This window comes from Corythoichthys intestinalis, chromosome 5 (assembly GCF_030265065.1).
Source record: "Corythoichthys intestinalis isolate RoL2023-P3 chromosome 5, ASM3026506v1, whole genome shotgun sequence".
Classification (NCBI taxonomy): Eukaryota; Metazoa; Chordata; class Actinopteri; order Syngnathiformes; family Syngnathidae; genus Corythoichthys; species Corythoichthys intestinalis.
Window position 1 is genome coordinate 8,862,641 of NC_080399.1, and position 112,311 is coordinate 8,974,951.

Here is a 112,311-nt window from a genome sequence, read left to right on the forward strand (position 1 = left end):
TGGGGCACTTCCTTCTAGTTTAGTGGGATTAGAGGGTCATTTCCTGTTGATATGAGTGCATTTCGGGGATTTCACGGTTGATAACGGGTCACCTCTTGTTGATATTTGGGCATTTCATGGTCACTTCCTGTTGATATTGGGTCACTTCCTGTTGATTTTTTGGGTATTTCAGGGTCGCTTCTTATTGATTTGAGTGCATTTTGGGGTTTTCCGGTTCATAACAGGTCACTGTTGAATTTTGGGCATTTCAGGGTGACTTTCTGTTCATTTGAGGACATTTCAGGGTCACTTCCTGTTTATCAGTTCACTTCCTGTTGCTATTGGGTCACTTCCTCATGACTTTTGGGTATATCAGGGTCACTTCCTTTTGATTTGGGGACATTTCAAGGTCACTTGCTGTTGTTATCAGAACACTTCCTGTTAATTTGTGGGCATTTCTTGGTCAATTCCAATTGATTTGGGGACATTTCAGGGTCACTTCCTGTTTATCAGTTCACTTCCTGTTAATATTGGGTCACTTCTTGGTATTTTGGATATTTCATGGTCAATACCTATTGATTTGGGGACATTACAGGGCCACTTCCTTTTTATCAGTTCGCCTCTTGTTAATATTGGGTCACTTCTTCTTGGTTTTTTGGATATTTCAGGGTCACTTACTGTTGATTTGGTGACATTTCAGGGTCAGGTCCTGTTGATATCGGGTCACTTCCTATTAATTTGGGGACATTTCATGGTCATTCCTGTTGATATGGGGCACTTCCTTTCAGTTTAGTGGGATTAGAGGGTCACTTCCTGTTGATATGAGGGCATTTCAATGCTTTCCCGGTTAATAACGGGTCACTTCCTGTTGATATTTGGGCATTTCATGGTCATTTCCTCTTAATTTGGGAACAGTTCAGAGTCACTTCCTGTTTATCAGTTCACTTCATGTTGATAATGGGTCATTTCCTCTTGATTTTGGGGTATTTCAGGGTCACTTCCTGTTGATTTGGGTGCATTCCAGGGTTTTCCCGTTCATAACAGGTCACTTCCTGTTGATTTTCGGGCATTTCAGGTCACTTCCTGTTAATTTGGGGACATTTCAGGGTCACTTTCTGTTCATTTGGGGACATTTCAGGGTCACTTCCTGTTTATCAGTTCACTTCCTGTTGCTATTGGGTCACTTCCTCATGACTTTTGGGTATTTCAGGGTCACTTCCTGTTAATTTGGGGACATTTCAGGGTCACTTGCTGTTGTTATCAGAACACTTCCTGTTAATTTGTGGGCATTTCCTGGTCAATTCCTATTGATTTGGGGACATTACAGGGCCACTTCCTTTTTATCAGTTCGCCTCTTGTTAATATCGGGTCACTTCTTCTTTGTTTTTTCGATATTTCAGGGTCACTTCCTGTTGATTTGGTGACATTTCAGGGTCAGGTCCTGTTGATATCGGGTCACTTCCTGTTAATTTGGGGACATTTCAGGGTCACTTCCTGTTGATATGCGGCACTTCCTTTTAGTTTAGTGGGATTAGAGGGTCACTTCCTGTTGATATGAGTGCATTCCAGGGTTTTCCCGTTTGATAACGGGTCACTTCCTGTTGATATTTCTGGGCATTTCATGGTCATTTCCTGTTAATTTGGGAACAGTTCAGAGTCACTTCCTGTTTATCAGTTCACGTCATGTTGATAATGGGTCATTTCCTCTTGATTTTGGGGTATTTCAGGGTCACTTCCTGTTGATTTGGGTGCATTCCAGGGTTTTCCCGTTCATAACAGGTCACTTCCTGTTGATTTTCGGGCATTTCAGGTCACTTCCTGTTAATTTGGGGACATTTCAGGGTCACTTTCTGTTCATTTGGGGACATTTCAGGGTCACTTCCTGTTTATCAGTTCACTTCCTGTTGCTATTGGGTCACTTCCTCATGACTTTTGGGTATTTCAGGGTCACTTCCTGTTAATTTGGGGACATTTCAGGGTCACTTGCTGTTATCAGAACACTTCCTGTTAATTTGTGGGCATTTCCTGGTCAATTCCTATTGATTTGGGGACATTACAGGGCCACTTCCTTTTTATCAGTTCGCCTCTTGTTAATATTGGGTCACTTCTTCTTGGTTTTTTGGATATTTCAGGGTCACTTCCTGTTGATTTGGTGACATTTCAGGGTCAGGTCCTGTTGATATCGGGTCACTTCCTGTTAATTTGGGGACATTTCATGGTCACTTCCTGTTGATATGGGGCACTTCCTTTCAGTTTAGTGGGATTAGAGGGTCACTTCCTGTTGATATGAGTGCATTCCAGGGTTTTCCCGTTTGATAACGGGTCACTTCCTGTTGATATTTCTGGGCATTTCATGGTCATTTCCTGTTAATTTGGGAACAGTTCAGAGTCACTTCCTGTTTATCAGTTCACTTCATGTTGATAATGAGTCATTTCCTCTTGATTTTTGGGTATTTCAGGGTCACTTCTTGTTGATTTGGGTGCATTCCAGGGTTTTCCCGTTCATAACAGGTCACTTCCTGTTGATTTTTGGGCACTTCAGGTCACTTCCTGTTAATTTGGGGACATTTCAGGGTCATTTCCTGTTGATTTAGGGGCTTTCTGGGGGTCACTTCCCGTTGGCATCGGGCCACTTCCTGTCGATTTGGAGGACTTTCAGGGTCACTTCTGTTTATCAGTTCACTTCCTGTTGATATTGGGTCACTTCCTGTTGTTTTTTGGGTATTTCAGGGTCACTCCCTGTTGATTTGGGTGCATTTCAGGGTTTTTCCGGTTCATAACAGGTCACTACGTGTTGATTTTTTGGCATTTCATGTCACTTCCTGTTAATTTGGTGACATTTCAGGGTCATTTCCTGTTGATTTAGGGGCTTTCTTGGGGTCACTTCCCGTTGGCATTGGGCAACTTCCTGTCGATTTGGAGGCCTTTTGATGGTCACTTCCTGTTGGTTTGGAGGAATTTCAGGATCACTTACTGTTTATCAGTTAACTTCCTGTTCATATTGGGTCACTTCCTGTTGATTTTTGGGTATATCAGGGTCACTCCCTGTTGATTTGGGTGCATTTCAGGGTTTTTCCGGTTCATAACAGGTCACTTCCTGTTGATTTTTGGGCGTTTCAGGGTCACTTCCTGTCGACTTTGGACATTTCACGGTCAGGTCTAGTTGATATCGGGTCACTTCCTGTTAATTTCGCGCAATTTCAGTGTCAGTTCCTGTTGATTTGGGGGCTTTCTGAGGGACACTTCTCGTTGACATCGGGCCACTTCGTGTCGATTTGGAGGCCTTTCGAGGGTTACTTTTTAGGGTTACTTCCTGTTTATCAGTTCACTTCCTGTTGGTATTGGGTCATTTCCGCTTGATTTTTTGGGGGGTATTTCAGGGTCACTTTCTGTTGATTTGGTGACATTTCAGGGTCATGTCCTGTTGATATCGGGTTCACTTCATTTTGTTTTGGGGCATTTCAGTGTTTTTCCGGTTGATAACGGCTCACTTCCTGTGTATCACAAGTCACTTCCTGTCAATGGAATGGCGAATAGGGCCATTGGAAATGAATGGGAAATTTTGTTCATTGGAAATAAAAGGGAAAGTTCTGGGCAAATTTTGGCGGAACCGTACATTTTTGCCACAAGAAAATCAATAGCCTAGTGCGCTTCAATGTCCTGAAATTTTCTATTGCTAAAAAACTAAATTAAAAGAATATTATAGATGGTCGGTTTCGCGTAACATACCTGACACTTTTCATCATCATAAGACCTTCTTTCACCAAGCGTTGGCTTAGCGTCTCCCGACGCGCGTGTATTGACACAGTCTCTCTCAGTCCGTCAAGTGGGAGGGCCGCGGCCTTACCTTCGGTCGACGTGAAAGGCTGCTTTATATTTTTTGGTGGGCAGATGCCGCTCTCCTCCCTAAATTTAAATGTACGGTACATACATGTGGACGTGTGAGACACGCCGACAGCGATGGTGAGCCTGTCTGCTGAGGAATTTAAATAAAGGAGGTCCTCATTTCACCCTCGGAAACGTCGGGATCGACCGACCGAATATTTTAGTGCCCTTGAAGGAATGTGGGAAAAAAAAGACATGGCAGGTATTTTAGTGTAATATGCGCGCAAAAAACGTGATTTTTGAAAAAATAAAAACTGTCAAATTTATCGCGTTAACGGGCGTTAATTAATTTTATTTAATCACGTTAAAATATTTGACGCATTTAACGCATGCGCGAAATGACCTGCTCATGCGTTGCCTCAAACAGATTACAATGACGCCGTTTTTGGCACATTGAGAGCTAAGAGGCAGAGGAAGGTGTCTTGTTTTGTGCTTTTTCTTAGCAAAGGTATACTGAAGGAAAAGGGTCGATTTATCCTTGTTACAGGTTGTTTTATTCTTATAACGAACAGGAGATGATGACACAGAATTCGGGAATAAAAAAAGAACAAAGAATTTGCAGTGGGGAGAACAAGTATTTGATACACTGCTGATTTTGCGGGTTTTCCCACTTGCAAGCCATGTAGAGGTCTGTAATTTTTATCATAAATTCTCTTCAACTGTGAGGGACGGAATCTAATTAAAAAATCCAGAAAATCACATTGTATAATTTTTAAATAATGAATTTGTATTTAACTGCATGAAATAAGTATTTGATACATTACACACTAGTAAATATTTCGGCTCTTAGTTCTTTTTTAAGAACCCCTCCTGTTCTCCACTCATTACCGGAAGTAACGGCACCTGTTTGAACCTGATACCTTTATAAAAGACACCTGTTCACATGCTCAAACAAACAAACTCCAACCTCTCCACAATGGCCAAGACCAAAGAGCTGTGTAAGGACATCAGGGATAAAATAATAGACCTGCACAGGGCTGGGATGGGCTACAGGAAAAGCAAGGAGCTTGGTGAGAAGGTAAGAACTGTTGGAGCGATTATTAGAAAATGGAAGAAGTTCAAGTTGACGGTCAATCTGCCTCGTTCTGGGACTCCATGCAAGATCTCACCTCGTGGGGCATCACTGATCATGAGGAAGGGTAGGGATCAGCCCAGAACTACACGGCAGGACCTGGTCAATGACCTGAAGAGAGCTGGAACCACAGTCTCGAAGAAAACCATCGGAAACACATTACGCCGTCATGGATTAAAATCCTACAGCGCACGCAAGGTCCCGCTGCTGAAGCCAGTGCATGTCAAGACACGTCTGAAGTTTGCCACTGACCATCTGGATGATCCAGAGGAGCAATGGGAGAAGGTCATGTGGTCGGATGAGACCAAAATTGAACTTTTTGGTCTAAACTCGGCTCGTCGTGTTTGGAGGGAAAAGAAGTATGAGTACAACCCCAAGAACACCATCCCAACCGTGAAACATGGAGGAGGAAACATCATTTCTTGGGGCTGCTTCTCTGCCAAGGGTACAGGACGACTGCACCGTATTGAGGGGAGGATGGATGGGGCTATGTATCGCCAGATCCTGGCTGACAACCTCCTTCCTTCAGTGAGAGCCCTGAAGATGGGTTGTGGCTGGGTCTTCCAGCATGACAACGACCCAAAGCACACAGCCAAGGCAACTAAAGAGTGGCTCCGTAAGAAGCATCTTAAGGTCCTGGAGTGGCCTAGCCAGTCACCAGATCTGAACCCGATAGAAAATCTATGGAGGGAGCTGAAAGTCCGTGTTGCCCGGCAGCAGCCCCGAAAACTGAAGGCTCTGGAGAAGATCTGCATGGATAAGTGGGCCAAAATCCCTGCTGCAGTGTGTGCAAACCTTGTCAAGAATTACAGGAAACGTTTGGTGTATGTAATAGCAAACAAAGTTTTCTGTACCAAATATTAGGTTAGATTTTTGTGATGTATCAAATACTTATTTCATGCAATTAAATGCAAATTTATTATTTAAAAATCATGCAGCGTGATTTTCTGTTTTTTTTTTTTGTATTAGATTCTGTCCCTCACAGTTGAAGAGAACTTATGATACAAATTACAGACCTCTACATGCTTTGCAAGTGGGAAAACCAGCAAAATCGGCAGTGTATCAAATACTTGTTCTCCCCACTTTACACTTAAAGACAGACAAACAGAAAAGACAAGACATTATGGTACCAAGACAAAGAAAAAGTGCCTCCCGCCTTTCAGCTCCTACTCTTTTTCTTCCCTTCTCACTGGAGAGGGTCTCTTGCTTGGAATGTACAACCCCCCGCCCTGATCATATTACATACGCTGGTAAGAAGACAAAAGGGCCTGTGTGAATATGTTAGAAAAGTAAGTGGCATTTTCCACGTGTGATTATTGTGAATAAATGGAAATATATTTCTACAATACCAAACGCGACGTGCTGGCACTTTGTTTCTTTATTAGCACATTCAGTTTTAACATTAACACAGCTTGCGGCTCTCGGCAGGTCGTAACTCTAACTCACTCCTGCATCATGTGAGTAAACAACAACGGCGCCGCGTGGACTTCAGGGTGCCTCGGATAATTCCACTGTATATCAGAATATTACAAAAGGCGAGTGGACACAGGCGTTCATTGGACCGCGCTGTTTATTGGCATGAGCTTCAGTAACTCCTTCACAACAAACATAAGTATCATTTAGTGAAAGCACATCAAAAATAATATCTCTCAAAAAAAAAAAAACAAGTTCAAAAAAGACAAGCGCTTTAATCTGTATTAATTCGGCCCTATTCTCACACAGTTAAACAACAATTCAAAGTGAACTGGCATTCCCAATCAAAATAGCTATGCAAAATACACATAAAACGTACTCAGACTTTGGTCAAACTCTATTTAAAATTTCGTTTAGCTCAACAAATACACTGGATGGCAATATTTAGTCACAATATACAAACTATCAGAGGTCTCATATGTTGTGAAGCCAGCAATGAAATGACCGTGAAGTACAATGCATGGACCAGTAAACGGGGAACTACGGCGTCGGTCAAGTGACAAAACACACTCATTGGCTTGATTTCTACTGTCAGTAATTTAACACTCGCCACTGACACCTTGTGGTGTATTTCAATCACTACAAAATTAGTATAACTTACACTAACATTTATCTTTTAAGACCTACAAGTCTTTCTATCCCTTTAACAGAAAGAATGTTAATAACGTTAATGCTTTCTTGTGGATTTATTGTTATAATAAACACATACAGTACTTATGTACAGTATGTTGAATGTATATATCCATCTTTTGTCTTATCTTTCCATTCCAACAATAATTTACAGAAAAATATGGCATATTTTAGAGATGGTTTGAATTGCAAATAATTAATTTTTAAGCTGTGATTAACTCGATTAAAAATTTTAATCGTTTGACAGCCCTTATAAAAAGTGAAATTTCAAAACGCTATTTGCCCTACTGTTTTTGTCCAAATCACATCATTTACACATCAAAAAAGTTGTGTATAGTTTTTGCCAAAAACATATGGTTCAGCCAAAATTTGCCAAAAATATATGGCGGAAAACACTCAGGTGACTTGACTTTCTGCTCTGAGACCCTCAATTTGGCCAAATTTCAAAATTGTCCGATATGCATGTGTGATACATCATGGGAAAGCTTAAAACCTCAATTTTCTGGGGAAGAAAAATTTTGGACAGGAGGGCATTATTTAAAAATAAATGTTTTTTAAAACAAAACACTATCTGGAGGTGAGAGCATGCGAGAGAATTACAGACGCCATGACTTTAACGAGATATTATCGCATACTTACTTACCTTGTTTTGATCCAAAAACTCCATGTCGCATGTATCACTGAGTGTCAAGACACAGCTGTGAATGGCCACAGCTGAATATTTTTGGAATTTTATGGGTGAAACATGGTAATATAACATGGGTCGCGATGCAGAAATTGCAGACATCAAGGCGTGGTTGAGATTTTTTTTTTTCATATATTTACCCTTTTACCTTTTTCCAATCCAGACCTTAAAAAAATCTATGTTGAGAAATCCAAAAATTAACAGGAATGACCCGATATCAAAAGGAAGTGACCCCACAATGCCCCTAACAACAGGATGTGACCCTCAAATGCCCCAATATCAAAGTGACCCAATATCAACAGGAAGTGACCCCCGAAGTACCCCAAATCAAGAGGGAGTGACCCGATAGCAACAGGATATGACCCTGAAATGCCCCAAATTCAACAACAAGTGACTTGATATTAACAGGAAATGACCCTGAAATGCCCCAAAATCAAAGTTACCCAATATCAACAGGAAGTAACCCCCGAAATACCCCAAATCAAGAGGGAGTGACCCTATAGCAACAGGAAATGACCCTGAAATGGCCCAAAATCAGCAAGAAGTGATATTAATAGGAATTGACCCCAAAACGCCCCCAACAACAGAAAGTCATCCGATATCAACAGGAAGTGACCCCCAAAATGCCCCAAATCAAGAGGGAGTGACCCGATAGCAACAGGAAATGACCCTGAAATGCCCCAAAATCAACAGGAGTGACTTGATATTAACGGGAAGTGACCCTGAAATGCCCCAAAATCAAAGTGACCCAATATCAACAGGAAGTAACCCCCGAAATACCCCAAATCAAGAGGGAGTGACCCGATAGCAACAGGAAATGACCCTGAAACGCCCCAAAATCAACAAGAAGTGACTTGATATTAACAGGAATTGACCCCAAAATGCCCCAAATCAAGAGGGAGTGACCCGATAGCAACAGGAAATGACCCTGAAATGCCCCAAAATCAACAAGAAGTGACTTGATATCAACAGGAAGTGACCCCAAAATGCCCCCAACAGAAAGTGACCCAATTTAACAACAAGTAACCACAAAATACCCCCAAATCAACAGGAACTGACCCTAAAAGGCCTGAAAATCAACAGAAAGTGACCCGATATCAACAGGAAGTGACGCCGAAATGCTCCCAAATCAACAGGAAGTGACTCGATAGCAACAGGATGTGACCATGAAATGCCCCAAAATCAAAGTGACCCAATATCAACAGGAAGTGACCCCCGAATCGCCCCAAAGCAAGACGGAGTGACCCGATACAAACAGGAAATGACCCTGAAACGCCCCAAAATCAACAAGAAGTGACTTGATATTAACAGGAAGTGACCCTGAAATGCCCCTAAATCAAAGTGACCCAATATCAACAGGAAGTAACCCCCGAAATACCCCAAATCAAGAGGGAGTGACTCTGAAAGGCCTGAAAATAAACAGAAAGTGACCCGATAGCAACAGGAAATGACCCTGAAACGCCCCAAAATCAACAAGAAGTGACTTGATATTAACAGGAAGTGACCCCAAAATGCCCCCAAGAGAAAGTGACACGATTTAACAACAAGTAACCACAAAATACCCCCAAATCAACAGGAACTGACCCTAAAAGGCCTGAAAATCAACAGAAAGTGACCCGATATCAACAGGAAGTGACGCCGAAATGCTCCCAAATCAACAGGAAGTGACTCGATAGCAACAGGATGTGACCCTGAAATGCCCCAAAATCAAAGTGACCCAATATCAACAGGAAGTGACCCCCGAATCGCCCCAAAGCAAGACGGAGTGACCCAATACAAACAGGAAATGACCCTGAAACGCCCCAAAATCAACAAGAAGTGACTTGATATTAACAGGAAGTGACCCTGAAATGCCCCTAAATCAAAGTGACCCAATATCAACAGGAAGTAACCCCCGAAATACCCCAAATCAAGAGGGAGTGACTCTGAAAGGCCTGAAAATAAACAGAAAGTGACCCGATAGCAACAGGAAATGACCCTGAAACGCCCCAAAATCAACAAGAAGTGACTTGATATTAACAGGAAGTGACCCCAAAATGCCCCCAAGAGAAAGTGACACGATTTAACAGCAAGTGACCACAAAATACCCCCAAATCAACAGGAACTGACCCTGAAAGGCCTGAAAATCAACAGAAAGTGACCCGATATCAACAGGAAGTGATGCCGAAATGCTCCCAAATCAACAGGAAGTGACCCGATAGCAACAGGATGTGACCTTGAAATACCCTAAAATCAAAGTGACTCGATATCAACAGGAAGTGACCCCCGAAACGCCCCAAAGCAAGACGGAGTGACCCGATAGCAACAGGAAATGACTCTGAAATGCCCCAAAATCAACAGGAAGTGACTCGTTATTAACAGGAAGTGATATGTTGATATCGTGTCAGTTCCTGTTGATTTTGGGGCATTTCAGGGTCATTTCCTGTTGATATCGGGTCACTCCCTCTTGATTTGGGGCATTTCGGGGGTCACCTCCTGTTGATATCGGGTAAATTTGATTTTGGGGCATTTCAGTGTCACTTCCTGTTGATATAAGGCCACTTCCTGTTGATTAGCAGGCATTTTGGGGTAACATGCTGTTTCTATCGCATCACATTTTGTTGATTTGGCGGCATTTTCAGGTCACTTTCTGTTAATTTTGAGGCATTTCAGGGTTACTTCTCGTTGATATAATTTCTCTTCCTGTTGACATAGAGTAACTTCCTGTCGATATTACGGCATTTCAGGGTCATATTTTGTTGCTATTGGGTCACTTGTTGTTGATTATGGGGACATTTCGGGGTTACGTCCTGTTGATATCAGGTCACTTTGATTTTGGGGCATTTCAGGGTCATTTGTGTTGGTACAGGGTGACTTCCTGTTGATATCGAATCACTGCCTGTTGATTTTAGGTCATTTCAAGGTCATATTATGTTGCTATCGGGTCACTTGCTGTTAATTTGGGGACATTTTGGGATCACGTCCTGTTGATATCGGGTAAATTTGATTTTGGGCATTTCCGGGTTACTTCTTGTTGATATAAAGTCACTTCGTGTTTATTAGCTGGCATTTTGGGGTCACTTCCTGTTGAATCGGGTCACTTCCTGTTGTTGCTGGCATTTTAGGGTCACTTCCTGTTGATATTGGGTCACTCTGATTTGGGGGCATTTCAGGGTAACTTCTGGTTGATATGAGGTCACGTCCTGTTGATTAGCGGGCATTTTGGGGTCACTTCCTGTTAAATCGGCTCCCTTCCTGTTGTTGGGGGCATTTTGGGGTCAACCTGTTGATATCGAGTCACTTTCTGTTGATTTTGGGGCATTTCAGAGTAATTTCCTATTGATACCGGGCCCCCCCTTCTTGATTTGGGGGCATTTCTGGGTCACTTCCTGTTGATTTCAGGTAAATTTTGATTTTGGGGAATTCAGGGTCACTTGTTGTTGATATCAGGTCACTTCCTGTTGATTTGGGGGCATTTCAGGGTAATTTCCTGTAGATATCGGGTCACTCCCTCTTGATCTGGAGACATTTCCGGGTCACTCCCTGAATATATCGGGTTACTTTCATTTTGGAGCATTTCCTGTTGATATCAAGACACTTCCTGTTGATTTTGGGGCATTTCAGGGTCATTTCCTGTTGATATCGGGCCCCCCTTCTAGATTTGGGGACATTTCTGGGTGACTTCCTGTTGGTATCGGGTAAATTTTGATTTTGGGAAGTTCAGGGTCACTCTTGTTGATATAAGGTCACTTCCTGTTGATTCGCGGGCATTTTGAGTACACTTCCTTTTAAATCAGGTCACTTCCTGTTGTTGGTGGCATTTTGGGGTCACTTCCTGTTGATATCAAGTCACTTCCTGTTGATTTTAGGGCATTTCAGGGTCATTTCCTGTTGATATCGGGTCACTCACTCCCTCTTGATTTGGGGGCATTTCAGGGTCACATCCTGTTGATATTGGGTCACTTTGAGTTTGGGGCATTTCGGGGTCACATCCTGTTGCCATCAGGTCATTTGCTGTTATTGGGGACATTTCGGGGACTTTTCCAGGTCACTTCCTGTTGATTTTAGGGCATTTCAGGGTCATTTCCTGTTGATATCGCGTCACTCCCTCTTGATTTGCGGGCATTCTGGAGTCACTTCCTGTTGATATCGGCTCACTTCGGTTTTGGGGCATTTCGGGGTCCCTTCCTGTTGATGTCGGGTCACTTCCTGTTGATTAGCAGGCATTTGAAGGTCTTTTCCTGTTGATTTTTGAATTGTTCAATGTAGATTTTTGAAGGCGTGAATTGGCAATCAACTGGAGTGAATGGAAATGTGTTTGTGCAATTGAAATGAATGATGAATAATGATGAATAAAAAAAATGGCCATTAGAAATAAATGGGTACGTTTTGGGGAAAAACTGTGTCCCACTTTTGTGCCACTTTTAGCGTCTTGATTTTTTTTATTATGTAAAAATGATGCGATTTAGACCAAAACTGTCGGACTTTTTGAAATTACACGATCACTTTTGGGGCTGGGATGAAACGCCATTGGAAAAAAAAGGAATATTATAGATGCTAGCATTTGTATTTCATGCAAAGCTTCCTTCAATCATCAAGTTTTGTCCTCAATCATTCGACTAATTTCTTTTCAAATAGACCCTTCCACTTGAGTTTCCTCCTCTCGGCAAGACGACAAAGACTTGTTTATCTAGAGGCGCTAGAGAGCGGATTCTGCAAACACTGCAGCGTTCATTGGGAATTTTGCAGTTTTTTTAGAAACGTTACATAATATTTAACGATTTTCCCCCTGCCCAAGTTTGGATCCAGCATAGGCCGTGATAGAGTATGAAGAGAAAGGATGTAGAATTTACGTTACTTGCTGAGAACACTCACTTACTTATGCAGCTACACAGATTGGCTTCTCATGCCCAGTTGCAAGCTGGGAGGGACGGCCATCACGCGTTTTTTCGGACGTCTAGTCTGGCTGGCGTGTGGGTATGTCACTCAAAAATGTAGAATTATGGGCGTCAATGCAAGGGCTTGTGATGACATTCATTCAGTTGGACCTCCCGGTCCAAATGGATTGGACGTCTATTGCCGTCAATTGCAACAAATGATGAGTTAACCCCAGGGGCGCCACTAGGTTTTAAAAACAGGGGGGCTTAGCCCCCAGTAGATGCACATTTCTGCAGATACAGTATTTAAAGTGCCTGTGACACGCAAAAGCATGTTTATTTCATAATACACGCAGTATTTTATGCTCCTGAATGAAATGGACCACTTGGAGGTGTGAAAAAGCAATCGATATATTTATTCAATTTTTCGAATCCCCCGCTACAAAAATGACAGACTTCCGGCTTCGGTCTTGCATTGAGGAAAAGGACGCTGTGACGTGTACGGGGAGAGGGAGTCCTCTTCACTATACAGCCGTACTGTTGTATGAGAAGGACTAAGGATTCATCTGATTTTGCGGATTAATTTGTTTATTTTTCGCATCACGCCAGCCAAACGGCTGCAGAAAAATCTTGCTGTACGAGGGAGAGGCGTTTTTGCGGTTTCAAAAGGTTCCCATTCACCGGTGGATATTGGCCAAAACAAGCCCTACTACTGTGGGACCATGGCAAGGGCGTAAGTTTGGTCTCAAAATTGATAGGGACCATATAACAGCATAACCTGCTTGTCCACTTTATGCTGGGGAGGGGACATGAATAAAACCAAACAGATTGGGTGAACAGGGGTCAGGGCTACATTTCTCAAGAAAATATGAATCTAATGATTTAATAGGCTAGATGATCAATGCATAAAAATATGTACACACATACATATATGTATGTATATTAGGGCTGTCCAAATTATCGCGTTAACGGGCGGTAATTAAATTTTTAAATTAATCACGTTACAATATTTGACGCAATTAACGCACATGCCCCGCTCAGACAGCTTTAAATGACAGTACAGTGATATGCCCACTTGTTAATTGTGTTTTATGGAGTTTTGCCGCCCTCTGCTGGCGCTTGGGTGCGACTGATTTTATAGGCTTCAGCACCCATGAGCATTGTTTAAGTAATTATTGACATCAACAATGGCGGGATACTAGTTTATTTTTTGATTGAAAATTTTACAAATTTTATTAAAACAAAAACATGACGAGGGGTTTTAATATAAAATTTCGATAACTTGTACTAACATTTATCTTTTAAGAACTACAAGTCTTTCTATCCATGGATTGCTTTAACAGAATGTTAATAATGGTAATGCCATCTAGTTGATTTATTGTTATAGTAAAGAAATACAGTACTTATGTACCGTATGTTGAATGGATATATCCATCTTGTGTCTTATCTTTCCATTCCAACAATAATTTACAGAAAAATATAGCATATTTTATAGATGGTTTGAATTGCGATTAATTGTGATTAATTAATTCTTAAGCTGTAATTAACTCGATTAAAAATTTGAATCGTTTGACACCCCTAATATATATATATTCATATGTTTTGGTTCAGGCGATATAACGTTCGATTCAACCCTTCGAGTTTTGCAGGTTAGCAAGTTTACACAGTTTAATGTTATGCTAACTGTGATGCAGGTCAGACTTTCAGTAGCAAAATTAGTGGTGTGTTTCCCACATCCACAACATTGACATCTTTTTACATTACTTACAGTGGCTGCAGCTGGCCGAAAAAAAAATTCTCATATCTCTCCTCTTCGAAGAGGGCAGAAGAGGAGGCTTGACATTATTCTGTAGTAATTGTACATGTGTGCATGGGGTGAGTTTGGGGGGACCAAGTCATCAGCCAATCAAACGTGCGTTTGAGGGGGAAAACCGGGACCGTGGCCCTGGGTTGGTGCCCGCGTGGCATCTCCACTCGTCTGCGTGGCTGTCGCGCGCTTGTTTTTCTTTTCTTCTGTTCCCCCATAACCCCTTCCTGTTCGCTGAGAAAAAAAGAAAAAAAATTCCCTGCGTTGCGCGAAAATTTTGTCATTTTAATATTCGAACGGTGACGGTCGGTTAAGCTGTTGTGGCTGTGCGGCATGCTAAAGAAACGCTCAAAGGAATTTTACTAGCAAATACTCATCTAATTATGCTAGCAAAGCTAGGCTGAAGGCTAACTTTAGCACAAAATGTCCTCTTTGTCCACTCTGTTACGTCCAAATGGCACCCTGTTGAAAAAAAAAGACTGTTGTGGTTGAACTCGACGCTAGGTGGCAGCACCATCGCGGGGCCAACCGCGCTCTACCCCCGGCGGCAAGCACAAAGTACCGGGGAAGAGCAGTGGGAAGCGGTAGGGGCGGTGGAGGTACCGCTGGAGTGGACGTCTGAGAAAGAGAGAGGAAGGGGGTTGATGCCTCTCCGTCACACCGGCTGTGCTTGGGGGCGGTTAGTCGTTGACCGGACGTGAACTTCTCGTCAGCTTCCCCTCGGGTCCACTTGACTCAGGGAGGGGGCTAAAACAAGGAAGTGGACGCGGCGGGGACACTTTTGACGACCTTTTTTGGGGGGTGAGTGCAACTCATTTGAACACAACTCCTGTTTGACTACTTGGTTTCCAGAGGAATTAGTGATATTTAATGCTGTTTTTATGTTAGTCGCGTGTGCGGGGAAAAAAGCATGTATAAAAGCGGGGTTAAATTTATTGAACACGCCGACCCGGTGAAGTCAAGAGACCCGCATACTGTATATTGGAGTCAGGAAGTTGTGTTGTGAAGGCTTTCAGTTCCCACGCTCATTCATTTGTAACACTACTACACAGCAACACGACTCTGCTATGAGCTACTGCAATCTAGTTAGGCTCTAAGTATCGTTTTTCTTGTCATTGGCTGCTATTGACAGTGATAAACGTCCAATTCATTTGAAGTAGCAGAACGTTCATTTTCTGCCTTGGAGGTCTACAACTGAAGAACTCATTCAAATTCATTCATATACCGTAATTTTCGGACTATACGCCGCTACTTTTTTTCCTCATTTTGAATCTTGTGGCTTAAAGTCCAGCGCATCTTATTTGTTGCTTTATTTGGGTTAAAAGGCAACACTTCATTTGACAGCGGCGTCGAAAGACTGCCATAATGAGACCGTCAAAATTATGAGATTACATTATCATGGGTAGGAGTGGAAACCTTTTGGTACCTCACGATACGATACGCGATACAAAGCTCAAGATAACGATGATCTGACGATATGGCGATACAACGATTATCGATACGTTGGTTAGGAAATCATTCTCGGACATTCTACAAACAACTAATAAACAGAAAAACAAGCTTCTGCTGTGAATTGGGATGAGTTTATCACTAGGAGACGTCCAATCCATTTGTAGTGGGAGGGTGGTCCCTATGCTAACTCTGTTGCGGACTTTCAGTAGCAAAATTAGTGGCGTGTTCCCCACCTCCACAACATTGACATCTTTTTACATTGCTTACAGTGGCTGCTGCTGGCAACAAAAAAAAAACGTATAATAACCCTCCACTTCAAAGGGTGCGGAGGAGGCGGAATTTAGCTGGAGACCGGACCAGTTTATTTTGGACGAAATACGTTAACTCGCTTGGTGGCTGCCATTGACAGCACTGGACGTCCATTCAATTTGGACTGGGAGGGGCGGATGAACATTCGTAAGAATCACCCATCAGTGTCATAAAAAAAAAAAAAAAAAGCGCTCAAACCCTTTAAAACAGATCACGTGTTTCTCTTGTGCAGCATATTTACTGTAGATCCTCATATTGTTCACATTTGTTAGCCTAAATGGGATAAGTGGCTTGATAATGGAAGGACAAATCAATAGGATTCTCATTATCTTTAGTGCTCGTTAATTAATAAGCTATGTTAACGCCTTAAGATATACTGGGCTTGTTTCACTCATCTAATCGAAAGTCTCATAAATTCTACACAGCCTTCATTTGGCAGACTGTCTCAAAGGTTAAAGACAAACGTATAGGTTTAGTCAGTCCCTTTGACACTGCCTGTAAAAACGGCTGTTTTTCTGCTGATTTGTGGTCTTGTTAAAGCAGTGTTGCTTTCCGACAAGGATTTTTCTACTTCGAGCTACGCTCTGTCACTGTTTGCATCACGTTTTCTGATTGTTGAATGCTGTTTTGATGTGTGACATCAGTCCGCTGGATTCTGTGTGGAAGGTAAAGGTTTTTATGCTAGGCACTGTGTAGTCCGATCAGCATTTTTGTTGTCAAATGTCAGATTTTGTAGTATTTTGTCAATTTAGTCGCTGCTTTTTCAGTAGTTTGTATTGACTTTCTGGACTGATTAGGTAATAGAGGTGCGGCAATATATGGATATGGTGGTATATCGGTTATCGATATGTTGCCGCTGAAAATCGATGTGGCGGAAAACACTCAGGTGACTTGAAGTTCCGCTCTGAGAGCCCCAAATTGGCCAAATTAAAAAAAAATTGTCCGATATGCATGTGTGATACATCATTGGAAAGCTTAAAATCTCAATTTTCCGGTGGAAGAATTTTTTTAAACAGGATGGCATTCATTCATTCATTCATTTTCCATTAAAAAAAATAAAAATAAACAGCTAAACCCTATCTGGAGGTGAGAGCACGCGAGAGCAGAATTACATTATGTCTTAAACAAGATATTATCGCGTACTTACCTTGTTTCAATCCAAAAACTCCATGTAGCATGTATCACTGAGTGTCAAGACACAGCTGTGAATGGCCACAGTTGGATTTTTGGGGGATTTTATGGGTGAAACATGGTAATATAACAAGGGTCACGATGCAGACATCAAGGAGTGGTCGAGATATTCTTTTTCATATATTTACCGTTTTAAATGTTTTTTTTTCAATTTTTCTTTGTTTGGATCGATTATTTATCATCTAACATTGGAGAAAATGTGACAGTAACCAAAAAAAAAAAAAAAAAAAAAAAAAAACAGACGCCATTTTTTTCATTGTGACATAATTTCTTTAAAAGTTTAAAATATGGTAGTGAATAATTTTTAAAAGTCCTTTATTTTAAACGAATTATTAGACATCAATTAATGATTCTAAGCTAAAAACGAAAGACATTTTGAATAATAAATATAATTAATTACCTTCGTTTTATAGCTGGGTTGAAACAAAAGCGGTTGCGCGACGTCCGTACACGGGGGTTTCCAGGGTAAAACAGACAAATTAAAAATAGTTCGGGGGCTTAATACCCCATGAATCTGCTATGGCAGCATATAGACATATTGTTCTATCAAACACAACAGTTTTTTTGGCTTAAAATACAGCAGTTTCTTTTAAAGAGGAGTGTAAGAGCAGAAACTGCTTTTTCAGTCTTGTCTGTTTTCCGCCATATATGGTTTCCAAAAGATGTTTCCACCAAAATGTTCCACTAGATCAGATTTTCTACCAGTATAGTGTCTAAGTTCATTCATTTTGACTGGGAGGGGGCAAATGAACATTGCCTGTCGAAATGAATTTGACGTCTACTGCCATCAATGGCACTCAAATATGAATTTCATTTTTTAATTATAATTTATGTGTTTTATTACTTTTCTTAGTGACTATTTCTTTCTGGTAACATAGTAGTTATAAGTGATGAGTTTATAAATCATTATTAGTCCCAGCTTTGCATATAATGCAAAAGCTACCATATATAATATTTAGGGATGTCCCGATCGCAAATATTTGCTCCGAGTCAGCTAATGTTGGGAATGTGTTGATACCGAGTCTCAATCCGATACCGAAAAAAGGACACCCAATAATATCGGACAACTCTGAGTTGTGAATTTTATTAGTCGATGTATTGCACTTTATGGTTGGTCAAGAACACTGTTGTAAAAATTGTAAATTGGACTCCACCTGGAATTGTGTGACAGCCATAAAGTTAAACCTGAAAAAATGCGACGGAAACATTTGTAGTCATCTAGCTAATTTAAGCATTGCTTTGCAAAGAATCATGATGCCAGACAGGAAGTTCTATGTTATTTGCGGCTCAAGGTACCAGGAAAACATAATCACATACAAAACAATTTGTAAGGCCTACAAAACTTGTGATGGTTTGTAAAGGGCACAAACACGACATAATAAAAGTGGCGCCTCATAGCAGGTATTTCTGTACACTTCTGTCTCTGCTCGACTCAGCCAAAGGGCCTCCTTTGAGTTTTAGTACCGCCTGTCATCACCTCCAGGCTAAGTCGGGATAACTTATCTTTTGGTTAGCGTAGCTGGTCTGTATAAATTTCCCCTCACACCCCAGCTGGGCCTTGGCTTGTCCCCTTCAGGTCCCATCTCCCCGTTATTTATAGGCACCAAGGTCAGCGGGAGATTATTTGAGATATGTCACTGGAGATATGGCACAACACACCCAGACCTCCACCAAGGTTGAACTGTTAACAAGCGTGCTTGTTTGCGAAATCAGCAGGTGCACTGTGGGGGGAGGTATATCCTTGACTCGTTGGCTGCCGTTGACAGTGGTAGACGTCCAATTCATTTAAAATGGCAGTGAACGGCCACTGCACATTATATGTTTTTGATTGGAGGCTCTTTTATGTATGTTTTTGCTAGCGGATTTTAATTCTGCATTTGGGTGACTCTCCTCAAAGGGTACCACGGATAGAAAGATGTGTAGTTCTAAAAGATAAATGTTAGTATGAATTAATTTTATATTAAAACCCCTCTTAATATTATTTTTTGATAAAATTCGTAAAATTAGTTTAACTTGTAGGTCGCCATTGTTGTTGACGACGCAATGCACTCTGGGCGGTAACGTCAGTGGGCCACGCGGCTGGGCTTCCACAGTGTCACTCTTTAACTGAACATGTCGTCGATTCTGAACTTGTAATTCGAACCCGAGCGGAACATTAATGAGTAGGACAGCCCTGTTGATATTTCACAAAACGAGCAGCAAAAGCAAAATGAACAGGAAAGACGGGATGAGACGAGAGTAGCACAAATCCGGTAGTGTTTATGTGTCATGTTCGCTAGTGACAGCGCTTTCCTACTCTAGTGACTGAGCAGGAGAGTGTTTGATGCCAAAAAATGTTTGCAGATCTTCACTGTAAACTATTGTGTGATCCAACTTATTCCAATATTATTGTGAAGAGCGTTAGCATCCAGAGCTGTCGTGTGCTTTACATATGATTAGGGTATACAGTGAAACACAGGAATTTGATTATTTTTGCAGATAGCCCGTGCATCACATCACACGAACACTTTGAGGCAGGTTGTCTCTACTGGGACGTCTAATGCCCTCGTCACTGAGCGAATGTCACGTAAAAGCGCTGTCCAGATTGATTATCTTGTTATTCAACTCCACACTAGCGCTGTATCAAGGGAGCGTTCAAGACTACAGTTTTAGCAACATTAACGAACACAACAAGGACGATGTTATTTTTCTCTACATCGATAGTGTATGTAGTTTATCAATCTAGTCGCTGCAATTGGTAGCTCAAGTCCTCAGATGAAAAGCAACAAATAGTCCGCGAATGCGGAAGGAAGGCTTGACAACAATAGCAGAGGGTTTGCGTACAAGGGTTTACTGAACACACACAAAGAAACACGCAATCCGAAAAGGGAGACAAAAAAGGGTCCGTGACAGCAGGTCAGGATTAAAAAAAAAAAAAAAAAGAGGGGAAACCACTGTGAGAGGCCGCAAAAGCAAGGCGAAAACAAATAATGCACTCAAATACCTGCACATGCTAGAGGATTCCAAAAACCAGGGCGACACACAAATGAAAAAACCAAGGCCAGGATGCACCGAGCAACAAAGGGATCGAGAATACAAACTGTCAAATGGCAGTAAGTCGATATCTTGGGAAGCCGCCTAGGATCGGTTTAAAGACACTGCTAATGAGCTGGAATTTGATGCAGGTACGGTTTTAGGAACTCATCCCACAGCTCTGTAACAAAACTATCTGACCAGTAGCAGAACGTGACAAAATCATGCCAGTCGTCATACTAGCTTTGCTTGCTAGCTAGCGCAGCTATTCTCAGTCCAGCTCAAAGGTGTCATCACCCCATGCGCGGATAAAACATGGTGCCCTCCGTAGGTCAAAACATGTACTAAATATTATAGATTTTTGAATCAATGGCAATAATATATGTGTTCCTAATAACATTTTTCAGTAAAATATAACAATTGCGGCTTGTTAGAGCCAACAAGTCTTTAAGTCTGAGGTCCCCTTTAAACCTACCCGTAATTTTCGGACTATAAACTGCTACTTTTTTCTCTCACTTTGAATCCTGTGGCCTATAGTCCAGTGCGGCTTATTCATTGATTTATTTGGGTTAATAAGTAACACATTATTTGACAGCGGCGTCATAAGACTGCTACAAGACCGTCATATTTATGACATGACATTATCATGGTCATTAATGAATGCACATCCGGATTGGATCTCATACATCTATTCAAAAGGGACATAATTTGCCGGATGACACCAAGTGACATCTGTCATTAGTATTCATTAATGCTCATGGCAGTGTCATGACATAATTATGATGTCTTATGGCACCAATGTCAAATGAAGTGTTACCGGATTCCATAACTAGCAATTCATGAAACAACTAGAACAGTAACTGAAGAAATTATTAGCACAGAACATGAATTTTGATTTGTTATTTACATCTGTAGTAGGCCTGAACGATATTGGAAAAAACTATTGCTGCGATTTTTTTGGGATTTGCGATATATTGCGATATTATATTGCGATATTAAAAAAAAATGTATATACAGTGGTACCTCTACATACGATCGCTTCGACACACGAACTTTTCGACATCCGACGTAAAATTTGACGCGCCATTTGTTTCTACATCCGACGACATGCTCGAAATACGACGACAATGGCAGCACCGCAGACGAATGCACGGCGGATTTTCTTGTGTGACAAATCAACACTGGGTTCAGAAAAGGTTGGTACAGGTGGTGAAACAAGGAAAAAGTTGACGCTTACCTTCTAAATGAAGATGCAAATGACAGAAAAATATGAGCGTAGGGTGGGCATCCGTGAAATGGCTCAACAATACATCTCCACGGTCCTCCTCCGACCATCGTTCGCCAGTCTTTATAAGTTAAGCTGACAATTCTTATTGTGGTAACATCTCCAGAGAAATCGCCAACTTCGCCACGTTTTTATCATTTATTTCACAACTTATTCAAAACAAAAACACCTTCTGTCTGCCGCAATTGACGGTGTTAAGAAAACATTCAAAGTGAAAGTGAAACTCAAGCTCACCGGTCTGCCTCTGGCACGTCAGCACCGCGGTGCGTTCAGGGTCAGCAAAAAACGTCCGCCACATTAGAACCCGATTCGTTACATTAATACAGGAATTATTATTATTATTATTATTATTATTCCGATTTTGATTTATAATTTATTTGTTTTGCTATGTGTAATTGCCATTTGTAATAGTACCAGCAGTATTTTTTTAAGGATTTAGTGAAGGTTTTTGGGCTGTGGAACGAATTAATGGAATTATAATGTATTCCTATGGGAAAATCCTGCTCGACATACGACCATTTCGACTTACAAACAAGGTCCTGGAACGGATTAACTTCGTATGTAGAGGTACCACTGTATATTTTTTTTCAAGAAATTTTCAGAAGATGACTTAAATAGCTGTTTGGAAAGACTTTAGATGACTCACCATCACCACAGTGTACAGCCATCCCTTGTTTTTCGCGGTTAATGAGGACCAGAACCTGCCGCGATAAGTGAAAAACTGCGAAGTAGCGCCCCCCCCCATTTTTTTTTTTTTTTTTTTTTGTGTGTGTGTGTTTTTTGTGCCCAATGCCTTTATTCAGATTTAGCATTGGAAAGAGATACATAAAAGACATGTTTTTTTCTCACTTTTCCCCCCAAAGTGATTTTAAAAATGTATATAAATAAATGGATTTTAAGTAAGCCTGAACGATATATGGTTTAGACATCGCCGTCGCGATGTGTGTGTGCGCGATAGTCCCATCGCAAGCACGTGCGATAGTTTTTCTTTTTTTTGATCCACATACGCCTCTCTCACTTTCTGGTCTGCGCACAGCCTCCTACCCTCCTTCTCCCAGCCTTTTGATCCTTTTAGTCACTGCGCACAACGATGGCTTTGATCTGGCCAAAGAAGCAGACTTCACACGGGCATCTGTCAATCATCGTTTAACTTCTTAAACAGTTAGCAAGGAAGCCGCGCTGGAATGAATGTGTGTACTGTGGGGACGTTGGAGACATTTAAATGCCAGAAGTGATCATGAGGAGTTTGAAATTTCTACGTCACTTCAACGGTCACAGCTAAAGTAGATAAACAGAAGCATTTAATAAAGCCAAGCATTTATCTGCTACAGTACTTTATTCTTATTCAAAAATGATTTGGTTGGACAGTTATGTTTAAAACTTATCATAATTATGACATTTGAAGTGCTTAAAAACCATTTATTTATATACATTTTTTAAATCACTTTGGGGGGAAAAGTGAGAAAAAAACATGTCTTTTATGTATCTCTTTCCAATGCTAAATCTGAATAAATACATTGGGCACAAAAAACACACACACACACACACACACACAAAAAAAAATAAAAAAATGGGGGGGGGTGCTACTTCGCAGTTTTTCACTTATCGCGGCAGGTTCTGGTCCTCATTAACCGCGAAAAACAAGGGATGACTGTACACTGTGGTGATGGTGAGTCATCTAAAGTCTTTCCAAACAGCTATTTAAGTCACTTTCTGAAAATTTCTTGAAAAGAAAAATATATACATTTTTTTTAATATCGCAATATAATATCGCAATATATCGCAAATCCCCAAAAAATCGCAGCAATAGTTTTTTCCAATATCGTTCAGGCCTAATTTTAAGCACTTCAAATGTCATAATTATGATAAGTTTTAAACATAACTGTCCAACCAAATCATTTTTGAACAAGAATAAAGTACTGTAGCAGATAAATGCTTGGCTTTATTAAATGCTTCTGTTTATCTACTTTAGCTGTGACCGTTGAAGTGACATGTAGAAATTTCAAACTCCTCATGATCACTTCTGGCATTTAAATGTCTCCAACGTCCCCACAGTACACACATTCACTCCAGCGCGGCTTCCTTGCAACTGTTTAAGAAGTTAAACGATGATTGACAGATGCCCGTGTGAAGTCTGCTTCTTTGGCCAGATCAAAGCCATCGTTGTGCGCAGTGACTGAAAGGATCAAAAGGCTGGGAGAAGGAGGGTAGGAGGCTGTGCGCAGACCAGAAAGTGAGGCGTATGTGGATCAAAAAAAAGAAAAACTATCGCACGTGCTTGCAATGGGACGATCGCGCACACGCACATCGCGATGGCGATGTCTAAACGATATATCGTTCAGGCTTAATCTGTAGCACTGCAATGCATGCTAGGAGGCATGTTGGACGACAGCAGTGTTGACAGCAGGTGGCAGCAGAGGTTTACGGTCTCCCCAAATGAACATTGATGGCCAAATGAAGCTTCTTGAAGAAATGAAGCGTTTCAGCCAGTTGGTTCAAAGCTTCATGGTGGTTTATTTGATCTTATGACATTTATAAAGTGGTACCGGTTGATATTTTTTGGTGTTGTGGCTTATAGTCCAGTGCGGCTTATCGATGAACAAATGCCGTTTTTTTGGTCAAATTTGGTGGGTAGCAGCGTATAGTCAGGTGCGCCTTCTAGTGCAAAAATTACGGTATGCATTATGGTACTGAAGGACTACCTTAAAATAGCGGAATGCTATGATGACTCAGTATTTTTTTTTCTATCAACAGTTCGCTCCCTAATAATTTTTTTACAGTAAAATATGAAATTGATTAATTTCTAAAACATCTAATATTACACATTATGGTAATGATCACCTATGGTGGGAAAGTAGGCGTACACTGTATATGGGTCAGAATAACTTTATTTGAAAAAACACTGATTATGACAGGATCTTGAACACAGTGCCACATTATAATGAAAGCTGCCTGCTTGCCACTAGATTTTCCTTAAACATTTTCTTATACAAAGTGAGAAACCATTAAATGTTATCTCAATCTGCTAAATCATATAATTTTCAAAACATTTGTATATATTTTTTAAGAAATTGATATAATGCTTATGATGCTGTATTCAGGTGAAAATGAATTTACGATTGAAATTAATTAAAAATGTAACAAAATACTACTTTGGTAACAATCTTTAAACTAAAAATGAACCTTTTCAGGTTTTCATGAATTTCTCCCTAAAACCTTCAAAGACTTTGAAGTTTAGGTTAGCTTTATGAGAATCACCCAATTGTACAGTACATTGCTGGAACAGATAAACAGTTTGGAATCACTAAAAAATGAATGTGCTGAGTCATGGGGTTAATCCGTGTTCACAACAGGCAGATCAAAGCCAGATTAAAAGTCGCATACTGCAAATTCTGGTTTCAGGTTTTTCTTCTTATATGCCTTGTCAAGTCCACTAATCCATTTGAGTGGCACTGCGAGGCAATTTTTCCCACCCAAATCAACGAATGCTTAAAGTGCATATGACACCAGAAAGCATGTTTATTGTTACACGTGGTATTTTTTGTTCCTGAATTAACTGGACTGCTTGGATGTGTGTTGAAGCGATTCATCTTATTAAATCCTACGCCATGAAAATGAGTAACTTCCAGCTAGATTCTCATGTTGAGAAGAAAGCGGATGTGATGTCAGAGAATGAGATCATCTCCACTTTACAGCGGAGGGACTGCTGATTCAGCTGATTTTGCGGATTAATTAGTTTATTTTTCATGGCACGCCAGCCCAATGCGCTGCAGGATTTTGTTGCTACACAAGGGCGAGTGCATGTGTATTTTTCGGCCTTTCGGTTTTTCATACAAGTGTTTCCAGTATTTTGTTTCGGCCAAGAATTTTGCTTTCGGTACATCCCCAGTAAATACAGTGGTATGAAAAACTATCTGAACCTTTTGTAATTTCTCTCATTTCTGCAAAAAGTCACCATCAAATGTGATTTGATCCTTGTCAAAATCACACAGGTGTAAAAACAGTGTCTGCTTTAACTAAAATCACATCATATTGTAATGAGGACGGCATGCAAACAATGACAGAAGCGGGGGGGGGGGGGGGGGGGGGTTGAACCCTCTGCCCTAAGAAGACAAAGAGCAATTGAAACAATTTTTTACCAAACATTTTTAAGTCAGGTATGTGCCCAATCACTGATGAGTGGTTTAAGGTATTTTTTTTCTAAAAAGTTAAAAGTAAAAATTGTCTTGATGAGAAGCATTGTCTGATGTGTATAATGGGTCGGTCAAAAGAGCTATCTGAAGACCTGCAATCAAGGATTTTTCATTTGTATAAAGCTGGAAAGGATGGAGCTGCATCTCTAAATCTGGATGTTCATCAATTGACAGAGAAGTTGTCTACAAATGGAGAGACTTTGGCACTGTTGCTTCTCTCCCAAGGAGTGGCCGTCCACCAAAGATGACGCCAGGAGTTCAGCGCAGAATACTCAGAGGTAGAAAAAGAACCCTAGAGTGTCTACTTACTGAAATCACTGGCACAGTCCAATATCTCTGTGCACTCATCAACTATATGTAAAACTATGGCCAAGAATGGTGTTCATGGGAGGACTCCACGGAGGAAGCCACTGCTATCTAATAAAAAAAAAAAAAACATTGTTGCTCGTTTAATGTTCTTAAAAAGGCACTTGGACACTCCACAGACGTTTTGGCAAAATATTTTGAGAACGGATGAAACCAAAGTTCAATTGTTTGATACAACGTCATGTGTGGAGAAAAAATGGAATAGCTCACCAATATCAATATCTCATCCCCATTTTAAAGCATGGCGGAGGGAGCATCATGATTTGGGGCTGTTTTGCTGCTCGGGGCCAGGACAACTTGCAGTCATTAATGGAAGAATGAATTCAAAAGTTTATCAGGATGTTTTGCAGGAAAACCTGAGGCCATCTGTCAGGCAGTTGAAGCTAAAAAGAGGATTGATGCTGCAACAAGACAATTATCCAAATCCCCATTGAGATGCTGTGGCATGACGTAAAGAAAGCGATTCATGCCAGAATATCCCAGGAATCTGAATGAAATACAGCAGTTTTGTAGAGAAGAATGGGCCAAGATGAGTCCAGATCGATGTGCCAGACTGATCTGCAGCTACAGAAAGAGTCTGGTTGAAGTTACTGCTGCCAAAGGTGGGGCCACAAAATATGAAATGTGATGGTTGTCTTACTTATTTTCCCCCCTTCTGTCATTGTTTCCATACTATCCTCATTAAAATATGAAAACCTATAAATGTTTGGGTGGTTTTAGTCAAAGCAGACAGTGTTTTTTAATCTGTGTGATTTTGACAAAGTGAGAACTTTTAAAAGGTTCAGATACTTTTTCATACCACTATATGTATTTTTTTCAATGCATTTTTTCTGCAATAATTGTTGTACGGAACAAGTCTAGTTCCTTTATGCAACAATATAACTTTTCTTTGATTGTATAACTGAGGTTTCTGACCAGACATTGATAGATGTGGCAACGCGACTACCTTGCAAAGTCAATGTTGCTCAACTGTGTGCTGTCACGCTTTTCGCCTTTGTGTCACCAGAGCGAAAGAACAATGCTGTGCAGCGGCGCAATCTGAAGTTGACCCAGTGTGGAAACACGACATGTATTCCTTCAGGGTTGGAATTTTGCTGTCCTGACACGGGACAGCCCTGAGCCAGAGTTCTCTCACTTCTACCTCTCTGTTGAGGCAGTGGCTCACACAAACGCCTAAAATTTGACAATCACAACTCATCACAACCTGGACATGTTACACACGTGATGTCCGAAACCTGTGACGGACGGCGACTGGATGGCGGCGACGGTCTGAAGCGGGGCAGCAAAAACGTTGCCGCCTTGGCTTCTGAAGATGACGAGCCCGACTTGCAGCCGATGGAGGCGGACGTGAAGATCGACATGTTCCCAGAAGAAGACATGGAGGACGAAGACGACGAGTCTGTAAGTATTATCAAAAGTCTTTTTTTATGTTGACGCACACGTATCATTTACATGGTACGCCACGTTCCATCCATCAGCCATCCGAGCGACAGATCGTAGTAGGAATTTGCTGCATGATGAAGAAGTCCAAGTCCAAACCCATGACACACATTCTTGAGCGCCTCTGCAAGTTTGACTACATCGAGGTGGTCATCTTTCCCGAGGATGTCATTTTGGAGGAGCCTGTGGACAAATGGCCGCTGTGCGACTGCCTCATCTCTTTCCACTCCAAAGGTAGCGCTTGTATGAATGAAGGTTATATCTTCAGTAGAACTGGGAATCTTTGGGCACCTAACGATTCGATTACGATTCTGAGGCTCCGATTCGATAATAAAATGATTATTGATGCACCCCCCCTCCTTTTTAATTTTTAAAAAAAATTTATTTATTTTTTAATGTTTTGTACATTAGTTCCAAAATTGTTCAAAAATCCTCTCAGGCTAAACCAAACTACTATTTCAGTATCAAGTTAACGTATTAACAGTAAACAAATATACAAAAATAACAGTAAATAAAAAACTCCAGTCCACGTTCTGTATCAGCAGCTTTAAACTACATTCAATTAATTTAATGTTGTGAATCTACTGTTACAATTGTTAAAATTGCTCCCGTTATTCCATAATTTCCCTTCTCTCTACATTTGTCCAAGTTTTAAAACTATTTCATCATTTTAAAAATAGATTCAAGACAAGATTCTGCCGATTTAGGAGTATTTTAGATAAAAAGTTAATTAGGTTCGCTACAACCTTCGAGAGAGGTCTACTGCTTTAAGATGGCGGCTGTTTACTTATGCCGGAAAGTCTGTCATTTTGCATCTCTGTTCAATAATACATGTTCTAACACCGACGTCGTCTGTCATTTTGCATCTAGTTCTACATATTCTACATACTGAAGTCGTATGTTTGTAGCAACTAGCAACTGGGCGTTGTTTGTAGCGGCTGTCAGCCGCAGTCAGGTATGATTGTTTTTTTGTTTTTTTTATCTAGCGGCCTGAGTTGAACATGATATTTACCTCTCGGTCCGTTCCTCATTGCGTCCCAAAGACCGCGCTGACTGTGTTTTACTTCCGCTTGATCTGGTATAATTCAATAATCGGAATTTGGATATTTGTGAATCGTTCTCGAATCTTCCACGGCGGAATCACGAATAATCTAAGAATCGGAAATTTTGCACGCCTCTAATCTTCAATACTGAATTGTATTTTGAATTTTTAATGTTCTAACTGTAAGTAGCAATGTAAGTGATAGGTTTACATATCAGCACCTACAGTGCATATTATACTATATTATTTTACAATAGGGGTGTGCTATTTTAGGCACCCCACGATTCGATTCGATTCGATTACGATTCAGGGTGCTTCGATTCAATTATTGAACGATGATCGCGGTTATCGCGTTTATCACGATTATCGATGCATTGTTCATTACAAGTTAATACAGTAGCCAAACAAATTTATGTCCATTACTTATCTAAAATATCCTAATGATTCAACAGGAAAGATGGAAACATGCCAGTACAAGGAAAAGCTGCCCTTAAGCTGCTTTTTTATTTATTTAGTTTTTTTTTTAACAAGAAAGTGCAAAAACATTAACCATTTTTAAAGGGAGTACTTATTTTTCTCAACAATACAATAAAGTCTACACAGTTGGAATGATTTCCACATTTTCTGGAAACAAACGAAGTGTCTTTAGAAATAAGGCCATAACCAATATACTTTGTTTTCACAGATTTCTGTACAATTTCGCATGTTTGTAGTGTTACCGTTGTACTTATCATGGTTTTACACGTTCTGTATATGAAATACACGTTAGCAAATTAGCTAATTAGCTTAGCGCTCGGCGCTAACTCTTAACATCTCAAAAACAACAAAAATAAAGGCTAACAGTACACAAGGGTTCGTGTACCGTATTTTTCGGACTATAAGTCGCAGTTTTTTTCATAGTTTGGCTGGGGGTGCGACTTATACTCTGGAGCGACTTACGTGTGAAATTATTAACACATTATTATATCATCATCACATGTCATTTTGGTGTTTTGCAGTGACACTAATGGTTTGGTAAACTCGTTAGCATGTTCTTTAGGCTATAGTTATCTGAATAACTCTTAATAGCTATGTTACGTTTACATACCGGCCACGTTCGCATTTCTTTTTTCATGCATCATGTAACATTATCATAGTGTACACTTACTCAGCATGTTGTTCTCTATTGTATTTTTATTTTAAATTGCCTTTCAATATGACATATCTGTTGTATGTGTTGGATTTTATCAAGTATATTTCCCCCAAAAATGCGACTTAAACTCCAGTGCGACCTATATGGGTGTTTTTCCTCTTCATTTCGCACTTTTGGGCTAGTGCGACCTATACTCAGGTTCGACTTATAGTCCGAAAAATACGGTACTCACCTCTTATAGATGCATTCGGGTCTTAGCAACACACTCAGGACATTTTCCAATAGAAATGCCTTAAAACTACTGCTGGACATCTGAAAGACAAGGAGCAACGAACTATCTCTCTTCCCCTTTTGCTCTAAAAAATAACTTGCACACAAAAATGCGACCGCCGGGTCGCACTTCTGTTCCTGCCTGTATCATACACAAATTTATTTTCCAGTCTTTTAAAAAGGAGTAAATCCCTCTTAGTAACAGGCAGCATCCATCATAACGTGCGCGAGCCTGTTAACGGTGCCCTGGCGGCAGACGTGTCTTGAATTTCGTTCTGCTACAAGCGACTGCCATAAAGTTATGAGGGAAAATCATCGTTTTTGAACCTTTATGAATCGTAATCAAATCGTCACGTGTCGAATCGCGATGCATGTAATAATCGATTTTTTTGGAACTCCTCTATTATACAATGCTCAGAAGAAATGAGTAAACCTAACTCAATGTAAAAATCATGCTTTTAACTCCATCTCATTGCAAAAAATGCCAGGATATGCAAATTGCCAGTGGCTATAATGTTGAAAATTACAGGTTTCCCACTGGACAAAGCTGTGGAATATGCCAAGCTCAGGAATCCACTGCTTATCAATGACCTCAACATGCAGTATTTTATACAAGACAGGTACAGTATACACACACGCTCACACACCCACACACAAATGCAATTTCTTGGGTCAGAAGCATACCGTGCACTACCCTCTCCACACAATCCATCACTGTGCTGGGTATTAGCTGCCAGTCGGGGACTTGGCAGCCACAGTAATAGGGCGGTAGGTGGGTCCCACACTCTATGGCGTGGCTCCTGGGGTGTGGCTTCATCTCTGCCTGGGCTGCCAGCCAGGGTCGGGGCTCCGATCTCGCACCGCCCCGCGGTGGCTTCTCGGTGCTCTCCTGCTTCCGCCTCTTTTCTGCCTGGGTATCCTCCCTGCGTTCCGGTGCGGGTCACTGGCTGGGTGCCAGTGAGTAGGCCGGGTATTGTCCTGCCCTGGGCTTAGTGGGCCGTGGGGGTCCCGCAGTGTGCCGTGTCAGTTGGGGGGCTGCGGCGGTGGCTTGAGGGCCTGGAGGATGGGCGGTGGTGGGAGTGGGCGTGTGGGGTGGTGGCGCATCCCCTCATCCCATCCCTGAAGGCCGGTTGATAGGGGCGTGGATGGTTGACCACTCTGGATCCCGGGGGATGAAGGCGGCCCCCTTGTTGGTAGTTAGGGAGGAGGAATGGTCTGCGCTGGCTCACCCCACCCCAATTGGCTTGGAGCGGCTCCCACTCGTGTGCAGGACTATCACATGTCTGATTGGATTTATGCATGACTAGGTGCAATTAGACACATTCAAGTACAGAAGCTCGGTGTCAGGATTAGGGATCAGGCAACATATGCCAACAGATCCACTCTCACATGGAATTTACACAAATACTGGGTTTTATACCTCACATGGCTGATTTGTGTACACTTCACCCCTCCAAGCGCTCATCTTTCTAACTCTCACTTTCTCCTTGGTCGTCAGGCCCCCCTATATGGTGTCAACCGGAAATACATCTGGCTAACGATAGCACCAACATATTCATAGTTAGTGTGGGCCAGGGGTGTCAAACCAATTCACAAAGGGCCAAGAGGGTCCTGGATTTCGTTCCAACCAATGAAGAGGTCATCTTTTCCCCAATCTGATCTCCTACAAGTGTAATCAGTTGATTGCAGATTTGCAGTCAGGTGCTGCTTGTTTCAGCAGAAAATTCATTGGTTTATTGTTCTGCGCAGTCTTGGTTGAAATAATCCAGGACCCTCTTGGCTCTTTGTGGAATTGGTTTGACACCCCTGGTGTAGGCGTCCAATGAATTTCTTGTTGCTGTACGCTACTTCTGTCTCTCTCTCCTTTTTTCTGTCCCCCCCATAACCCATTCCCGTTCGCTGCTGTCTCCTAATAAACTAAACACATACAAAATAAGAGATGCTCACCATGCTAAAGCTAACGCTAACGCTAATGCTACGAGTTACATTTAGAGTGTAAGGATCACTCAGTAAGCAATTTAAGCTAAAGACAAATTGCATGTCCTCTCATGCAAGATAAAAAAATCTATCATAAAATGCTGGCCAAAAGTATTGGTACCCCTGCAATTCTGTCAGATAATGCTCAATTTCTCCGAGAAAATGATTGCAATTACAAATGCATTTTTGGAGTTTTGTGTAAAATGATAATGATTTTTTTTTTCATTCTCTTTATCATTCTCTTTTGTGTTTTTTCATTGCAAGCAAAATAAATGAAGATATTACTGACAAAGCGTTTGTAATTGCAATCATTTTCTGGACGGGCTAAAAATCAGATTTTGTCTGCCAGTCTGAATAAGGGCTAATTGCCATGAATGTGGCCTACGAAACACAATGAGTTTGACACCCCTGTGAATGTATACGTGCGAGTTTGCCTTAAAAAGTAAAATTACAGTAGGTACTGAGTGTGCAATTTATTCACATTGATAATAGGCTTGAAGAATACTAATTATCCAGCAACTGCAGCGCGTTTGGGCTAAAGTGCCTGACGCTTACTAGTAGGGTTGGGAATCTCTGGCATGAAGCTGATTCGATATGTACCGTATCTAGATACACAGGTTACGATTCGTTTCAAACACGATACATTTTTAAGGCCGACCGATACGATTCGATACAGTTTAAGAATGATACGGTTCGATACAGAGTGAAAACGATACGATAGTAAACATTTGTTGTGTGTGTTCGTACAGTATTTTAAACATATAAAAAAAGACCACATTTCGAATAGTAAAATTAAACAACAAAATTTCATACCAATGTTGTGTTTTATTTTTTTATGAAAAAAAATAAAATAAGGCTTACTATATGACCGTCATTTTGTTGGATGGGATTGATAATAAAATAAAACTCCAGTGACAGACAACAATAAAGTGCAGTAATTCAGTTACTGTATTTCCTGGTGTTTCGAACACAAGAGGTAAGTAATTTAAGTGCAAACTTTCAACGTAAAAATCTTACAAACAAAAAATATTAATTATATGCAGCAGCTCTAGAAAAAAAAAAATTAAACCTGCAATGTTATCATAAATAAATAATAAATTATGCTTTACCACTGGTATAATGGGGGGAATAAAAACATGGCATTTTAGACAGACAGGTCAATAATCATTACTTTAACCTTATACACAGCAGAGTCTTTCACTTATGCCTGTGCTTTCACATTTTTTTATTCCTCATCACTGTCCATATCTTTTTTGAAGGGCAGATTTTTCTTGAGGAAGATCAACTAATCCACATGTTAATGTTTAAGTAAACTGCGTTTCGTGGAAAAAAAATCTCCAGAGGGTTGTGCTGCCCTTCCCGCCATTGTAGTAGGTTATTTTTCAGGGTTAGAAACTCACGATCTCTGTACCGCTCCACACGTCACACTAGCTCTGTCCCATGCGAACAGATCTGGCTGCCTTCCTCACTTCAAAGTCCGACTTTTGTTTTTCCTGGGTGCGTTGAAAATCAATCGCTGCACGTCGCTGGCGTCGGTGCTCAAACTGTCCATTGTTTTAGCATATTGCTTCGTTGCCACTACTAGTTTCGTTTTCGTTTTGGGCTGTGAAGAAAACTCTACGCAGCGTGCGTTACAGTGGTTCTGTTAGCTCTCGCGTTTTTATGACACGCCCGTGATGATGGGGAATGACGGCGATTAGTAGCGGTTCTGCCGAAATGCAGGGAAAGTTGTGCGTGCGGTCTCAATCTAAGTGCGCTGTGTGGTGAAAAACACAAGCGCAGCATGTGAAGTAAAAGCTAAATTATCATCACATTAAGCAATGCATTGAATTAGGCATTAGAAGCCGAATCTTGTGCTCACGATAGCCGAATTCTATCTCTACTATCGGTTCATTGAATATTTAATGGCTAATTTCTGTCGAATGGTAACTTAACTATTGATACAGCTGTATCTCTCACCTGTAAAACCGGATATCCGGTCGTATCGGTTTATCGTTCTCAAGCTTACATATTAGTACTTATTTTTTTATTGGTACCACAGGAGGGAAGTGTACCGCATCCTTCAAGAAGAGGGCATCGACCTACCTCGATACGCCGTTCTGAACCGGGACCCTGACAACCCCGAAGGTAAAGGCTAGGGAAATGGATCGATAGGGCGGGAAAGATTCATTGAAAGTGGGTTAAAGCACTCACGCTTGCTTTATCTCAGAGTGCAACCTTGTGGAAGGGGAGGATCATGTGGAAGTGAACGGGGAGGTGTTCCCTAAACCTTTTGTAGAGAAGCCAGTCTGCGCAGAGGACCACAATGTCTACATCTACTACCCGACATCAGCAGGTGGCGGCAGTCAGAGACTGTTTAGAAAGGTAAAGAAACTGACGTAACCGGCGTGGGATCGATCCCTACTCATTGCCTGTGATTGACTTGCAATGCCTCGCTGCTTTAAGATCGGGAGTCGTAGCAGCGTGTACTCACCGGAAACTAGTGTTCGCAAGACTGGGTCTTACATATACGAGGAGTTCATGCCGACAGACGGTACTGACGTGAAGGTACTATAGCTGTTTTTTTTTTTTTGCACTGTCTGTGAATTTTATATTTCTACAGAAACCCTTGTTTTTGTGTATTGTTTCCTCAGGTGTACACGGTGGGTCCAGACTACGCCCACGCAGAGGCCCGGAAGTCTCCTGCGCTGGACGGGAAAGTGGAGCGAGACAGCGAAGGGAAGGAGATTCGCTACCCTGTCATGCTGACCGCTATGGAGAAGCTGGTTGCTCGAAAAGTCTGCCTAGCCTTCAAGGTAAGCAGGTTAAACAAATGCATCAGGGTGTATTCCACTTGTGCCGGTATGAGATTTTGACGGCATGATGACCTAAAGCAAAAATAACGCGGTTTTACAGTATCACGGTATTGCAATTATAGCTGTAAAATGTGTTATTTTGAGATGTATCGTTTATGAAAAAAAATAAAAAAATAAACTTTTTTCCATTGAACAGGATTTTTTTTTCACAACATATTTGCAAATTGGAACATCAACATGAATATAATGTTAGAGCGCGTGTGTATGACTCGTATCATTATTTGCACATTAACCGGTAACCGGCACAAGCCTAATGTGAAGGCAGCATATCGGAAAGAGTAGTTGAAGAATAAGAAGAATCTGTGCCAACAAAACATCGCTCTGTCCTTTTAGACATTAAACGCTAGCGTCGTTTCGTGTATTTTTTTTTGTTTTTACGTTTTTTTGTCGGTTCGTCTGTGGTACAGACCAGTTTAGTATTGAGCAAGTTGCACCTAGCCTGTCTTCCGCTTGTTCTGCTTTTACTTGCTTCCAAATTCACATGTGGGTTTCCTCAATGGTACATTCCTGGACCCCTTCTATTCAACATCTATCTATATGCTTCCCTTGGTTCAAATTATGGAACAGTACAACATCTCCAATCTAGGCATATGCCGGTTACTGTTTTAAAGCTTTACCGTGGTGTGAAAACGTTACAGTTTCAAATTTTTCCATCATACAGTAGTACAGTATTAGCTATTTTTTTATGTCCCCAAAATACAGCGTGAAATCCGGGGCTTGGAGCGGCAGCGCTCATCCCTCCCCCTCCGGTTGTTGCTCTGTCCTGTGTCTGTCCGTGACAATACTCTGTCGCTGTGCTGTAGAGTAGACACAATGGCTGAAGGTGGAGACGCTATAATTTAGCCACCCCCTCCCTCAAAAAAGACAGTCGCTAGTATGGGAGTACTTCGGCTACCGAAAAGAAACCGAAGGCCGTGGCTTAGAGGAGGAAGGACAGCTGACGTGCAAGACATGCTTGGGGAGGGTGTTTGCCAGGGTAGGCAACACCTCCAACATGATTTTACATTTACTTGACCATTATCTGTCACTAAACACAAAATTTAAGGTAAGTAAACGCTGTCATGAACGTTTCCAACCAGCTACGAGAGTTCACTCCAGCGTGTTTAGTGTGTCTAGCGATGATAAAACAAATACTATAACTAGGGTTGTTCCGATCATGTTTTTTTGCTCCCGATCCGATCCCGATCGTTTTAGTTTGAGTATCTGCCGATCCCGATATTTCCCGATCCGATTGCTTTTTTTTTTTTGCTCCCGATTCAATTCCAATCATTCCCGATAATTTTTCCCGATCATATACATTTTGGCAATGCATTAAAAAAATGAATAAAACTCGGACGAATATATACATTCAACATACAGTACATAAGTACTGTATTTGTTTATTATGACAATAAATCCTCAAGATGGCATTTACATTATTAACATTCTTTCTGTGAGAGGGATCCACGGATAGAAAGACTTGTGACTTTGTATATTGTGACTAAATATTGCCATCTAGTGTATTTGTTGAGCTTTCAGTAAATGATACTGAATGCCATGCCCAAATGCATGATGGGTGGGTGGAACCATGACAAGTGGAACCATGACTGTGCGTAGTGCTACCAATTCACATATCTTCTCTGCGATGGGATATAACATAAGGTGTTAAGAAAAAGATCAATTGCTACCTTGCTTCCCCACATAGCTTCCCATGATATTTCTAATCGTAGGGAGAGGGTTTATAAGGCTTTAGCCAACTAAAATAAGGCTCCAAAGGCTGCCAAAATTCACTCTACTCATTTTACGCTGCCTTTTAGCTCTCTATATAGGCAAAACGGCGCCATTACAGATGGAGCGCGACAGTGCGTGAGTGGGTCGTGCAGCGCATGCATTAATTGCGTTAAATATTGTAACGTGATACATTTTTTAAAAAATTAATTACCGCCATTATTGGGATAAATTTGATAACCCTACCTTAAGCCTAAACTAAAGACTCTGGATAAGTGTAACATATTATGTCTGTAATGTTAAATACAAATAGAAAACGATTTAATTTAAAAAAAATTATATATTAAAAAAAAAGCCATGGCCGATATTTATTTGCCGATTCCGATACTTTGAAAATGACATGATCGGACCCGATCTGCCGATCAATCTCTAACTATAACATAAGCTTGTTAACGAGGCAGATAACATGGCTAGTTAGCATGCCAAGACTGCTAACTAGTTTCCTCTCTACCATTAGCCAACTTTTGTAAAACTTTTGCCATTGTAAACATCATTTAAAAAAAATATTTTTTTTTTAAGAGCTTTCAAAATTATCGCGTTAACGGGCGGTAATTAATTTGTTAAATTAATCACGTTAAAATATTTGACGCAATTAACGCACATGCCCCGCTCAAATAGATTAAATTGACAGCACAGTGCAATGTCCACTTGTTACTTGTGTTTTTTGGAGTTTTGTCGCCCTCTGCTGGCGCTTGGGTGCGACTGATTTTATGGGCTTCAGCACCCATGAGCATTGTGTGTAATTATTGACATCAACAATGGCGGGCTACTAGTTTATTTTTTGATTGAAAATTTTACAAATTTTATTAAAACGAAAACATTAAGAGGGATTTTAATATAAAATTTCTATAACTTGTACTGACATTTATCTTTTAAGAACTACAAGTCTTTCTAGCCATGGATCGCTTTAACAGAATGTTAATAATGTTAATGCCATCTTGTTGATTTATTGTTATAATGAACAAATACAGTACTTACAGTATGTACCGTATGTTGAATGTATATATCCATCTTGTGTCTTATCTTTCCATTCCAACAATAATTTACAGAAAAATATGGCATATTTTATAGATGGTTTGAATTGCGATTAATTACGATTAATTTTTAAGCTGTATTTAACTGGATTAAAATTTTTAATCGTTTGACAGCCCTAGTTTTTTTTATAATACACCCTGTGGTGCTTTTTCTCTCTGGCGACTTTCTGTGTTGAGAGAGGCTGGGTGTGTGTGTGTATCATGTGTAAATAATGAAACGAGTCTTACACACGTGCTCTCTCTTACTGTCACTCTCCATTAATATTCAACTAAATAATAGTAGTAGTGGCATGTGTTAAACATAAAATCAATTTGATCATATATTGTTTAAGTCCAGTTCTATTTTACCAAGGGTTCTTGTTCTAATGTTGAACAACTTGACCTGTGCCTGTGGTTTTAGTGTATAAGTTCTAGTTATTTCAATTTTATTTTTAAAGTATTTTCAGTTTTTGTTATTTATTTTAACATTATATTCATGTTGATGTTCCAATTTGGAAATATGTGTTTTTTTAAAACTCATACATCTCAAAAAATAGAGCTATAATTGCAATACCGTGACCCTGAAACCGTGCTATTTTTGCGTGAGGTTATCATACCGTTGAAATCTGATACCGGAACATGCCTACTCCAATCACACCTATGCAGATTACACACATTTCTGTGTCCCCACATGATTATAGTCCCTTATTCTTACTGAGAAAATGTATTCAGAGTTAATCATTTTTGTGTCCATGTAAACTTACCCATTGAAATCTCCAGCGATGGAAGATTCTTGGAGGACAACAAGATAAACCCTGTTGTGTACCTTTTGTGTGACGGCAGCAAACAGTGTGCGGCTTCGACCTTCTCCGAGCCAATGGCCACTCGTTTGTCTGCGACGTCAACGGTTTCAGCTTCGTCAAGAACTCCATGAAGTACTACGACGACTGTGCCAAAGTGTTGGGGTAGGTCGTCATCGTTCTGGGTCGCAATAATCCATATATCAGACGGAATATGATCATTAATCAATGCATGTAATGTCAAAGATACACCTTTTTTTCCTCCCTCGAGGCAGTGTCGTTATTCTTTTGCGACAGCTTTGCAGTTGAGCTCCTTTTTGATTTATCACGACCACACTGCAAGTACCCTCGTAAACGTGACCACGACATCCACGGTAGTGAAAATGGAAACCGTCACATGTTAAAGGACTTCCTTAGGTGCTTAAAAAAACCTTTAGAATTCATTCCTTGGCATCAAAATATAAGTGTGTGCAAATTAAGCCCGAGTTATACTCCCGCGTTGCGTTGACGGCGAAGCGACTACAGCGTCATTCGACATGTGATAGTTCTCCGGCCAGGTGACGCGTTGCTCTGTAATTCACCGCCAAGCCATTAGAGGGGTGTGGCATTATGTTTGTACGGTTTTGGGGCATGCTTGTTGACTTCCTCTTGTGTAGTTTAACGGAGAAAAAAATAAACAATGCAAGATGGAACGCTTGAATGTGGATCTTCAGCTCATCAACATTGAATAAATGTTGATCATACAAATTTTGATGCACAGGTGACGCAGAAGACGGTTTTGAGGCGGTCTGTCCAACTTTTGATGCCGCATAGACAGTTCTAGCCTCGGGTGCAAACCAGCTAGCTGTAGCGGCTAGCTTCAAACTGGCGTCGAGCACTGCATCCAGCGTTTTGTTCGAGGTCTGCAAAGCCCTCCAGCCCGATTTGCCGTGTCCTACAACCAGCCAGTGGGAAGCCATAGCAGATTTCTGGCATCTATTGAACTTCCCAAACTGCGTTGGAAGCCTCATAAAAGCACCGAGGCACTCTCAATCAGTGATGATGTATCGTGTGTGAACTGTCTGTTGTTGAAAATTAAACATCAAAACAACTCTTTTGACACTAAACCAGTGCTTTATTCTTCATATACTTGAAGTGTGACACGTAAATAAGTCTCACAGCAAACATATGTACACAATAAATGATGAAGTGCACCAACCAAAAATACGACATAAAGTGATAAAAAGCTGGCAGTTTTTGGCCGACTGGGTCACCGCTTCTTGTGGTCATTCGATTCCGAACACACACATACTGTATTTGTCTCTGTGGTTCTTCCTTTTTAAAAAAAAAAAAAAAAAAGTATTTATTTTATTCAATCGCTGGCTGACCTCCAGCCCCGTATTTTCAGCAATCTCCTCCCACGAATTGCTTGCCATTTGACAATCTTCATTAAGAGTGTGACAATATCTCGATACAGCGATATATCGCGATATTTTGCAACCCGATGGGTTATCGATATGCTCCCGCCAAGTATCGATACTTTTATTTAACATATTGGCCGTACAATGGTGTTTGGATGCTGTAAACTGTTCAATGTTTGTTGAGCAATTCCTTGGCGTTCCACTAGGGGCGCTCGGGAGTGGCGGTGAGGGTAAAGTGCGCACAAGTTGTCTAGAGAAGAAGAGAGGGAGCTCCAAGTGGGTTGAAAAAATGAAAAAGCTCCGTGAGAACGGTGGAGGAAAAAATGAGAAAAATATTGCTACAAATCACACATGGGGACACATTTTAGATTTTACACCAACAAGAAAGGAAGTAAGGTGAACAAGGACTTTGCTGTATGCAAGAATTGTCTAAGAAAAATAAGTTTCACTGGGAGCTGGTGACGTAGTGGACACCATAGTTTGTGAGCTTCGCTTTCATCACTTGAGGTAAGAAAGTTTTGCAATGTAATTGACTTTTTAATTTACATCTATTATTTTGATGACATTTGGTGTTGAATGATCTAAAATAAACCAGGACCCTAAACTGGATGAAAATGAATATCGAACAAGCCCACATGAATTTACCGATTTATTTGATATTATTTGAGAACCACTTTCCATCTAGTTTACTACACAAACTGTTATTACTGTTATTTTGATACAATAAGCTATAAAAATGGTTTGAATAGGTTCCAAGATATATAAAGTGATGTGCATGATAATTAATGTAGCCTACATATTAAAAATAGGTAATTATTGAATTTTTAATTTCTATACATTCAATTCATTTTTTTTTTTTAAGTCAATACTTCCAACACAAAAAAAATCAGGATTTCCACTCAAACGCTATGAAGTAGCTAATATTTTTTGTTTTATTTTGTTGTTTTTAAGGTGAGGAAGACTGTGACTGAGCAAGTCTGACATCTTAAATGCTGAAGCAGATAGCGGAAGTGCTCAAACCAAGCAACAAAGGTCATATACGAAGAAAAGACCCACCAATTTTATCATTGCCCCACTCCAAGCTCAACTGCTGACACCTAGGGCACTTTTTATTTATTCATTTTTTTAAAGATTCAAAACTTTAAAGAAGTTAACGGTGCCATTCATCATGATCTCTCCAAGCGATGTCAGTGGTCTTGGTTTGTTTCCTCTATATGTGCAGGGGCACAATTTGCAGTAGATTTGTATTTTACAGCAATGTTGCACAGAAAAGGTGTCACTGTTTAATAAATGACTTAAACAGTATTTTTTCTATTTTTGAATTTATTTTTTTTTCCGTTTTAACAGTTGTATCGTAGAATGTCATGTATCCAATTTCTGACCAATATATCGATAATCGATGTATCGTGATATAATCGTTATCGTGAGCCTTGTATCGCGAATCGTATCGTATCGTGAGGTGCCCTGAGGTTCCCACTCCTAATCTTCATAATGTCTTGATGAGACATTGTAGAAGTTGTCGTACTTGCTCTTCATTGATACTCTCGTCGGCTTGGTCCATTTTTGCGTGTAGAAAATTAATGTTTGAGAATGACGGTGATTTCACGCTGAACCGGAAACAACAGTCAGAGCAGACCAATCATAGTCCGTTTCCACCACGTCATATGCGTCTACGCGAAGGTTATTCGAAATTCGAGAGGAGCGCGTCAGGCTACGGCGCAGGGTCGTAACTCAGGTCTTCCTTGACGGCGCAGGTCTGACGCGGAAGTATAACTCGGCCTTTAGGTTTAAGTGTGTGACAAACCACCCTCCTGCATCCGTGTGGTGCCATTCAGTTTTATTCCCCATTGCTTCCACAGGAACATGGTGATGAGAGAGTTAGCCCCCCAATTCCACATTCCCTGGTCCATCCCGATGGAGGCCGAAGATATTCCCATTGTTCCAACAACCTCAGGAACCATGTAAGTCTTACCTAGAAATATATTTGGAAGTGAACGGTTAATAATTGACAGTCATCTCTTTAAATTGAATATTGGAAATTTTACACTGCAATTTTTTCCTATTAATTCATGTTTGTAAGTACATTTTTTTTTTCATCGTAACTTGTATTCATTGTAAATTGTAAGTGACCTAATATCAACAGGAAGTGACCTGTATTGACAGGAAGTGACCCTGAAATGCCTAAATCAAAGAAAGTGACCCTAAATGACTCAAAACAAACAGGAAGTATCCCAAAACACCAACCATCACAGCAAAGCTGACATCACAATTATCCAGAAATTATATTTTCTAGTACTTAATTTTTTGTTTCTCAGATGCGCTTATGTTGAACACGTTTCTGTGATTATGACATGTTATGGTAAAAACAGGCACTCCACAGACGGGCTGTGTTTATGCTGCTTCTCTGATCTCAAATTACAAAAGTAATTACCATTATTACGCCTCATTTAACCTCATTTTCTCATGACGCAGGATGGAGCTGCGCTGTGTTATCGCCATTATTCGCCATGGAGACCGCACACCAAAGCAGAAAATGAAAATGGAGGTTCGACATCCTCTGTACGTATATTACACATGCGAAATGATGTCCTTTTCTGTTCAAGATAACTCAAGAATGAATCAAAGGATTGTTATCAAGCTTGTTGATATGATTGTAATGCAAAATGAAAGAGGTAATTACATTTTTGGGGTAATGAGGCCAAAGGTCACAAAGGTCATAAATAGATTTGTGTTCAACATAACTCAAGAACGAATCAAAGATTATTATCAAACTTGCAAAATTTGTTTTCAATATGAAACGGAAGAGGTGACTGCATTTTACAGGCATGAAAATCTCTCACCTTTCGGCGAAATTCGCCGTTTTGAAGTCAAAAAGGGCGACCTACGTGAATTGCGTAGATCCGAGGAGAAATTCTTTTTGGGAGGAGGGGGTCGGGAGGTTTTATTTAATTATTATTATTATCATCATGTGATTAACTTATTACGTAAACTGAGCACTTAAGAACACAGTCAGCATATCCTTCTAGATGCTTCGCTGACGAGAACCAATCATCGGCCCAAGCTGCGTTCCATTATTCCAAACGCGCGCACTCCTTACGCGTGTACATGGAGTGCTCGGAGAGCCTTCGGTTGCATTGCAAAGCTAAAAAGCAGGCCTTATCCACATCGGGGCAGACCAGAGCGCAGCATACACACTTGCCTGTATTTGCCAGCAGATTGAATTTGGTGAGTAATGGTTTCAATCGTTTTCACGTTTTGCGATATAAAAAAGCCATTCGCTGCAGCTTGCGTTGAACACTGCCAGAGCTAGCCAAATCTCCCATGAAAAAAAATAGCTCCCGTTAAATTGGCGTCAAGCTTGTGTATTTAGCGGTAATATAAACGAAGAAACACACTGTTGAGTCAAATTAAGCGGCATTCTCTCGGATGGAGGGGGCGCCTCACATCGCTCCCATCGTCCGCCGGAGACGCGTTATTTTCGGCTTGGATTTGAGCTAACGGCCGGTGTCGGCACAACAGCGGCCCGACGAGTGGTGGGAATGAGTCCTGCTTCTTAAAGCTTTTCAGAAATACAGGGATCCCTCGTTTTTCGCGGTTAATGGGGACCAGAACCCGCCGCAATAAGTGAAAACCGCGAAGTAGCCCCCCCCCCCCATTTTTTTGTGCGTGTTCAATGCATTTATTCAGATTTTACATTGGAAAAAAGATACATATATATAAGACATGTTTTTTCACTTTTTTCACCAAAGTATCATTTTTAAATGGTTTTCAAGCACTTCAAAATGTAAGAATTATGATAAGTTTTAAACATGTTACTGCCCCACCGAATTATTTTTAAACAAGAATAAAGTAGTTAGAAAATGCTTGGCTTTATTAAAAGCTTCATCGTGAGTCTACTCAAACCCTCTCAGGCTTTGGTAAACGGTGATTGGCACATGTGCAAAGTTTTTCTTTTTATATATATTTTTTTGTTTGAAGCAACTTATTTGATTGAATAATAAAGACAAAAATGTCCTAGCCAAAATGTGGCCCAAACGCAAAACATTACTTAAATGGAAACATTTGTTTCAATCAAGAAAAATAGTTTTCAAATGCTTTTTTTGTCTCAAATTTATTATTGCAATCAAAAACTTTTTTTTTTATTGAAGCTACTTTTTGGGATTAAAAGTATATACTGTATTTTGATTGAAGCAACTTTGTTTTTGATAGAAGTAACTTTGTTTTTTGATTGAATAATAAAAACACAAATCTAACTCCATCGTTATTGAGTGAGAAAGAAATTAAGAAAGCTTTAAAACTAAAAGCCACCGGGGAGTCTGTTTGTTTTTTTAAATATTTATATTTCATTACATAGACATGCGTCGTAGGGAAGGGAGATTGAGGGATAAAAAAAAGGAGTTAGATGAGGCTGCTAAAGGCAGTGGATACCTCATCAGCTGGGTGAATAGCAGACCTGGTAAGAACAAGTTTGCAAGGATAGTCGGGTATTAAATCCAATTATAAACACAATTACAATGTTATTTTTCTATAAGATTTTTATGTCATTGCTTTATTAATCATTAGGTGCTAGAGTTGTTAAGTATGGATAATAATGAAATAATGGTTTTAAGAAAACTGTGCTGTTGGTGGCTCAGTGACCATCTGATGTGGTTTGTTCTCAGATGAACAAGTTGAGGAAGGAAGTTTTGATGCAGAGGTTGAAGGAAGAAAAGAGGCAGACTGACTGAGTCACAGCCAGAAAGTGTTGATGACAGTTTTGATTTCTATTCACTGTTGCCCCCTCCCAATTAAAGTATGTCACAGTCGCAGCCAATTATTATCTAAAGCTGGTTAAAATTGAAGTTATGTTGTTTTAAGGTGTATTACGGTAAATACTTGTTCATGTGCCCCTTTTGATCTACGAGCACCCACCCCTCCACCGGTCTCTGCATGGCCCTGCTGAAACACAGTGTGGGTCGACAGAGCTCAATATTTTGTTGGGGTGTACAATACAGTGTACTGGAATATATTTCCTCCACACCCTTCTCACCTTTTTAACCCCTGACCCATTTTCATGCCTGATTTTAGAGTAACTAGGCCAAAGGTCACAAAGGTCAGACGGGTTTGTGTTCAAGATAACTGAAAAACAAATCAAAGATTATTATCAAACTTGCAAAATATGTTTTTAATATGAAACGGAAGAGATGACTACATTTTGGGGTAATTAGACCTGAAGTCACAAAGGTCAGACTGGTTTGCGTTCAAGATAACTCAAGAATGAATCAAAGAATTATTATCAAACTTACAAAATGTGTTTTCAATATCAAAGGGAAGAGGAATGAGATCAAAGGTCATGGAGGTCAGAAATAGGTTGGTGTTCAGGATAACTCAAGAACGAATAAAGGGATAACAGGTAGTCCCCGGGGTTATGAATGAGTTTCGTTTGTACACTGGCGACGTAACCCCAAGTTGGAATGAACCCATTAAATAAATCAAAATAACTATCCAAAAACTCCAAAAGTATTGTATTTTGTTTAATGATGGAGGATACACTGCCCTCTGGTGGCAACGTTGGGTTTGGCTGGACTGTCGCCTTATATGACTGAGAAGCAGACTCGGACGTCTGACTGGATAAGAGATGGATGCGCTCTGGTTTGGCACACATTTTTCAGCGATTTGTTATGAGAATTATAAAGCATTCGTGGCATTTAAGCTAGCGGACTTTTGTTAGGCAAATTAGGCTTATCTACTAAATTTACATATTGACCAGACTAGTAACCCGGGGACTACCTGTATTATCAAACTTGCTGATATGTTTGTAATATGAAATTGCAGAGGTTATTCAATTTTGGGAAAATGAGGTAAAAGGTCACAGAGGTCAAAAATTGAATTTTACGATAATGTGAAAACGGATTAGCCAAATGAACTCAAATTTGCAGGGTTGGTGATATGATGACAAGAGAAAAAGGGATGATGAAGAACATTGTTTCTGGTTGTGATGTCACAATCATAGTTGTTGAATAAAAAAGTGGGCGTTCCCTGTTGCATTGATTTGGGCAAAATAACAATGAAATGGTAGAAAAAAAAGCACGCCAGATTTGAGTGGCAAATATGTACATTCTACATGTAAAATTACATCAGCGCAGTCATTTTCATTTTTTTGACATGGTCACCATTAAATTTTACCTGCACCAATAAACAGAAATTTCAAATTTGTGTTTTTCTCTACAATTCCTTACAGATTCTTTGAATTGTTTGAAAAGTGCGGAGGCTACAAGTCAGGAAAGCTAAAGCTGAAAAAACCAAAGCAACTTCAGGTGAGTTTTAAATAGTTGTGTTAGCGAACATCAAAGCAAAAATGAACACAAAGTGTTTGCTTTTCGCCGTTTATTGCCATTTCAAGTTGAGGTTTTAACATAAAACAAAGAGAATTGCACATTGTGTTTGTAATGAAAACAAAGAACCTATGAAAGTCTGCCAACTTAATGCTACTTTTGTCTTGCAAAACACATTACAGAATTTTCTCTTGGGTGTTTAAATGGTTTGTCAGACAGAACTTTTTCAGTTCCATACATATTTAAATAGTAGTAATAGCAATTTGATTTTTAGTCTAGACTATTCTTTGACTGAAATCCATTTTCTTGACTTAAAGATCTTTAAAGATGGTAACGGGAATTTGCATACCTCAATATTTAGAAAACTAACAGACCGCGATACAATTCTTAAAGCGGATAGCTTCCACCCACCTTGGCTGATAAATAATATACCTTTTGATCAGTTTCAGCGACTTAAACATATGTTGTGACTCAGAAGATGATTTTGAAAGAAATGCTCATGAGATGAGTTAAAGATTTAAGAAAAGAGAATGTAAACACAAGACTATTAATACAGCATATAATAAAGCAAAAATTGTCTCGAGAGAACAGCTAGTAGTTAAAAAACAGAGGCAACAAGAGAGTTCTAATCGTGTATTTTGTGACACATTATAGCAACAAAGCAAATGTAATTTAAAAAATTCTTGAAAAAAAACTGGGACATATTGAAATGTAACAGTTTACTCAAAGAGGCACTTCCAGATTTTCCAACTATTAGTTTCAGGAGAGCTCCAACACTTAACGATAAGCTTGTAAACAGAAAACCTGGTTGAGTATTAGATCAGGTAACCACAAGTGTGGTAACTGCAATCACTGCAGTAACATGACAAAAACATACTTTTTCCACAGATGTTACATAAGGTCGTAAATATAATATTAAGTCATTTATTAATTGCAATACCTCTTTTGTAGTTGACAAACTCGAGTGTCCATGTGTTTTTTTTTTTTTATATTGGAAGAACTAAAAGCAAACTGAAGGCAAGATTGGCTGAAAACAAACAAGCAATAAGAACTGGTAATCCATTGTACACTATGGCTCTACATTATAAAGAAGCTAACCATGGCAGTTGTGATTCTTTAAAGGGATCCTCGATCTTAAAGACATTTAATTCTTAAAAGATAAATGTTAGTATGAGTTATAATAATTTGATATTAAAACCCCTCTTAATGTTTTCGTTTTAATAAAATTTGTAAAATTATTTTAACTAATAGATCGCCATGCTTGTTGACGTCGCATTGCGGTGACCTCACCGGGCCCGCTCCCAAATTCCCAGCGTGTCACTCGTTAGCTACCCCAACATGTTGTTGGTTTTGCCCTTTCCAATTTGAACCAGAGCGAAAAAGTGAAGAGCAGGACAGCACTGTCGGTCGTTCACAAGACGAGCAGCAAAGGCAAAATGCAGAGCAGGAAATACCTGATAAGACAAGAGTTGGGCAAAACTGGTGATGAACTCGCGGCAAGTGCGTCTCAATGACAATGGAGCGAGAGAGTGTATGCTGTTGAGAACTCCGGTTTTTGTTAGCAGATCTTCAAGGTGAGCTATTGTGTGATCAAACTTTTTCCAATATAATTGGGTAGATTGTTAGCATCCAGAGCTGTCGTGTGCTTTACACACAGTACAGGCCAAAAGTTTGAACACACCTTGTCATTCGTGCATTTTCATTTTCATGACTATTGATATTATAAACTCTCACTGACGGTAATAAAACGATGAATGCGTGATAGTCAGGATCGGAGCCGTGTCGTGGCTGACTGTCCTCAATAAATTCGTCATCTGACGGGAACAAATCCTGGAATCGAGTGTAATCCATGTCTTGTACATCCAACTCACGTTTAGCTACATAAGGGTGGTCCATATTAAGTGCTCGGCGCGCATCAGCTGGCCACTGTACCATTGCATCGGACGTTTATTGATCAGTTTGAGTAGCAGCATCAATCATATTAGGTGAATACTGAACAGACACACTTACTGCCTGATGAACTGACAGTAGAAGTGAATTATAAGTGAATTAGCTTCCTCTCTGACTAGCTGTACGCCCGAAGGTTTGCCTACCGCTGTAGCGACAGGGAGCGGCTTGGCTGCTTAAGAGAGCGTCCAGAGTGTCTTGTCTTTGGCGCTTTATTGCGAGCATTTGACTCGATATCCGAGCACGTTGAGGCTTCTTGTGAGCGAAAACAGTCAGAACAGCATTTGGTTTTAGTCTGCGCTTATATCCAGCCGCTCCGGTGATCTCTTTCATAAGTTGTCGTCGACTAAAAGCCTCGAACGCAGTACGTAAAAATGGCGAGAGCAAAGCCTTGGGTCCTTGGGAAGTTTTGTCAGTCTGCAGGCATTTTCCCAAACCTTTCTCCTCTTCTTGTCAACAGGAAATCTGTGGAGACTCATGTCACTCCCCTTGTTTCCATCTGACTGGAAATTGCATCCAAAAGTAGCACATCGTGGCATTTTACTTCGCGAGTTTAGGCAGCAATACGCGATTGTTGTACACGCTACACAATTGGAAACATCCCAATTACGTCATCACTCCGAGCCCGCAAAACATGGCGCCAACTATTGGTCAAAATATGTACTAAATATTATAAAATATTGCAATTGGAGTAACATTTTATGTGTTTCTAACAACATATTTCAGTACAAGAGAACAATTGTGGTTTATTAGAGCCTACATGTCTTGTCAAGATCGAGGGTCCTTTTAAAGATTTCTGGCATTGACCACATTGAAAACTCCATAAGAGGTGGAGGCAGATTAAAAAGATTCTTACAGAGAGAAGGTTTAAATGAAGAACTGGACTTTTCTCCTTTTTTTGTAAAGTGTTGGGGCTCCTTGTACTATTGTGCATATTGTCGCTTGTTTTTTCCCTTAATGCACTATTAATTTTCAGAGTCTTTTTCCTGTTTCTCTTTATTGCTACTAAAAAAATATATGTACTAGGGCTGTCAAATGATTAAAATTTTTAATCGAGTTAATCACAGTTTAAAAATTAATCTTAATTAATCGCAATTCAAACCATCTCTAAAATATGCCATATTTTTCTGTAAATTATTGTTGGAATGGAAAGATAAGACACAAGACTGATATATATACATTCAACATACTGTACATAAGTACTGTATTTGTTTATTATAACAATAAATCAGTAAGATAGCATTAACATTAACATTCTGTTAAAACGATCCATGGATAGAAAGACTTGTAGTTCTTAAAAGATAAATGTTAGCACAAGTTATAGAAATTTTATATTAAAACCCCTCTTAATGTTTTCGTTTTAATAAAATTTGTAAAATTTTCATTAAAAAAATAAACTAGTAGCTCGCCATTGTTGATGTCAATAATTACACAATTCTCATGGTGCTGAACCCATAAAATCAGTCGCACCCAAGCGCCAGCAGAGGGCGACAAAACTCCAAAAAACACAAGTAACAAGTGCACATGACCCTGTGCTGTCATTTTAATCTGTTTGAGTGGGGCATGTGCATTAATTGCGCCAAATATTTTAACGTGATTAATTTTTAAAAATTCATTACCGCCCGTTAACGCGATAATTTTGACAGCCCTAATATGTACGTTAAGGTAATTTAAAAGGTTGGAAGAGGTCTTTGAGAAATTAGTCACAGTCTTGAAAGATAAATGTTAGATCTTCTGTCTTGAAACAATTCGACCGGGATACCCGTTCGTCAGACCACCGGCGTCTCTGTAAACAACTGACTAGAAATGTTAACATTAAAACTCATTGGCTGCCATTGATCGTTGCCAACCAACCAAAATGGATTGGACATCCATAGCTGTCAATTGATTAATTTAGCGTTTGGTATATTTTCCTCCTATTCCAGGAAGTTCTGGACATCGCTCGCTTGCTGCTACTTGAACTTGGCCAACATAATGACTGTGAGATAGAGGAGAAGAAGTCTAAACTGGAGCAACTCAAGACCGTCTTGGAAATGTGAGACCACAAACACGCAGACAAATGTTCCCCCCTTGTCTTTCCTGTTGTCCACTCATCTCTGAAATCACTGTGGCACTCAGGCCTGCCCATCATTCTCCATCTGTAATCCTGGATTAGCTCATTTGTTCTCTAACGTTCATCTTCTCTTCCCCTCCTCTGCTTCTTTCTCCTTTCCAAAAGGGAATCCAGCTTGATTGACACTCAGTATGCACCCTCTGCCATTACTGTATATTTTTTCTTGGTATTTTCGCAAAGGATGCTTATTTACATCCCTCCTATGGTTCTCCCGACAAGCAAAATATTAGGAACTTGCATGCGCCTGCTGATGTTCACCCATTTTTTTCTTGAACATCATTTAGCACAGGGGTGTCAAAGTCATTTTGGTTCGCGGGCCGATTTCAATTAGGTCTTATGTGGGCCGGAACAGTTTATTTTTGGCCAATTAAGTTACGTGAAATTGACGGCGTTGGACGTTCAATACATTTTCAATATGGATTGGATGTCTAGTGCCGTCAATGGCACTGAAATATGAGCATTCACACCTAGTCCTCTCAGTTTAAGGGAATTAGACATCTATCGTTGTCACTGGAAGCCAAAGAGTTCATTCTGGGTCATTCCCTTGTAATTTTAGTGTATTTAGGGGTCAATTCCTGTTTATTTTGGATCGGTTCCTGTTGATTTTTGGGCATTTCCAGGTTATTTCCTGCTCTTTGGTCACTTGCTGTTGATTTTGGGTTACTTTTGCTACATTTTGGGGCATTCCGGGGTCACTTCTTGTTCGTGTTGGATAACTTCCTGTTGATTTTAAGGCATTTTCGGGCCACTTCAAGCTCATTGGTCACTTTCTGATGATTTTTGGGCATGTTTTTACTACATATTGGGGGATTCTGGAGTAGGGTTGGGCATCGTTTGAATTTTAACGGTTCCGATTCAGATTCCATGTTTCGATTTCGGTTCCAAACGATTCTGATTCTTTTAATAGGCAGGGTCAAAAAAATTGCATAGCTTATATTAATTTCTTAACCCGATTACTTTTTAAATTATATATACTTTCAATTAACATTGCTATGAATTTCTCACAGGGATATTTTTAACTTATATAAATATCAGTCTTTGAACTCGAATATGATTCTAAAGTTTTTTTCCACAGGAGAGCACTTTCACATAGATGTTTATTTTTCAAAAGCTCATGGAGAAAACATTTACACATATTCTTTTGCCTATGTTTTAGAGTGTCCTGTGCTGCAGGCATTTTTACATGTCATTGAGCTCCCACTAATGGGCTAACTTGGTGCAGAATATCCATACCTGTCAACCCGAGGCCATTGGCAATCTTACAAATAGTGACGTATGCCCTTACAAATTGGTGATTAATCTTACAAAGTCGTATATAGCGTGCAATATGAAACAAAAATAAAACTCAATTTTTAAAATAATATGAATTTATTGGTAGAATTGTAACATATAACCTGTTGCAATTAAAGAACAATCAATATCTTCAGCAACATCATGATTACTAAAATTTAACAGTGACTTTTGTTATAATTGTATGTAGCACTTTTGGCAGTTTCTATCATGTCTTTTGTTGGCTGCATTTCATGGCACTTCAGCTCACAATTCAGTTTAACTTGAAGGTAGTTTGTTAGTGTGTCCAATTATAAATTTAAAAGGTCAATTGATAAAATTAACTTACCGATGCAATCTTTGAGTCTGGGAACATTTCTTTTGCTAATTCTGAGAAGTGATCAGCAATAGTTGCGGGCAAATTGTGTTCGGCAACAAATTGGCAGAATAAAATCTCCGCTTTTGTCACTTTTCATTCCGCAGACTTCATCTTTATGACCAGTGTTGTTAATCTTACTTTTAAAAAAGTAATTAATTAGAGTTACAAATTACTTCTCCCAAAAAGTTATTGAGTTAGTAACTCAGTTACCTGAATGCAAGAGTAATTAGTTAATTGGCAAAGTAACTGGTATTACCTTTCATGTTTTGTTTTTGTTTTTGTTTTTTCATTAAAATAAATAAATAAATAAATAAAACATAGTAACCTTTGCTATGTTTGGAAGTCATTTAATGTTGTGAATCAACCGTTAAAGTTGTTAAAATTGTTCCCGTTTTTGCTTTAGTTCCCTTCTGTCTACTTTCGGCATGTGAAAGTTTTTAAACTGTTTCATCATTTAAAGATAGATTCAAGTCAAGATTTTGCTGATTTAGAAGTATTTTAGATAAAAAGTTACTTAGGTTCGCTTGGACGGTTCACTACAACAGAGCCTTTCTGAGAAGTCGACTGCTTTAAAATGGCGGCTGTTTACCAATGCCGCCAAGTCTGTCATTTCGCATGTAGTTCTATATGCATGTGATATCTAGGCGTAGATTGTAGGCTGTCGGCTACAGTCAGGAAATCTTGGCGGCGCCTAGCATTATGTTTGCCGCAGCGTCACAACAAACTCTTCTCTCTCCGTGTCTGACTTTTCTCTCGTAACTCAACCAACGTAACGCATAGTAACATTGTCTCGTTGCCGAAACGGTTACAAAATCCAAACGAAGAAAAAAAAACATAATGCACGAAAAACGTACAGATTTTGAACGTACACCGTACACATTTAAAAATCAGTGCTCACTTGTACAAATTACGCCGAAACCGTACAACTTGACAGGTATAAATATCAAACAAACAAACAAACAAAAAAACAACAACCTGTAAAACCTAGTCCAGATTAGCAGCGGGTGCAGTTTTAAATCAGAAACCGCTTTTGTTGAGGAAAATGATCATATCTTGTGTACTCTTCTTGTGGTTTGGGGTCATTTTTGGACACCTCCTTGTTAACTCATTGGCGGTGCTAGATGTCCAATCCATTTTGACTAGGAGGGGGCAAAAGAATAAATGTGACTGTGGAAACAAACGTAAGCCAAGTGCAGTAGTGCACACACTATGTTTCCGGCCAGTGGGCCATGTGTTTGACACCCCTTAGCCTATTTGGTCCTGTTCCAATATTTTGTACAGCATTTGTGTAACCTGCAGAGTAAATACTCCATTTGATGCTTAGCCCTTAACAGGACACACATGAAAACACACAAAATGTGTGCGGTGCTGCAGCGTGTGCATGAGGACATCATCACGTATCACGTGGACTCAGCTAATCAGCTAATATCCATCTTTCATTGCACTCTAGTCTACAACAAAAGTTATCTCCATTGTGATTATCAATCTCGCAAAAAGACCGAAGGTTCCAAACTGACTGCTGAATTTTAAACAGCTTTTATTGCATTCAGTGGAAAGGTCGGGCGATACGAGTTGGCACGTGGCCATCCGAGCCGAGCTCAAACCTAAACAAAAAGTGTCATTACTCATACTAAGTATGTAGCATTCACAGCTCTTTGACAGCCTCACATGTATTTTACTGGCCGCCTGCCAGAGGCTTTTGTTTTTAGCTCGCCGTCCGTCATCATGTGACTGCCGGGGCAGCTGCCTGAGAACTATGGACTCATTAGGCTTCATTTTAACTGTCAAATTGTCAACATAAAGCAACACAACACTGCTAGTGCAATATTGAAGGTTACCGGAATGCTTCTTGTGTGTGTTCGGTTCTATCAGATTTAGCTTTACAACTAATTGTATTTATGCGTGCGTGTGTCTGCTTTCCTGCCTTATGTCCATATGACACTGTTTTGCCCGCTCTCCCTTTCTCTGCTTGTGTGTCTTTGTGTATGTGTGCGCGTTTGTGTTTATTCCCATCAGGTACGGTCACTTCTCAGGTATCAACAGAAAAGTCCAGTTGACGTATTTGCGTAACGGGCAACCAAAAGCCTCTAGTGAAGAGGAAGGTAACGCAGTATTATTTTTTTGTATCGTATACAACTGAATGAAAACGTACTGTATTTTCCGAACTATGAGGCACATCGAAGTATAAGGTGCACCTTCAATGAATGGCCTATGTATAGGGCACACCGCATTATAAGTCGCAGTTGTAGTTGTGGTAGTGATAGTGGTTGGGGGTGGGGTTGCGCATCCACTACATGGGGCTGGGCCACAATTAACCAATATAGATCCACATGCTGTATAAAGAGCACTGTAAGCTTTAGAGAAAATTTAAGGTTTTCAGATGTGCCTTATAGTACGGAAAATACGGTAATCATCTATAAGGCACTCATTTAAAACATTGCCATTGACGACGCTAGACGTCCTATCCATTTTGACTGGGAGGGCTGGCAGTGATCATGAGCATTCACAGTCAGTCCTCCCAGTTGAAATGAATTGGACATCTGTTGTTGTCAATGGCAGCTAATGGTTTCAGTACAATGAAATTTAAAATAATAAGATAAGTCACTTTAGGGTGTTATCAGAGGCCTTAAACAGTTAATTTTTATAAATATTCTATTTAGAATTTTTAATTATTCTTAAAAAAATATTTATTTATAAACTAGTCTAAGATGAAAAAGATTTAAAAAATAATACTCTAGGGAAATACTCTAGTTAATATTGTGGCCTAAATTTGACTTACAACGGATTTATTTATTTTTTTAACGATCAAAAATTGTCACTTGCCTTACAAAGGGTTTTTATTTTATTTTTGCTTTAATTATTTAAAGGAAAACAGTAAAAAAAAAAAAAAAAATATATATATATATATATATATATATGTTTTTTTTTTTTAAATTAGCGAAAATTGTCACTTGCCCCATTAAGAGTTTTTCTTTCTTTTTTTTTTTTTTTTTTTTTTTGGAGGAGGGAATAGTAAAAAAAAAAAAAAAAAAGATTTGATTTTTTTTTTTTTTTTTTTTTTTTTAATGATCAAAAATTGTGACTTGCCCAATAAGGGCTCTTACTTTATTTTTTCTATTTTTTTGTGCAAAAAGAAAGATTTTTAATGATCAAAAATTGTCACTTGCCTATAAAGTGTTTTAATTTTGTTTTTATTTTAATTATTTTAATGAAAACGGTAAATATATATATATATATATATATATATATATATATTTTTTTTTTTTTTTAATTATCAAAGTTTGTCAATTGCCCCATAAAGGGTTTTTATTTTATTTTTTATTTTTGGAGGGAAAAGAGTTTTTATTTTTATTTTTTTTTTTATTGATCAAAAATTGGCACTTGCCAAATAAATGGTTTTTATTTTTGATTTTTTTTTTTTTTTGGGAGGGAAAATAGTCAAATAAAAAAACGGATTTTATTATTATTTTTTAATTGATCAAAAATGGTCACTTGCTCTATAAAGGTATCAATTTTATCATCATAGATTACAAAAACATTTTTTGATTAACTTTTGCTAGCGACACAAACTAATCTGTCGAGCCTCATCCGACCCCCGGGCCTTGAGTTTAACACCTGTGCTATAGAAGTACACTGGAATGTATGCAAATCCAACATAAAGAGAACCTTACAAGGCTCCCGGTGCTTCTGGTTGAGGAACTCCAGATGGACACGCAATACATAAACAGAGGCCCTTTTATGAGGTTTTGCTGACTATTTCTGTCTTACGCACCAAGAGCTCAAGCTTACTGTTATTTGCAAATACACAGGTGAACACATCACACACTGTATGTCGGCAAATATTGACACAAGTGTAAATACGAATCTGCCAGAAATGGAATCTCCGAAAGCCTGAATGCTGTTTGTTGTTCAGACTCCAAGAGGGAGGGTCCGTCTCTGCTGCTGGTCCTAAAGTGGGGCGGCGAGCTGACGCCGGCCGGCCGGGTTCAGGCCGAAGAACTGGGCCGAGCCTTTCGCTGCATGTACCCTGGAGGCCAAGGTATGTGACCAACTTGAACACTTAAGACTCTTTCACATTGCTTGTAAAAGGTAATGGGATTAATAGTTCCACTTAGCAGTCAGTGTTGGCACAAAACCTTCGGGTGAAGCATTTTGTTATGACTCATTTGGTGGGGTCTTTGCGTGAATGAGGCTTAACAGCAGAGGTGTCAAACCCGTCAGAGGGCTATTATGGCTGCGTTCAGACTGCAGGCATATCATTCCTCCTCCAATCTGATTTTCAGGACAGACTTTTCACACTTTTTTTTAAAGCATGAGTCCAAATCAGATCCGGGCCTGTTCAGACTGGGCCACATTATCGACCCATTTGACAGGTTTCTGTGGCAACGAAGGCGTCAGGAAGCATAGAGTGACCGTCAAAATCCTTCTGGGCTGTTCAGACTGAGAAGCATGTTGTCCATATCTGATGTGAAACTACCTCTTGTATGTGATTTCAATCCATCTCCTAAAAATTTCTGTGCTTTGTGACTGTTCAGACTACAAAAGAGCGATCCAGTTTCAATCTGGATGGGCTTAAAATCAAGATTTTGGCTGCCAATCTAAACAAGGCCTATGTCTGCCAACTACTGCTGCTGCGATGACTCGGCTAAATGAAATCTAATTTATTATCAAATAAATAGAAAACTATTTTGATAGTCAGTGAATAGGTCACAGACACTTTTTACCTAAAAGTTGTATCATTCCTCTTTTAGCAAATATTCTCTTATTGACAAGTTTCCTGAGCATGAGCTGGATGGTGTCGGTGACCATGATGAAGAAAACGGGGAACGGATTGCGCAGTCTCGGCGTGCAGTTCCCCACTTCTAATTCAGGAGATTTTCACTTGTAATCTGGCCTGTGTGCTGAATACACCAAATACACCATGAAATTAAGGTTTACTGCAAAACAAGCTTCAACGGACAGTCATACCCAAATCTGCCCTAACTTCCTTTTTTCTGTCCTATCATTCTGTGTAAAAGCTGTAATGAGCATGTAATGCTACTTATAGCAAGGTATACTACTATATACAGTACTAGTACATACAAACAAGGGCGTAGGTTTGCATAGGGACAGTAGGGACATAACACTACCAACTTTCAGGATGTTGAAATTGTCCCCACCAACTTTTAAGCAACTTTATTTGAATGATATAACAACTTCAGTTATATGGGTCAAGATTGTCTTCCCATATGTTGTAAGGATAGAATTGACCCGACCATTATTAAGTGAATCACAATACTGTACTTTCATTATGTTCAGACTAGTGCTGCAACGATTAATCGATTAACTCGATTATTCGATTAGAAAAAAAGATTCGAATTAAATTTTACTGCTTCGAGTATTCGTTTAATTAAAGTGGTGTTGTAATGGTTTATTTTGAAAGTGTTTGCATTTAGTTTTATTGATTTGGGTGGATACACTGCCCTCTAGTCTGCCTCATTTCACATAGCTGAATCCAGCTGCTCCATGTTATGACCAACATAAGCTCCAAGTTTTTGTTTGAGCAAATGTTTTTTCTAATGTATTCTTAATTTAGATTATTGGTATATTTAGCCGTTTTTTTTTTTTTTTTTTTTTGAGGGAATATGTGTCTGAACCATTGTTTAAAAAAAAAAAAAAAAAACGTTAGCGTTTTATAGCATTTCAGCCAGCGGACTTTTGCTATGTACTAACTAACTAACTAACTAGTTCATCGATTAATCGACTACTAAAATAATCCATAGCTGCAGCCCTAGTTTCAACAATTTACATCGAAAATAAAGACATTGGTTGACTGAAAATGGTTCAATATTAGATGAAATGTCCGATTACTCGATTAATCGATAGAATTTTCAGTCGAATACTCGATTACTAAAATATTTGATAGCTGCAGCCCTAGTTCAGACTTCCATTGACCACTTTTCACTTGAAACATGGGCGGCGCCATCTTTGACATTTTCTGCTACGGACTTCCGGTTTAGACACAACACCACGAATTATGGTTGAAGTTGACAAAGTTTTAAACTGCCAAATCAAACCAGAGGAACCAACGGACAAAAGTCAACAATCTGTGCAGTCTGTGTTAACATGGGGTGTAGATTGATTCGCCGGCCACTTGGGTGACCAAAATGAGGTGAAATTACAAATTAATATTACAGCTGCCGAATGCAGAAGGGCTGACACAGACTTTGTTAGAAGAAAATACTGTAAGGTTATTTTCACCTAGTTAGGTTATAGTATTATGAGCTCATCGCACATGTACATATAAACACAAACAGTATGTCATTCTTTTTTATTGCAGATATTGTTTGCAATAAAGCTTTTGGACAACATGATTTCATTTCTTGTTTCATTGAAAACAATTGGTGCATATGCAAAGCAGGTCAATAAAGCACAATTTATAAAATTATTGGAAAAATATTAACGAAGGTGGAGCATAAATCGAGCCTTCCATCATTAAGGTAGAATGCACGTAGTCTCGATATACTGTATGTCCGTCAACGTAAGTGTCATTGTGAGGCATATCAAGTTGTCTTCCCTACCCTAGCAGCGTTTTCCACCTGTAAAAGAATGAACAAAAAACGTGTAGCACTTGAATTTATGCATTCAGTGTAAAAAGGCCATGTATGACTTGTAGTGTTTTCCATTTCTTTATTGTTGAAGCTAATGCAAAGCTAGTGATGTCTCAGCTGGGACGTAACACACAGAATTGTAGCCAAGTTGAACATAATTGTACCTGTTATTGCTTTGTGGTGGCACTGTCTTGGTTCCACATCTGGTTTTTTAATTTGATTTTTTGGTTTAGTTTTTTTGGAAACACAGTAAATATTAAAATATATTTATTTTAAATCATAAACATATTCTTTTTATATCTAATTTAGGGCTGTCAAACGATTAAAATTTTTAATCGAGTTAATTACAGCTTAAAAATTAATTAATCGTAATTAATCGCATTTAATCGCAATTCAAACCATCTATAAAATATGCCATATTTTTCTGTAAATTATATATATTCTGTAAAATGTTGGAATGGAAAGATAAGACACAAGATGGATATATACAGTGGGGAGAACAAGTATTTGATACACTGCCAATGGATTTTCCCATTGGCAGTGTATCAAATACTTGTTCTCCCCACTGTACATTCAACATACGACACATAAGGACTGTAGTGGGCATTTCACTCTACTGTCATTTAAATCTGTCTATGCTGTCCTCACTCCGAAGCGTCTACTTTTTCCAAAGCTAGACAGCTAGTGAACGACGCCTTAATAATCAGACTTCTTCCTTTTTCATCTGATTTATTAATAAAATAGCCTCTAACAGTTGTCCTATTTAGACCGTCATAAAACTACAAAAAAAAAGTACACAAGCATTGCATTAGCAACAACGTTAGCTTAGCACGCTATACAGGTTCACTAAACATAAACAATAAGCGTCTCATACAAAAAATAGAACATTTCGCTTGCTAACATAATATGTACATTCTTTACAACAACCATACTTACGGACAAATCTTGTCCAAGGATCATATAAGCACAACATTACAACGTAGGCTTCAGCCCGAGACGTCGTGCAGCCATATGAACTGGCAAGAAAAAAATAAACCATGTCGCAAAGCGACCACAAGAGTTCGCTGTTGTGCTGCAGCACAAAAAGCCTTGCTGTAAAACTTACCAAAAGGCAGAATACTGTCTGAGCGGGACATGTGCGTTAATTGCGTCAAATATTTTAACGTGATTAATTTAAAAAATTAATTACCGCGCGTTAACGCGATAATTTTGACAGCCCTAATTTAAATTAGAAAAATGTTTATTTTTACCTGTTTTAAATTATTGTTTCCTAATGAAGAAAACAAGGGTAATAACACAGTACATTTTCTATTTTTTAATTCGATTTTTTGTTTTTGTTTTTTGGACACACAGTAAATAATAATTTTATTTATAGAGCACTTTTCATGACACTCAAAGATGCTTTACAAGAAGAATGAAAACAAAATAACACAAATAGTATTAGAAGTTAAAATCACATACAAGAAAAACATGTATGTTTATTATTTTTAAAAGATAATGACTAACTGAAGGCTACAGAAATTTTCATTTGGCGAGAAACATTAAGTTGATAGTTCCCCACACAATTAATGTGGCGGGCCAGATCTGGTCCCCGTGCCTTTAGTTTGACACCTGTGCTTAAGCCTCTTCACAACGTCATTTCTTTCGCGGGAGAAATTTTTTTAAATCTCATCTGAAGGTGCGATAAAAACTCAAATGATAATCAAAGACGAAGAATAACTAATCCAAGCAAGACTCAACAGAATCCGAGCAAGTAAATCCACTAAAAAGTGATGACATCCCAGTTGGGAGAAAACCAAAAACCACCTGAACTAATGCCAACTTTGAGAAATTTCCCTGAAGCGGGTCCAGCCGTTCATCTAATCATGTGAAAGCATGTGTAAGGTTCCTTCAAAAAACAACAGTGAAACGGCTTTCCAACAATGTCTTATCTGTTGCAACAAGTTAACATTCTTTTTTCACTTTTTCACTGACAAAACCTGAAAAAAAAATCTCTCTTGATTTTTTTTTCTATCATTAACTTATTCATAGGCTATTGTAAATCCTTGCATGAACGGGAAGACACAACACCACCTACTTCCGCACAATATAACCATTTCTTTTAGCCTTTCTTCCATCACAAAGTGACTCTGCTCTTCTCTTCTCACTGGTCTTTGCTCTGTGTAAACCACTAGCCGGTAGCCACCGGGCCCTTGGCTGTGAGTCCCCTATTGATTTTGGTAAGAGACGGTTGACCTAAGTTGTACCGCTCCTCCTTGTCTCGCCTCGCTCATCAACTGTCCACTAATTGATTTCTTGACGTGATTTGAATACGTCTCACTAATCAGATTGCTGTGGATTATTGTTGCTATGAGACATCCAGAAACTTAAAGCAACCGGAATGTTGGTAAGTACTTAGTACTTGCATACAGCATCCGTTTGAGCTCATTGGCTGCAATTGGCTTCCAATCCTTTTCGACTTGGAGGGCCCGGCAGTGATCATTCACCGAGTTATTGGCAGCCAATGAGGGTGATTCTCATGAAAACTATGTGTTACGGTTATGTAGGACATTTACCAAAGCTAGCTTAAAGTGCATGTGACACGAAAAAGCATGTTTATTTCATTATACACGCGGTATTTTATGCTCCTGAATGATATGGACCGCTTGGATGTTTGTGGAAGCGATCGCTATATTTATTTAGTTTTTTGAATCTCGCGCCATGAAAATGAGTGACTTCCGCCTTCGGTCTTGCATTGAGGAGGAGGGCGCTGTGACGTGTACGGTTGAAGGCGTCCTCTTCACTTTCCAGCCGTACTGTTGTGTATGAGGACTAAGGATTCAGCTGATTTTGCGGATAATACGTTTATTTTTCGCATCACGCCAGCCAAACGGCTGCAGAAAAATCTCGCTGTATGAGGGAGAGGCGTGTGCGCCTTTTTGGAGTTTCAAAAGGTTCCCATTCACCGTGGATATTGGCCAAAACAAGCCCGACTACTGTGGGACCATTGGACTTACGAGGAAATGAGTAAACATCTTGTTTTGTATTATGTCAAATAAGAATACAGCGATTACAAAGTAAACACTACAAACTTTCTTTAAATAAAGGACTACTTACGTTTGATCATTGATAGGCATGTGAAAAGCTCTCCTCATGCACATTAGCTGCACAACAACTGCAGCCGCCCTCCTCCGGGGAACGAGCTGGAGATCGTTCTCCGCCGGGCGGTTTGCCGGTCCGCGATGACAATCGACAACCCAGTCGTCATGTCAAATAATCCGGGCTAGTTATGTGTGATTTTCCGCTTCGAAGACTTAGTGACATCACTCGGTTCGGGTTAGCATGTCGGCTAGCTGTCACGCCTCTTGGTTTGTTTACATTCTCCGAAGCCGGGGAAGGGAAATGACATATGTCCGATTTAGGTGTCATAAAATATTGTTCGGGAGGTGCGACAGTAAAGGTGAAGTCGACAGTTTTGACCATTATGGAGTACTTTTGCCATGTCGTCCTGAATAAGTGCATTTTTATGATTTCATATTCCATTTAGCACAAGACTGTTATTTGTCATGACCATGCCATTTATTTAGCAATTGGGGAAAATACTTGGATAAAAAGAATATCCTGTAAAAATATTGAAGTAAAGAAACAGAAACAATGACGTTTTGCAGCTCTCTTTGTCGCGTTTTCCTCATTCTGAATAATTCCCCCTCAATGGGCTGAATAGTAAAACCGATGAGCCCAGTCTCCCGCTGACGTCATCCACCTGTTTGGGATGCTCGAGCCCTATAACGGTAGGCGTGGCTAACCGGCAGATTAAAAGACTAATTTCTCGTCATCTGCGCTTAGCTAAAATTGTAGTATATAGTCGAATCGTCTCAAAATATGATTCTAATTCACATAATAATGCTATTTAAGACATTTTTTCTCCTGTCGTATGCTCTTTAAAATAGCAGAATGCTACGAAGACTCATCAACAGTTTGAGCTCCCTAATATTTTATTTAAGATAAATAATGTCTAAAAGCATGTAATATTTCACATTATGGTGATGATTACCTATGGTGGGGAAGTAGGCATATGTAATAAACATAAAGTGCCTGTGAAACCATTGAAAATCTCTTAAATATTATGTGAATTAAAATAATATTTGGATTCGACTATATACAACAATTTGGCAAAGCGCAGATGAAGAGAAATGAGTCTTTTATTTTGACAATTAGCCACGCCTGTCATTATAGCGCTCTAGCGCCTCCATCCGTGTGATGACGTCGGCAGAGTCACGATTTCAGCTGATTTAGTATTCAGCCCATTGAGCGGTAAGATTCAGAACGAAGAAAATGCAACAGAGGGTAGAAAAATGTTGTAATTGTTTTAATCTCTCTACACCAATATGTTTATAGGATATGCTTTTTATCTAAGTATTTTTCCTCAATTGCTAAATAAATTTTTTGGTCATGACAAATAACAGTCTTGTGCTAAATGGATTTATTCAATACGTCAGGGCTGAATTACGGCACAATGGTCATAATTGCCAACTTCTTAAACCTGCCGAACAATATTTTATGCCACCGGAGTTAGTCCGGCTTTTGTCATTTCCCTGACCCGGCTTCAGAGACTGAGGAAAGAGTGTAAACTAAACAGGAGGCATGAGAGCTAGGCTACAAGCTAACCTGAACCAAGTGGCTCCTCCAAGTCTCTTTCTCGCCTTTCGAAAACGAAAAATCACACAAACTACCCCTACTCATGTCACACACGGCAGCGGGGGTGATTGTCTTCACCGATCGGCCAGCCCCCGGCAGCGAGCAAGTTTCAGCTCGTCGTTCTGCTGCGGCCCTGGGATGCAGTCGGTGCTCGTCGCCAGAGACGCAGACAGGAGTGAACGCCGAAAATATGAAAATAGCGCATTCTCGGTGGAAAAACCAGCCGACATCAGAGCGCTAGGCTGCCTGAGCCAAAGCCAAGTGTAGCGCTCCATAGGCGGGCTTGCGAAGAGGACCGAGGAGGGTGGAAGCCTCTACTCAATCGAGAACTGGAGACGAGAGCGGGGGACTCCGGGCCAAAACCGAGGATAGTGCTCGATAGGTGGGCACGCCTTTATCAGCCGACGACCATAGTATGTGACAAACCGTCGGCCAAGTGGCCTTCTTGGTGGACAGGGAGCATTGTCACCTCCTTATTAAAACGTGTGCCATGATCCCAGTATGATCCCGATATTTGACATAATATAAAACACGTAGCTTACTCACCTAGTCATCCGTCCAATGGTCTCTTGATTGTCAGACTTGTTTTGCCCATTATTCGTGGTGAACAGGATCTTTTGGAAATCCAAAAAGCCTCACACCACTCTCCCTGGAGTAACAACAAAAGCCTGCAGCACATTGGGCTGGCGTGACGCAAAAAAATAAACGAATTAATCCGCAAAATCAGATGAATCAGTAGTCCTTCTGCATGAGATAGTAATGGCTGTGTTGTGAAGATAATCTCTACCGCTGACGTCACAGTTGCCATCTTCAGCAATCCAGTTTCTGGACGGAAGTCACTCATTTTCATGGCGCGGGATTAAAAAAATTGAATAAATATATCGATCGCTTCCACACACATTCAAGCGATCCATTTCATTCAGGAGCATAAAATACCACGTGAAATAAACGTGTTTTTGTGTCACAGGGACTTTAACTGTTAACAATATTTAAAAATGTCCAAAAAGTCACAATCACGTACAGTGCCTTGCAAAAGTATTCGGCCCCCTTGAATCTTGCAACCTTTCGCCACATTTCAGGCTTCAAACATAAAGATATGAAATTTAATTTTTTTGTCAAGAATCAACAACAAGTGGGACACAATCGTGAAGTGGAACAACATTTATTGGATAATTTAAACTTTTTTAACAAATAAAAAACTGAAAAGTGGGGCTTGCAATATTATTCGGCCCCTTTACTTTCAGTGCAGCAAACTCACTCCAGACGAGAGGTCTCCAACCCAGTCCTCGAGGCCCACTGTGGGTCCTGGTTTTTGTTCCAGCCGATCCAGCAGAGACAGTTGAACCAATGACACTTCTGCTAAAACAAGCCACACCTGACTGCAGTCAACTGATTGCACTTGTAAAACACCAGATTGGGGAAAAGTGTTGTCATCTTGTTTGGTAGGAATGAAATCCTGCACCCACAGTGGGCCTTTGTGGAATAGGTTGGGGACCCCTGCTCCAGACGTTCAGTGAGGATCTCTGAATGATCCAATGTTGTCCTAAATGACCGATGATGATAAATAGAATCCACCTATGTGGAATCAAGTCTCCGTATAAATGCACCTGCTCTGTGATAGTCTCAGGGTTCTGTTTAAAGTGCAGAGAGAATTATGAAAACCAAGGAACACACCAGGCAGGTCCGAGATACTGTTGTGGAGAAGTTTAAAGCCGGATTTGGATACAAAAAGATTTCCCAAGCTTTAAACATCTCAAGGAGCACTGTGCAAGCCATCATATTGAAATGGAAGGAGCATCAGACCACTGCAAATCTACCAAGACCCGGCCGTCCTTCCAAACTTTCTTCTCAAACAAGGAGAAAACTGATCAGAGATGCAGCCAAGAGGCCCATGATCACTCTGGATGAACTGCAGAGATCTACAGTTGAGGTGGGAGAGTCTGTCCATAGGACAACAATCAGTCGTACACTGCACAAATCTGGCCTTTATGGAAGAGTGGCAAGAAGAAAGCCATTTCTCAAAGATATCCATAAAAAGTCTCGTTTAAAGTTTGCCACAGGCCACCTGGGAGACACACCAAACATGTGGATGAAGGTGCTCTGGTCAGATGAAACCAAAATTGAACTTTTTGGCCACAATGCAAAACGATATGTTTGGCGTAAAAGCAACACAGCTCATCACCCTGAACACACCATCTCCACTGACAAACATGGTGGTGGCAGCATCATGGTTTGGGCCTGCTTTTCTTCAGCAGGGACAGGGAAGATGGTTAAAATTGACGGGAAGATGGATGCAGCCAAATACAGGAACATTCTGGAAGAAAACCTGTTGGTATCTGCACAAGACCTGAGACTGGGACGGAGATTTGTCTTCCAACAGGACAATGATCCAAAACATAAAGCCAAATCTACAATGGAATGGTTCAAAAATAAACGTATCCAGGTGTTAGAATGGCCGGGTCAAAGTCCAGACCTGAATCCAATCGAGAATCTGTGGAAAGAGCTGTTCACAAACACTCTCCATCCAACCTCACTGAGCTCGAGCTGTTTTACAAGGAAGAATGGGCAAGAATGTCAGTCTCTCGATGTCCAAAACTGATAAAAACATACCCCAAGCGACTTGCAGCTGTAATTGGAGCAAAAGGCGGCGCTACAAAGTATTAACGCAAGGGGGCCAAATAATATTGCACACCCCACTTTTCAGTTTTTTATTTGTTAAAAAAGTTTAAATTATCCAATACATTTTGTTCCACTTCATGATTGTGTCCCACTTGTTGTTGATTGTTGACAAAAAATTAAAATTTTATATCTTTATGTTTGAAACCTGAAATGTGGCGAAAGGTTGCAAGGTTCAAGGGGGCCGAATACTTTTGCAAGGCACTGTAAGTTGGGTATGTTGTAACCCGGGGACTAAAGTCTTCAAAGACATAAGTTAGCTTAGCTTCATGAGAATCACCCATGAGCATTCAATTTGAATCTGTTGCAGTGAACACATCATGTGTCACCATCTCTTACATTTTGTTAAAGATAAATTACACTGAGAAACACATTTTTTAATTGTTTTAGGTCGAAAGCTGTTTTGAACACATTTTTTGGGTACACAATCCAAAGCTACTCTGTTTTTCACCGTCACGTATCGCAGGAGTGTGAACTAGGGATGTCCCAAAGGCATATTTTTGCATCCGAGTCACCTGATTTTGGGAATTTGCCGATACCGAATCCCAATCCGAAAGTCCCGGACATTATATTAAGACGGGACTCGTTAAATGTCTGCGTAATCACCGGGTCAGTTGGCCCGGGAAATTGTTTTCACATACAAGGCCTACGATTTAAACAGTGCTCCGGTGTATATGATATCGGCTAATGAGTTCCCAAAGCAAGTGTTTAACAAGCTAAACCTTGATTGACACATGCGGCGCTTTGAAGTTTGGGCTTCCAAGCACAGGTGGAGTTTGACTTTTGGGGCAGGGGGGCACAACATGTTGATGACCCCAAAACGCAGTGTTAGCAATAAAATTAACTTACAAGAATATTTAAAATAATAAGTTGACAATCAGCGTTTTTTTGTTTCCATTTATTCTTGAGGGGAATTCTAAATCAGGCTGCTTAGGCTATACTTTTCGTCAAGATCGCCATCTATTGAATTTGGTACGCCCGCCGGTGTCGTGCCAATGTAGTTACCCCAGTCAAAAATTGTATCCCCTGGGCGGAGCCATATGGAGGTAGTTTTGTGTCTTTATTATTCAATCAAAAAAAAAAAAGTTGCCTCAATCAAAATATATATTTTCAACCAAAAAAAAGTCATTTCAATCAAAAAAAAAAAAATTTTTTTTTGAATGCAAAAATAAATATGAAACTCAAAAAATGCATGTGAAAGCTATTTTTCTTTGATTAATTTATATACATGGCGGAAAACACTCAGGTGACTTGAAGTTCCGCTCTGAGACCCCCAATTTAGCCAACTTTCAAAATTGTCCGATATGCACGTGTGATACATCATTGGAAAGCTTAAAATCTCAATTTTCTGGGGGAAGAAAAATTTTGAACAGGAGGGCATTTAAAAAAAAAAACAAAATTTTTTTTAAACTGCAAAACCCCATCTGGAGGTGAGAGCACGCGCCCACCCTTAAAATCCGCTTATGCTTCCAGGCTTCTTTGGCAAGATCAAACCTTAACATTTGTCAATCATCGTTAACTTTAATAAGCAACTCCAGTGCACAGCCTGAGAGAGAAGAAGAAAAGCAGCAGGAGGGAGAGTGGAAAATAACTAGTTGTGTCCATGTAGTAACAGCACAGTAAGTAGCTAAACCGTGGAGAGAAAAACTGAGATCAATTTTGGATTCTGCACCCACAAACTTGTCAAAAACAACCTTCATACCAAAAACAACAATCTTTTATTTGCTTTCAGAATTGTTGTCCGCTTTTATGACTGGAAAAGCAAATGCATGAAGCAGCAGTGTGATTAGGATCATGTTAGTCACTGCCTGAGTCATTGTAAAAAATCCATGCAGTAGCTGGGTCATTTCATTTCGGGGGTTATATTTATTCACTTTCATTTCATTATGTTGATATTCTACAGTACACTGTTTTGCTTTTAACACCAACTGGCCTACCTATAGATTAATCATGAGACATATGAACTGAAAGTGATGCTGTGTCCTATCCCTGTCATGGGTGCAATCAGAACACATGTTCCAAATGTCGCCTACCGAGGATTTACACTGCGTACGACCTTGCAGGCGACTATGCCGGCTTCCCCGGATGCGGCCTCCTCCGCCTGCACAGCACGTACCGCCACGACCTTAAGATCTACGCCTCCGATGAAGGACGGGTGCAGATGACGGCCGCGGCGTTCGCCAAGGTTGCCGAACATGAACTCGATCACACGTGAAAGGAAAAAAAAAGCCGCATGCTGATTCTCACTGTGTGGGGTTTCTTTGTAGGGCCTTCTTGCTCTGGAAGGTGAGCTCACTCCAATCCTGGTGCAAATGGTGAAGAGCGCCAACATGAACGGGCTGCTCGACAGTGACAGCGACTCTTTAACCGACTGCCAGCAAAAAGTGAAAGCGAGGTTACACGAGATCATGCAAAAGGACCAGGAGTTCTCACTAGAGGACTATCAGAAGGTACCTGGGAATCAACTGGTTTATTGTTGTTGAATTTGAAGGTAATCCGTCTTTTCCTCTGGATCACAGCTAGCGCCGACAGGCAGCCCGTCACTGGTCAACTCGATGAAAATTATACAGAATCCAGTCAAAACCTGCGACAAAGTGTACGCTCTCATCCAGAGCCTTACTTCACAAATTAGAAAACGACTTGAGGATCCCAAGTCTTCAGGTAGCCCGTTAGCTAACTCTGACGATGATAGCAGTGTGTCATTATGAAATCCCATTCTAGTTTTTCTAATGTGTGTGATAATATACGAGTATATTACACTGGGTGACAGTTTGAAACATTGTCGTTTTAGGCCCAACAGCTGTTTTCAACTCCTATATTTTCGGGACTATAAGGCACTTAAAGCCTTCAATTGTCTCAAAAGCCCATATAGGTAGTCCCTGGGTTACAACATACTCAAACTTTTTCACGATTTCATATTTTAATGAGGATAGCATGCGAACAATGACAGTAGGGGTAAAAATAAGTAAGTGAACCCTCTGCCTAAGGCAGTACTTCTCAAATAGTGGGGCGCGCCCCCCAGGGGGGCGCAGAGCGATGCCAGGGGAAGCTTTTTTTTTTTTTTTTTTTTTTTTTTTTTCCCGTACTGGAATAAAGTGTTTTTGCACATCCACTCAGTGGGTGGCAGTGGCGCTCCTCTCATTTTCAGAGTGCGCGCAGTATTTTTGAACTAAGGAAGAGCACTGAGCACACACAGAAAACAGCTATGAAGAGCAGTGTGCCGCCGCCGTTTTCGAAAGCCGTTTTCTGACCGGACTCTCTCACGCAGCGACCCACTGTCTTGTCCGGTTGCCGCCCGAGAAGTGCCATTTTCGGCTTGGGATCGTCACGATGACCGCCCTCACCTACGGTTCTACCTCGGGCGCCGAGAATGCGCTTTTTTCGTGTCGTTTGCCTTTTAGCTTTGACTTTTAATACAGTGGGTGATGAGGAAAGACCACTGTTTACTGTGTCTAAAAATAATTATAGCGGACAGCCAGAAGCCAAATCAATTAAGACGCCACTTAAAGACATTAGACCCCAATCTCAATCAGCGAAAACGTGCCGAATATTGCCAACAATCGTCCTGCTTTGTCAGTGTTATATCAGTAAACCAGTGAGCATTGTTAGCATGCTCATTGCAAAATAACTCCACACCATTGCAAAGGAGGTAATACTGTGAGCAGCAAAAATAAAAACTGTCCTTTTTTTCTTTTATTCAGTTTTTTTTTTTTTTTTTTTTCCGGTCAAATTTTTTGGCATATTGTCCTCATGAGTGAATGTTTCTAATCAATTTTAATTTGTTATTATTTACTGATTTTATTACATTTTTCTGTATCAAATGGTCAAAAATGTACCTTGAGTGTATTTTTTTCAGTTTGGATGTGACTTTTTGAAATTCAGGCAAATTGATGCGCGTCAAGTCTTCTCTGTTACAAACAAAACAATGTTAATAAAGTTATACTTTATTATAAGTTGATCTATGTTACTTTTGTTCTTTATTAGAAAAAAAAGACACAATGTTAGGCAGATGCGTATGTATAATAGTAATTTTATAGACAAATGATACTTTTTACAGTGGCGGCAGAGAATTTAGGGGGGCGCGAAACATTTACGTCTATCTTGGGGGGGCGTAACAGAAAATAATTGAGAAGCACTGGCCTAAGGAGACTTAAAGAGCAATTGAACCCAATTTTTACCAAACAATTTAAGTCAGGTGTGTGCCCAATCACTGATGAGTGGTTTAAAGCTGCCCTGCCCACTATAAAACACACACCTGGTAAGAATTGTCTTGATGAGAAGCATTGTCTGATGTGCATCATGGCTCGGTCAAAAGAGCTGTCTAAAGACGTGCGATCAAGGATTGTTGATTTGTATAAAGCTGGGCAAGGATACAAAACTATAAAAGTCTGGATCTTCATCAATTGACAGTCAGACAAGTTGTTTACAATTGGAGACAGTTTGGCACGGGTGCTTCTCTCCCAAGGAGTGGCCGTCCACCAAAGATGACGCCAAGAGTTCAGCGCAGAATACTCAGACAGGTAAGAAAGAACCCTATAGTGTCTGCTAAAGGCTTACAGAAATCACTGGTGCAGTCCAATATCTCTGTGCACACATCAACTATATGTAAAGCTATGGCCAAGAATGGTGTTCATCGGAGGAGTACACGGAGGAAGCCACTTCTGTCTAAAAAAAAAAACGTTGTTTGTTTAATTTTTTCAAAAAGGCACTTGGACACTCCACAGAAGTTTTGGTAAAATATTTTGTGGACTGATGAAACCAAAATTAAATTGTTTGTGAGTAACACACAACATCATGCGTGGAGGAAATATGCAACAGCTCACCAACATCAAAAACCTTATCTCCACCATGAAAGATCGTAGCGGGAGCATGATTTGGGGCTGTTTTGCTGTCTCAGGGCCTGGACAACTTGCAATCATTAATGGAAGAATGAATTCAAAAGTTAACTAGGATTTTTTGCAGGAAAACCTGAGGCCGCCTGTCAGACAGTTGAAGCTAAAAAGAGGATGGATGCTGCAACAAGACAATGATCCAAAGCATAGAAGTAAATCAACTTCACAATGGTTTCAGAAGAATAAAATACACTTTCTGGAGTGGCCAAGTCAAAGTCCAGACTTGAACCCCATTGAGAGGCTGTGCCATGACCTAAAGACAGCGATTCATGCCAGACATCCCAGGAATCTGACTGAACTACAGCGTTTTGTAGAGAAGAATGGGCCAAGATTAGTCCTGATCGATGTGCCAGACTGATCTCCAGCTACAGGAAGCATCTGGTTGAAGTTATTGCTGCCAAAGGGGGGGGGGGCACAAAATATTAAATGTGATGGTTCCCTTACTTATTTTCCCCCTTCTGTCATTGTTTGCATACTATCCTCATTAAAAATTGAAAATCTATAAATGTTAGGGTGGTCTTAGTTAAAGCAGTTTTTTCATCTGAGTGATTTTGACAAAGATGAAATCACATTTGATGGTTATTTTATGCAGAAATTTGAGACATTCTAAAAGGCTCATATACTTTTTCATACCACTGTAGTTACGCAACCCCAACCAGTACTACTATGACGACTGCTACTGCAGCTTATGTGGTAACCTTTTTATTTTCTGCTGCCATTCTTTGGCCTCAAGATCTGCAACTGTACCACAGCGAGACCTTGGAGCTAATGCTCCAGCGCTGGTCTAAACTGGAGAGAGATTTCCGCATGAAAAGCGGGCGCTACGACATCAGCAAGATCCCGGACATCTACGACTGCATCAAATACGATACGCAGCACAACTCTTCATTGGACCTGAATGACACGCTGGAGCTATTCCGGCTCTCTCGCGCTTTGGCTGACATCGTCATACCGCAGGTCAGGAGATTTGTCTCGTGTTAGGTACTAACATTATGAGCGCTCTAAATTGTTTTTTTATGTTCTTCCTATTTTAGGAATATGGAATCAGCAAAGCAGAAAAGCTGGACATTGCTCAGGCGTACTGCGTGCCGCTAATGAAGAAGATCCAGCTGGACCTGCAGAGGACGCACGAAGACGAGGCTGTCAACAAGCTGCACCCGTTGTGAGGATTCCACTGGAGATTTATTCACTCATGATTAAAGAATAAAAAGATCCTAATGTGTGTTATTTTGTTGCTGTTCAGGTACTCCAGGGGGGTGATGTCTCCAGGTCGCCACGTCCGCACGCGTCTTTACTTCACCAGCGAAAGTCACGTCCACTCCCTGCTCAGTGTTTTTCGATATGGAAAGCTTTTGGATGTATGCACTTTTTTAGGTTTGCGTCCAATAGGTTAGCTTCTGGAGCTACTTGTTGAAAGCAATGTTAGAAAGACTCAATGCAATATAGCGTCTGGAAGAAGCAGATTAAGGTATAAAGCACGTTGGACTTGCCGATCTAAAAAAGCAATCATACAGTATATCAGCTAAAGTCAGATAATGCTAATTTACGTAAATCAGAAGATTTCCATCTAAGCAGCCAAATTCAAAGCATCGCCATATTTGCTAGCATGGGCACTAGCTTCCTTCATGACCCAAAATGTTATCAATCTTTATTTTCTGTTATATTAGTTAAATAGACTAATCTGTGTCAAGTAATCACCAAACAACTTTTCTGACCTTTGACCTCATGACCCTAAAGGTGAATCACCTCTTCCGTTCTTTATTAGAAAGAACTATTACCTGTTTGTTTTTTGTGATACGTTTTGTCGATCCTCAGTGCTTCAGTTCAGTACTTGTTTTATTTGCTTGATTTTTGATGGCCCTTTTAAATGTGTTGCACATGAATTATTTTCCAGGATGAAAAAGACCAGCAATGGAAGCAGGCCATGGACTACTTGAGTGCTGTAACAGAGCTCAACTATATGACCCAAATAGTCATTATGCTGTATGAAGACAACAACAAGGTGATTGTGGCTATTTTGATGTTGTTATCAAATGCTTTTAACAGCAACATAAAAATTGCAATTATACTGGGTTGTCAATATGTTTACATTTTGTGATAGACAAAGCCGTTTTAACTGGGATCATGTTTCACCGCCATTGACGGTCAGTGTTGCTAGATTAGGTTATTTTCAAAGAAACTACAGGTAGTCCCCGGGTTGCGACGTAGTCGTCCTACACAATTCTGACTTTATGACTCAGGAGTCCCGTCTGCTATTTTATCTCCAGTCATTATTTATTTATTTATTTATTCATTTATTTTGTGGCATAAACAGTACCAAATAGTACCTCACAGTATCTTATTTTTTTACTTTATTAATGTGACGTGTTCTGTCCTCCCTAAATGTGAAGTTGTTCAGCTTTAGAGACAGCAAACAAGGCAATTGTGCTTTTTGAAGTTTTTTAGTTCCTTCACTTTTGACAATTTATAAAGCTGTAACACACAAATGCACACTTATGTTGTAACGACACGCGTTTTAACAATAAAACACTTGACACAAAACAATTGGTGGTCATACGTCCATCGAGTCTGATCAATATGTAAATTTAGTACATTCAATTAGCCTAATTTGCCTAACAAAAGTCCGCTAGTTTAAATGCTACGAATGCAAACGTATTTACAATTCTCATAGCAAATTGCTCACACGTAACTCAACAAACTGTAGTTTAAACTTAATTACAAATGCATACACAAGCATATATTAGCTAAACAGACTTAAAGCTTTCTGGGGGGCAAACCAGAGCGCAGCTACTTTATCTTTTATCCCTGTCTGAGTTTGCTTCTCAATCATACAAGGAGACAGTCCAGCCAGACCCAATGCTGGCACCAGAGGGCTGTGTATCTTCCATCATTAAACAAAAGACAATACTTTTGGACATTTGGATAGTTATTTTGAAATTTACTTAAAGGGTTAATTCCGATTTACGCGTAAATTCGGGTTACGTTGCCAGCGTAAGAACGGTACTCATTGTTTTTTGTTTTTTTTTTTAATTGCCAATCGCAAAATACGTGCGGACAACATTACAGTTAGATGTCAAATGATGGCAGTAACATATTGTCCCGTAGGCCTCATTCATTGCAAGTTTGAGACCACTGCCCTATATAAGATTGTACTTTTTTTTTTTTTAATTATAATTCCTGCATGAAAGGGTTTAAGCAACTCTGGTTTGTTTATCAGTGTCAACGGGAACCAATGAATTAATAAAATATTAACTATTATACCCTTATTAAATAAATATGTGTGCTTGTACGTGTGGTTGCACGGCCGGCAGGACCCTTCTTCAGAGGAGCGTTTCCATGTGGAGCTGCACTTCAGCCCTGGGGTCAAAGGTTGCGAGGATGAGGAAAATGTCCCGCTCGGCTTCGGTTTCCGGCCGGCCTCCTCGGAGGTGCGAACACTTGTCTCCCATTCACATCTCACTAATGGGCCCCAACTGATAACTGTTCTAGGGCTGCAGCTATCAGTTATTTAAGTAATCGATAAATCTATCAATTAGTTAGTTCGAATAATCATGTAATCGGTTTAGGAACATTTGATGCATTCGGTATTAAATTTCAGGAGATGTAAAACAAAGGCTTGCTAAGATTGCACTTTCAAAGGAGCATTCCCGAGTGTTTTTTTAAACTATACATATTGCACTTTGATTTCACAAGAGCAAACAATGCTTTTAAAAATTAAAATATAATATATATAATATATAATTAAAATACTTGACCTTAGCCTCAAACAGTATAAAAAAAAAATGAATAAATGAGGATCGAAGTACAACGAAAGAACAATCGGCTAACTTGCATAACAAAGGTCCGCTAGCTTAAATGCTATAAAATGCAATTTTTTTCCCCCCACAAGAGCAATAAATGTATTTAAAAATAAGGATACCTGACCTTAGCCTCAAACAGTATAAAAAAAATGAATAAACGAGGATCGAAGTACAACGAAGTACAACAAGAACAATTGGCTAACTTGCATACCAAAAGTCCACTAGCTTAAATGCTATAAAATGCTAAAGTTTTTTTGTTTAAATTTTTTTCCAGTGCTCTTAACAAATTGTTCAAACACATATTCACTCAAAAACTGCTGGATAAAAATAATAAATGGTTCTAAGTACAACAAGAGAACTGGCTAACTTGCATAGCAAAAGTCTGCTAGCTTAAATGCTGTAAAATGCTAACGTTTTTGTACAATGCTCTTAACAAATCGTTCGAACACATATTCCCTCAAAAAAGTGCTAGATATACCTCTAAACTAAATTACGAATGCATAAGGCGGAAAACACTCAGGTGACTTGAAGTTCCGCTCTGAGACCCCCAATTTGGCCAACTTTCAAAATTGTCTGATATGCATGTGTGATACATCATTGGAAAGCTTAAAATCTCAATTTTCTGGGGGAAGAAAAATTTTGAACAGGAGGGCATTTTAAAAGATTTTTTTTAAAAAACAGCAAAACCCTATCTGGAGGTGAAAGGACGCGAGAGCAGAATTACAGACGCCATGACTTTAACAAGATGATATCACGTACTTACCTTGTTTCGATCCAAAAACTCCGTGTAGCATGTATGTCAAGACACAGCTGTGATTGTCCACGTCTGGATTTTTGGGGGATTTTATGGGCGAAACATGGTAATATAACAAGGGGCGCGATGCAGAAATCGCAGACATCAAGGAGTGGTTGAGATGTTCTTTTTCATATATTTACCCTTTTAAACGTTTTATTCCATTTTTCTTTGTTCGGATCAATTAGCTATCATCTAACATATCGGAGAAAATGTGACAGTAACAAAAAAAATACAATTAAGCGATAGTTATGAGGTAGATATCCGTGACTTTTTTACAGACACCATTTTTTCATTGGGACGTAATTTGTTAAAAAGTTTAAAATAAGCGAGTGAATAATTTTTTTGTCGTTTTTTTTTTCAACGAAATATTAGACATTAATTAATGATTCTAAGTTTTAAAAATGACAGACATTTTGAATAATAAATACAATTCCTTTTTATGGCTGGGCTGAAACAAAAGCGGTTGCGCGATGTCTGTAAACGGGGGTTTCCAGGGTAAGACAGACAAATTAGAAATAGTTCAGGGGCTTAATGCCCTATGAATCTGCTATGGCAGCATATAGACATATTGTTCTATCAAACACAACAGTTATTTTGGCTTAAAATACAGCAGCTTCTTTTAAAGAGGAGTGCAAGAGCAGAAACTGCTTTTTCAGTCTTGTCTGTGTTTTCTGCCATAAACAATCATATTAGCTCAAATTAGGGGTGTCATACGATTAAAAATTTTATTCGAGTTAATTACAGCTTAAAAATTAATTAATCGTAATTAATCGCAATTAATCGCAATTCAAACCAGCTATAAAATATGCCATATTTTTCTGTAAATTATTGTTGGAATGGAAAGATAAGACACAAGATGGATATATACATTCAACATACGGTACATAAGTACTGTATGTTATTATAACAATAAATCAACAAGATGGCTTTACCATTATTAACATTCTGTTAAAGCGATCCATGGATAGAAAGACTTGTAGTTCTTAAAAGATAAATGTTAGTACAAGTTATAGAAATGTTATATTAAAACCCCTATTCATGTTTTCGTTTTAATAAAATTTGTAAAATTTTCAATCAAAAAATAAACTAGTAGCCCGCCATTGTTGATGTCAATAATTACTTACACAATGCTCATGTGTGCTGAAGCCTATAAAATCAGTGGCACCCAAGCGCCAGCAGAGGGCGCCAAAACTCCGAAAAACACAACAAGTACACATTTCACTGCCCAGTCATTTTAATCTGTTTGAGCGGGGCATTTGTGCGTTAATTGCGTCAAATATTTTAACGTGATTAATTTAAAAAAAATAATTACCGCCCGTTAACACAATAATTTTGACAGCCAAAGCTCAAATAAAAACTTAGAACCTTATGTTGGTCTTAATAGGGAGCAGCTTGATCCAGCCATGTTAAATGAGTTATGTCATATTCACTCTTGCCAGTAGAGGGCAGTGTATCCACCCAAATGAATAAAACTAAATGCAAACACTTTCAAAACAAACCATTACAACGCCACTCAAATGAAGCGAATACTCCAAGCAGCAAAATTTGATTTGACACTTTTTTTCTAATCGAATTACTCGAGTTCATAGATTAATCGTTGCAGCACTAAACTGTTCTTTGTTGAATCAGAATCAGGACAAAAAGCCCAACCAGGGCAGCATGGAGGATCTGTCTCAGGACCAACCCGACCAGGCTCTTCTTATTTCTGAACCCATCAATATCCAGAGAAGGTCCCCCATGATCCGCAACCGCAAGACGGGCTCCATGGAGGTAACAATTTCTGCGTTTACACCACGAACCTTCCTCGATTTTATCCACGTGGAGCCTTTTAGTACATTCAAGTTGGATCCTCAGAGTCACGTATCGGTGTTAACGTCGCTCAGGTCCTCTCTGAGACCTCACCCAGCCAGTCGTCCAAAGGCTGCACGCCGCACCGACTCTTCCCGTCGGGCTCACGCCAGTCGCCCGAGATCAAATCAGCGAGCGGCCTAGGTGGGCGCGCCTCCTAACTGTCGTGTGTGTGTGAGTGTGTTGTCCTTGCGTGTGTGTTTAGATAAGGGCAAGTCATTAATTTCCCACAACTTCCTCTTCAGCTGTGATCTGTCCCTACTTTCCACCTTTACTTTTCTCATAACTGTTGACACTCTATTGCGCATCCTACAGGGTGTATTAGCAAAAGCGCTTTAGTATGTAGGCCACTTCTCAGCAGGGTGCCACATATTGATCGTCTTCCGTTTCAAACCAAATAATGTTGCAGACCCATTTTTCACTTGGTTACACATGGCTCAGTTTGTGTACCTGTGAATACCCTACTTTGCAATGCAAAGTTAGACACTACAGAGGTATGAAAAAGTATCTGAAACGTTTGGAATATCTCACATTTCTGCATAAAATCATCATCTTTGTCTAAATCACACAGATGAAAAAAGTGTCTGCTTTAACCAAGACCACCCAAACATCTATAGGTTTTCATATTTTAATGAGAATAGCATGCAAACAATGACAGAGGGAGGGAAAATAAGTAAGTGAACCATCACATTTAACACCCCCCCCCCCCCCCCCCCCCCCAATTAACCAAATGCTTCCTGTAGCTGCAGATCAGTCTAGCACATCGACACTAATCTTGGCCCATTCTTCTCTACAAAACTGCTGTAGTTCAGTCAGATTCCTGGGATGTCTGGCATGAATCGCTGTCTTTAGGTCATTCCATATCATCTCAATGGGGTTCAAGTCTGAACTTTGACTTGGCCAGTCCAGAACGTGCATTTTGTTCTTCTGAAACCGTTCTGAAGTTGATTTACTTCTGTGTTTTGGATCATTTTCTTGTTGCAGCATCCATCCTCTTTTTAGCTTCAACTGTCTGACAGATGGCCTCAGGTTTTCCTGCAAAACAACCTGATAAACGTTTGAATTCATTCTTCCATTAATGATAGCAAGTTTTCCAGGCCCTGAGGTAGCAAAACAGCCCCAAATCATGACGCTCTCTCTCTCCACCATGCTCCACGGTGGGGATGAGATGTTGGTGAGGTGTTCCATTTTTCCTCCACACATGATGTTGTGTGTTACTCCCAAACAATTCAACTTTAGATCCCTCAGTCCACAAAATATTTTGCCAAAACTTTTGTGGAGTGTCCAAGTGCCTTTTTGCGAACATTAAACAAGCAACAAGGTGTTTTTGTAGACAACAGTGGCTTTCTCTGTGGAGTCCTCCCATGGACACCATTCTTGGCCGTAGTTTTACATATACAATAGTTTATATGTGTACAGAGATATTGGACTGTTCCAGTGATTTCTGTAAGTCTTTAGCAGACACTTGATGGTTCTTTTTTACCCCTGTGAGTATTCTGCACTGAACTCTTGGCGTCATTTTTGGTGGACGGCCACTCCTTGGGAGGGAAGCAACAGTGCCAACTTCTCTCCATTTGTAGATAACTTCTTTGACTGTCGATTGATGAACATCCAGACTTTTAGAGATGGTTTTGTATCCTTTCCCAGCTTTATACAATGATCGCAGGTCTTCAGACAGCTCTTTTGACTGAGCCATGATGCACATCAGGCAATGCTTCTCATCAAGACAATTCTTACCAGGTGTGTGTTTGGGCAGGGCAGCTTTAAACCACTCATCAGTGATTGGGCACACACCTGAAATTGTCTAGTAAAAATTGGTTTCAATTGCTCTTTAAGTCTCCTTAGGCAGAGGGTTCACTTACTTATTTACCCGCCTTCTGTCATTGTTTGCATGCTATCCTCATTAAAATATGAAAAAGTATAATTGTTTGGGTGGTTTTAGTTAAAGCAGACACTGTTTTTACATCTGTGTGATTTTGACAAAGATCAGCTCACATCTGATGGTGATTTTATGCAGAAAAACGAGAAATTCCAAAATGTTCAGATACTTTTTCATACCACTGTCGTGCGTTGAGATACGCGTGACCTGACTTAGAAGTTTTTTAAGGAACAAAGTGCCAATTTGCGATGTAAACTCAGTTTCTACTTTACAAAGAGCAACAGTGGCTGATAGCGCACAATTCTTCAAAAAGGGAGGCTTCAAGCTAACTGATACGACTCCCACTTGAAGTTTGTCGTTTGAAGTTTACATAAAAGAGAATTAAAGGTTGTGTATTTTAAAAAATTCATTACCTCCAATGTCTTGGCGAGGACAGTCCAATGACATATAATACATGTTTTTGGACAGGTTTTTTAAAAAATTTATTTAAAGGGTGTTTTGAGGCATTTAAAGGGTTAAATCCGACTTGTGCGGAAATCCGGGTTACATCGCCAGCTCAGGAACAGAACTCGCTCATAAACCGGGGACTACCTATAGAATGCTAGTTGTTGTTTTTAGATAAGTTAGAATGTATTAATGGCATTTCCATTTATTTCAATGGGGAAAGTTGATTTGGGTCAATTTTGAGCGCGGTAATGGAACAGATTTGACTTTAATCTCAAGACGCCACTGTACTTTTTTCAATGAGTCAATGCGGTAATATTGAATGACAAAAAATATATACTTAAATAGACACCTTTTAATTCATCAAGCTTAAGAAAAATGGCCAAATTAATGCAAAATTTATTACAGGACTCTTGTTAGGTTTAGGTCTAATGCTCACTGTTGATGCTTTGCCTACCCCGGATTTGTGTACATGGTATTACATAATGTTTTGGTTACATATATCACAGGCTGTCTGCAAGTTTTATGTATAGCCAGCACGAGGATGTCCATAGCTCTCACCTTGTTTGTCGCTTACCCAGCGGAGGTCAAATGAGCAGCAGGTGTCGAGGACAAACCCTCCAAACCACATGGCAGACTTTTTATAGCACCCAGAAAGCAGACGACTCAATTTTGCCGTCCCCCTATCGTGTCACCTCCCAAGGTCAAAGGACAAACCACTTTTCTACAACTTAGGTCTCTTGTTTCTCTTTTCTTTCTTCCTTTTCTGCATGCACACACTAGCAAGGTTGTGCTCACATGTGCATCCACGTGAACATACACTCGCTTATAGTTGGCATGTTGAGGTTTCCAGGAACAAACAGTAGCTTATTTGTTGACACACTTGGCGGGTTTCTTAATGGAGTTCTTCATAGAAACAGTTTGTTATGAATAACAGCAACACTTGTTTGATTTTGTATGTGTGTGATGAACTAATGTTCACCCTTCATCCCACCCCAAACACAAACCGTGCCCCTCCTGCTCACCTATACCACACAGGCGTGCACTGCTCTGGCCTCTTCAGTGCCTCCATGCTGGGGGTGTCCTGTAGCGCCCCCAACCTGCGGGACTACGTACGCACGCACCACCATCACCACCGAAAACCCCCACTGTCCCCCGGTAGCCTGCCATGCCAGATTGGCATGTTTGGTACGTTCACACCACTGACCTCTACCTCCCCCTAAGTCTTTTTTTTTTCTTCCACTCCACAAAAATCTTCCTCTTTTACATATTTTGTTCATACTAGTCATTAGGGCTGCCACGATTTATTGAGTCATTGACAACTACTGTAATTTTCAAATTGTAAGCCCCCAATTTGAACACTGTGAGGCTTGTTTTTTTCCTCTTGGTATATAAACTGCATATTTTTTGTTGTAAATATTTCATAGTGCAATGTGGAGACCTACGTTTGTATAGTCCTATGTAGCTTATATATGAACAAATAGAGATTTCTTGTAAAATTTTGGTGGGTGAGGCTTACAGCCAGGTGTGCCTTATGGTCTAAAAATAACAGTAATCGACTATTCAACAACTATTTAGATTTTTTTGATGAATCTTCTAGTCATTATTGATGTCAAAATTGAAAGCATTTTCCAATTTTTAGAGCGGTTTAAAATTTCTTATTATTTTTTCAAATTAATTTGGTTTATTTTTTAAATTACAACTTTAAAATGGAAATATTTGTGTTTATTATTTTTTTTACAAAGTATTTTAAATAAAAAAAGAGGAACCAAAAAAATATATATATATTTTTTTTTATTTAATTTTTTGGGGGGTAAAATTAGTGCCGCAACAATTAATCTATTAACTCGAGTAATTCAATTCGAAAAAAGATTTGAAATAAATTTTGTTGCTTTGAGTATTCTTTTAATTAAGGTGGCATTGTAATAGTTTGTTTTGAAAGTGTTTGCATTTAGTTTTATCGACTTAGGTGTATACACTGCCCTGTAGTGACAACAGAGAATATGACATAACTCATTTCACGTAGCTGAATCCAGCTGCTCTCTGTTAAGACCAACATAAGCTTAGTTTTCGTTTGAGCTAATGTTTTTTTTTAATGCATTCGTAATTTAGATTATAGATATATTTGGCCGATTTTTGTGGGAATATCTGTTTGAACCATTTGTTAAGAGCATTGTTTAAAAAAAACAACGTTTTATACATTACATTGTATAGCATTTAAGCTAGCGGACTTTTCCTATGTAAGTTCTGAGATATTCATTTATTAATTTTTTTATACAGTTAGTTTTATCGACCTAGGTGTATACACTGCCCTGTAGTGGCAACAGAGAATATGACATAACTCATTTCACGTAGCTGAATCCAGCTGCTCCCTGTTTAGACCAACATAAGCTAGTTTTCGTTTGAGCTAATGTTTTTTTTTTTAATGCATTCGTAATTTAGATTATAGATATATTTGGCCGATTTTTGTGGGAATATCTGTTTGAACCATTTGTTAAGAGCATTGTTTCAAGCATTTAAGCTAGCGGACTTTTGCTATGTAAGTTCTGAGATATTCATTTATTTATTTTTTTGTACAGTTTGAGGCTCAGCTCAGGTATTTAATTTATTATGGTCCTTAACCGATTATTCGAACTAACCAGTTCCTCGATTAATCGACTACTAAAATAATTGATAGCTGCAGCCCTAGTTAAAAAAAAAAAAAGTAAATTTTTAATATCGTTTTTGGTTTCAGTGCACACCTACAGCTAAAAAATCAAGTCCTTTATATTATAACAGTAAATATTAACATGATTGATGAGTTGACTATGATCCTAAAAATAAACGATTATCAAAATAATCATTTTTGGCAGCCTTACTAGTTATACAATCAGACCCCTTTCCCAAAAGACAGACCTGACCAATACAATAGGTTGAGTAATTTGTTTGGTGGTCGTCATGGTGATGATGGTGCCGACCCGTCCGAAGCCAGATCCAATTTGCATGAGCCTGCTTGGGGTTGTCTACTTTGGTTGTGTGACGAATGCAAAATAATCCTCACTGAGGTGGTTTCTTGTGTCTGTCCATCCTTAATTTTGCTATTTTGTTCATTCTGGGGGAACATAATTGTCACTCAACTCACTGGCTGCCATTAACTGTGATCGACGTCTAATCTGACGTCCAGGGCTGGCGGTGATCAATGTCAATGGCAGTCAGTAAATTAAAAATGATCAGCCTTTTAAATCAAAATTCTTCAACTGCACACTCTTTCAATTTTCACATCCACCACCAGAGGTGTTTAACAGGTTCGTCAAGCAGCTTTATTACGGTATTTCTGCTGCAAATGTACAGATTGTTTCAGAAAGTGTAGTGTTCCCAATGTCCGCTAGAGGGCACGCTTGCTACATATTACTGCAGCTTTTTGACATCAAATCCAGCAGGGAATCTTTGGAATGACGTCATCATTTCTTGATCAATAGCCAGTTCTAGCATTCCATTCGCAATCCATTCATACAGTATGTGAATATATGTACACATGTGTGTATATGAATGCATATGTGTATGTTTACATATGAATACATATGTATGTATGTGCATGTGTGTATAAGTATACATATACATATGTACTGCATATGTGCATGTGTGTATATGTATTTACAGTGCTGGCCAAAAGTATTGGCACCCCTGCAATTCTTTCAGACAATGCTCAATTTCTTCCAGAAAATGATTGCAATTGCAAAAGTTTTTGGAAGTAATATCTTCATTTATTTGCTTACAATGAAGAAAGAAAAAAAAAAGAGAATGTGTGTGTGGGGGGGGGGGGGGGTCATTGTCATTTTACACAAACTCAAAAAATGGCCCGGACAAAAGTATTGGCACCTTCAGCCTAATACAGTGGGGCAAAAAAGTATTTAGTCAACCACTAATTGTGCAAGTTCTCCCACTTGAAAATATTAGAGAGGCCTCTAATTGTCAACATGGTTAAACCTCTACCATGAGAGACAGAATGTGGGGGAAAAAACAGAAAATCACATTATTTGATTTTTAAAGAATTTATTTGCAAATCATGGTGGAAAATAAGTATTTGGTCAATACCAAAAGTTCATCTCAATACTTTGTTATGTACCCTTTGTTGGCAATAGCGGCGGCCGAACGTTTTCTGTAACTCTTCACAAGCTTTTCACACACTGTTGCTGATATTTTGGCTCATTCCTCCATGCAGATCTCCTCTAGAGCAGTGATGTTTTGGGGCTGTCGTTGGGCAACACAGACTTTCAACTCCCTCCGCAGATTTTCTATGGGGTTGAGACCTGGAGACTAGCTAGGCCCCTCCAGGACCTTGAAATGCTTCTTACGAAGCCACTCCTTTGTTGCCCTAGCTGTGTGTTTGGGATCATTGTCATGCCGAAAGACCCAGCCATGTGTCATCTTCAATGCCCTTGCTGATGGAAGGAGAGTTTCACTCAAAATCTCTCGATACATGACCCCATTCATTCTTTCCTTTACACAGATCAGTCGTCCTGGTCCCTTTGCAGAAAAACAGCCCCAAAGCATGATGCTTCACAGTGGGTACAGTGCAATTCAGTATTCTTTTTCCTTCAAACAAGAGAACCTGTGTTTCTACCGAAAAAGTTCTATTTTGGTTTCATCTGACCATAACACATTCTCCCAGTCCTCTTCTGGATCACCCAAATGCTCTCTAGCAAAGCGCATACGGGCCTGGACGTGTACTTTCTTCAGCAGGGGGACACGTCCGGCAGTGCAAGATTTGAGTCCCTGGCGGCGCATTGTGTTACTGATAGTAGCCTTTGTTACTGTGGTCCCAGCTCTCTGTTGGTCATTCACTAGGACCCCCCCCCCGTGTGGTTCTGGGCTTTTTGCTCCCCGTTCTTGTTATCATTTTGACGCCATGGGGTGAGGAAGGAGTTGAAAGTCCATGTTGCCCAACAACAGCCCCAAAACATCACTGCTCTAGAGGAGATCTGCATGGAGGAATGGGCCAAAATACCAGCAACAGTTGGCAACTAGTTGGTAGCACAATCTTTAGACAAATTGACTGCGAACAACTGCTTCCGGAATTTTGGACCATTCTTCTTTGGCCACTTTCTCCAGGTCTCTGAGATTTGAAGGGTGCCTTCTCCAAACTGCCATTTTCAGATCTCTCCACAGGTGTTCTATGGGATTCAGGTCTGGACTGATTGTTGTCCTTTCTCATGCTTTTTGAAGCGTGTTTTGGGTCATTGTCCTGCTGGACCCACCTTTCTCACACTGGGCCCTACATTATGCTGCAAAATTTGTTGATAGTCTTCAGACTTCATAATGCCATGCACACGATCAAGCAGTCCAGTGCCAGAGGAAGCAAAGCAACCCCAAAACATCAGGGAACCTCCGCCATGTTTGATTGTGTGGACCGTGTTCTTTTCTTTGAAAGCCTCTTTTTTTCCTGTAAACTCTATTTTAATGCCTTTTCCCAAAAGGCTCTACTTTTGTCTCATCTGACCAGAGAACATTCTTCCAAAACATTTTTGGCTTTCTCAGGTAAGTTTTGGCAAACTCCAGCCTGGCTTTTTTATGTCTCTGGGTCAGAAGTGGGGTCTTCCTGGGTATCCTACCATAGAGTCCCTTTTCATTCAGACGCCGACGGATAGTACGGGATGACACTGTTGTACCCTCGGACTGCAGGACAGCTTGAACTTGTTTGGATGTTAGTCGAGGTTCTTTAGCCACCATCCGCACAATCTTTAGTTGAAATCTTGTCAATTTTTCTTTTCCATCCACATCTAGGGAGGTTAGCCACAATGCCATGGGATTTACACTTATTGATGACACTGCACACGGTAGACAAATTATGGGGGAAAATATTATATTATGCCCTTGTGATGTATGATTGCTTCTGTGACCTAGATTGTAACAACTTCTATTGTTTTTTTACCTTGAGTTTCATAGTGAGGAGGGAATCTCATAAGATAACTTGTTTTGCACCATAGTCCCATAGTTAGGAGGGAATCTTACGAGATAACTTGTTTTGATTGTTTCTTACACACCTGGGTTCCATAGTTAGGAGGGAATCTCACAAAATAACTTGTTTTGCACTCATAATATTTACCGTGGGAACACAACATCTGCTACCAGATGGCACAGCCTGGGAGCCACGCAAAGAAAAGCCCCTTTTTCGAGGGGCTGACCCAAAAGTAGCTCTGTCATTGGACGGGGCCGCGCCACCTGGGAGCGGGGGTTGGCCGTCTCCGCCTCTGTGTGGCGCGTTCCTACAAAAACCGGGCATTTCCGGGCAACCAGTGAAGTCCGCCAGCGGGTCACGTACGGATCACCTGGCTTTATTCTTTCGCCGCCTTACCGGAGCGTTGGCTCCGGCTCATTTGTCACGGTAAGCGATTTTCATCGCTAAGGGACATTTGGTTGTGCTGTAATGGTAGCGCGGGGATTCTTGGATTGACAAACTCAAATCTAGCGTCATCGTTACCCTTGTTATGCTTGTTTTTGATACTTGTTGCTTGCTCGTGTGGGATTGTAATCAATAAATCTCATTTATTCTGCATTTTCTAATCAATAAACATTGTCTATTTTGCAAAAGTGTGCCTGTTACTGATTCACCGCGAACCTGGAAATTTCGGAAAACATTAGAGGAACATTCGGGTCTTTGGAGATGGACTTGTAGCCTTGAGATTGCCCATGCTTCCTCACAATTTTGCTTCTCAGGTCTTCAGACAGTTCTTTGTTCTTCTTTCTTTTCTCCATGCTCAATGTGGTACACACAAGGACACAGGACAGAGGTTGAGTCAACTTTAATCCATTTTAACTGGCTGCAGGTGTTGTTTAGTTATTGCCACCACCTGTTATGTGTCACAGGTAAGTAACAGGTGCTGTTAATTAGACAAATTAGAGAAGCATCACATGATTTTTCAAAGGGTGCCAATACTTTTGTCTGGCCCATTTTTGGAGTTTTGTGTAAAATGATCATGATTTTTTTTTTTTTTTTTTTTCTATTTTGTGTTTTTTTATTGCAAGCAAAATAGATAAAGATTTTACCACCAAAGCATTTGTAATTGCAATCTTTTCTGGTAGAAATTGAGCATTATCTGACAGAATTGCAGGGGTGCCAATACCTTTGGCCAGCAGTGTACATATGTTTACACATTATAGACATTGTCATTTTTTTGTTTTGTTTCAAAAATGCTTCGAAAAGTTTTTTTTTAATCCTTGCAGGCATTTAAATAGGGATTAGCTCCAACATATTTAGTCACCCTTGAGCAAGAACTTAACCACTGTCTGCTAACAATGGACAACAGGTGTTGTGACACTGAATTCTTACCATTTCACTTCAATACTTACCTTCCTCTTTTTTTTCTTTGGAACTGCATGTCAAGGCTGCTTCTTCTTTTGACATAAATGTGAAAAAAATTGTACGACTTGGGGTTTGTTTGGGTTTTCTACTAAGCTGAACTACTTGTCAGAGGGTCCTGTTGTTGATCCCGCATGTCCAATCTCTTCCCGGTTCGTCCCATGCGGCGGATCACCTTAGCTTGGCACCTCTTCTGTCCAAAAGGGGCGGAGCCAGCAGTAACTCCAAGTTACCTCTCTTATCTCCTCAGAGCTGTTGTCTATGCCGCCAGTAAAGAGATTTTCTGTGTCATTTGCCAGGCATCCGACTAATGGTATGTCTGCTTTTATTTCTTGAGTTCTTTTGCCACACTTTTTATTTTTGGGGTTTTGCATGAAGTTTTTTTTTTTTTGTCTTTTTGTTTGTGAGCGCCTTCCCTCTCTCAAGGTTGTCACTTGCACATTTTTCTATAACATCACTTTTTATTTATTTTTATTTTAAAATCACGTCGACCACGAAAAATCTTTGTAACTACCTCATTTGGTGATTCGTCATTTCTGCTGCACAAAAAGCACATTTTCAAAAATTTATGAAACTTCCACAAAATCAGGCCGCTTCTCTTCACAATTACGACTTTTTTTTTTCATAACGGCAGAACAGGATGAAGATTATTCGGTGAGTGTCAGACAACTTTGAAGCTATAATCTTTTTTTTTTTTTTTTTTTTTTTTATAAATTTTACTCGCAAAGCTGTCGTCTCTTTTTTTGTGGCAGTTTTGTGTTGATAGCAGTGTATGCAGTATAATACAAATTGTTTTAAAAAAAATCATACACTGTAATTTCTGGATTTTTTTTGCTTGTCCTCTCACAGTGGACAAGCACCTACCAAGCAGGGTGTTCAAATACTTAATTTCCTCACTTATGTCGCTAGAAACTGTCGCAAAACTGACATTGATCTCATTAGGTTTTAGTCTCCCTAGACACGTTTTTAGCTTGTCATGAAGAAATAGTTTGTCGACGAAATTATTTCTTCGTCATTGTTGACGAAAACGGCAATGTTGTCTTTCCACTACTTTTCATTCACACACAAATGTGTGGTTTTTTTTGTACTTTCATTTGCTATTCATTTTAGTCAACATATTTTCAGCACTGCTCAGAAATTCTCAATTTAACGTGCCATCCATGAAAAAACTTAAGTCCCTGCCCTCGTAATTAGAGCCGGGCGGTATACCGAAAATTTACCATATGAAATTCTTCATGATAACCGACGTAATTGACCATATTGGTGAATTCGGTAATTGAATAAAACAATAGAATATAATCTTTTCATCCCGCTTTGACTCTGTGTTGTGCGGCTATGTTCATTCCTCTTCAAGAAAGCAGTCAGTGTGCTTATGTATGAATTCACGTGGTTAACAAGAACTCAAACAAACAGAAGCCTGGTAGGCTAATGCTAACGGCTAACGCTTCTGCTAACTTTCACCCGACATTAAGACTCTTGGTGGCCTCCAGACGGGCTTTCACCCGCTGTCCTCCCTGGTTCTCACGATTTCAGGAGAGTGTGCTTTCAGTGTTTTCGACTGGTAGCCAGGCCACAGGTTAACGCTAGCGGCTAACGCTACAAATGAACGTGATGAGTCGGATAGTGGCTCTAACCTTGTCGAAATGGCTGAACTTAATGAGTGGATTGGGCACGGACTGCACCTAGCAATCAGTATGTCGCGTTATTTTGGATACCATCATAAAAGCTATGAGTGTAAAGCATTCTGCATAAAGTATAATCCAACAGTAAAGCTTATAATATGACCGTTTAATGGCCACAGCTATTTTTCTGTATGTGCTTGCTTTATTCTGTCTCATTACTGCGATCATAAAATCTTTAATGTTTCATTGGCATAAGAGCGATAGAGCTTTAAAGCGGAAGTTGAGGATTTTTGACATTAGGCTTAATCTTCGAGTTAGCAGGGGTTTAGTTAGTAGATGGAGTTGATTTCAAACAAATTCAGTTAGTCCGTAATTTGTTAGTTTCAAGGCTCTGGAGTGGATAAGCTAGCGCGAGTTAGTTTATTTTTAAACTGCATTTACAATTATTAAATTGAAAGCTGGTAAGCAAATCAAGGAGAAACAGTTAACTTGTATTTCATGCAATGATTCAGATTTTCAAATTACATAACAGTCAGTTTGGGCAATTTTATCGTCATTTATCGTTATCGAGGTAAATCTGCTCAATTTACCGTGATGCGTACTTATGGCCATATCACCCAGCCCTACTTGTAATTCAAAAGTATGTTAAGTTGTTGTTAGTTGGATCAAGGCTTTTTCTCTGTGGACAATATGATGTTTGCATAGCAGGCGGGGCTTTATAAATACGAAAATTAATGAAAGAGTTAAGAGGTTTAATTTGTTTCCCCAGAATGACCAATGGCTGTGACAATAAAGATGATAAAATGTGGAAATCAAATGAGATTTCAGTCTAATCAGGCATGTTTTTGGGAAAGGGCTTTTCAAATTAAAACATTTTCCCTTTAATTGTTTGAACACTTGCAACATACACAGCTCATGTAATATATTCACACACCTTGTTAATTAAAATTGTAGGTTAATGATTCTGTACTATACAATGTTGGTACACTGTAAAAAAAAATGTTAGCAGATCTTTAAATTCAAAACTTAGAGTCGAGTTAATGACAAACACTCAACATTTTAAGTAAACTGGACAAGATGTACAATCAATTTGGATCAGGAAGCTTCCCAGTCAAAATGAATTGGACGTCTAGCAATGGCACTAAAATATGATCATTCACTGCCAGATGACCATCGCTGTCAGTGGCAGTGAATGAGTTAATGATATTTTGCCTCTCATGCCTGAAAATGGGGGCTTCACGATAAGATTTTTTTGTGTCAGTTTCCTTGGATGATGAATATTTAACCATCTGATCTTGATGTGTGGGCATATTAACATGGACATTGCTGATGTTGAGCATTCCTTCATGTGACAGGACTTACTCATTAGGCACATATTGTTGACTCATACATTTGCATTGTGAACAGGAGAGACTACAGCGGGACCTTTAAAGATAGAAAATAAATCAAATTTGGATTTCTTACGGTTAAAAAGAACAGATTGTTTTCAACCTTAAGAGATCCTCATGTAGTTCAATACTCAATGTACTCAACTGAAGATGTCAACCGATATGGGATTTTCAAAGGTCGATGCTGATACCGATTAAAAAACAAAATCAGCTGATTGCTGATTTCTGAATTTAAATATTGGAGGACGATGTACTTTTTTAAAAGCACGCTGATTTTGAAAGTCAATTGACACACTCATTATAAAAATGTATATATTAGGGATGTCCTAATCACATATTTTTGTGTCCGAGTCCAAGTCACCGATTCGAGTCCTAATTCGATACCGAAAAAGTGTTGTTAAAAAAATATATATATACTGTATATAGAACATGTTAATGTCCCACCGTTCCGCCTTCATATTGTGAATTATTTTTAAACAACAATGAAGTAGAAAAATGCTTGTCTTTACTAAATGCTTCATTGGGTGAATTATTGCTGCAACTAACGATTATTTTCCTAATCGATTAATCTAACGATTAATTAAATAATTAATCGGTTAATCGGGTACTTCCAAATACCTTCACAGTTTACCTTGATGTTGTTTCGGCATGTTGTAAGTAGCAATGAAGACAAAACGGATACTATTACCTTCAACTGTATTGATTATCAAATTCGTTGGCAATTATTTTATTAATCGATTAGTTGTTGCAGCTAGAAGCTTGTTTAGACAGTTTGAGGTCTGAAAATTAGTAAAGATGTGAATTTTTTGTTTCTAAAGTAAAAGCAGATTTTTGTCCTTGTCCCACTTTGGCTAAACAAAAATTTACTGAAGAAATGTGATATTTACAACTGTAATTTCAAGAATTTAGACAAGTTAAAGGTGAAGAAGGTCATAGATGATCGGTTATCAAAGTAGTTTGTCAATTAATTTGCCAATCGATTGGTTGTCGATTCATCGATTAATTGTTGCACTTCTTGAGTGAGTCCACTCAAATCCACTCACGCTGCTGAGAACAGCCGCTCACTTACACACACAATGAGTTGCCATAGCACACTACTGGTATTGTTTAACAAACTAAACAAAGTTTGACGCATTTGGCGCCTTTGAAGGTAGCGCTCCCACGCTTCTCTGGCAAGATCAAAACTTCAACACCTGTCAATCATCGTTAACTTTAACAAGCAAACTTCAGTGCACTGCCAACCAAGAAAAGCAGCAGGAGGGAGAGTGGGAGGCTGTAGAAGCACGAAGCAGAAAAACATAAATATAATTTTTTTAACGTGATTGGATCGGGACATCCCTAGTATATAAATTTAAATATTTCGTATGCAACTTTGTTTTTTCACACTGGCCACTAAGCAGTGCAATATCACAATTAATAAAGATCATCAGCTGTCCTCTTATATGGGCTATAAATCAGCTGATATTGGCCCATCTTGAAACAAAGCCATGGATCAGCCCGCTATATCTGCTGGCCAATATATCGGTTGTCCTTTGTACATAAAACAAGTCATCACCCAAACGGTGTATATAACATCCTATTATATCGGCTATATATCGGCTGATCTTGAAAATAGCATGTATATCGGCCCGATATGTCTGACAGCTGATGTATCAGTTGGTCTTTACTCCACTGCGTTTAATTTGCATCTCATCCATGCAGGTTTTGAAGGCTGCTCGATGGTGCCCTCTATCTACCCACTAGAGACACTGCACAACTTGCTCTCGCTGAAGCAGGTGGATGAGTTTCTCAACTCTGTGTGTGAGAGCAGCAGTGAGGCCCACGCCAAGACCATGAAGGGTAGGACTGCTGTCCTTTGACTAGTCTACATAAACTACCATTCTAACCAGTGTTGTTTTTTAGGCAGCCCTTTTAGTCTTTTGGACGAAAATACTTATTAGTCTTATATTTTAGTCATTTCAAATTGTCTTCACCTAGTTTTCGTTGACAATTACGCAAAAATGTTTACGTCTGTAAAATTCAAAAAGTTTAAGTCCCAAAAATAAAATAAATGTTTCCAACAATTTCGAATGAACATTGACAGACGAGCACATATTGTAGCGTTGACAAGTGTAACGCCAACTTCGCAGTGATAATACACACTCACCAGGAAAACAGTACTATATTTCAATTAATGATACCAACCTTTACGCCATGAACTGTACGTAAAACAAAAGTCCAAGAGTTTAAGACGGCGCGTGCTATGCTAAATGCTAATGCTAAGACAAACATGAATGCTATGCTAACTACTAGTTACATTTAGTGTGTGATGATCATTCAGCGCAGACTTTTAAAAGCTAAAGCAACATTGCATATTTTCTCTTGCCAAGATAAGAAAACAAATCTTACCATGTATTTCAAAACAAACAAGCCTGTAGTCGGGAGAGAACACCGGTGAATGCATGTGGGGGGGGGGGGTGCTGCACATCACATGAGTGACACAACTAAACACTGCTACGATGCAGGTTAACTACACATACAATAAGAAAATGGGAACATTGTGAACATACAGTGGAATGAAAAAGTATCTGAATCTTTTGGAATTTCTCACATTTCTGCATAAAATCACCATCAAATGTGATCTGATCTTTGTCAAAATCACAGATTAAAATACAGTGTCTGCTTTAACTAAAACCACCCAAACATTGATAGGTTTTCATATTTTAATGAGGATAGCATGCAAACAATGACAAAAGGGGGAAAAAAATAAGTAAGTGAACCCTTTGTCTAAGGAGACATAAAGAGCAATTGAAGCCAATTTTTACCAAACATTTTAAGTTAGGTGTGTGCCCAATCACTGATGAGTGGTTTAAAGCTGCCCTGCCCACTATAGAACACACACCTGGTAAGAACTGTCTTGATGAGAAGCATTATCTGATGTGCATCATGGCTCATCAAAACAGCTGTCTGAAGACCTGCGATTAGGATTGTTGATTTGTACAAAGCTGGGAAAGGATACAAAACCATCTCTAAAACTCTGGATGTTCATCAATCGACAGTCAGAGAAGTTGTCTACAAATGGAGAGAGTTTGGCACTATTGCTTCTCTCCCAAGGAGTGGCCGTCCACCAAAGATGACGCCAAGAGTTCGGCGAGGTAAAAAAATAACCCTAGCGTGTGTGCTGAAGACTTACAGAAATCACTGGCACAGTCCAATATCTCTTTGCACACATGAACTGTATGTAAAACGATGGCCATGAATGGTGGTCATGGCAGGACTACACGGAGGAAGCCACCGCTGCCTAAAAAAAACATTGTTTCTCGTTTAATGTTCACAAAAATGCACTTGGACGCTCCACAATTTTTTACAAAATATTTTGTAGACTGATGAAACCAAAGTTGAATTGTTTGGGAGTAGCACAAAACGTCATGTGTGGAGGAAAAATGGAACAGCTCACCAACATCAACACCTCATCCCCACAGTGTAACATGGTGGAGGGAGCATCATGATTTGGGGCTGTTTTACTGCCTCAGGGCCTGCACAATTTGCAATTATTAATTGAAGAATGAATTCAAAAGTTTATCAGGATGCTTTGTAGGAAAACCTGAGGCCGCCTGTCGTGGTTTCAAAAGAATAAAATACACGTTCTGAAGTGGCCAAGTCAAAGTCCAGACTTGAACCCCATTAAGATGCAGTGGCATGACCTAAAGACAGCGATTCATGCCAGACATCTCAGGAGTCTGACTGAACTATAGCAGTTTTGTAGAGAACAATGGGCCAACATTAGTCCTGATCGATGTGTCAGACTGATCTGCAGCTACAGGAAGCATCTGGTTGAAGTTATTGCTGCCAAATAGAGGGAGGGGGGCACAAAATATTCAATGTGATGGTTCCCTTACTTATTTTTCCCCCTTCTGTCATTGTTTGCATACTATCCTCATTAAAATATGAAAACCTATAAATGTTTGGATAGTTTTAGTTGAAGCAGACCCTGTTTTGATGGTGATTTTATGCAGAAATGTGCAAAATTCCAAAAGGATCAGATACTTTTTCATACCACTGTAGGACGGAAACAATTTTCGTCTCATCGTGGCCTCTTCAGACAAAAACTGAAATTGTTATGTTTTAGTTCCTTAAGACATGTTTTCAGCTCCATATTGTCATGATAAATTTGTTTGACGATATTGTTGATTAAAACAAAAATGATTCTATTTTTCTTTTTTTGCTAATTATTAATCAATTACAACGTTGCTAGATGTTGTCTTGTCTACCACAGCACTGTCGGGCCTCTTCGACTCTCAGAGCCAGACATCTCTCTACAGTCCCCAGCAGCCGCTCTCCTTGTCGGGGTCCGAGGCGTCGCTGCAACAGCCGAGTCAGCCTCTGTGGCGTGAGTTTGTCTGATTTTTCGATATCTAATAATCACCCGGGCCGATATACTGTCTCTCTCGTCTTTAGCCTTTCTCAAATCACTTTATGACATTAAACTTCGTTTCCATGATAACTGTTTTTCTTTTGGCTGGACTAGCATAGCTAAAAGACCCAGCTTTCTGAATGGTGGACCAGGGACGGCCGTCGTAAAGTCAAAATGTAGTTGGTCGGGGACATCGTAACTGGGGTTGGGCATCATTTGAATTCGAACGATTCCGGTTCCAAACTATTCTCGATTCCGATACTTTTAATGGCAGGGTCAAAAAAATTGCATGGTTTATATTAGGGCTGCAGCTATCGAATATTTTAGTAATCGACTGAAAATTCTATCGATTAATCGAGTAATCGGATAAAACATTTTTTTTAGGTAAAGAGCAATTATAAATATACTCGAGAAAAAAAGACATTTTATCCAATATTGAACCAATTTTAGTCAACCGATGTCTTTATTTTCGATGTACATTGTTGAAAACAGCCAACAATTGCATCGAAGATGTGACTAGAAAAAAAAAATTTCACTGCTTTCGCTCAAAAAACTTCTAGATCTTATATAAAAAATAAAAAAATAAAAAACGTTAAATTTAATTACGCTTGATAACACACATCACTTGAAAGCTACGTGTTTTTCCCTCGTGTTTCAATTTAATTTCCATTTGTGTCAAGCTATTTTTAGTTCTAGTTAAGTTTTCAGTTAGTCTAAACTCTAAGTACTGATAGGATTTTGAGTTTTTGCAGTGTTCAAAATAAATGTATGATACCTGCTATATTGGAGCACATTAGATACCAGTGCTACTTGGTGTTTTATTCAGCAATGACTACTGAGCTAAAACTGACAGTTAGCTTTATTATGTTTTAATTTTACACCCTCATCACTCTACAGCGCTGTGTTTTTACAGATTAAATAAAGCCTGTGTGTAAGACACGTTAGCCACGCATCGACAGTGGTCATAATCAATAAAAACCTAGCCCTCCGAAGGGCTAACGTTAATGAGCGAGTGACAGTAACGTTATATTTATTAGCGATGAGAAGTCTACTGCTTAAAGATGGCGGCTGTATACTAACGCTGCCCAGACGCGGCCGAGTCTGTCATTTCGCATCTAGTCCTAAATGCATGCGATATCTATGAGACGCATCGGACACTACCCCCTACCACACTAGCATCCTGCGGGTGTAGTTTTTAGCAACGTCGGCGTATTTTGTAACGGGTGTCGGCTGCGGTAAGGTTTTTTTTTTTTTTGTTTGTTTTTTTTTTTGTTTTTTTGTTTTTTGTTTCTTCCTCTACGCACGTGATGTCAGCGCGTTGTCCTGCATTCAAAGTAGTCCGGGCAAAACGTGATGCTTAGAGCTGGCAAAATTAAACAATTCCTCGAGGTGAATAAAATTACTCGGATCAGTTTTTAAACTCGAGTTGCTCGAGTATTCGTTTCAGCTCTAGTTTATATTAATTTCTTAACTTCTCATTTATTTTTTATATTATATGAACTTTCAATTAACTTTGCTGTGAATTTCTCACAGGGCTATTTTTAACTTGTATATAAATATCCGTCTATGAACTTTTGAATATGATGAAGTTTCTTTTCACAGGAGTGCACTTTCACATCTTTTTTTTTTTCTAACAAAAGCTCACAGAGGAAACATTTACGCATATTCTTTTGCCTATGTTTCAGAGTGTCTTATGCTGCAGGCATTTTCACATGTTATTGAGCTCCCACTAATGGGCTAACCTGGGGCAGAATATCAAACAAACTAACAAAAAAAAAAAACAACTTGTAGAACCCAGTCCACATTAGCAGCGGGTACAGTATAAAATCAGAAAGTTTTTGTTGAGATAAATGATCATTTCTGCCTTCTCAGGCAGTAAGTGTAAGCGTTCTGGACAGATAGTGTCTCCTGCAGTGGATAACACACGTTCACTGGGTGTAGATGAAGCTTGAACGCATAACAGCTGGTGGCTGGTGCTCACAGCAGAGTAGATAAATAAATGTCACGTATCATTAGTGAATCTCGTGAAAAAAAACCTAATGATGCACGTTGATACGACGGCATATTAGAGCCAAATTAATAAATTTTAAAAAAGGATACGAGACTCGTCGCACTATTGCCATGAGAAAGTCGCAAATATTACGTAGGGGTAAGGTAGCTGTGAGCCACTACGCACTTTACATACATACATTTAGCTGGGCTATTATGAAGCGATCGTATAAATTCTTCTATTGATTATAATTTGATCTTTTAATACTGTTGATTTCAACCGAGCCGGCAACGCGCTACGTAAAGCAAGTAGCTGATTATATAACTACATTAGCCCGACGTAATAATATGACTTATTCTCGTACTATTCCATCCATCCATTAATCATCTACCACTTAATCCGAAATCGGGTTGCGGGGGCATCAGAAGACAAACTTAATTTGTTTACTTACCTGGTTCTGACTGGTTAGAGGTCCGGCGCAGCACGCCAAATACTCGGCACTCAACTATGCACTACTCGGCACTTCCATGAAGCCGGAGGTGTTTAATCATATTGGTCATCCAGCACCTTTGCATGATATAGCTTTGTTGCAAATGTTGCACTGGGCTGACTGGTCCTTTTTCTTTGTGAAGTTGAGCCAAATTTTTGCAGCGTGGCTGAGAACGAAAAGTAGTATTTGGTATGTGGCAAAATTGATTTTGCCACGTAGCATTTTTTTGCTATGTGGCAAAATTGATTTTGCCATGTGCCTTTTTTTTTTTTTTTTTTTTTGCCATGTGGCAAAATTTTGCCATTTGATGTTTTTGGCTTGTGGGATTTTTTTTGCTATGTGGCAGAATTAATTTTGCTACATGTCAAAAAATGTCACTTCGCTCTAATGCAAAGTGTATGGTCAAAAATCACAACCACATGTTTTTCTGCCATTCAAAAATGAATGGAAAATTTGGACGTGCATAGCCGTCAATGGCATAGCCAGACTTGGGTGCCAGTTGCGTGATGATGCACTGTAATAGTAAGTGTATGGTCAAAAATCACAGCCATACATGTTTTTCTGCCATTTAAAATAGTTGGAAAATTTGGACGTGCATAGCCGTCAGTGGCATAGCCTGACTTGGGTGCCAGTTGCATGTTGATGCGCTGTAATGGGATCACAGCCATATATGTTTCTCTGCCATTTGAAATAAATGGAAAATTTGGACGTGCATAGCCGTCAATTGCATGGGCGTGCATGGCCTGCAAAAATGCCATATGCCAAATAAAATGCCATTTACCAAAATCCATTTTGCTACATGGCAAAAAAATGCCACATGGTAAAAAAAAAGCCACATTCCAAAGTCCATTCTGCCACATACCAAAAAAATAAATAAAAAATGCCGCATGGCAAAAAAAAAATCCCACATGGCAATTCAATTTTGCCTAATGGCAAAAGAAATGCCACATGGCAAACCCAATTTTGCCACATACCGCTGTCTCTCTTTTGAGCGCCACCGCACAATGACTACGTTTGAAATCAAGTTGCAATGCACAAACACACATTTCATGTGGGTTCTTTTCTTGGTGTTCGGCAGCTATTTTTTCCGGTCGGCGGTCCGGGCATCGAAACTTGGAATCGAAATTTTAAAAATCTAACTGTTCCGGGAGAACCTTAGTCCCGGCGCTCGATGCCCAACCCCAATCGCAACCCGAGGACTCACTGTATAAGGCCAAGTGTTGAAAATACTGAAATCAAACATGAAACTTATCTGACAGAAAATGTATCCAAATAGAATTGTGGGATGTGTCACTTTAAAATGTGAATTTTACCACATAAAATATGAAGTTCATCAGGATATGAACAGAAATGTATCAAGGAGGGCTGCAGCTATCGAATATTTTAGTAGTTGATTAATCGATGGACTAGTTACTTCGAATAATCGAGTAATCGGATAAGTAACATGAAAAATTAAAATACCCGAGCTGAGCCTGAAACTATATTAAAAAAATAGCCCGAGTTAGCTGGGATAGGCTCCAGCACCTCCGCGACCCTCGTGAGGAATAAGCGGCATGGAAAATGAATGAATGAATGATAATAAACTAGGCCTGCAAGCAGGACTGAACGGGCCCTCGCAATCTAGCGCAACTCGGACGTCACGCAACTCGGACTGTGTGCAGGTCAGGGTGGTGGCAGATGCTCCTCTCTAATCATCTCATTAGAACCTAACATGCTCGAAAGTCGCCTATTTACATTCCCACACCCAAGAGATAAAAACCCCTATTGGAGAGAGTACTACAAAAAAGGAGCCACTACTGAGCTGTGCAGCCAAGCCCTTATTCAAAACCAAAATTAATCTTCTAACTGGGCCAATTCGACGAAGTGTGCCAAATATTGTGGCTATATAAGCTGCCTGAGTCTTTGAAAAAAAATATTTCCTTTAAATGGCGAATAAAGGGTCATCACGGCAACAGACAGAGACACGTGGACATGGGCCGTAAATAAGTATTACAATAGGTCTTCAAATTACAATGACCAACCTGAAAAGAACTGGACATGTATTGGAAAAACAAGTGACTTTCTATTGCCACTAGTTGGCGCTGTAGGGTTGATGCAAATGATCTCTATAAGGCCCTTCAGGGTATGACTCTCAACAAGCACGGGAAGTTTGGCGCAGATATGTTGTATATCTGCCGAGTTATGACTGTTCAAAGTTTTTGGAGAGAAAAATTGTTGACAGTCATTTTCACTTTCCTGTTTGGACCCCTCCGCTTCAACGAAACTTCAATATTTTTCATCAGGCACCTGAAGACAGGTCTTAAGCCTTCCCTTATGCAGGTTTGAGGTCAACAGATTTTTTTTCCTTGGAGGAGGAACCTGTCTCGTAAAAAAAGGCATTTCCTGTTCTCACTAGGGGGCGCTAGGCCTAATGGGTAATATTTCAATGCACTCATGTTAAGGGTGGGATGTCGCACATACATGCCAGATATGAAAAAGATTGAACGTTGTGTGAAGGAACTATTAGTCATTTACTGAATTTGTCATTTTGCCGAAAAAATGGCCGACTTTGGCACCCCGCCCAGGTCAGGCCCGTGAATGAAAACACACCATTTTGATAACTTAAGATTTCATATGCCTCATGAACAGTCTCGCCAATTTTGAGAATGATCAAACTAATTCCCTAGGTGCCAAGGTGTAAAATGTGCACACTGTAAATCGATAAAAATTTCACATTCAATCCAAAATACCCGATTTCCTGTTGGGTTTGGAATATGCATGCAAGAGACTTTTTGGAGCAGTTTTGTACAAGGTATCGACTCTCCGAATTTCATCCCTCTACGTTGAAAAAACCTAAATGGAGAGGCCTTTTTGAAAATTTCAAGGGGGCGCCACTGAGCCATTTTGTTACATGTTTTCGTAACGTTGCAAGATTATTGAACGTTATGCAAAGCCACATGTATGTCCAAATTTTTGTGAGTTTTCGTGCATGTTCAAGCCTCCAAATGTAAACTCCTACTGTGAACCGATAAAAATTTCACATTCGATCCAAAATACCCGATTTCCTGTTGGATTTGGAATACGGGTGCAAGAGACTTTTTGGAGCAGTTTTGCACAAGGTATCGACTCCCCAAATTTCATCACTCTCTGTTAAAAAAACCTAATAGGAAACGCCTTTTTGAAAAATTCAAGGGGGCGCCACTGAGGCATTTTGCTACATTTTTTCGTAACATTGCAAGATTATCGAACGTTATCTAAAGCCGCATGTATGTGCAAATTTTTACGAGTTTTTGTGCATATTCAAGCCTCCAAATGTAAACTCCTACTGTGAACCCATGAAAATTTCACATTCGATCCAAAATACCCGATTTCCTGTTGGATTTGGAATATGGGTGCAAGAGACTTTTTGGAGCAGTTTTGCATAAGGTATCTACTCCCCAAATTTCCTTGCTCTATGTTGAAAAAACCCAATAGGAAAGGCCTTTTTTAAAACTTCTTTCTGTCGCCACTAGTTGGCACTGTAGAGTTGATGCAAATGACCCCTACAAGAACCTTCAGGGTATGACTCTCAACAAACACGGGAAGTTTGGCGCAGATATGTTGTATATCTGCCGAGTTATGACTGTTCAAAGTTTTTTGCGTGACAAATTGTTGACGTTCATTTTCACTTTCCTGTTTGGACCCCTCCGCCTCAACGAAACCTCAATATTTTTCATCAGGCACCTGAACACAGGTCTTAAGGCTCCCCTGATGCAGGTTTGAGGTCAACAGATTTTTTTCCCTTGGAGGAGGAACCTGTCTCGTAAAAAAAGGCATTTCCTGTTCTCACTAGGGGGCGCTAGACCTAATGGGTAATATTTCAATGCACTCGTGTTAAGGGTGGGATACCACACATACATGCCAAATATGAAAAAGATTGAACGTTGTGTCAAGGAACTATAAGTCATTTACTGAATTTGTCATTTTGCCGAAAAAATGGTCGACTTTGGCACCACGCCCAGGTCAGACCCGTGAATGAAAACGCACCATTTTCAAAACTTAAGATTTCATATGTCTCCTGAACAGTCTCACCAATTTTGAAGATGATCCAACAAACTCCTTCGGCGAAAAGGTCTCAAATGTGCACCCTGTAAATCGATAAAAATTTCATATTTGATCCAAAATAACCGATTTCCTGTTGGGTTTGGAATATGCGTGTAAATGCTTTTTTGGAGCGGTTTTGGACAAGGTATAGACCCCCCAAATTTCATTGCTCTACGCTGACAGACCCTAATGTTATAGGCCAATTTTAAAATTTCAAGGGGGCGCCACTGAGCCATTTTGTTATATTTTTTTGCAACGTTGCAAAATTATCGAAATTTACAATTTTCCGGACGTATGTGCAAATTTTGGTGACTTTTCGTGCATGTTCAGGCCTCCAAATTGGCCGTTTTCATTTGCCCTGAAAAAAAAAAAAAATAATAATAATAATAATCCTTTGCAAAACAATAGGGCCTTCGCACGCTTAGTGCTCGGGCCCTAATTAAATGATATGTACACCAAAAGAACAATTGGCCAACTTACACAGAAAAAGTCCGCTAGCTTAAATGCTATAAAATGCTAAAGTTTTTTTGTTTTTTTACGATGCTCTTAACAAATGGTTCATACACATATTCCCACAAAAAAACAGCTAAATATGCCTATAAACTAATTAAAAAACATTAGCTCAAACAAAAACTTAGCTTACGTTGGTCTTAACAGGGAGCAGTTGGATTCAGCCATGTGAAAAGAGGCAGGCCAGAGGACAGTTTATCTACCCTAATCAATAACACTAAATGCAAACACTTTCAAAATAAACCATTACAACGCCACTTTAATTAAACGAATACTCGAAGCAACAAAATTTCATTCGAAATTTTTTTTTCTGATCGAATACTTGAGTTAGTCGATTAATCCTTGCAGCACTAGTATCAAGTACAGGATTTTTCCCATATCATACACCACCATGCTTTTCTATTCCTCTCTATAAAGGCGCTTTCCTCCATCTCCCTATTATTGTCTCAAACGGACGTCACATGTGAAAGAACGACGAAAAGGTTGTTTGTAATCTTTCATCTATGGAGGTTCTGCTGAAGGTCCTGGTGACCTTTGAGGATGGAAAAAAAAAAAAAAAACACGATCTGTATCTGTTTTTGTCTATTAATAGTGTCATTGATTATTTTTCTCCCTTGGAGTGGTCAACGGCTTTATGTGTAAAGATAAAAGCCTAAATAGATCTATTCTTTTGAACCGTTTCTGTGCCATTTCGGCCGTCAATGGCAGCTAACGCGTCAATTTGATCCATTGTATTTGGATCCCGATGGTACCATAAACAATCACCCTTTGTTGCCATGCTTTTGTGTGACTTTCTTTGTTTTATGCTAACACACTCGTGTTTTTGTGTTGAAAAGATGGCAGCGTCCCCTCGAGCGCCGTGTCCAGCGCCGGACCGTCGTCGCCCATCATGGAGAGCTCGGGCCTCAACTTCAACTTTAGCGAGTAAACACACAAACACTTCACGTTCGACGCACTTTATGATCATTTTTGACTGAGAATTTGTCATAGTCCAAAACCAACTGTGCCTTTAGCGTCTCCTGCTGCCTTTTTTTTTTATTTTTGTTGTCAAAGATTTAAAACAGGAAAGTTGATTTTTTGTGTGTGTTTAGTTTTAGGCGATTTAGCGCCAAAGTGTCAAATGTTCAGATTAGTTGATTTAAAAAATGTCCATATTGGGGATGCAGGGTATAATTTGTGTGATTTTCTAATTGTTTTTCATTTACAATATTTTCCGGACTATAAGTCGGACTGCGATTTATACTCAGGTGCGACTTATATAATGTTAAAATACAGAATTTTACACCTTCTGAAATCTACTTGTCGATTATAGAGTAAACATTACCCACAACCAGCCACAAGAGGGTGCTCTTGCCTTGTGATGAAGAACCCAAGAAATGTTAGCGCTTTTATATTATTGACTAGATTTTTAGATAACCAAAGACATACTATAACGATTACAAAGGATTCGCGATTTGTTGCAGTTTGATTGAATTTTTCATTTGAAATTTTTGATTTTACATGCCTCAGTTGCTTCCCATAGTTTCTCAGGAGTGCTTCCTACTGTATTATATACTTTACTACAGTGTATTTTCCGTGCATTCCTACGTTTGTTCCAAACAAACAAGTCAGCGAACGTTGTTGATTTCCATTGGAAATATAAGCAGGCTGGAGTTGTATTCGTCCTGACTGTTTTTGACAAACGTTTAGAGAAAGTTAAAGCTACACAAAGTCGATATAAAATCTGGACAGTCATAAAATGTTTCTGGAAACATGTGAAGGAAAATATGTGGCCTGAGTAGAGATACACGGAGGCTAGCTAGACAAGAACTAGTAACCGGAGCCGGGCGCTAATGTAGAGAATGGAAGCCACTACAGCTAAGCTAAGCTAACGGGACCATTGGTCAGGTAAGTATTAGCCAAATCGATTAGTGAAAGCCTGTTTACGCGAGGAAGGTTGAAGAAAGCTGTTGCTAGTTGCTAAGCTAAAAGCTGCTTATGTCAGCACTAGCAGCAGCACTGTTATTTGTGACTGAGTGTAACGTGGTGGCAACTGTTTAATTCGTTTGAACTACTCTTCTGTTGATGAAGTCAAATGAAAGTTGCGTATGTAACTACGGTTCTATTTCATCCCTGCGGACCTGGTTGCAGGTCCGTACATTTTCTTTCTGCCAAACATATCACGATATTAGCTTAGATGTTATAAGATATATGTATAACTAGGCCTACACATGCAGCTTAGGGTGGTGGTAGATCGTCCCCCTCGAAACTCCTCTTTTTTTGTATGGAACATCTTTTGAGTTGTGGGCATGGCTGACAGAGATGTTTTGTGTATCCTTATGTGAGAAATTCCTTCACACACCTAGGTGAAAAAAACCCTATTGAAGAGTGTCCTACAAAAACAGGAGGCACTAATGAGCTGTGCAGCCAAGCCCTTATTCAAAACCGAAATGAGTCTTCTAATTGGGCCAATTCGACCAAGTTTGCCAAATTCCCTTGCTCCATAAGCTGCCTAAGCACCTGGAGAGATCTTCCTTTTAATGGCGAACAAAGGGTCGTCACAGCAACGGACGGAGTGATGTGGACATGGCTCTTAAAATGTAGTACTGTATTACAAAAAGTCTTGTAACGACACTGACCAACTTGTATGGGACATGTATAGGTAAAATGTGTTACTCTATGTTGCCACTAGTTGGTGCTGTAGGGTTGATGCAAATGGCCACTATAGGACCCTTCAGAGTACGATTCTCATCTAGCATAGGAGGTATGGTGCCGATATGTTGTATATCTGCCAATTTATGACTGTTTAAAATTTGTGGTTAGACAAAATGGCAACTGTCCTTTTCACTTTCCCGTTTGGATCTCTCTGCTTCAACGAAACCTCCTTTAAAAACGGGTGTTACTAGCTCCCAGCAGGGGGCGCAAGGCCTAATAGGTATTATTTCAATGCAGTCGAATTCAGGCTGGGATAACTCCTATACATGCCAGGTATGAAAAAGATTAAACCTTGCATCAGTGAGGTATTGGTCATTTATTGAATTTGGCGTGTTGTTAAAAAAAAAAAAAGTCTCTGGCACACCGCCCAGGTCCGGCCTGTGAATGAAAACTCACCATTTTAATGACTTTAGATCTAATATGTCTCATGAACAGTCTCACCAATTTTCAGGAGGATCCAACAAACGCCTTAGGCGCCATTGTCTCAAAAGTGCACCCTGTAAATCGCTAACAATTTCACATTCAATCTAAAATGCCCAGCATCCTGTTGGGTTTGGGGTATTGGTCCAAGAGACTTTTGGGTGCAGTTTTGCATAGGCATGTGCTGGTATGAGATTTTGAAGGTATGATAACCTTAAGCAAAAATACCGCAGTTGCATGGTATCACGGTATTGCAATTATAGCTCTAAAATGTGTTATTTTGAGATGTATGGGTTGAAGAAATTTTTTTTCTTCCTTTGAACAGGATTTTGTTTTTTAAACATATTTGCAAATTGGAACATCAACATGAATATAATGGTAAAACAATAAATAAAATAACAAATATTTTAAATAAAATTGAAATAAATTGAACATAGACTAAACCCAAAAAACAGAAGAGACACATGAGACAGTGTGTATGATTCGTATAGTTATTTACACACTATAACCACCCTCTCTCAACACACAAAGTCGCCAGAAAGAAAAAAAAAACACCACAGGCTGTATCATGAAAATGTTATTTTGAACAGGTGTTTACAATGGCGGAAGACTTTACAGAAGTAGGCTAAAGGTAGAGAGGAAACTAGTTAGCCGTCTTGGCTAACTAACCACGTTCTCTGCCTCGTTAACAAGCTTACATTATACTATTTGTTTTACGATCGCTAGAAAAACTAAACCAGCTGGAGTGAACTCTCGTAGCTGGTGGGAAACGTTCATGACCGTGTTTACTTAATACTTACCTTAAATTTTGTGTAAAGTGACGGATGATAGTCACGTAAATGTGAAATCACGTTGGAGCTGTTGCCCCCTGTCAATCACCCACCGCAAGCATGTTTTACTCATGAGCTGTCCTTCCTCCTCTAAGCCGCGGCCGTCTGCTTCTTTTCGGTAGACGAAGTACTCCCATACTAGTGACTTTGTCTTATTTGGCGGGGGGGGGGGGCTCAGGTGTAGTTTCACCACCTTTAGCCATTGTGTCTACTCTACAGCACATCGACAGAGTAGTGCCACCGACAGATACAGAACAGAACAACAACCGGAGGGTGAGGGGTGAGCACTGCCGCTCCAAGTCACGGATTTCTCGCTTCATTTTTGAGACATAAAAAATAGCTAATACCGTACTACGGTACGTCGTAAAATTTTTGTGGTTTTTAAACCATGACGTTTTCATCCCACAGTAAACCTTGAAACCGGTAACCAGCGCATGCCTAGTTTTGCGCAAGGCATTGACTCCCAAATTTTTATCGCTCTACGTTGAAAAAAAAACTAATTAGAGAGGCCTTTTAGGAAAATTCAAGGGGGCGATGTTAAGCCATTTTGTTACGGTTTTTAACAAGGTTGACAAATGATAGAAATTTACGCCAAGCCACATGTATCTGCAAATTTTGGTGATTTCTCGAGCATGTTAAACCGTGGATCAGGGAGCTATTGGTCACTTACTGAATTTGGCGTATTGCCCAAAAAAAAGGCCTACTTTGGCACCCTGCCCAGGTCCGGCCTGTGAATGAAAACTTAACCATTTTGATAACTTAAGAACTCATATGTCTCATGAACAGTCTTACCAATTTTGAGGAGGATCCAACAAACTCCCTAGGCGCCAATGTCTCAAAAGTGCACCCAGTAAATCGCTAACAATTTCCCATTCAATCCAAAATGCCTGACATCCTGTTGGATTTGGGGTATAGGTCCAAGAGACATTTTGGTGCATTTTTGCACAACGTATTGACTCCCCAAGTTTCATCGCTCTACCAAGGCCTTTTTGACAAATTCAAGGGGGCGATGTTGAGCTATTTTTGTGACGGTTTTTAACATGGTTGACAAATTATAGAAATTTACGGAACTTTGTGTTTATCGTTTGGGTGTCGTGGGGGGTTATAGGTTATGAGAACTTCTTCTTTGGTATTATTACTCACACTGCACATGCACGAAGGGTTTATACATTGCTTACAGCACCGCCTCTGGTGGTCAGCAGGGATGAAATAGCACTAGTGACTGCCTTTGAGCTACTTGGCAGCAAATGGCGGACTTGACGGTACATTTTCCTCCCAAAATTCGACTTTTATGCCGGTGCGACTTATCAATGTTTTTCTCCGTGTCTGGTGAATTTTTTGACTAGTTCGACTTGTAATCCTAAGCGACTAATAGTCCGGAAAATACTGTACATTAGTAGAGATGTTTTGTTTTCCATGAATCAAATGTGATTTATTTTTCATACGACCAGTTGAAAAAAAGGTTGATGCACTGATGGTGCCAGAAAAAAATGTTCCAACTTTTGGACAAATTTTGAACCACTTTTCAAATTTTACTGTTAGCACTCTTCTAGAACAAATGTTTAAAGTCTGCCTTTTTGATTTGTACTGCACTGATTAATTATGCAGGTTGTTTTGTGTATATCATTTATGATTTGTGCTTTTTTTTTTTTACATTGACGGACATAGACGTCCAATCATGTGGTTCTTATCGTCATTTCTGCTGTGAATTGAAATGAGTTCATCATTTGTAGACTGCCAACCCTCCCACTTCACATGGATTGGACGTCTATATCTGTCAATGGCAGCCAACCAAAGTATTACCCAACCAAAACGGGCAAATAAAAATACTCCAAATTGCAAGTTCTGTCTTTTGTTTGAGTTCACGATAACCTTTAACGGATGTCATGATGAGTTTTGCCTAGCAACAAATGTCAAAAGTCAAATTTCATCCGTTTTCCTCTCTTCGCTTCTTCGTTTCATCCATTTGTTCACCTTGTTCCCGTCCTCCACCTTTCTGCCTTTCATAAAACGCTTTTAAGAAAATTGATGAGTCATGCCCGGCCTTATTGCTCCGGTGCGTTGCCATGGTGACGCCCTCACATGTAATTGACTCCGAAAGCGCTCGCTCACAGGCTGCCGACTCGCCGGAAGCCCCCCCCCAAAAGAGATGGCATTTTGTACTGTGCTACTGTGTCACAAGTACGCAAAGAAACACACCGCCAATTAGTTTTAATGTCCTGAGGTAAATGTATTTGACTTTTTCTATTGACATTCTATTGTGTTAGGGATTCAGAAAAAGAACTACAGGTTCATGGTTCGGTGCTCGCGGTCAGACTGCGAATTTGTTTGATTAAAGAAAAAAAAAATTGCTTTTTGCATCCCTTTCAAAGCAACACTAGGTAACTTTTCAACCTTTCTAAAATATTTTCATAAAATTTGTGATGATGGATCAATGGTACCTCTTTTATATCTTGAGGGTGTCTGTATTGCTTTCACCGGCACTAACCAACTTTGAGGAGGGTGGGAGGAACCCTGCCACACAAAAAAACTACAAATGTGCTGATCGCTTTAAAGGGATCCTCGATTTCAAAGACAAGTAATTCTTAAAAGATAAATGTTAGTTTGAGTTATAATTAGGGTTGTTCCGATCATGTTTTTTGCTCCCAATCCGATCCCGATTGTTTTAGTTTGAGTATCTGCCGATCCCGATATTTCCCGATCCGATTGCTTTTTTTTTGTGCTTCCGATTCAATTCCAATCATTCCCGATTTTTCCCGATCATATAAATTTTGGCAATGCATTAAGAAAAAAATGAATAAAACTCGGACGAATATATACATTCAACATACAGTACATAAGTACTGTATTTGTTTATTATGACAATAAATCCTCAAGATGGCATTTACATTGTTAACATTTTTTCTGTGAGAGGGAGCCACGGATAGAAAGACTTGTGACTTTGTATATTGTGAATAAATATTGCCATCTAGTGTATTTGTTGAGCTTTCAGTAAATGATACTGTGGCCATGCCCAAATGCATGATGGGTGGATGTAACACACCTTTAGCAACCATGACTGTGCGTAGTGCTACCAATTGATATATCTTCTCTGCGTTGGGAAATAACATAGGGTGTTAAGAAAAAGATCAACTACTACCGTCTTCCTCACATTGCTTGCCATGATATTTCTAATTGTTGAAAGAGGGATTGTAAGACTTTAGCCAATTAAAAAAAGGTTCCAAAGCCTGCCAAAATTCTCTCTGCTCATTTTATGCTGCGTTTTAGCTCTGTATATATGTAAAACGGCGCCATTATAGATTGAACGCGACAATGCATGAGTGGGTCGTGCAGTCGTGCGTTAATTGTGTTAAATATTTTAACGTGATTAATTTTTTAAAAAATTCCTTACCGCTGTTAACGCGATAAATACAATTAGAAAACGATTTCATTAAAAAATATATATATATTTAAAAAAAGGCATGTCAGATATTTTTTTGCCGATTCCGATACTTTGAAAATGACGTGATCGGACCCGATCAACATCTTTACTTCTCAGGCAGTAAGTGTAAGCGTTCTGGACAGATAGTGTCTCCTGCAGTGGATAACACACGTTCACAGGGTGTCAGGGGTCGCGTTAACCGAATATTTTCCGTCGTTGACCGGTTTTTTAAAACGGCGACGGAAAAAACTGAAGTCCATCTGTCATTTTGACAGGTTGCAATTCACACCCCAAACCACAGGGTGGCGAGAGAGCATATTAATTAGCTATTGTCTCTCTTGATGCATCACGTCGTTGGCCTTACTCGGAAAAATGTCAAGGTAACTGAGTGTCCGAAGTTTCTTCAAAAAGCCCCAAAACGACGATGGTGTTGATAAAAGAGGTGAAAAAAGAGTGTGGCTGCAGAGCGCGGATTCAGCCTCCAGAACTACATCAAAACGGCCATGAGAAGTCGTCTGTCCGAGGCAAAAGTCCAAAACCTCATGACAATAGCCTCTGCAGCAATCCCACTTGAGACATTTGATGTGCACAAGCGGGCATGCAATTCAAGTCCATACGCACCAGGAGGAAGTTGTGAGACGAAGTTCAGGCAAAGGCAGGTGAACTGTTAATTTCATTATTCCTTATGTAGCCTACCTACTGGGGCCACAGTCAGCTGTTTTTGTCACTGCGGTGAAAAAGTTGCATATTCATCTGCTTGATGTGTGATGGCGCGGTGTGGATTCTCTGTTAAGCTTGTTCGGACAGAATATGAATTAAAAATGAATGAAAACTAAATACTATTGAATATGTCATTATTATCATTTTAAAAATTTAGGTGACGGGTAAAAATAGATTATGACCGGATTTTTATGACCCTGTCAGTCAAAATGACAGACAACGAAAAAGTCTAGCGCAACCTCTGCTGGGTGTAGATGATGTAATGATCAATTGCTACCTTGCTTCCCACGATATTTCTAATCGTAGGGAGAGGGATTGTAAGGCTTTAGCCAATTAAAAAAAGGCTCCTAAGGCTGCCAAAATTCACTCTACTCATTTCACGCTGCCTTTTAGCTCTCTATATAGGTAAAACGGCGCCATTAATGATTGTGCGCGACAATGCGTGAGTGGGTCGTGCAGCACATGCATTAATTGCATTAAATATTTTTACGTGATACATTTTTTAAAAAATTAATTACCGCCGTTATCGGGATAAATTTGATAACCCTATGTTAAGCCTAAACTAAAGACTCTGGATGAGTGTAACATATTATGTATGTAACGTTAAATACATTTAGAAAATGATTTAATTAAAAAAAATATATATATATTAGGGCTGTCAAACGATTAAAATTTTTAATCGAGTTAATTACAGCTTAAAAATTAATTAATCGCAATTAATTGCAATTCAAACCATCTATAAAATATGCCATATTTTTCTGTAAATTATATATATATTCTGTAAAATAATTTGTTGGAATGGAAAGATAAGACACAAGATGGATATATACATTCAACATACGGTACATAAGGACTGTAGTGGGCATTTCACTCTACTGTCATTTAAATCTGTCTATGCTTTCCTCACTCCGAAGCGTCTACTTTTTCCAAAGCTAGACAGCTCGTGAACGACGCCTTAATAATCAGACTTCTTCCTTTTTCATCTGATTTATTAATAAAATGGCCTCAAACCACTGTCCTCTTTAGACCGTAGTGAAACTACAAAAAAAAGTACACAAGCATTGCATTGGCAACAACGTTAGCTTAGCACGCTATACAGGTTCACTAAACATAAACAAAAAGCGTCTCATACAAAAAATATAACATTTCGCTTACTAACATAATATGTACATTCTTTACAACAACCATACTTACGGACAAATCTTGTCCAAGGATCATATAAGCACAACATTAGAACGTAGGCGTCAGCCCGAGACGTCGTGCAGCCATATTGAACTGGCAAGAAAGCAATAAACCATGTCGCAAAGCGACCACAAGAGTTCGCTGTTAGACAGCACAAAAAACCTTGCTGTAAAACTTACCAAAAGGCAGAATACTGTCTGAGCAGGACATGTGCGTTAATTGCGTCAAATATTTTAACGTGATTAATTTAAAAAATTAATTACCGCGCGTTAACGCGATAATTTTGACAGCCCTAATATATATATATTAAAAAAAGGCATGTCCGATATTTTTTTGCCGATTCCGATACTTTTAAAATGACGTGATCGGACCCGATCACCGATCGATTGGGACATCTCTAGTTATAATAATTTGATATTAAAACCCCTCTTAATGTTTTCGTTTTAATAAAATTTGTAAAATTATTTTAACTGATAGGTCGCCATTCTTCTTGACGTGGCACTGCGGTGACGTCACCGGGCCCGTTGCCAGACTTCCAGTGTGTCACTCGTTAGCTACCCCAACATGCCGTCGGTTCTGCCCTTCCAATTTAAACCAGAGCAGAAAAGTGAAGAGCAGGACAGCACTGTCGGTCGTTCACAAGACGAGCAGCAAAGGCAAAATGCAGAGCAGGAAATACCTCATAAGACAAGAGTTTGGCAAAACTGGTGATGTACTCGCGGCAAGTGCGTCTCAGTGACAATGGAGCGAGAGAGTGTATGCTGTTGAGAACTCCGGTTTTTGTCAGCAGATCTTCAAGGTGAGCTATTGTGTGATCAAACTTTTTCCAATATAATTGGGTAGATTGTTAGCATCCAGAGCTGTCGTGTCCTTTACATACAGTACAGGCCAAAAGTTTGAACACACCTTGTCATTCGTGCATTTTTATTTTCATGACTATTGACATTATAAACTCTCACTGAAGGTAATGAAACTATGAATGCACACGTGTGATAGTCAGGATCGGAGTCGTGTCGTGGCTGACTGTCCTCATTAAATTCGTCATCTGACGGCAACAAATCCTGGGATGATGAACTGATGAAGTAGAAGTGAATTATTAGCTTCCTCTGTGACTAGCGGTACGCCCGAAGGTTTGCCTACCGCTGTAGCGACAGGAGCGTCTTGCCTGTTTAAGGGAGCGGCCAGCAGTTGCTTGTCTTTGGTGGTTTATTGCGTGCATTTCACTCGCTATCCTAGCATTGAGGCTTCTTGTGAGGGAAAATCCCAGATTGTTGACTGTGTTATTTTACAGTTTTGATGTATGTTCCATGCCTGAATGTGCGTCTTTAGTTGTATGGGGGACGGGAAACTGATAAGCATTTGCTTCATCTCGTCCGCCTTTGTCGTCTTCTTCGGGCAAATCATATCACATTTTGTAATTGTCAATGATTGTCAATGATACCGATGATGTTGACAATAAAATTCCATTAATTTTTTTTTTTTTTAATAGTTGGAACTTGGAATCTTGGCTTGAATTTATCTTTAAATGATGAAACAGTGTTTACACATGTCGAAAGTAGACAGAAGGGAACTAATGCAAAAACGGGAGCAATTTAACAGCTTTTAACGGTTTATTAAATTAAATTACATTAAATGACTTCCAAACATAGCAAAGGTTACTATGTTTTTCTTTCTTTTTTTGGGGGGGGGGGATTTAAAAAAAAAAAAAAAAAAAAACATGAAAAGTAACATCAGT

The 112,311-nt window shown here is 39.6% G+C and overlaps 1 protein-coding gene across 9 annotated transcripts; it reads left to right on the forward strand.

Moving 5' to 3' along the window:
- The first annotated feature begins 14,974 nt into the window (after positions 1-14,974).
- On the forward strand, positions 14,975-107,469 carry LOC130916032 (inositol hexakisphosphate and diphosphoinositol-pentakisphosphate kinase 2-like). Of its 9 annotated transcripts, XM_057836377.1 has the most exons (32): positions 14,975-15,188; positions 27,202-27,596; positions 27,674-27,869; positions 30,609-30,699; positions 34,098-34,183; positions 34,266-34,420; positions 34,502-34,603; positions 34,690-34,851; positions 38,535-38,656; positions 38,789-38,908; positions 41,751-41,852; positions 42,364-42,450; positions 46,112-46,187; positions 50,078-50,187; positions 50,371-50,394; positions 53,930-54,015; positions 55,827-55,952; positions 67,920-68,041; positions 68,124-68,306; positions 68,376-68,517; positions 71,482-71,705; positions 71,783-71,910; positions 71,992-72,106; positions 72,643-72,750; positions 74,060-74,176; positions 76,974-77,114; positions 77,228-77,336; positions 80,554-80,703; positions 87,105-87,167; positions 91,566-91,703; positions 94,120-94,233; positions 102,146-107,469. In XM_057836377.1, exons 2-32 carry the CDS (start codon positions 27,420-27,422, stop codon positions 102,235-102,237), a joined length of 3,768 nt encoding a protein of 1,255 aa, XP_057692360.1. In that variant the 5' UTR covers positions 14,975-15,188; positions 27,202-27,419; the 3' UTR covers positions 102,238-107,469. The 9 variants fall into 9 exon arrangements, 8 of the variants coding, with proteins under 8 accessions (XP_057692360.1, XP_057692363.1, XP_057692366.1 ...); XM_057836380.1 differs by lacking the exon at positions 87,105-87,167 and having other exon boundaries at positions 102,146-107,468; XM_057836383.1 differs by lacking the exon at positions 80,554-80,703 and having other exon boundaries at positions 102,146-107,468.
- Positions 107,470-112,311: the final 4,842 nt, after the last annotated feature.

Bases quoted from the DNA above. Each gene is read 5' to 3' on its own strand.
- LOC130916032 (XM_057836377.1), top strand. From the start codon at position 27,420: ATGTCCGAAACCTGTGACGGACGGCGACTGGATGGCGGCGACGGTCTG. The intron at 27,870-30,608 runs GTAGCGCTTGTA...TGAAAATTACAG, and splicing joins CATCTCTTTCCACTCCAAAG to GTTTCCCACTGGACAAAGCT. The intron at 77,115-77,227 runs GTAACAATTTCT...AACGTCGCTCAG, and splicing joins GCAAGACGGGCTCCATGGAG to GTCCTCTCTGAGACCTCACC.